The sequence below is a fragment of the Macrotis lagotis genome, chromosome 5, assembly GCF_037893015.1.
Source record: "Macrotis lagotis isolate mMagLag1 chromosome 5, bilby.v1.9.chrom.fasta, whole genome shotgun sequence".
NCBI classification, from domain to species: Eukaryota; Metazoa; Chordata; class Mammalia; order Peramelemorphia; family Peramelidae; genus Macrotis; species Macrotis lagotis.
The window spans coordinates 193,808,485-193,952,663 of NC_133662.1; the positions used below are offsets into that span (position 1 = coordinate 193,808,485).

Genomic DNA, 144,179 nt, shown 5'->3' on the forward strand with positions numbered 1-144,179 from the left:
GAATGGGTCTTTGATGAAATAAAGGATTTTAAGCATTTCTGATGAAAAGACAAGAGCTGAGTAGAAAATATGCCATTCAACACAGGACTCAAGAAAAGCATAAAAAGGTAAATATGAATGAAAAATCACGAGGAACTAACTAAATGAGGTTTCCCAGGGTTATACAACTAGTAAGCGTATGAGGACAGATTTGAACCCACAAAAACGAATCTTTCTGTGTCAAGGTCCATCATGTTTAACCATTGTACCATCTAGCTGCTCTCTTATAAGAAAATATTTATACAAATAAGGAGAGGGCAAGGGGGAGAATAGCTGGCATTTGAACTTCATTCTCATCTGAACTGATCAAAAAAAAGAACACATATACACATATACAAAGTTCATTACAGAAATACAGTTCATTTAACAAGTAAATAGGAGGGAAAAGGGAGAAGGAATGAGAAATGAAAGGGAGAGTAAAATAAGAAAGGGTAGTTCAAATCTGGACTCAGATACTAACTAGTTTTGTGACCCTGGACAAGTCACCTAACCCTGTTTGCCTCTGTTTTCTCTTCTGTAAAAATAAGCTGGAGAAGGAAATGCAAAGATATACTCTAGTATTTTTACCAAGAAAACCTCAAAAAAGAGTCATGAAGAGTCAGACATCACTGAAAACAATTAAACAATGACAACAACATAAACAAAAATAAGGAAGAAATTTATTGTTACTCAGTCCTGTGTCTAAAGTCACATTTAAACTCATGAAGATGAGTCTTCCTGTGCTTTTTCCCACTGTAACACCAAAGAAGGAATTAATTCCAACTGAAACAAAGAAACAGTAAGAATAAATAAAAATATCTATAGCTCTTTTTGAGGTGACAAAAATGAGAATCTGAGGAGGTTCCCATCAATTGGACAATGGATGAAAAAACTTTGATATATAAATATGATGGTATACTATTTTGGTGAAGTTTGATCAGTGTCTGACCAACCAGGATTCCAGAGGAATCTCCTGAGAGAGAGAGGTAAAGGACACAGTGTAGAATAAGACAAATATTTTTAGACATGGTCAATGTGGAAATTATTTTAATTATATGTCTGTGTAATGGGTTTGTTTTTCTTATGTTCTAAGTTAGGGGAGAGGGTAGGTCTTGATTGATTAAAACAAAATCTATATTATATATAATTAAAAATATGTATACACATATATGCAATCATACAAATACATATGTGTATATAAGTATTCATAATTTTAATTAGTGGAATTATATTTTTGCTCATCTTTGGCTATATGAAATGAAAATTATTAATTACATAGGATGGTTCAAGAGAAAATTTATTCAACAAAGAAGGGTCTCTTAGTTATCATGTTTCAAATCAAGATAGGGTACAGGGGAAGCTTTTATTATACTCTGAACCCTACCTTAATTACCAAAAAGACAGACCATCTCCAAGGTTGAACTTCTTAATTCATGGATGGGGACCCTTTTTTCTGCCGAGGGCCATTTGGATATTTATAATATCATTTGCCCACTATATTTGGTCAAGCTTTTAATTAATTCACTCCTAAAAAGCTCTTAGATTTATTGAATTTCGAGTCCCCCTACAATTGCCATGATAGCAACAGACCAAATAATTTCATGGGCCCTATATGGCTGTCTTAATTTTATTTTCCATTTCTATTGTTGTTTTGTTACTCAAACCTTAAAACTAACTTTGTTGCTTTATATCCTAGCTTAATATTGATAGTGCATTTTATTTTTTATTTTCTGATCCTTATAAAATATAAAAAAGATATTAGTTGTGAAAAATATTTTTAATAAGCAGGGGTAAACTCTACCCTGATTTGAACCTTTAAGCAATACTCCTTGGAGATAATTACTGAGTTGTTTTTGAGAGACAGCTGAGTAATGGAAGAATATTTAATATTCTTTCATACCATGTTGTCTCTTCAGATATCATAGAATTACAGAATTTAGTACTTAGAAGTCATTCAATCTAAAACTGTAATTTCATGAATGAAGAGGCCTAGGGACTACAAAGGCCACACAGGTAGTAAGGAGCAGAGTTGTGGCCCTGTTGCCTAGGATAGTGCTTTCCACACTTGTGCTAAATTAAATTAGATTCAGATCTTCTTGGTTCTTTCCATCATACTTTGCTGCCTCTGGAATTTTTTGATTACTTTTTAATCAGCAACTTTGCATAGCTAAATTTTAAACTAAGCCTAAAAATCTATAATCCTCAATTAAACTTGAAAAAAACGCAATAAGCTCAAAGCTAAAGGACTGAGGAAAACATGTCAACTCTGACCTAACCCTTGAGGGATAACAGGTTAAGCATGATCAAAAGAAAGGATATAAACAAACCCATGAAAAATTTAATTTTATTTCCCAAGGCTTCTCCCCCCCCCCAAATTAAGATCAAAATCAAGTAAAAGTATAATGGTTCTCAAATATTTTATTGGGGGGAAATACCCTCTGCTAGAGTATCAGTAGTAGGCATTGTACATTGCTGAGAACACATTGTTATCCCTTCCAAAAAAGAAAACTGTGAGCCTGCCAAAAATCCTTTTCTGGGCCTCAGATTTGTTTCAAGTTACAGAACCTTCTTTCATACTTTCACAGTAACAATTTCGTATATAAAATGCTAAGAATAACTGACCAGTGGAAAACAAAGTACAGTAATAGGATACTAGGAGGAATAAATCTGAGACTCAAACAATAAGTAAGCCTTGGGTAGGTCCAGAATGTCTCAAAATATTTTGTTCTGTGGGGGGTGGGGAAAGGGAATAAAGTTGTTCCAGCTATATAGTTAAAGAAAAACTACAGTTAACTTATTAAAATTATTTAGACATATTATCTATCTATCTATTGTTGTTTCTATCATCTAGCTAGCTATCTAGCTATCTCTATCATTGTTTCCTCCCTCAGAATAGAAATTCCTTGAGAATAAGAATTATTTCATTTTTTGTACACATGCTCCAAGTGTCTTTTACGATGTTAAGCAACAAGAGGCATTTAATGCATATTGGTTGGTTGCTATAAACATAAATCATATATCAGCATTTATTATTTTTTCATATTATTATTTTTATATTCACATGATTCAGAAATGCATGCCAAAGTATCTATTCTAAGGTCCTTTATTTTCAAGTAAAGGGTGGTTTCTATAAAAGTTCTACAAGGAATTCAATCATTTCTTTGGGTTAAGTGACCCATTCAGTTTGGTGCTCTTTCTGAGCTTAAATGTGGGTAGTCAAATGTAGTGGTGAAGAAAACACCTGTTTGGTTTTCTTTGAAGGTTTGCCCAGAAACTTTTTTTTAAATTTATTTCCCTTAATCCTCAGTTCTAATCTCTTTTTTCAAATCAGCTTAACCCTTCACTTCCCAACTCAAGTGTTAAATTTATGATTGGTTTTATTGGTTCTTGATTCTGAACCAGAACTCACTTAAGATGGTTATTATATATGACTTAGACTAATCTACAATCACTACTAGTTAACAGTCATCATATCTAGTTTTCTCTAGTGTTGTGTATCTAAATAGATCTAGTATGGTCATCAGAACAGCTGTCTTTTCCACAGTGCTTGAAGGTCTGTTGTTGTTGGCCAACTCCATTTTGGGGTTTTCTTGGTAAAAATACTGGAGCGGTTTGCCAGTTCCTTCTCCAGCTCATTTTACAGATGAGGAACTGAGGCAAAGTTAAGTGACTTGCCCAAGGTTACCTAGCTAGCAAGTATCTAACAATAGATTTGGATTCATGAAGATGAGCCTCCTTTGTTCACTGTGAGCAATTCATTAGTTGCCAAGCACTTTTTACACTCATGATATAGTAGATGAGACAATGGATTTTGGGCCAGGGAGGTCCAGGTTTGAATTATATATATCATATACTTATCAGCTGTGTGATCCAGGCAAATCACTTAGCCCTCTAAGCTTCATATGATCTAGAGGACCTCAGAAACTCATTTCATCCAATCCCTTCATTTTACAGATGAACAATTTGAGCGTCCAGGGAGAATATGGCTGAGGACATACATTGTAAATAGCTAAGCTGTGTTTCAACTCAGACTCTAAGTTATGTACCATAATACCTCCTTCAACTTTCTCATCTATAACATGAGAATAATAATTGTACATATGTTATATAGGGTGATTTCAAAGACCAAATGATATAACTGTAAAGAGCTTTGCAAACCTTGAGTTCCAATGATCCAATTACTGTGGACTGCATGGAAGAAAATATAATATTGTAGGTCTTTATGCAAATAGAATTGTGTTACCTATTAATAGGAGCATTTGGAAAACCTTACTCATGGTGCTTAATCTTCCTCCATGACCTTGGCAAGTACCTTAAGGTAAACTTTGTTTTATGCTTTGCTTGATGTTAGTACTCACTGGTTTGTTGAATCTAAGTTATCTCCATAGTTTCATTTGTCATAGGACATTATATAATTTTAAAATAAATTTGAGTAGGAAGTACTTTGAGAAAAATCTTCAAAGTTGCATATTTTGGTAAACTGGTGAAATAAATTATATATATACATATATATATATATATATCTGTGTGTGTGTGTGTGTGTGTATTTATATATTTTAATACAGGCAACTACTAATACACAGAAGTAAATTTGTGATATATTTATTAAAAGTTAATTTAGATCTATTATGCTCTAGATCTACTTCAAAATCAAATATGCCAGTATTTAACCTTGTTGAGATATCATTCTTTTTAATTTTTTTAGTTTTGCAAGGCAAATGGGATTAAGTGGCTTGCCCAAGGTCACACAGCTAGGTAATTATTAAGTATCTGAGGCCCGATTTGAACTCAGGTACTCCTGACTCCAGGGCCAGTGCTCTATCCACTGCGCCAGCTAGCCGCCCTTGAAACATCATTCTGTTAGAGATGGTACAGTATAGTGGTAAGTGTGCCAGATTTAAGATCAAATTTCCTGGCCATCTCTACAACATTCTGCCTCCATCTCTGTAATCATTCCCATCTCTTCCTCATATGATGCTTGTACTCCAGCCCTAAAACCATACTTGTCTCTGAAGGTGAGCTTTTGTCTCATCTTATCCAGATCCAGGCCTCACCATCATTTACTATATCACCCTTTCCACCTCCCTTTTATGTGCTGTCTTTTCCCATTAGAAGGTAATTTCTTTGAAGTAAGGGACTGTCTTGTTTCTTTTCATTTGTTTTGTCAAATAGAGTGTCTAATGAGTAATGAGCATTTAATAAATGCTCTATCTATATCCACTGGTGGGTATGTTTGTCTGTCTATCTATCCATCTAATATGTACTAGTTCTGTGACTATTGGAAAGTTACTTAAACTCAATTAACTGGCATAGTTTCTTCATTTTTAAAAACTGATAAAAAATAATACCCGAAATACTTCATATGGTTGTTGTGAGAATCAGATGAAATGATGTAAATTAAGTGTTACATCAGGGGTGTCAAACTCAAATAGAAGGGAGAGGAACACTAATCTGTAATTTAAGGATTCCTGCAGGCAGCATATTGATTTAGTTTTAAATATAATCTTATCTAGGTTTGATTGCATTTTTTACTTTATTAAATATTTCCCAGTTATATTTTAATCTGATTCAGGTGGCAATGTGAAATATTGTGGGATGTTTTATACTTTAGCATTGGGTAAACAGTTTTTTGCTTTTATTTTTGGTTTTAGTTACAATCTCTGATTTCACTGGCACAAGAAATCCATTTTGGAAAGATTATTAAATATTAATAATTTTTTGTTCAGTTCTATAATTTTATTGGTATAGGAATCTCCCACTAAGGAAGCTATCTATCTCTATCAAAGAAATCTGCCAACTATTCTGCAATTTATAATCTTATAGAGTTATCTCCTTACTAGGGAGTTGTGACTAACCTGGGGACATACAGCTAACATGTATTGGAAAGATTCAAATCCAGTCATCCTTGACTCAAGTTAACTCAGCCACACTACTTCAATTTTTGTTGTTGTTATGTTACATAGAGAATAGAATATTATTTGTAATAGTATATAATCTAGGTTGATACATTCCCATTCACACTTCTAAAGGATTTGTCTACTCTAGCCCTTGGGGTAGGGGTGCCAGAGGCACAAAGCATGGGAGTTCCCTCAAGAGCAGAGAGTTAAAGGAGATGCTATTATCCCAACTCCCAGTTTGAGCTTCAATTCAGAGGCCTGGGAAACTCTCTCACCAGAGAGATAAGAATTGCATAGTGACTCTAATTGCTAGGAAGTTATTCTTTCTATTGTGTCAGAAAATGTAGGAGTCTAGTGGTGGGATGGAAGTACCTCTCCGCTTCTCTGCCTTAGCAGGGTCATGACAAGAAACATTATAAGAGTATTAGGGTAGTCAAACTTCCTGGCACTAACATTTGGCTGTCATCATGGAGGTCACTGAGCAAGGCACAAGAGATCCTTGGAGACTAGGGAGGAGGTAGGTGGTGTCAGTATCTGATGATTATACTTCTTGGAACAATCACAGGCATTGTATGGGGAAGCAGGGTTGGTCTATCAGTGCTGGTGGTTTTTCTCAGACTGCTGCAGTGGTTCTGCTAATACAAAATTCTAGAACTATGACTTAGGTATAGTACCTAGGAAATGGGGCTTGCCCATGGGTTAACCTGTTGGGTGAGTAATTGTGTGATTCCCTATGTCCATAAGTTGGAGCTAGAAGAGAAGAGTTTTTCCTATGTGACTCTGAGAAAGTGGAGGCTCTGAGGAGACTCCACTTGTTTGATCTGACCATGGGTTAAGTAAGTAGCCTGGAGAAAAGCTAGATGATATACTGGATAAAATGTTGGACTGGAAGTGCAAAAGATCTGAGTTCAAATCATTATTCACTTACAATCTATGAGGTCTTGGGCAAGTCACTTGAAGTCTATCAATCTCAATTTCCTCAATTGTAAAATGGAAATGATAAAAATAACATCTACCTCATAGGGTTGTTTGTAGGGATCAAATGAGAAAATATATGTAAAGAATTTTGCAAACTTTAAAGCAATATATAAATATGAGATGTTAATAAAACTGAATCAATTAGAATCATCTCAGGAATGCTATTAGACTGATCCAGGTTAGGCTTGTTGGTGTGCACTTTAAAAATAAAAGACTCAGCTTGTATATTTCCTAAATAGTAGGCCAAAATAGTGGTGAAGCAGGGTGTTCTGGAATATTGGGTTTGAATATGTCTCTCTGCAAATCCATTCATTGATTCTAGTTTGGATTTTTTGAATTAGATTAAAACAAATCTACTTTCTCTTTGGCATATTAAAGCTTCCCAGTTTTTAAAAAAGCAGCTGTTGTGTTCCTCTCCAGTTTTTTCCTTCTCTATGCTAAATACATGAAGTTCCCTCCAAAAATTCCTCATAAATGGGGTAGTAGAATTAAAGTATTCCAGTTAGAGTACTTGTGTTTGAATGGTGTATGCCACTTAACCTCCTGGGATAATGTTCTGCATTTATAAAATGATAACCCTGGACCAGATGATCTCTAAGGTCTCTTTCAGGTCTAAATCCAATGACATGTTTTCTAATTTCCAGCATAGTCCTTTGGATATCTTAACTTTGTCAATGTGTTTCTTATATGATAGGCAGACTGGAAACCATAGTTAAGGCATGGTTTCACTAATGAAACATATAGTTGAATTATTACCTCCCTTGATCTGGACTCTTTTTAACTAACAAGCCCCAGATTGTATTAGCTTTCTTAACACAATGCTGGCTCGCGTTATGCTTGTGTTAAACTAAAAGTGTTAGTTTTTCCACATGAACTACTATCAAAATTGATCTTTATTGGTCTCTATGTAATTCTTTTAATTAATTCAAAGGACTTTATATTTATTCCTTTTAAATTTCATCTTATTCAGTTCAGCCTATTAGTCTAATTTATTAAGATACAGTTGGATCCTATATCACTAATTTTATGTTAGCTATTTTGGATCATATACAGATTAGATTAGTGAACCTTCTAAATCTTCATCTAAGTCACTTTCAAAAATGCTAAGTCATAGGCAAGGTCAAAGTCCCATGGCACAATACATTTATTAGTCTCTGCTAAACACTGTTTCTAAGCAGTTGTTCAATGATTGAGCTAGGAACATATTTAAATAGTACTATTATCTAGCCCACATTAAATAAAAAATAAACTGCAAAAAATTTAAACTGTCCTGCCAATCAATCAAAAAAATAAACCAAGCATTTATTAATACACAGGGGAAATTGTCCCTGCTCTCAAGGAGTTTCTATTCTAATGAGGAAGATAATAAGTAAAGATGAAGGTATATAGAGAATATATACCAAATTTTAAGGAGATGCACTTGAATAAAGACAACTTCAAATGCCTGAGAAATCTGGGGTTTATGGAATCCTTGGTTTCCTTCAAAACAAAGTTCACAAAGGATCACCATTTCTAGGAGGCCTTTATGACCACCGCCCTACCAGTTGTTTGTGCTTTCAGATCTCAGAATTACTAATTTTGCATTCATTTTTATAAATTTTTAAAATGTATTCTCCAAATAGAATGTAATCTCCTGGAGGGTAGAGAATGTTTTCCTTTTTTGTCTTTATATAGGCAGGCCTTAATCCAGTGTTGTATGCATAATATATATATATATATATATATATGTATATCTATTACACATACTCATATACATACCCTGTATATATTTTCATATATACATATATATATGAAACATGCCCATATTTTTTTATATCGTGGATTCTTAAGTATTTCTTGAATTGAAGAAATTGAGGGAGTCCAAGAGGCAGAGAGGAGGATGGTAGGTATTACTGTGGGACAAGGCAGGCCCCAATGATTTGGGAGACAGCAAGTAGATAGATAGATAGTAAGTAGATGTTTGGCCTGTTGAAATCATTTCCTAAGAGCTACATCTTTATCCTCAAAGTTCATCTCAAAATACCTTGATATCATCCCTCACACAATCTTCCTTTCTTCTAGGCTCTGTTAACAAACTAGATTTTGCCCCTCTACATGTGTCCAGGAACCCATGCTTTCTTGTCTGCCACAGTAGATTATCCTTTAAACATAACTGCCCCAAATATTTAATCTCTCTCTACCAGTTCCTTTACTAGGTCCTCAAAATACTGCATTCAATCTCTCCTTCCCTTTCTTAGACTTCTTGTTTCTATTTTCTCTCTTTTTATTAATTCCTCAAGTCTTTGCAAACTGGCTTCTGACTTCATTAATTAATGGAAACCTCTCTCCTTAACTGCTAAGGCTAATGACTTTTTTCTCAGTCCTCAACTTTCTTGAACTTTTTGTTTCATTTGATACTATTGACTACTCTCTGGTCCAGAATACTTTGCCCTCTTTGGGTTTTCTTGACATGATTCTCTCCTAGTCCTTCTACCTGTCTGCTCCTTCTCTGTCTTTGCTAGTTTATGGTCTGAACCACACCCCTGAACTGTGGGTGTTCCCCAAAGCTCTATCCGAGGACCTCCCTTTTCCTTCTTCTATATTTTCTCTCTTGGTTATCTCATCTGCTCCCATAAATGTAAGTGGTTATTTCTATGTAAATGATTCTCAGCTCTATTTCCAGCTCTCCTGTACCAGCCAATTTATTTACTGGATATTCCTAACTAGATTTTTGTAGACACTTCAAATTCAGTATTGGGAGCAGAGCTCAATTTCTTTTCCTTCCAAACCAAAATATGTTCCCTCTTCTAAATTGCCCTATTTCTGTACCACTATTTTTCTAATCTCTCAGGTTTATTACACTGGGGTTACCTTGGTTCTATTTTCTCTCCCTGAGCAACTCATGGAATTTTAGTTACTTGGGATTAAGGATTATTTTGGATTACATTTGGATTTTGGTTTTTTGGCTTTGTATCCCCATGTCTCACAGTTGCTGGCACATAATTGGCACTTATTTGGATGGAGAGTATATGAAAAGAAGTAATGTGTTACATCTAGAAAGATAGAAGGGAAGGATTTTTTAATGCAAAAACCAAGCATTATTTTATCCTAGAGGTAATAGGGAGTTACTGAGGTTTCTTGAGCAAAGTAGTATCAAAATTGGATGTTTCAAATCCGGTCTCAGACACTTGATAATTACCTAGCTGTGTGGCCTTGGGCAAGCCACTTAACCCCATTTGCCTTGCAAAAACCTAAAAAAAAAAAATTGGATTTGTGCCCTAAGAAGTTTATATTAATGATAATGTGAAGAATTGAATAGAGGGAACCCTGGAAGAGAAGCTAATTAAGAGGTTATTACATTATTCCTCCTTACCCTTCCCATATTCCCTCCTCAGTAGTCAGGCAAAGACAACAGTATTTAGTACAACAAAATTTCTTTACTAGAAACATGAAGAAATAAAGGGACAAAAACATGGCAGGTAGGCAGGGGGCCTAACAATTATGGAAAGGAAATAGTGGTTAAATCTTATCGTAGATAAATAAATACCTCTGTCTTGTCAGCTGAAATCACTCCATCCCACGGCCCTACCAAGAGATCTGAGCTCTTCTCAGTTTCACATTGTCACAGACACCACTCCTCTGACAATCAAGAAAGAAACAGTATCTGGGAGAGGCAGCTTTGGAGCCAGGGAGACCTCGCTTTAAGTCGTGTCTCCTGAAGGCTGATATTTTTGTCTATTCTCCAAGAAGACCGTGACAAGCAGATAAGTCACCAGCCTCACTTTCCCCTCTGGAGCCGCCTGGGTCCGGCGGAGGCCTGGAGACGGCCCTAGGTGCCAGATCATCAGAGTTGAATGACTGGCCTCGGGTGAGTCCGAATGCAGTGTGTGAGGTGGCTCAGGGCCTCCTAGCCCCCGGACTGCCCAGAGGGCCTAGTCTTCCTCCGGCTCTGGCCTGCAGGATTCAAACCACTGGAGTGCCCGTGTCTCAGACAGCTCTATGAGACTACGTTTCAGAAGGGGGTGATGTGCATTGGTACCAGTTACCTCTATCCGTGGCATCACAAGTTGTGTCCGAAAAGGGAAGGGAAGGTGCCGTGGAACTTCTCCAACGTCCCCGGCCCGCCTGTTTGAACTCTTAGAACTGGTTTTTTTTCCCCAGGATGTTGAAGGCAAATGGGGTTGAGTGGTTAGAACTGTTTTTTTAAAATATTTTATTTATCGATTGTTTGGCTTTATTTATTGCTTTGCCCCGATGGCCGCGCTTCAGCCTCCTAAAAGGGTCAGGGGGACAAAGGTTTCCAGTCTCGTTCCCTCTGGCTCGCAGTCACCAAGGCCAAGGCCGAGCAAATAGCCCCGGGGCTTCATTTAGCAAGCGGCGGGAGTGGGGTGGGGCCCGGGGGTGGCCTTTGTTCCAGATTCGCTCCCGCCCCGAACCCGTCCCCTTGCCCAGGTGGGCAGCCCCGGGTGCGCGGCCCTGCCAGCTCCGGCCCCTTTGCCCGGGGCAGAGACCACAGCCCCGGGACGAGGAGGCCGAGGCTGGGGAAGGGGCTGGGGCCGGGGCTGGGGCCGGGGCTGGGGCCGGGGCTGGGGCCGGGGCTGGGCCAGGTCCTCGGGTCTCCTCTGCAGGCCGCGGGTGTGCACAGGGCTCCCGGCCCGGCCCCGGCCCCGGCCCCGGAGGGGTGCGGGGCAGCTCTGGGGCCGGCGGGGAGCCTGGGCACGCTTTTCCAGTTTTCTGGGAGCTGGAAGGGAGTGTCGGGAGGGGAGAGTGGGAGGACGGGCTGGGTGGAGGGGTTAACCCCCGAGGGCCCGCGCGCCAGGGGCGGAGGTGCGCCCGGGGAGAGGGGCGAGCGGCCACCCCTGCGCTGGAAGCCGGAGGGCGTGGCCGGGGCGGGCCCGGGGCGGGGCGGCGCGCGAGGCGAGGGCGATCCGGCCAGTGGGAGAACACGGGGGCGTGGCCGGGGCGGGCCGAGGGCTCCGCAGCCACTGAGCGGCGCGGGGGCGTGGCCGGGGCGGGCCGAGGGCTCGGCAGCCACTGAGCGGCGCGGGGGCGTGGCCCACGCCGGGCCGGGGCGGGCCCGCGCGCAGCCCCGCCCCCCGAGCCCCCGCCCCCCGAGCCCTAGCCGGGCTTCCCAGCCTCCCCCGCGCTCCCTCGGCTCGGGCAGCGGCGGCGGCAGCAGCGGGCGCGTCCCCGTCCGGCTCGCTCCGTGCTATGGCGGCCTACAGCAAGTACCTGACAGCGCGGAACTCCTCGCTGGCCGGAGCCGCCCTCCTGGTGCTCTGCCTGCTCCGGAGGCGGCGCCGCGCCGCCGGCTCCCGCCCGGGAGGCCCGCCGCACGGGTAAGCGGGGCCCGCCGCCCCCCCGCGTCTCGGGCGCGCGCCGGAGGCCCCGCCGTCCGGGGGCCCGGGGGGCCCGCTGCCCCTGCGCCCGCTCCCCCTCCCCCATCCCGGCCCCGACTTTGCCGAGTGTGTCCGCACCCCTCCCCCGCGCCGAGTCGGGGCGCTGCCTCGGACGCACTTGGCCGCGGGGGCCGGGAGGGGGCCGAGACCGTGCAGCGGGGTGTCCCCGGGGGCCCGGGGGCTCAGCGGCGAGAGGCGGAGCCCCCGGCTGCCAGGGGCCTGCATCGCCCGGGCGCTCCCGCCACTTAGCTCGGGCCGGGGCCGGGGCCGGGGCCGGGGGGCCCGGGGCCCGTGCCCAGCGCCTTCGCCTTCTCCCCAGTCGCTGTGTTCATTCTTTGAAACTGCCAAATCTGGGGTAAAAGGAAATGCAGTTTTCTTCAGTTGGAAGACGCTCGGATAAAAGGAGAGACCTGTTAAGTTAGGAACTGAAGTTTCCGAGTGGAAATAGTTCTGAATTGCCTAGTTTAGTGAAAGATTTTATTTATTTTGAGTTTTACAATCCCCCCCCATCTCACTCCCCCCCCCCCCCCCCAAAGCAATTTGCCAGTCTTTACATTGTTTCCGTGTTGTTCGGTGATCCAAATTGAGTTGAGTTGCCTAGTGGAGAGGGAATTCCTGACAGTTCTTTTCCTAGGCACCATAGTTCTCTCCACTTTTTAAAACTTATTTGATTCTGTTTCTCAACTACAAACTGGAAAAAAATAAAGTGATTTTGCATTATTATTGTCTCCCAGAATAGTACCCAAATGAATGGAGTAAAATACTTTAGTGTTTGAAAGATAACAGAACTAGATGCTTCGATGAAAATTTTTAGATCTCTGGGAAAATAATTTAACTTTAACACTAGCAGTAGAGTAATATCGTTTTTTGTTAAAATCATTCTCAAATGAAAATCCTTTTGAAATAAAATGATACTTCATTGAATACATTTGAATAAGAAATCTTTGCTCCACGATCTGTTGAATGGAAATAAAGAAGAGATTTGTAGATCATGAATAAAATTTTGGGGAAAAGAAAACACGTGACTTTTAGCCCTCAAAATATTTATAAACTCGATAAGGATTTTAAAAAGGAGTTGAAATGGGCCAGTCAGCTTAATAACTATTGAAGGAGGAAACTTCCTTTACCTATGTAGGTCTTACTTTCTCCACAATTTAGCATCTTGGAGGTTTGCCTAGAACACTGAGCCGTTTGAACTCTGTCTTCTTGGCCTGACCTGTCATACTAGGATGCCTTTGTAAAGTTTTATAGGTGGTACTGTGGTCTAAATTCTAATTATATTTCTGTAACCATCTAAGATAAATGAACCTTTTGTGTTGTACCCTGTGAAAATTGCCTAGTTAACTGTCCTTATGGATCTCTGTAGAGATGACTAATTAGATAGAAAGGTTAGTCAAAAAAGGCCTGTAAATCATACCTTTCCTTATTTTATGCCATTAAACGTGTTAGACACCAGGAAACCCCCAGGATTGAGTTCTTTTTTGTAATTCCTATTTATTTATTTATTTTTAGTGGGCTTTTTTTTTTTTTTTGCAAAGCAAAACAGGGTTAAGTGGCTTGCCCAAGGCCACATGGCTAGGTAATTATTAAGTGTCTGAGACTGGATTTGAACCCAGGTACTCCTGACTCCAGGGCCGACTCCACTTAGCCACCCCATTCCTATTTATTTTTTCATTCTTATTTTTGTACAAATGATATTTTTTTAATACATTACTAAAATATTCTTGTTCAAGAGTAAACATAATACCCCCTCCCCCCAAAAATATAGACCCCCATGAGTGATAACAGAAAGAGAAAAACAATTAAAATTATTATTATTGTTAATAATAATGATGATGATGATAAGTGCAGCCAGGAACACCCAAGCCCAAATCTGGCCCCACATACCTGACAATCACCCAGCTGTGTGACCCTGGGCAAGCCATCCCAACCCCATTGCCCTGCAAAAAACAAAAAATAAAAAAAGACCCAAAATAAAATAAAAGGATAATAATAATAATAACAACAACAACAATAATAATAATAGTAGGGGCAGCCAGGTGGCGCAGTGGACAGAGCACCAGCCCTGGAGCCAGGAGCACCCAGGTCCAAATCTGGCCTCAGACACCCAACAATCACCCAGCTGTTGCCACCCTAGGCAAGCCACCCAGCCCCATTTGCCCCCCTAAATAATAATAGTAATAGTAATAGTAATAGTATTAATAAAAAATGTGTTATAGTCTGTGTTCCAACACCTCCAGCTCTGTCACAGGTGGACAGGATTGAATTCTTATAAAAGTAAGGTGAAAATATTTTTTTTTCAAATATGAAGTTTAGATACTCCAATCAGTCCATTAGAAAAATGGGTTGATTGAGCTGGTCAGTCATGTTGCCAAAAGTCTTTTCTGTTAACCTGTAAGCTCCATGAATGAAGGTACCTTGTCTTATCTCAAGTTGTGTTTCCTTTGGTACCCTTTTAGCACAATGCACTGTGCTTAAGTACTTCTGTTTTTCATTTATTCAAAAGAATTTTCATTTGATGAAGACAAAGCAGTATATTCAATCTAGCAAGTATTTGTGGAACATTTAAGTCATGACAACTTGATAAGAGAGCTGCAAAAATATGTAAATTATACCATGTTTCCTGTTTTTTGGACATTTGCTCTGGATATCTTGTCTACATCTTACAGTTAACATACCTAAAACTGAACTCATTTTCTCTTCCCTGAAAAGTCTTTTCCTTTTCTTAACTTTACTATTATTGGTCAGGGGACCACTATGCTCTTGGGCACTTAGCATCCCACACTAGGCATCATCCTTAACTCCTCCCTTCCTTACTGCCTCCCCCCCACCCCATCTAATCTGTTACCAAGGTCTATCAATTTTATCTTTTTTTGACATCTCTGTAGCCTTGTCTTTTCTGTAACAGCCACCACCCTGCCTTACTTTGTATCCCCCTTGTCCTAGCACAATAAGTGCATGTAGCACTTAATAATTATGTCAATAAAATAAACATTTTAAAACTTTAAAGATGTAAGATAATTTATGATTGGGTGACAGTAAAGCAATATAGATAATAAATATTATAGAATTCAGGAGAGATAAGTATGATTGATCAAGGAAGGCCTTTTTAAAGAGGTGAAGCTTGATGGGAGCCTTGAAGAAGAGATAGAATTTTAGATATGTTTTTATATAAAAGAAAAAATATCAAGGGTTATTCATTTTAATTATTACTATGATTATGAGTTTTGATGAGAGGAAGAAACTTTTTGTTCTTTTACTTTAGATATTTTTTGAGATGATATATAAAATCTACCTAAGGGCAGGTAGATTCATGTACCTCATTTATGTTCATTGAACCAAATTTATAGGGGAAAGCATTGATAAAGTGTGAACAGGTGATCTATCAGTTGTGAATGATCATTTATCAAGTAATTATAAGGCAGAATTGTAATAGGACAGATTTAGTAAGATGCAGGAGTATATAGTCACAAAATATTTGGATTTCTCTTCTACCTTCATTCCTTCCTTGCCCCCTCCCAACTTCTCAGTAATAATGATGAAATGTCTTTTAATTAAAAGTCAAACAGTGTGTGACTTGTCTTCCAGAATACTTTTCTTTTCTGGTTCTTATACCTTTCTCTCTACATACTTTTGTCTTCAGCCTGTGTATATTGTGCAATGCTCAGTACTTGACACTCTATACATTTTTCATCTTAAAATTCATTTGTAGAGCTTTAGCATTTTTAAAGTCAGAAAATACTATAGAAATAATTTATTCCATTCTCCTTGTTTTACACATGGGGAAACTAAGGTCCAGAAAGGTTAGGTCATTGGCCTAAAGCTTTCCTGACTTCAACTACATCTTATGAAGACCCTCTAGTCTGTTCATCTCCTACCATTAGGATGTCCTTATTTGAGGAAACTGAGAAATCACCTTGAATGCATGACAGGAATCACAAGATTCAAGTTTTAGTTTAGGCTTGGTCAACTTACAGCATGAACCACAGGCAGATCATTTCACTTCACTGTCTTTTAAAATGGATTGCACAAGGCAGGTCTCTTTCAGTTTTAATGTAATGCTACAATTATTTTCCCCTGGAAATTTATCTATCTTTTTTTTTTTTAGGTTTTTGCAAGGCAAATAGGGTTAAGTGGCTTGCCCAAGGCCACACAGCTAGGTAATTATTAAGTGTCTGAGACTGGATTTGAACCCAGGTACTCCTGACTCCAAGGCTGGTGCTTTATCCACTATGCCACCTAGCCGCCCTGAAATTTATCTCTTCTAACTGATTTTCTATGGCAGTTAAACTATATATATTCTCAGGAGTCATCTTTAATTTTATACACTTTCTCCCATGTCTAATCTGTACATGTTTGCTGCTGTTATATTCTAACATTTCTTATTTATCTTTTCTTCACTATTTCCACTATCATTACTCTCTTCTAAACCCTTAGTAATTCATTATTAGATTACTGTAGCTCTGACTGTTGCCAGAATGCCTTAGTCAGATAGCTATGTCTATATCTCTATCTATCTATCTATCTATGTATCTATCTATCTATCTATCTATCTATCTATGAAAATGTCTTAGGGCAAAAAGTAGAAGACATTATCTGCCTTCAAAGGCGTATAGTTGGAGATTTTACTTCATAGCAGCAAATTAGAAAAGATGGTAAAAGACAGGTCCAGTATAGGAGGAAGCACAAGCAAAGAAATGACATACATTTCTACCCTATTGGTAGAGCTGTGAATTAGTCTAACCAAGTTCTGGAAAGTAGCTTGGAATACATACTAAAAAGTGACTAAAATACTCAAATTCTTTGACTCATACCCCAGGGATTGGTCAAAGATGGAAAGAAAGATCCCTTCTTGACCAGAATAAATGGTTTTTGTGATAGCAAAGAACCATACAAAGTTAAATGCTCATCCGAATGACTATATAAATTGTGGTATCACAAACTGATGGATCACCGAAATACAGAATTAGAATTGGAAGGGACCTCAAAGGCCATCTAGTTCAACCCCTAGATGAAAAGAATCCCCACTGTTGCATAACTGATAGTTGGTCATTCAACTTTTGTTTGAATTCCTCTAAGGGGAGAGAGACAGGGAATGTCAATATGAAGAATTCAAAGAAGTATGTGAAAGTGTATATGAACTGATTTAACTGATCTGCTGAAGTAAGCAGAACCAAGAAAAAAAATAAAGTCAATATAAGTAGAAAGGACAAAATAATTGAAACTGAATAATTTTAATTATAATTGGTAGTTATAATTTTTTGTAACCTAAATTTGTAATTGTAATGATGAAACATAGCTCCAGAGAATGGGTGAGAAAATATACTTCCCCCTCTTTTTAAAATTGAAGGTCTGTGGATGTGAAGCATCACATCTGCTATCATATACAGTTCATATCTTGATTAGTTTTGCCAAACTTTTTAATTCTCTTTTTTTTATTCTTTGTTACAAGGGATAGTTTACTGGGGGAGATGACATTCAGAAATGAAGTTGATACATTTAAAAACAAGAGATATTATGTAGTTTAAAATATAGTTGAAAAAAATTAAAGTGAGGGGAGGTTAATGTTATATATTTGGAGAGTGTTTCATATGTCATCTTAAATCCTTATTGCAGTCTTGTAAAGAAAGTAATCACAGCAGTTTATAGGGAAACATGGCTCTAAGAGCTGGAAAGGATTTTAAGTTTTTAAATATTTAAATATTTAAAATGTTACCTGTCTTTACAAGCAAACAAAAAAATGACATTTCCATTTACATAGTAGAACAGAAGAAAGGAGATCATACATGAAATTGCAAATCTCTACTGTATGCAGCATGTTTCTCTTTTGGAATGAACGAAAGCATCTAGTCCAACAATGAGGAAATTGAGACCTAGGGAGGTTGCGACTTATTATTCTGAATGACTGTTGAAGTCAGAATTTGAATCCAAATTCCTTCTGACTCGAGTCCATCCACTGCCTTTTCTACTATAAACCATTACCTTTAATAAGCACTTTCCTCATAACCATTCTGTGAAGATTATTAATCTGTTTTGATGGGTGAGGTGCCTGAAGCTGAGAGAAGCAAAATAATTTCAATTATTGTTGCCATGTCCTAGAAATGCAAAAGGAAAAACGAAATACTGTCTACACTGCAGGAGTTTTTAACTATATAAAGTAGATAAACCTGGAAAAGTAGATTTGAAGGACTTTAAATTGACCAACAAAGGTGATTTTATATATATATGATCCTGGAGGTAAAAGCGAGTCTGTGGAGTTTATTGAACAGGAGAGTAATACAGTCTGTTTATGCTTTAGGGCAGGTGTGTCTACCCTGCAGGCTGCCACATTCATATCATGATGCATTTGTTGTTGTGCTCTTGGTAGTGTGGGTTGCATTGTATTCATGAGTGGGTCTTGAATTCTGTATGCTGCCCTTGTTGGATTTTGGGGATTTTGTTGGGCTGTGTGACCCAAAGGAGAAGAGCTGAAAGGTTGGACACCCTTGCTTTAGGGTATTGGACACATTATCAAATTTTGGTCTTTGCATCTCAAGTTTTTGACTAATTCAAGGCTTAGAGCTGAGAATGACCTTAAAGGTCATCTAATCTATTTCCCTAATTTTCATTTTTGTCACAAGGGAGATTTCAGTCTGAATGGGGAAGGGAAGTGTTTAAAATTATTGTGGGAAAGGCAAAAATTATTGATAAAATGTTCTTTGAAATTGTAATGATTACTTTAATTTTTACTTTGATTTTTAAATTGCCTTCATTTCTAAATATATCTCTCTCTTCCTTCCCCTCTCCAGGAACCAAGTCTTGTAAGAAAGAATAAAAAAGAAAGAGTAAATAAAAAGACTGTTCAATACTAACCAATGCCTTAGTCAGAAGAAGGAACACTGGTTCTGAAGGAAAGATGTGGGTTCAAATTTGTCATCTCTGTAGTTGTATGACTTAGTAGATAGAGCAGCAATGACATAGTTGAATGGACAAGTTATTATTAAACCTTTTTGAACCTCAGTTTCCTTCCTAAATGAAAAGGTTGTATGATAGTCTCTGAGATCCTTTCAATTCTAGAGCTATGAACCAATGATTATCAAATGAATATTGATTCAATTGTGGGTCATCATTTTTTCCATCAGTTTCTTTGCTTGGTTTCTATCCTCTGTGTGATAAGCTCATCACCTGAAATCTCAGATTGATCCAACTTTGATACTCATTGTCTCCTTAGCACCCTTGAGCTATAGAAAGTTGAATGACTGTCCATAGTCACATAGTTTGGAAGTGTCTGAATCAGGTCTTCTGTCTTCAGAAATAGTTCTCTCTATTTTTTCATTACTACTTAGTTTTCTTCCTAAGTTGTAAATTTAGAAGGAGGAGATAAGCTATGGATGCAGATAACCATGATACTTTGATAAGTATAATAAGAGAGATACAGATATAATGCTGTTTTGGTTGAAAATGAAGAGATTACTTCTGACTTGAGGAAAGATTTCATAGAGCAAGTGGTATTTGATCTAAATTTTGAAAGAGGAATTAATGGATTCAATTCGAGTAGGTTATTGTGTAGATAGAGGAGAGAAGCCCTCTCCAAGACAGATGGAATTGATCTTAGAATTGTTCTAGCATTTTGAACCTCCCTGTCCTATCAACTTCCCTGGCTTCCTTTAAATTCTGACTAAAATTCCATCTTTTGCAGGAAGCTTTCCCTAACCCCTTTAATTCTAGGATTTCCCCCTCTTTTACTTGTTTACTTTTTATTTTCTATGTAGCTTGTTTTGGATACATTTCTTCATGTGTTGTCTACTCCTGTAAGCTCTTTGAGAACAGGGACTGTCTTTTGGCTCTTTTTATCCCCAGTGCTTAGCAGAGTGCTTGGTCCATAATAGGGGCTTAATAGATATTTATTGATAGATTGACAAAGGGCTTGTAGGTACAGGATTATGATTAGGGAAGAATTAAGGAAACAATCATGTTGACAACTTGGGTGACTAAAAGGTTGGTGGTGCCCTCATCAGAAGGTTGAATGAGAAATGGTTCTAGAGTAAAAATAACAAGGTTATGTTGGTCATGTTAAATTTTACATGCTGATGGAACAGCTGGGTAGACATATCCTGAAATCCCTTGGTGATTTAGGACTTGAGTTCAAAAGAATGGCTCTTGCTAGATATACAGGTTTGGAAATCACCAGTAGAGAGCAGTGATAACTGAACTCATGGAAGTTTGATTAGTTCATCAAAGGAGAGTGTGGAGAGAAGATGACTTTAGGAGAATCTTTGTGGGGAATGATTTGTATGATGATCCAGTAATGGGATCCTCTCCAAGAAACAGAATCACAGAAGCTGAGACAGCAGAGAATATCCAAGAGAATAGTTATTGGTGTCAAAAGAGGCAGAGAGAAGACCATCGAACTTAGCAATTAAGAGATCATTGATAACATCACACTATTGCATTCATTGTAGTCTGAAGCCAAATTGTGTGGTTTTGAAAAGAGACTAGGAGATTAGGAAATTGAAGTTTGGTTATACAAGAAGAAATAGGATGGTAGCTTTGAAAAAATGTCTTTTGCTATTTTTCCCCAGATCCAACATCAAAGATCTGTATGACAAGAAAAGGTGGATATCTTGTGATGAGAGTGAAAGATAACAGATGGACTAGCTGTGTACTTCATTGGTGTTCATACTATGTTAAGAAAACCATAGGAAGACCTCAAGTGCATTGATTTGATCATCTATCAAGGATTTATGAGAAGGCATGATCAAAAGGCACATAAATGAGAAGGCACAGATAGGCGATGATCTGTCTTAATGTAGGGAATGCCATCCTCAATGAGCACAATTCACTAAAATGCCAGGTTGTTTGATAGGTTAGTTTGGAGTTGTAATTGCATGAGGTGCCTTCTTCTTCAATGGTGGATTTAATTTGTTAGCCTGATGGATTCTCAAATCAGTCACTGCTCATTTTCTGTTGTTAACGTGAATCAAATTGTTCAGTGTTGGCAGTATCCATCCCTTTCCGACTTTCTTCATAGCAATAGTATAAGATTCCTGAGTATTGTTATGTGCCTTTGAACTGTGTCCTTAATCTTGAATCTTATTTCCCAACTTATTTTTGGCCATTTTTGGACCTGGCTTTACACTTAAAACTATATGTCAATAAAACTGCATTAATAACATTTTTAGCACAGTGACTGACATAGAGCAGGTTCTTCATTAATGTTTGTCGAATTGAGTTAATGACCTTTGTGTTTTCTTTTGATTGACAACTTGCATTATAATTTCTATAGTGATCATTTATGAATGGGGTCACAAGAATAACTATTTAGAATCTTTACTTCCAGAATTCCATTTTAGTTATGATGAATAAATGAAACAATTATTAAATTGTGTACAAGACACCATGCTAATTGTTGGGATGCACACGCAGAAAAGTAAGATAGTCCCTTTCAGAGACAATACCCACAAAAGTTTTCAGCAGCAAGTCCTTTGGAAAAGACCCATGGTCCTTGGGCTTCATTGTCAAAACAGATGTTAATGTCTCTTCTTTAATGTAATTATTATCACAGCACTAATAGTATTCCTGGGGCTATTGGGTTTGGGTTGTCTCTGTCAGGGTCTGACTTGTCTGGCATGATCTTCCTTCTTTCTCTCTTTCACAGTGCCTTGCTGCTTCAGCTAGGCAGACTTGCCTACTCTTGTTTGTGTCAGTTGGTTACTATTTTAATTCATCTTTATGATTCCCAGTCTCCAGATACTAGTCTGGAACTTAAGTTAATGAAGTGCCTATTTGTCCTTTTTTGCTTTTTTGCAAGGCAATGGGGTAATTATTAAGTGTCTGGCACTGCATTTGAACTTCTTTGAACTCCTGGGCCTGTGCTCCTGACTCTAGGGTCTGTGTTTTATCCACTGCTCCACTTAGCTGCCCCCCTGTAGTGCCTATTTGTAATGAGTTGGAGCATTTTCAGTCTGAAAATTGTTTACACCTTTATATATTTTAATCTTTCTCTGCTTAATTTCTAACCCATTGTTTAGTTTTGTAAGTGAGTTGTATAACCTAATCACTAAAAAGAAAGTTGTACCCCCCCAATTTTCCATATATTTATATTTTAAGAAAGTTTCAAATACTTGAAATATTTGAATTTGGAATTTGGTGACATTCTAATTATAAATTTGCCTTTTTTTCTTTGGTCATTTTGTTTGAGTAGAAAATCGGGGTATCCCTTTCTCCTTTTGAAACAGTACTGTTATTGTCAGGACAAACTTTTGTCCATGTCAAAAAGATGAAGGATTAAATTAAAGGATCAGGTAGCTGCTTACCACTGACTACAGTGGAAATCATGTCTTTTATTTCCCTCAGTTGTTGGCATGAAGTTTTCTATTTGGTATATGTTGAGCGTAAATACTTGCTGATTGAAGAGTCTATCAGGGTCTCTTCACAGGTGACCAGTTACTTGACTGACTACAACCTGAGTTATCATTATTTAAAACAAGAATTATAATATCATAGATTAGAGCTAAAAGGGACCTTGGTTTATTTTATTCTAACCTCTCCTCATTTTACAGATGAGTAAACCAAGTTTCAGAGAAAGGAAGCAACTTTTGCTGGGTTACACAATTAGAAATTAGTGCAAGATCTGGGATTTGAACTCTGGTGCTTTGATTCTATATCCAGAAAACTTTCTTCTGTACTTTGTTAAAAGAAACTTATGTGGATGGGATAAATGTTAGGAGTGAGAGTATTTTATTTAACACAAAAAACTTAAGGTAGAATTGAAGTTCCTGTGTTTTCTACCTTAAAGTATTAGCAAGATACTGAAAGGTAAGAGATTTGTTTCATTTAGATAGTTAACTGTGAAAAGGATGCATAGTTTGATAGGTAAAAGTTTGAACAAATTTGAATACGAGTCAGGTTTCTTTGAAGATTGTTATGAAGTTTGATAAATTACAAAGAATTGATAGGGAAGCTGGACAAATGATATCTTTCTAAGGAATCATGGATCTGATGGAGGTGTATGCTTCTTTTTTTTGTAGGTTTTTGCAAGGCAAATGGGTTAAGTGGCTTGCCCAAGGCCACACAGCTAGGTAATTATTAAGTGTCTGAGACTGGATTTGAACCCAGGTACTCCTGACTCCAGGGCCGGTGCTTTATCCACTGCGCCACCTAGCCGCCCCATATGCTCTTTTTAAAGATTAAAAATAACAATTCTGATGGTTCATCTCATTCTATGAATATTGGTAAAGAGAAATGTGAACAGTGATAGCTAGATGGGTTGTGGGAAGACAGCAGGATGCTCTGTTGATAAGAATTACAGTGATCCTACCATATTTGAGTTTATTTTGGAATTATTCAAAAAGAGGGATTAAACTGTCTATGCTTTTTGGCTTGGCAATCAATCAGTAACAGTTTATTAATTTCTATCATCTAGACTCAACAATCCCACTAGTAGGCATATAACCCTGAGGAAGTAAAAAATGGTATCAAAAGTCTGATAATAATGATAGCTAACATTTACATAGTGAGTTAAGATTTGCAAACTGCTTTACATATTTTCTCATTTAAGCCATTTGACAACTCTGTGATGTAGTTCTGTTGGGACAAGTCTAATGCCAATGTCCTTTCAGTTCAGGTTTCACTTAGGTCAGATCAAACACTTGGAAGTCATTGAATGGTTAAATGGTTTATTTTGCACTGCAGGGATTTGCCACAAAGATAATGTGGCACTTAGCATCTAGGGACAAAGACTCCATATGGAATCTGGCCTGGTTAGCTCAGCAGGGTAGGATATAGTGAATTTAGTGGTCTTCAAGCCTTTTTAATGCCCTTAGATGACCAAAAGGGAAGGAGTCCAGAAGCTAATCAGGTCCTAGAGTCAGCTCTACTACTGCCTTTTACACCAGAAAATCAAGGAACCCTAGTACTGTCATAGGGTATTATTCTCATTTTGCATATAAGGAGAGTGATTGGTTAAATAGTACCAATGACTGAGTTAATAAATGTCTATAGCAGGATTCAAACTTTTTTCTTGCTGCCTTTTTTTTTTAAAGGTTTTTTTGCGAGGCAATGGGGTTAAGTGGCTTGCCCAAGGCTACACAGCTAGGTAATTATTAAGTGTTAGAGGCTGGATTTGACTCCAGCACTGGTGCTCTATCCACTGGGCCACCTAGCCGCCCCCTTGCTGCTTTTAACATATATCACAATTGTCATAGCAACACTTTGTGATAACTAAGTTGACTGCCTATCAATTGAGGAATTACTGACAAAAAGTGGCATATAAATGAACTTATTTCTCAGAAAATATTGTAAGAATTTAGGGAAATATGGAAAGATTTTCATGAACTGATGCAGAAGAAAATTAACAGAACTGAGAAGATATGCATAATGATATAACAATATATATTAAAACCATATAAAAGAGATTGAATTTCTGGGTAATGCAAAAAAAAAAAAACCAGAAACAAAAAACCCAACACAAAACAAAACATACCCAGAACAGTGAGACTTTGGAGAAGAGGAAATAATAAAATATATCTTCTTCCTCATAGTAAAGAGATTGTTGGATAGAATGATACATTGTCAGACAATATTTCTGTATCAGATATATTGTTGTTCCTTAATTACTTCCCTTTGTCACAAAGGAGAGTGAAGCAAAGATAAGGACATTAATAAAATGTATTTTAAAAAACTACCAAGTATCAAAGTTTTCAGTGGAAAAACAACATCCTTGAAACCTAGAACATGTGGCATAATACAGTGAAAAGAGCATTGGAGTAAACAACAGTAATTATAACAAAGGTAACAATAGTTGTCTATTAGTAATTGGATGGCTTTGTACTTTGAGCCAATTTCCTTCTATATAGATTGTGTATAATACTGCTTGAATTACTAACTCCCAGGTTATTCTCGGGAAAGTGCTTTGTAAACTATACAAGGCTGTGTAACTATGAGCTATTTTATTTAATAGAAAATCACATGAGAATGCAGTGTTGCTTTGTTTCTTTGACATTGAAATCTTTCAAAAGGACAGTCAAATTAATTATGTATCAACTGAGGTATTTGAGAAAATCTAGTTTAAAAGCCTTGAATTGTGGTGGTTCAATGGTTCTTCATTGTTGCTGTTGCTTTGGGTCACATCTACTTTTTGTAAAAACTTTTTAAAACTAGAAAAGAGCAGTGACACAAGTATCAAATTTAATTCTAAATTGCTTTTGACTGGTTCCTAAAACCAACTTCACCCCCACCACTGGATGAAAATATTTCACCCCTTAAGTTAATTGAAAGAATGACTTGAATTCTCAAAGGGAGTACAGAACAGAAATTTAAAATCACTGGAATAATCACAGTTTTACAAATTAACCTCTTTGAAGCAGAAAAATCTTGTTTGATGATATTTGACAACATGATTTTATAGGGGACAGGTCATAGGAATAACATTGATGTGTATATAGCTAGGATTAATGCTCAGAGGATTTCTTATTTAACAATATTAAATAATTACATGTCAGGCATTGTGCCCCAAGCAAATGGCAATAAATCCAAAAGGGTTGGGTTTTTTGTTTTGTTTTTAATAGAAGCTCTTTTGTTCATGATCTTTATTTTTTACTACTTAGATTTTTCTGTTTCTCTTGTTTTTTTAAATTTTTTTTCTTCCCTCCTGTTATGATGCAGGTTTTTGTTCCTTTGGCATAAACAATTTCCTGGAGGAGCATTGTACTGAAGGCTGCAGGGGACAGGTGAAAAAGTACAAATAATTTGTAAAGTACTTGATTACCTTAAGTGGTGCAACTGACTATTGAATTATTTTGATATATATATATATATATGAAATTTAAGAGTTCAGAGTCTGCCCAGAACACAAATTTTTGCATTGTAGATACTTTAGTTTCTCACTCTAGATTGTAGCTCTTCATGGTTTATTAATTCTCAATTCAGCAAGCTTTTATTATGTCCCTATTGTATGCCCAGGTACTGGCATTCCTGGGGGGGGTGTGGAAGGAATAAGATGTACAAAGATAAATATATACAAACAAAATATTTCCTTGAGTCAGATGCACGATACTTAACAATTGAAGAAGGCTGTGAAATCAGGAAAACTCTTGTAAGAAGGCCTTGTTGCAGTTTCAAAATGAACCTTAAAAGAAATTAGGATTGTACTAGTGAGCATTTGCTTAACATACTTTGATCACCCCTTGTGTTTTCATTATTCCATGGAATTTCTGATGGCGTAATGATCTTGATTCCAATATTGTAGCCTGTGTTTGGAATTTGGATTGTCATTTAAAACTAATGCTGATTAACCTTACAGAGGGCCAAACCTTTGCCTGTGAAATTACCATTAATAGAAATGCAAGCCCTATTACATTTTCATACTTCATATGGTGAGTTGTCTAGTTGTTGCAATAAGTTAAAACCCCCCTCTTTGCAGGTATAAGAATTTAGTTGCAGAGATGGCAGTACCAACATTATTTTCTTTTTTTAATAAAAAGTTTATATTGTTATATTTTGTACATTATCATAGTTTAATAAATTTTAATCCACTGTTGCCAAATGCAGGAATTTGTACTATTTTATTCTAGATACAACAGAAGCTTCTTGGGGGAAATGACTGGTCAGACTTGTGCATAAAGAATATCTATTTCAAAGGGGCGGCTAGGTGGCACAGTAAGGGGCGGCTAGGTGGCGCAGTGCATAAAGCACCGGCCTTGGAGTCACAAGTACCTGGGTTCAAATCGGGTCTCAGACACTTAATAATTACCTAGCTGTGTGGCCTTGGGCAAGCCACTTAACCCCCCATTTGCCTTGCAAAAACCTAAAAAAAAAAATCTTTCTGGCACAGTGGATAGAGCACCTGCCCTGGAGTCAGGAGGACCTGAGTTCAAATCCAGCCTCAGACACTTAATAATTACCTAGCTATGTGACCTTGGGCAAGTTACTTAATCCCATTGCCTTAAATAAATAAATTTTAAAAAATTAAGAAAAAAGAATATCTATTTTGGCGGCTGTGTGAAAGGCAAATTAAAGAGGTGCAAAAGGCCATTACAGAGCAACCACTTGAGATTATTGTGTTCTATCAGTGAGAAATAAGAATCTGAACTAGCTAGTTTGTAGAAGGAAATGAATATGAAAGATGTGGAGGTAGAACCGACAAGACATGACAACTGAGTTTTCACTACTCCTAGAATATGAGCCTGGGTGACTGAAAGGATATGTTTCCTTAATAGAAAAAAGGGAAAATTAGGATAAGGGGTAGTGATGGTAGTGGTGGTGGTTTAGACATTTAATTGTCCAACTCTTTTTGATTGTCTTTGGGGTTTTCTTGGCAGAGCTACTGGAGTGTTTTCTCCACTCATTTTACAGATGAGGAAATTGTGGCAAACAAGTTTAATTGACTTTCCCAGGGTCACACAGCTAGTCAGATTTAAACTCATTATTAGTCTTCCTGACTTCAGGCCTGACACTTTCTTTTGTACCATTAGTTGCCCCTAGGATAAGGAGAATTGGATTTTGATAGAAAAACAATGATTTCTGTTTTGAACATAGTGAGTTTGAGATTCCTGTAGGAAGTCTAGATGTAGTTGTCCAATAAATAATTAGAGATGTGGAACTGGAACTAAGGAGAAAAATGAGAACCAGAGATGTAGATTTGAGCCTGTCTCCATAGGGCACTATGGAAAGCACTTTTAGGAAATGGAAAAAAAGGAAGAATAAGATATTTCTATTTTCAAAGTTTATATTTTAAAAATTCTTAAAATCATTTTGGCAGAATGTTTATTTGCCTTTTATCTTGAGTATCAGAAACTGCCTTGTATTAGCAAAAACATGGATGCTGTTGTCATTATGACCTCAAACCCACTAAATATTTGAATTTGTTTGACCTCTGGCTATAATGCTATCTGTTAGCTTTAATCTTCCTAATCTTTGTAAATCACTGAACCTGAGTACTACTAGGAGGGAACAAATGACTCATAAATTTATGATGGTACAGAATGTTCAAATGACCATTTGAAAGTGCACAGCTGGGGGCAGCTAGGTGGCACAGTGGATAGAGCACTGGCCCTGGAGTCAGGAGGACCTGATTTCAAATCCAGCCTCAGACACTTAATAATTACCTAGCTGTATGGCCTTGGGCAAGCCACTTAACCCCATTGCCTTGCAAAAAAAACCTAAAAAAAATGGACTCTTCATTAATAAAGTTAATTATACTTGTAACAACTGCAAAAATTGTATCTCCCACTTTTATTTTTTAGCACTAGTGATTGTGAAACTTGTCATGTGTTCAGATTTCATCAGGGGTCACATTTTAATTAGTGCTTATCGATTTGTTTTATTTTGATTTGTCCAATATATTCTTCCATATCATCATTTTTGTTTTTAAAAAAAGCCTGTCAGTTATTTGGAAGATTTCTTTTGCTATGGCACTGTTGTCAATAAATTTGCATGGTAAAATGCTATCTTTCATTTAGACATTATACATATGTAAACAAAAGAACGCTTTTATATCTGTTGTGTCGTCATTTTTAGTATAAAGTAAAAAGATTTTAGTTTCTCATTTAATTTGTAGCAAAAAATCTTCAGATTTATGGTGACTGCTTCCCACCATGATATATGCAAGCAGGAATTATATTTAACAATTCTGTAAGCACTTTTTATGAAATGCAAACAATTCTTATGTCACAGACATGATTTTTATTTTAAATTTATTTTTGTGTATTTAAAAGTATTTTTTTGAAGAAAAATTTTGTTCTATCAGCATTGTATTGTGCAAGTTCACTTTCAAGAAATCATTTCAGTTAATTAGATTTTATGCTATTTGCAGATAAAACATTTTCACAAAGCAGACACAGCATGTTTCCATTTTATCATAAACAGTGGATTCTTAGATTTGAACTTTTTACTCTTATTTTGATATTTTCAGTAGTTTTGTTGTGTCTATTGTCTTTGTTATTATTAAGGACAAAAACTGAAGCTAAATTTTAATTTTATTTTAGAATATTTCAAGCAAATGTAACTTTCTCATATTTCACTTTTTTAAAGTTGCATTTTTGGGGGGAATGTTATGTTGTTATTTTGTTTCTGTCAAAATAGCATTGGAAAATTTGACAGATGTTAATTATACTTTTAATTTGTAGTCAGTTAAAAAATTTGGAGTTTATATACTTTGTGTTCAAATGCAGCAAGCAGTATGAAGATAGAATTCATTTATGTTATGAGGCTACTATACCAACCAATGGGGTTAGTTGACCAATCATACCTTAGTTGAGATTTCATACCAGTTGAATCAGATTTGAACTTGCTTATGTATGACATATTATTGGCACAGAACCACATTACACTTGCTTTTTATTGACAATGATTTAAAACTATTTACATTAAAAAGTGGATATGGTTAAAGAGGAATTTCATGAAAAAAGTTTACATTAGAACTTCATCATTTCTCCTATCCTCATTTTATCAGTTTAATCAAAATTAATCTTTGCTATAAAGTCATCATCTCTTTTTAGTAAACAAAGACTATGGGCAGCTTCTTCTTTGGTTCTTTCTGGTTCATCCATCAGCCAACATGGTATGAAGAGAACTTTGGAAACTCAGATTTATCCTTGTAGTCAAAATATACTTCACTCAGCTGAGATGGCTTAATCATAGAGGAACAATAATTTTCCTTACAACATATAAGAGATAAGAAGGCCACCAGCTACTTGATGAGAGAGCCTGTTTAGAGCCTTTTTCTGGAAATTAGAAATATAAATTTAGATAAGGCAATTCCTGCTGTCAAAGAGTTTTCAAACTAATAGGAAGCTAGCAGCATAACTATAACATTGTAAGTGTATTTTTGTGTGTGTGTGTGTGTGTGTGTGTTATCTGAAGGGAAAGGTTACCAACCAGAGAGAGAGAAAGGAAGTCTTCTTAGAAGAAATGGATTTTGATTTGGACATTAGAATAGTGCCCAAGGGCCTTGAGGGAACTGGGAAGGGAGGGCTTATGTTCATGTGTTCAAACTCTTAAGTTGTGAATTTGAGGGAAAAGAGGAAAATTCATGTTCAGGATTTTAGTTTATTATTTAATATCTTTGGAGATAATAAAATAATATTTAAGATTATTTGGTGATAATAAGTAAAATAACATTTAAGATTTACAAAAATTCAGATAAAATATTAATGATGAGCAAAGCTTACAACAGTAAAATGAAACATGCAGTCAAGCAAAACAAATTCCCTCAGTAACTATATATATATATATATCCATATGTATGTCTCATTTTCTATTCTAAATCCATCGTGTATGTAACAAATATTAAATCTATGTCTATAGTGTATATATATCTATATATATGTATGCATATGTAAACATTTTAAATGGAATTAGGGGAGAAAAATACTGTTGTTCATTTAAAAAATTAGAGGTGGAAAGATGGCTACAAATGAAAAAGTGGTGAATGCACTTTCAGATGCGGTCACTATATTGGTTTTACTTAATTTTACTTTGTTAAAAGAGACAACTTATGAAATGGAAATATTCTTTAAATATAATATAAAAATAATTCACATCAATAAAACAAAGAAAAGGAAGCATATTTCAAGAGGTATAGAAAGATTTATATGAACTGATTTAGTGAAATATGCAGAATCAGAATAACTTGTACTATATAACTAATATAAAAACAAAAAATTAATTAGAATAATAAAAATAGAGATGTTGCATGCTTCATATATGAAATGTTGTGTTCTTTCAGATGATCCTGCTGCATTTTTCATTTTGCTTAATTTTTTTATTTTGTTACAAGAGACTTCAGGGTGAAAGTAATCTTTAAATGTTTTAAAAACAAAACACATCAATGAAACTTTAAAAACCCAATATAGTAAACCATTCTTTTTTCTTTCTCTGCAGTAAGAAAAGTGGAAAACCATCATTACAGAGCAATGAGGTAATTATTTAATATTTTCTTTGAGGTTACACTTATGTAGAAATTTTTAAATACATGTGTAAATTGATAGAACTCTAGAGTTGAATTTAGTGTTCATTCAATGCAGTTTCCCTCCCATTTAAGAATCTCTACTAATACCATCCCTGACAAATAGCCATCTTAACTTTGGCTTGATTATTTCTTAGGAGTTTTGCAGGAGGCACATTACATTCTTGGAATGCTTCAAATATTACAAAGCTTTTCCCTTGGTTGAATTCAAGTCTGCCTCTCTGAATTGTGCTCATTAGTATTATTTCTACCTTCTGGAGCAACACAGCTAACTGAATTAAAAGCTTCTTGTCATTTGCAAATTTGATAAGTATGATATCCGTGTTGTGTTTAACCGAATACAAGCAAGGACTCCTTACTGGAGATTACCCTCCAGCTTGATATCAGTCATTAATTACCAGTCTTTCAGTTGGGCTATTCTGAATTCCCTAATTCAATTTGTAATCCAGTTACTATATTTTCCATGCTATCCATAAGGATATTGTGAGAATCTCTGTCAGATGACTTGTTTCTGATTAACTATGCTGGGTCTTTATGATCACTGATTCCATTTCCACTAACCATTCTCTTCAACATTACTTCTTGTGATTTGGGGGGGCGGTTTGCAAGGCAAATAGGGTTAAGTGGCTTGCCCAAGGCCACACAGCTAGGTAATTATTAAGTGTCTGAGGCTGGATTTGAACCCAGGTACTCCTGACTCCAGGGCCGGTGCTTTATCCACTGTGCCACTTAGCTGCCCCCCTTCTTGTGATTTTTACCAGAAATTGTTATTGCTCCCATTGACCTGTAGTTTAAAGGATTTATCTTATCAAGAATTTTGAATATGAAGTTATTTTTAAGTCTTTAACACCTTTGCTGTAATTTGTACATCTTTTTCTGTTTTGAAACTCATTGATCCCACCTAATTCTGTCACCTTTGCAATTCTTCAGTTTCCTTGCATGCAGTTTTTTCCTAAATCCAGTGTCTTGAACTCACTGAAGGCAGATAAATCCTCTCTTACCAACTCTGCTTATTTTGAGTTTTACTTTCTTAGTCAATTTTGTCCTTTTTTCCCAGTGTTAAGACCTTTCTTGTTGGCAGAAGGAACATGATTAAAATAGCAGTTAGTTTTTTCTTTCCCAAGGTCAATTATTTCCTGTTTATTCCTGCTTTTCCCTTAATCATCTTCTTACCCCTAGCGTACGTGAAGTGTCCTTTTTGTTTTCTTTGTTCTCTTCTCTTTTGGGAGAGAGCCAATTAAGGTTAAGTGACTTGCCCAGGTTGACATAGATATTAATACATGTTTGAGGCTAGATTTGAACTCAGATCTTCCTGATTTCAGAGCACCAGCCCTGGAGGACTAACTCTGTCCATTGTGTCACTTAGTTATTCCCCCTCCCTCAATTTTTTTTTCCCTTTGGCTTTCTTTTTAAGCTTCCCCCTATTTTGGGTTTTAACCTTTCTGATGTTCTTACAGGGTCATTCCAGCCTTTAATATCCATCTTCAGATATCTATGCTTACATACATCTTCTGACTTCCATGTCTGTTTCAATTCCTGATGGTTTTCCTGTGAAATCATATAATTTTCATTCTTTTTTCTTCATTAGGATTATCATTATTATAAACTTCCAATCCTCTCTGAGAGAACTTCCTTTGTAGAATTATAGGCTGTGATATAGTACTTATTCTTGTTATATATTCCTGGAAATATGTTCTCCTAAAATCAGACTAACTTTATTAACTATGTTATAGAAGCAGTTTTGTCTCTTGAGTATAAGATTACATGATTATTTAGGTTCTGTGACCCTAAGGAAAAAACTGAATGTCATAGAAAAAAGGTAACTTTAAATTGTCCAGTATCATCAATTTTTTCCTTCTATCAGGTCAATCTATTATCTGCTCTTGCCATGTCGCCATGCTAGATGTTTATGGCCTACATGCACAATTGAAGGAAGTACTGAATTTCAGTTAAAGATTAGTGAAAATTAAGATGTATTTCCCCTTCCCTCAATCTATCAGTGGACATGCAATTAAGAACTACTGTTTCGGGAAAAAAGGTAAAATTTGCCATATTATCACAGTGGCTATGGGGGATAAGAGAATGTGGAGTTGAGAATCACACTTAGGTCATCAACCTGGGTGACTGGGTGGATGGCAGTATCCTTGACAGTAATAAAAAGTTTGAAGAGGTGGAGAGGGTTTTGAAGAAAGATAGTAGATTTAATGTAAGATATTTAGAGGATAATTAGATGGCCCAGTAGGCAGTTGGAGATGTGAGATCAGCAGAGAGAGATGAGGACTGGATAAGGAAATATGAGAACAATCATCATAGAAATGACAATTGAATTCATGATGAGATTATAAGTTGAAGTAGTCTAGAGAGAGAGAGGAGAAAAAAATCTAGAACAAAACTCTGGGATACCCACACTGAACAGATATGATCTGCACCAAGTTCCAGTAGAGAAGACTGAGGACTGAGCACGTATATAGAAAAAGAATCAGGATAGAGTAATGTCAACCTAGACAAAAGAGAGCATAAAGCAGGAGAAGACATGAGAATCAAATACCACGGAGATGAAAGATGAAAATGAGAAAAAGGCCATTAGTTTTAGCAATTAAGGGATCATTGGTAACTTCCAAAGATAGTGATTTTGCTTTAGTGATGAAGTCAGAAGAGAGAATGAGAAGAAAGGAAATGGAGGCATTGATTGTAGATGTCTTCTCAAAGAGTTCAAGTCACTTAAAGAGACAAGAGATATTGGATAATAGGTAGTCAGGATGGATGAATCAAGTTAAGATTTTTTGAGGATGGGAATGACATGAACATTTTTGTAGACAGGAGGAGCCAGTAGACAGGAAGAGATTGAAGATAAATGAGAGAGGATGATAGAAGAAGTAATCTGCTGGAGAAGTTGGGAGGTCATGGAATCAATTAGTAGTGCATATAGAAGGATTTGTCTTGGCATGGAGAAGGGTTTCCTCTTCATTTTATCCAAGAGTAAAGGTGCAGATGGTGGCAGAATGCATCTGGGTGATGTAAGATGAGAAGAAGGAGTCCTTGGTTCATATAAGTCATCACAGATTTCTTTGAAACTGTCCCTTTTGTCATTTTCATTATCAATAATATTCCATTATATCATGTACCATAATGTCTTTAGCTGTTCCTGAATTAATGGGTACCATACTGGTTTCCACTTCTTGCAACTACAAGAACTACTGTAAATATTTTTGTTCTTGTTTCCTTTCCTCTTTCTTTGATTTCTTTGTGGGAATAGGCCTGGATTTCCTTCTTCCCTAAATCAGGTGTCATTCGAACAGCTTCACATTTATGTGTTTAGGACAAAAATGCAGAGCTCTTCCTGCAGGTATTTATGTCCTAGGAAAAGGACTTCAATCTTTATTGCTGAAATGTTTGGTAATTTTTTTAACGTTTTTAAACCTTCTTTAACCTTCTGCCTCCTTCAAAAGACCTATTAATCACCCCCATTCAAAATAGTATGCCAATAGTAAAATAAGTGAATTATAAGTGTTCAACATCATACAACTATATACTACCCTTAGCACTAGTTTTCTACCTTTGCAAATGATTACTTCACTGGACTCTTTACAAATAGAATGATTGCTAATTACTAAAATGGAATGATAACTTCTTTAGTCTTAGTGGCAGAGGAAAACTAGTCTAGGATAAAAGACTTTTATGTCCTGAATATAAAAATATACATACATACATACATACATACATACATATATATATATATATATATATATATATATATATATATATATATAGAGAGAGAGAGAGAGAGAGAGAGAGAGAGAGAGACTATTTCTGTTTGTACATGGTTGTTTTGCTGAATCTTAGGGAATTAAATTTTGTTCATCCAGTGTTTTCCTTCCAACAAAGTTTTATAAAATGGTTCTTGAACCTTGAAATGTTATCTCATTTTTCTTTTGTTCCATTTTTGAATTTAATCATATTCTGTTGCTGGTTCTTAAGTTTAAAATAAACAACTTGGTGTTTATTCATTTTTTTCTAGTTCTTGACCTTATTTTTAATCTTTAGTTAGTTTGTATTGGAGTACTTCTTGGCAATTTAGTTTTCAAATTGGGTATCACTTCCTAGTCTTTTTTCTTTGAACTCTTTTTGTGTACATTTTCACCTTTGAAATTTTTCAAATGATACTTTATGGCTAGAGTTTGCTTTCCTTCCCCTCTTTTTCCTTAAATTCTTTCTTTCAGATTATGTGAGGATTGTTCAAATATAGGTTCTATCTCCAGTTTATATTTCTTTGGGTACAACAATAAACATATTGAACATAGAGGAAAAGGTGTGATAGTGTTATCATTTATTGATCTTGCTATTTTGTAGCATCAGTTTTTCCTTTCCCACAATTTCTTTTCTGCTAGGCAAGAGTTGTAAGTATTTGCTGGCTGTGGGAGTTTCTGAACAGTTGTGGCAGTCTTCATTGATAGAACTTCTATAGGAAATGCTTTTAGTGAATGTTGGTGTCAGTTTCTTATTTTATTTCCCACTTTTTTGGAGTCAGTGGTAGGAGTAGGCTTCTACCACATTGCTTCTGTTTCTCCCTCTTGAGATTTCCAAATGCTTTTTACCTAATTTCCCTCCACTCAGATTACTTGATTTCCCACCTAGATCTTTTTTGGTATTATATTGTTGACTAATGTTGTTCTAGTTGGTTATTTGATAGGTAAAGTTGAAGCTGTAATAATTATATACAGTCTTCTCAACATCATCCTCATTGATGCTGATTTTCATCTTTAATACTAAACACTGCTGATTTGAAAATACTCATCTCAATAACTAGTCATTTTCAGTCTTTTAAACTATCAGCAATTTAATTTTTATGGTGTTATTTTTTTTCCTTTCCATCTCCATCTTTGTTTAAGCAAAGAGGAAATAAAACTGACAACTCAACTGCTTCATTAGTCTTGCATATAATGGGTGTGAAAAATCTACAGTAAGACCTCCTTACACAGTGGATAAATCCTCTCAAGGATTTTTGAAAGGGGATGAATAAGAGTTGTACAGGATGAAGTGATGTTCATGGTTTATAAATACACAAACTGTACCACTGGAGGGTGAAGGTATAATATAGATGTAAGACTTTTCTTAATCCCCAACTTATGTTTTCCAACTTGTTTTTTGCTTCCCTCCATATCCACCTTTGCATTGAATTCACTGAATATTAATTATAATGTAATATAATATATATAAATTATATAAATAATAAATATAAATTTATATGGATTAAATCGATATAAAATATATTAAAATATATAAGGGCATTTAATTATATGTCCCTTAATCTAGAGACTGATTGCATTCTTTTTTTTTCAAGGTAGTGGGTTTAAGTGACTTGCCCAAGGTCACAAAGATAGATAATTTTAAGTGTCTGAGGTCAGATTTGAACTCAGGTCCTCCTGACTCCAGGACTGGTGCTCTATCCATTGTACCACCTAGCTGCCCCAATTGATTACATTCTTTACAGAAGTTTTCTACCTACCCATTCTCACCAAAAGATTTTTGGTATCTAAGTTGAAATAACTACTCCATGATGACTTTTTTGGCTTATGCTTATTTGAACACAAGTTGACCAGTTCTTTACATGTAGTGATTTCTTGTTATCTTTGGATGTGCAGTAACACTAACTTGACCAACTTATTTGAACCTCCAAGGAGATAAAGAGTCATCTTTATTACTGTTTAGCTGCAATTTCCTTTTTTTCATGTTTTATATATAGAGAAGATATTGCTATTGATATTTCAGAATCTGAATTGGCAGAGGCCATCTTGAACAAAAATTCATTCTGCAACAGATGATTGAGTTTCAAATGTTTGATTTAAACCATTTCTTGAATAATATAATCTAGATGCTACCAGGTAATCTCACTAACCTTTATAGTCTGAATATCATAATTCTTATATCAACACTAAGCAGGTTTCCTATTTTCCTTAATATTCTTCTTGCTTTCAACATGTTAAGAAAAAATTGCAATCTTTTTTGTTATTTTTATTATTTATCTGAAACAACTCATAGTTTTCCTCATAACTGGTCTCAGAGAGTCTTTCCTTATGCAGTAGGCTTTGGTTGCTAGCCCTCTTTGTGCCACTCAACTTTCCCCTTTCTCCCCAACTCAGGCAATGCTTATATATATATCCTTATAAAGTTTTCTTTCCAGTTTGTTTAACCTAGTTAGAATCAGTTGTAATTGCATTGCCAGAATTTCATTTTTGATTCTCCCATTTCTCATGAATCAACTTCATCTTTTAGCAATCTTGTTATAAGAATGGCCTAACTTATATCTGATCTCTTTGAAATTTGTTTTCCTAAAGGCTATATGTCAAACTATTCATGATGTTGCCTTCTTTGTCTCTCACGAAATTAAAAATCTCAGGTTCACATAGTTCTTGACATTTCCAAATGACCAGTTTCTTCTTATTACTCATGATCTTGTTCAGAATAACTGGCCCCTTCACTGTTGTGATCACTTGATTTTTGCCAACTTTGTTATTTATGCCAGGAATTCTTCATTCTATTTTTCTAAAAGGCCTAAAATTTATAGGCTCCTACCACATTGCCTCTGTTTTTCCCTTCTTTGAGCTTTCCAACTGCTTTTTACCTAACTTCTCTTCACTCAGGTTGGTTGATTTCCTACCTAGATCTTTTTTGGTATATAGTGTTGCCTAATGTTATCTAGTTGGTTATATTTGAACGTGTTCACTTAAAGTACCTTCGTTCCAGTCATAAATTGTATCCTGCCAAGTTTCATTGCAAAGTAAATAGGATTTTGTATGTGTAGTAAGCTCTTCAGCCTTAGAGCTCCTAAGATCAGATGCCAGATTTGAATTTCTAATTGTCTATTGGAATCCCTTCTCTAAAGAGTTTCTAACAAAATTAACCTGTTTAAACTAAGTTTTCCATTTAATCTTTTCTTGATAGTTTTCTTTTTCCATTGTTAGCAGCACTTTCCTAGCAATCCACACTTGAAATCCCTCCATCTTCTTTTACTTCCTCTCTCATCTTACTTACCAAATCAAAATATTACATATTTTTTGTATCTGTATTGATATATTGACTGGCAACTGTTCACATTTAATGTTCTTTAAGGACAAATATAGTCAAGCCTTGAAAACAGTGTTCTGTACAAATTTACGTATTGGAAAGATCAGGGAAAACTTCATCTTATTTATATTGGGCTTTGTAGATTGAGTAGGAATTTATTAAACAGAAGGAGAGGGAGAGAAAATATTTCAGTTAATAGGGAATAGTAAAGATAGAAGTAAAGATATAAAGATGGGTCAATTCAGGGCATGCTTAGAGGGCAAAGTATTCCAATTTAGTAGAGGGTGGACTACCTGGGCAGGACAGAGGTGATAACAGGTAACCTTGGGAAGGTTGGTTAATGGGGTACCAGCTTTTGAGGGCCTTGAGTGCCAGACAGAGAAGAATTTGGACCTCACTTATCATGAACCTAATATATACACCTAAAAAAATAAGGTTGTAAATCACATGAAGGGTACTTTGGGAGTAGGATGGAAAAAAAAAAAGGAAATTTTTAGAGGTCAGATTTTTCTTTCTTTTCATATTATTGTTGGTATTGTGCATCTTGTTTTCCTGAGATTGCTTACTTCACTTTTTGTAAGTCTTTCTGAAGTATTTCCATGATTTTCTATATTGATCATATTTTACATCATTTTAATAAGTTCCATTGCATTCATGTACCATTTGTTTATCTACTTTCCCAGTTAATAAATTAATCTACCCTTTTTTGTTCAATTCCTTAAAAGTCTTTGAATAAATACTTTTTATTTCATCTACACCCATTCTTCCACTAGCCCCTCTTTTACTTTCTCATAATTTTAGATCAATTTTAACTTATTCACTAATATGTAAATTGCACTTATCAATTACTGAAGATAATTTAGCATATTTTTCTATGTAAAGGACAATGGGGCTAAGTGGGTTAAGTGACTTGCCCAAGGTCACAGAGCTAGGTAATTATTAAGTGTTCGTGGCTGGATTTGAACTCAGGTACTCCTGACTCCAGGGCTAGTGCCCTATCCACTGTGCCACCTAGCTGCCCTATCAATCTACTTTTTAAAAATGCTGCTGTAAATATTTTTATATGAAATCTTTTTTTCTTCTCAGTTTCCTTCTTGGAGTATATGACTAGCAATGAAATCTCTGGGTCAAAGTTTAATCTTTTTTTTTGCATAATTTCAAATTCTTTTCCAGAAGAGGGTCTGGGACAGAGCCCTGTGGGATAATAGGAGATATTTTGAAATAGTAGAACAATTGTAACAGATATCAAATTATGATAGTTTTTTAATTTATTATGTAAGATGGAATGTTCAATTTGAGGAAAAATAAGGAGTGCCTGTGAAAGGGAATAATGTGTGGTAAGCTTAGACTGGAAAGGGGGTTTTCATACAGATTGTGATGCCAAGAGCAGTAGATTAGTATTTTATCCTTCAGGCAGTAGGGAAGCACTGGACCTTTTTTTAAAAAATTTTTTTATTAAAGATATTATTTGAGTTTTACAATTCCCCCCCCCCCCAAGAAAAGCAATCTATCAGTCTTTACTTTATTTCCATGTTGTACATTGATTTAAATTGAGTGTGATGAGAGAGAAATCATATCCTTAAGGAAAAGACAAAAAGTCTAAGATAGGTAACAAGCTCAGACAATAAGATATCTGCTTTTTCAAAATTAAAGGGAATAGTCCTTGAACTTTGTTCAAACTCCATGGCTCCTTATCTGCAGATGGTATTCTCCTTTTCAGACAGCCCAAAATTGTTCCCGATTGTTGCATTGATGGAATGAGCGAATCCTTCAAGGTTGAACATCACCCCCATGTTGCTGTTAGGGTATACAGTGTTTTTCTGGTTCTGCTCATCTCACTCTCACTGGACCTTTTTGAGCAGGGGAGCTCCATTCACATTACTGCCTTCGAGGGAATATAGTAGAAGCAGGAATACCATATAACAGGTTTTGGCTTTAAACCAAGGGAGGCACGATGGGGGCTTGAATTAGAGAAGTAAGTAAACAGAGGGTGGTAAAAGGATTTAAGATTTCTAGAGGTGCAACCAACAAGATTTAGCTCTCAATCCTTGGGGCAAAACTTTCGATGAGATCTCATGTCAGAAGAAATCTACTGAACATTCCTATCATCCTACCTATACTTAAATACCTATATCATTGGTTATATCATTAACTCTATGCAAACCTTCTCTTATTTTAGCTCAGCAAACAACATCATTTCCCCAACATCCCTCTAATTTGAAATGACGTTTGAGCAAGATTGTTATCATTTATGGTCTACTTGTGAACATTACTGTAGAGGAAATTTCAGCACTGAGTTAGAGACACTAAAGTGGGATCTTGAGTTGCTTGTCCACTAAAGACTTAAACAGTCTTGAGGACTTTTCTGCTTCTATGAAGAGTAGAAACTTTCTGAGCTTGCCCTTTCATTATTAGTGCTAAACACATGAAGATAGTAATTACTTTCAGGACAGTTATGTTTTGTCCTCTTTACTATGCAATAGGTCTTAAGCTTAATTCCTGTGGGATTATATGTGGCTGAACATTCCCTTGATTTCTGATATTTTTGCAAGTGCAAAAAGCTGCTGCTCTAAATATTTTTGTGCATAGAGATCTTTTCCCTTTTTTCTTTGATCTCTTTGAAATATAGACTTAGTAGTGATAATGCTGGGTCAAAGGGTACGCACAGTTTTCTAACCCTTTAAATCATAGTTCTCCAGAATGGTTAGAACAGTTCAATACTTTAACAGCAGTCCTTCAGGCTACCTATTTTTCCCTCATCTCTACCTTCATCTATTATTTCTGATAGTTGTGAGTGGTGTCTTGGTGTAGTTCCTAAAACCTTTTGAGATTCCTACCATTTTTGTTACAAGTTTGCATAACAATTTCCAAATAAATTATCCCTTCAACACATCATAACATTCATTTTTTTCTTTATTAAAAATTTTCTGTGTATGTTGAATTGTTTTTGTCATAATTTGTAGTACCTAAGAGAATCTTATGTAGTTATTAAATGTAGTTATTAAAATGTTAATTTGGACAGAGATGGTAACTTTAGTTTTATGAATAATTTGTGATACAACCCTAACTAAAAAACTTAACATTATTTTCCTTCTGTTTGATCTGATGTAGAAAGAAGGAAAGAAAGAGCGGGCTATGGTGGACAAAGTATTCTTTTCAAGAATTCAACAAATTCTGAAAGTTATGATTCCCAGAACATTTTGTAAAGAGGTAAGTCTTATTTTGAAAAAAATAGATTTGTTTTAAGTAACTTTTGACATGTATCATAGAAAGAGTACTAGATATAGAATTAGAAAACTAGGTTTGAATTTGATTTCTGCTGCTTTGCCTGCAGGTTGGTCATGGACAAATTCCTTTAAATCTTTTGACTTTGGTTTAATTTGTAAAATAGACATAATGCTTGCATCATTACTGAATGTTTGCTGTGAAGAAAAGTCAGCCTTTAAAAACATTATATTAACATGACATGTCATATCATTTTTTGGATTGCAAATCAAATTGTCTCCTTTGTGAACAAAACATGAACTGTGAAATAACAATCTTGCTCAAAAGTCATTTCAAATTAGAGGGATGTTGGGAAGATGATGTTGTTTGCTGAGCTAAAATAAGAGAAGGCTTGCATATAGTTAATGATATAACCAATAATATAGGTATTTAAGTATAGGTAGAATGATAGGAATGTTCAGTAGATTTCTTCTGTCATGAGATTTCATCAAAGGTTTTGCCCCAAGGATTGAGAATCTCTTGCCACAGTTATGAAAAATGTATCCAAGTCCTAAAAGGGCAACTATCACCATAGGCTGATATTTGCAATACATTTGATGGGACAGCTGTTGCAAATGATGCCAAATGAATTCTTTTGTCATCAGATGCTTATTTGATCCTTTGTGTTTTCTTTGCAATAAGTCCTCCTATGTTAAAACCCACCCTTGTAATAATTAAATACTACTATAATTTCTAATAAAAACTTAGTCTTCTATGTCTTTAAAAATGTGTAATAGTTTAAAAAAAAGAAGCAACAATCTTGCATAACTGCTGTCCTTTTCTTCAGTATACTATTAGTGAAATCTTTCTTAGAGTAAACAGACTTTGTAGTGTTATAAGCAGAACTAAATAAAATAAAGCAAAGACATTGTAGCAAATCTTGGAATGTGGTTGAGAAGAGCCACCAAAAAGGAATCTGTGGGGTAAAGGAGATAAAAAAAACATGCTGTGGCAGGTTAGCTAGGTAAATGAAGATGAATTGGAAGGGAATTGCAAGACCTAAACCCTTAAGGAATTCACTCTTGAGATAGTAGATGCTTTCTTAACCCACTTCAAGAGGGCTTACTTAATTGAAATATTACTAAGGTTGGCATGATATTAATACTAAATAATACTGAAAAGATTACTGGTAGAGCTGTCCATATATGATGATAACTTCTTTTTAAGCAGCCTATACCTTGGAAGAACATATTTCCTATAATTAACTTATATTTGCTTTTCTTGGAGTTTTAGGGGATTGAAAGGTATCTCATGGGACCAGGATCCTATCAACTCAAGGGCTCTGAAACAGATCCGCCTTGGATTTGTATACATGCTTTTGAGGTCCCATTTCTATTCCTTTCTCATTAGGAAAATTTGGGAGAGTTGTCCTTTACATAGAAAAATGTGTTAAATTATCTGCAGTAATTGATAAGTACAATTTACATGTTAGTGAATAAATAAATATTGGTCAAAAATTATGAGGAAGTAAAAGAGAGAGTAGTGGAAGAATGGGTGTAGATGAAATAAAAAGTATTTATTTCAAAGACTTTTAAGGAGTTGAAGAAACTTTAGTGTCTCTAATTCAGTGCTGAAATTTCCTCTATATTAGTGTTCCCAAATAGTCAGTCAGTCAGCCAACCTCTATTAGAACACTTCTACTGACTAGGAAGCTTATTCTATTTTTGTTCTAATTGTTAGAAAAAAAATCTTTATTATATTGAACTGAAATTGACTTCCTTAAAACGTCCACCTATTGGTCCTTTTGGACCAATTTTGAACAAATCTAATTTTTTTCCCGCATCAATTCAGTCCATGTTGTCCTTTAGTCCTTGAGTCTTTCATACCACCATGAAATGTCCTGTCCTACCCTTTGAATTGTTAGGGGAATCTTCCGTAGGGACTGATATTACATACAGGACCAGGGCAGGGTGGGAGGGGAAGAGTGGTGAGGAAGAGTAACAGGGTAGCCTTTCTTTTAGCTAGACTTTAAAATGAACAATTTAAATTCAAGGTAACAACATTAGTTACTATCTTATTTTAGTACTTCAGTGAATCTGTGATGTCACAATTATATGGATATTCTTCATGGTTCAGATTATAACCAGTTAGGTTTTCATCTCATCTTGTTACAATTCTTGGACTTATCCTTCAGTCAGTTCTTTACATTTTACTGTGTCTCTTAACCAAATTATATGACTGTTGTGCCATGTTTCTTATAATTTTTTAAATCTTTTCTCATTTCTTATACTGCTGTGATATTCTGTTACATTCACATATCACAATTTTAGTATTCATTCTCCACTTGGTGAAAGTCCACTTTATTTCCAGTTTTAGCTACCATAAAAAGTAATGTAAAATTACCCACTTTCATGTTTTCTGAATGTATACTTTTAGCTGACAGTATTTAGTGGAACATTCTACTTTATCTCTAATTATATATTAAGAAAACTTTCATGGTCTCATAACAACTACTTATATTTAAATATTGCCTTAAAGGTTTATGGAGGCTTTCCCTCACTGCTGCCCCCATTACTGGGAGAATTATTATTATTGTTGTTCCATTATAAAAGCACTGCCATTAGCAGACATTATATAAATTCCATATTGGGGAAAAAATGTCAGTAGGGCAAGTTGAGGCAGGTAAATGTTTGAATTTTCTATAATAAAGATATTTTTTGTCAGTTGTAATATTGGTTTTTAAAATGAATGATGTATTCTTATGATAAACAGAAAAACAAAGCTTAGCATTATTTAATGCTTAGCATTTTAAAGCATTGTTTAATTTATTGTTTGTATCTTCTTCTAGACAGGTTACTTGATACTTATTGCTGTTATGCTGGTATCTCGCACATATTGTGATGTTTGGATGATTCAAAATGGGACACTCATTGAAAGGTATTTTTTCCATTCACTTCTGTTACTTTGCCACCAATTCAAATTTATGCTTTTATCAAAAAAGTATCTTAAATTGCTACTAATTTAACTCTGAAATGTTATGTGAATTATCAGTCAGAATATTTTTTAATTGATTAGGCAATTATAAATAAAACATTAAAAGATTTCCACACATTCCTTTGGGAAGTAAATATTCATTAGATATTATCAGGAGAAAAAAATTAAACCCCTAAACATCTTGAACCTAACACTTTTTTTGGGTTTTTTTTTTTTTGCAAGACAAATTTAAGTGGCTTTAAGTGGGTTAGGTGGCTTGCCCAAGGCCACACAGCTAGGTAATTATTAAATGTCTGAGGCTGGATTTGAATTCAGGTACTCCTGACTCCAGGGCTGGTGCTCTATCCACTGCGCCACCTAACTGCCCGAACCTGAACACTTTTAATATATTTTTGACTGTGGTCTGCTTTTAGACTCTCCTGGCTTTAAATGTGCAGCACTTTTTGAAGTTGTTTAATTTTTTTTTTATCTTCTTTTTACTATTCAAAATATTTTGCTGAAATATTAGATTTAAAGATGAAGGCAGAGAGACTTTTAAAAATGAAAGCATTTTTCCCCTCAGATATTTTGTATGTATCTTGAGAAATTTGGTGTGAGATAGGGATGCCAAAATTGTTCATTTTTTTTCAGTCTCCCTTTGAGGATGAAGGAAACCAACATTGCTTTTTTTGTTGTTGTTTTGGGTTTTTTTTTTTTGAAAGGCAGTGGGGTTAGATAGCTAGGTAATTATTAAGTGTCTGAGGCCGGATTTGAACTCAGGTCCTCCTGACTCCAGTGTCAATGCTCTATCCACTGTACCAGCTAGCTGCCCCAACTTTGCTTTTTAAAAAATGGTATAATTATTCAAAGGGTAGACTATTATTAGTTCATTTTGCTGAAACTAGCTCCAAGTAGTTTTCTGTCCCACTTATTCACTGTATTTCACTAGCATTTATGAATCTCTTATTATTACTTTTACAACCTCATTAATTTCTTTAATAGGGGTCCATATTATTTGTCTTGTGGCATAACAGGAATGGACAGAAAGAAGTGACTGCCAGTATTGAAACAAATTTTAAAAAACACTCAGAAACCACAGGGTTTTTACAGTCAACCTGTACATAATAGTTTTCATAAAGACTAATTATCATTTCTCTAACCATATCATCATTTGTACTCCCTTCCTTCGTCCTCCCTCAGGTTGATCTTTTGAGCTTTTCTCTCCAAATTTGCCCTTGATTTTAAGGGAGAAGGAGAAAAAAGGAAAATTAGAGAAGAGACAATATACAAAAGGACCAGTTTGTGGAGGCCCCTGCCCTGAATCCTGCAGGATGGTGCAATAGAAAGAACAATCCCTGGGTCTAGAAGACCTTGGCTCTCATTACACCTTATATGGTCATATCACTTGACATCCTGGTGCTGCCTCAGTTTTCTCATCTGTAAACTGAAGGGATAGGACTAAGTGGCTCTGAAGCCCCTGTATTTTCTAGTTCTATGATCTTTATGGACAACACTCTAGGGAGATCTTGAGAGATATGTACATATGGGTGTATTTTGTTGCTTGAATGTAGTATCCATGGACCTGATTTTCTAGGCCCAAATTTTACACCTGCTTTACCACAGACAGATTCCATTTCAGACCTTCTATTTCTTAAATATTAAATGAAGTAGTTGGATTTGGTGACCTTTGAGGTCTTTTCTAGCTTTAAGGCAGTGGTCCTGTGACTCCCCCCCCCCCCCTGCTTTGAATGCTCCTGGAAGGTCAGTGGAATGATTATAAATGCTTCTTTAAAATGATAGGTAATAGTTTGGAGAAAAGTAACCTGGGCTGTCAAGGGATTCTGCTCAGCTTGGACCAGTTGCCTGATCTCGCTGGACTTTAGCTTCTTCAGCTTGAAAAATAAAGGGATTCTTGATTCCTTCCAGATCTAAAGCAGTGATCCTATATTAGAAAATTATTGATTGCTTAATTATTGTTTAGAACAGCATTTTATTTTGGGTAGATCAATTTTATGATCTATAAAGCTATGCTTTTTGCATGACTTTTAGGGCCTCATATAATTATTACATCCAGGACATTTATGCTCATTTTATAGGACTTGGAGACTATTTTACTGTTTTAAATTATTATAAATTTTTATGATTGTGTCTTTGCTTTATCTCTTCTGTATAAACTCTTGATGCTTTATCTTTGATTTTAATGTTGTTCTTTGGAATAACACTTTACCATGTGATTTTCAAGAATATGTTTCAAAAACCCACTGAGGGCAACTGCCCCATTACACAGTTGAATTATAATGCTTCCATGCAGAATCATCTTTGCTTATATTTTCACAACATTTTGTATTTATAGTAGTATACTAAAAATTTTGCATTATGGGATTGAAGAAAAGTTAACTATTTTCCCTCAATTCTTTATTTACTAGAATTGTGGAATATATATCATTTTCTTCTTCCTAAACATTTTTGCATCTTGTTCCTGTCTAGTGTGGTGATAGCTCTGTTAAAGAATCATTTTATGGTAATGAAGCTGTTTTATAACCATGTTTACACCCACTTTATACATTTCAGGAAGCAGTGTTGATAGGTATCACTTTTGTGAAATAGCTTGATATTAATTACAAGAGCCTTGAACCTGAAATCAGGTTTATCTGATTCCAAGTCCTTGTTCCATTGCTTAGTAATGATGTGACTTGACAGAAATCCTTTAACTTTGGGGAGTCCCAGTCTCCTTGCCCTTCTGAGATAGAATGGTACAGTGGAAGGAGTGCTGCATTTAGAGTCCAAGGACCTGAGTTCTTCTGCCTCTGCTATGTAATCCATTTGACCTTGGGCAAATCATGTACCCTTACTGAACTCAGTTGCCTCAGCTATAAAAGGAAAAGGTCAGACCAGATCACCTGTGGGGAAATTTGTAATTCTACTTCTGCGAGAGATGGTCTATAAAATCGGGAGTGTGACTCAGGGCACAAATTGCTGGATCTGGAATTGAGAAGACCTTTTTTTCTTAATTTCACTTTTGTGAGCCTCATTTTCCTTTTCTGTAAATTGAAGAGGGTAATAGAACCTACCTCGTAGAGTATGGTCATGTAAAATGCTTTGCAAGTCTTAAAGAGTTATATAAATAACAAGAGTTACTACAATTTATATCTCTCTATCCATACACAAACTCCATAATGCACTTTATAAATATAAACTAGCAACATATCTCCTAATTTGTGTGTAGGTATATATTGTTCAAACCTATAATTATGATTCACACATTTCAGGATAAATAAGGTCAACTTTGTGCTTCTTCATTTTTCTCCTTTGTTCTATTTTTTTCTTTCTTCTCTCCCTCTACTTCTGCCTCCTTATTTGGGTGCCCATACCTCCATCTTATCAAAATTCAAAATTAAAATAACAGTCTACAATTTTATATCTTGTTCATTGATTTAGATTTTTGTATAAATTTTAGGTACTAGCCCGTGTAAGAATTTGTATTTAAACTTTTATTTCTATTTATGTTGAGGATATTTTGACAGATTTCCAATGAATTGCAGAATTTTTAAAAATTTCTCTTTTTTTGACTGAGTTCTGATGATCAGGGAGGCCCCTGAAGTTTTACTATTCATATACCTGAATCTTGAGATAAATCTGATTTTGTCTACAAAGGTAAATTGAAGGGAGGAGAAATAACTAAACAAATGATTAAAACATTTTTGAGTGATTTTTTTTCTAACCTACTTGCCCTCCCCCAACTTTATGGAAAAAATGAATTGGTTATTATGGTTATTGAGTATTTTGAGGATCATGTTTCAGGTGAAGAAAGAACTAATTTAATCATTTGACAAAGATCAATTTGTTATTAACAGATCTTGTTCCAGAGGGCGAGGGTGGAAGAGTGTATATTTTCCAGGCTATGTCACTTGTACCAGCAGAGGTTGAAATCATGCTGCATAGGTACACCGTTTGCTTTCTTGAACTACTCACAGATTCAGATATTACCATTCAGAGGTATTATTATGCTAGGTTATATAAAACCCAGAGTGAGAATTTAATGCTTACCATCCTTATGTTGGTACTTTAGATTATCATCTTATTGTGCTACTATCTGCAGACTAGAGTATTTTCCCCCAGCTCCATTGTATGCTCACAATCCTTTAGAATATTCATTGTATAGTTTAAATTGAATTGCATTTTGTTACCTTTTTTTTTTGGCAAGACCAATGGGGTTAAGTGGCTTACCCAAGGTCACACAGCTAGGTAATTATTAAGTGTCTGTGGTCAAATTTGAACTCAGATCCTCCAGACTCCAGGGCCAGTACTCTATCTACTGTGCCACCTAGCTTCCCCTGAATTGCATTTTGTTATTTTCTTGCTCTTTATTTCATTACCTTCTTATGTTTCTTCTTTTTCTTGCTATTTGTTCAATATATAGTATGCTTTCTTCTAAAATAATTAGTATATTTCTTCAAGTCTAGCCCTAGCATTATTTGCTTTAGATTTCTTTCCCTTTAGTGTTGAATCATACAGTTTTGGAGCTAGGATAATCTTAAAAGACAATCTAATCTAGCCCCTTCATTGTTAAAGATAGGGAAATTAAGGGTTTGTGAGTTAATTAAATCATTTGGCAAAGGTTATACAACTTATTCATAATATATAAGGTACCAGAACCCAGGGCTGCTGATTCCTAGTTAACCTCTTCTATCTGTACACTAGAGGCTGAAGTTTCTGTTTGCTTATGTCTTGGGGGAATATGTTGGATTTAATGAGATCCTCAGGAGGTAATAATTTCTTAGATTTGTCATTAAGTTTTTCTTTCAAGGTCTTCTAGGTTTCAGTTCCTTACTTTTTTTTTTTGTGTCAATGAGCCTGTAAAGGTATATGTGACTTAAATTTGAGCCACAGTACCAGGTTCTAATCTGACAATTGTGCAAGTTACAGATTAAGGAGGCAAATGGGGTATCAGTTACTGGCTTGCAGATAAACTAGGTCAGGCTTAGAGATTAGTAAAGAATTACTGATCTTTTGAGACCCTTAGATATCAGAACTTTTCTAACCTTTTCAGATGAGTTTAAGTGAATTGAATTGCCCAAGGCCATGCAGCTAGGTAATTATTAAGTATCTGAGACTGGATTTGAACTCAGGTCCTCCTGACTCTAGGGCTGGTGCTCTACCCACCGCGCCACCTGGCAAAGCCCCCAGATGAATTTTTGTTATTTTTTTATTTTAGTTTTTTTAGTTTTTGCAAGGCAATGGGGTTAAGTGGCGTGCCCAAGGCCACACAGCTAGTTATTAAGTGTCTGAGGCCAGATTTGAACTCAGGTACTCCTGACTCCAAGGCCAGTGCTCTATCCACTGTGCCACCTAGCTGCCCCCCAGATGTATTTTAAAAAAGATTTTAGTGACTTTTTTTCCAAGTACTCTGAGTTCTTTTAATAGTCATTTTGAATTCAGTTAAGTTTTTTAAATCTTAACTATCATAGTTACTTTTGAATTTCTGTTTTCTATCCCTTCAGGATTTAGGTTTCATTGAACATTACAAGTTTTAAAAACTTGAGAATTTAGATCACTGAACAGAAAACTATTTGGGGGAAAAAATGTAGAAAGCTATAGTTACGTGCTATTTTAAACAAAAGTTCAAATGTTTATAGTGATAGGTTTGGTTTTTCCTTTTTTATTTTGTTCTGTTTGTTTTATTTGTTTTGGTTCTGTTTTTGCCTTAATCTAAAAAGATTAAATTGTTATGCTCATAAATATCCAAAATAAATACATAGATACCTAAAAGGAAGTTGACATGGTTCTTGATAAATCTTGTTTTAATGTTATGTTGGTACCTAACATTTAGATTTCTTTATTAACAGCTTGCTAATGCTTTTGCATTATGGGTAAATCTGGTAACTTAAGAAGTATCTTTTTCAAAGAAATAAATTGTTATTCTTTTCATACCACAGAAAAAAATCTTCAGTTTTCTACCACTTTTGAAATTTCTAAGCATTTAGGTTGTTTTTATAATGGAACATTTTAAAAATAAACTGGAAACTTGTTTTAAAGTAATTTTTGTTGGTATTTATTTGTTTTTATATCACTTATGTATTGCCTTGTTCTCCCTTCTAGAGAACATTTTTTGTAAGAAGAAAAAATTTAAAAAAGTTCAGCAGCAATATATTGAAAGAGTTTGGCATTATATGAAGTAAAACTAATATTTTAAAAATGAATATTAGAATACCTGCAGGATTTTTTAAAAATAAAAGCAATTTTTTTTCTTTTGCAGTGGAATTATAAGCAGAAATAAGATAATATTCAAGAAACACATTGTAAAGTTTATAGCTGCCACTCCAATGGTAAACCATGGCTAAAAAAAAGCATGCATTTATTATATTTTATGATGATGTGTGTTTCACAGCTTGAGCATCACTAAAGCACTTTGCTTCACTTAAATTTTAGTCAAAATTGCTAAGCTTTTTGTCGTCTTTAGTGTTTCATGTTCCTAATTTTTTATTAATGTAAATAACATTGAATTTTTTAAATATATTATTGGCTTTCATGACAGTGTATTTATATTTTTGCTTTATATTATTTGAGGAACTATTCTAAAATTTAGTCTTTAATTTTAACCTTAGTCCCAAAGATAGAACCTCTTGTATAATTTCTAGATGATTTTAGATGATAAATGTTTTGAAACTAAGGATTCCTATTAATCTTCTTGACACTCATTTTTCCTGGTTACTTTGTTTTCACAAAAGCTTTGACAATTTTAAAGCTTTCAGTTTCAAAGACAGACATTAAATATAATTCTTTTCTGAAATACATAATAACTTAGAAGATAATAAAAGTAAAATTCTTAACTAGCTTAGATTTGAGTGAATTCTTTAATTCTCAAATTCTACCACTTTTTTGACTCAGAAGAGAAAAGAATTTTTGTTGGTAGATGAAAATTCATGTTTAAAACAATATCCACAGAAACAGTTTTATGCTGTCCCTTCATAGCTTATTCCTATGCTTCATGACTTGATATGATTTTTTTTCTCTTAAAAAGTAGTTTTTTTACTTATTTCCTTCTAAACATTCTCTAGTAGAGGTTGGGAATAAGTGTATGTCATTCTTGTTTTATAGGCAGTTAGGTGGTGCAGTGAATAGAGCACTGGCCTTGGAGTCGGAAGGACAGGAGTTTGAATCCAGCCTTGGAACTTGACATTTACTAGCCATGTGACTTTGGGCAAGTCACTTAATCCTGATTACCTGGCATCCAGACCATCTTCAGGCATTCTGATTCATAGCTGGTCACTGAAAACCAGGTAGCTCTGGAGGAGAAAGTGAGGCTGGTGACTTAGCATAGCCCCTTCACTCAAATTCAGTTCACATACTTGTTAGGGCATTATCTCCCTGATGTCAGTGATCTTCTTCAAGAATGAAAGACAGGTATCATCATAGGCAGCCAAATAATACATTGGTTAGAACTTTGGAACATGAATCAGGAAGACCTGAGTTCAAATCCTGATTCAGTCACTTGGTAGCTGTGTAACCCTGGGCCAGTCACTTAATTGCTGCCTTAGTTTCCACATATGTAAAATGGTGATAATAATAGCACTCACTTTAGAGGGTTGTTGTGAAGATCAAATGAGATGATATTTCCAAAGTTTTGCAAACTTAAAAGCACTATATAAATGGTAGCTTTTAAAATTGTTGTTATAGTTGTTTTCCCCCAGGTAAAGCCCCTAAGTGAGAGATTATGTCAACTGTTTGAATAAAATGTTAACATGTCAAAAGTTGTGACCAGATTTTTGTTTTGTTTCATTTTGTTTTTTAAAGAAAATATTTTCACATCTTTTTCCTTTTGGATTCTTTGAATAATTTAAAATTCCCCAAGTAAATTAAATAATGTACAGAGACTGCTTACGATGATGATTTGCTTCATTTGCAACTAACACTCTGCATGTGGTGGTTTGCAGTGGTATCATTGGTCGCAGCAGAAAAGATTTCAAGCGGTATTTGTTCAACTTCATCGCTGCCATGCCTCTCGTAAGTGTACTTCTTTTAAAAAAAATCAGGTTTGTGTATATATTTTAAAAATGACTTATTATACATAGAGCATTTTAAATCTATTCAGAATTATAGATTGAATTTTCATCTCAAAAAGAATTGCACTATCCTCTATTTTATTATCCAGGGAAATTGTAGTCCTTGCAGTACGACTTATGCTTCAGTTGCATTTCTATACATACATATATATATATATATATGATAGAGCCTTAAAAACTGGTACCTTTATTTAGTACAGCCAGTTATGTACAATAGAACCTACAAATCTTAAAGTTAATTAGTTTTTATAGAAGACAGTTGGAATTTGCAATCATTTTATTTAACTACTTGAATAAAATATAAATTTGTGGTATTAGAATTGACAAATATTTTCCCCTCTATCTCCTTTAGTTTTTATTTAGTGATTTTTGGCACTGGGAATTTTAGCATTCAATTGAGAGTAAAAGGAAAAAGTACTTATAAAATATCCATTTTTAAAGTAGAGTTTTAATTTGTCAGAAACAAACTTAAATTTAGTAAAAATTTGGAAGAGGGTTGAAAAGTATAATCTTTTAGACCATTATTTTGAAAGTTGAAGTAACGTTATTAACCCCAGGGTGAAGGCTCAACCAGAAGACTGATCTTTGGTGGTTATATGTTTGTCTGAGAGGGTGAATGGTAGAAAACAAAATTTTCTTGAGGAGGTCCAAGAAAGCATATGAGTATATACAGGAATCCCCTAATAACATATATATATATATATATATATATATATATATATATATATATATATATATATATATATATATAACTGATATGAATGAATAGGAATGAACTTGATATACATGAACTTAAGTTAAGCTTCAATGAAATTTTGAGCTTTTCCTTGAAGAATTCAACTTAAAATATTAAATATTCCTCTGTATAAGGGGTGCTAAAGGGTATACTGGAAATACATTGGTTACTGATAAAACTTTTCAACATCCTGCTGAACTTCACATTACATCAATATGACATCACTGTAGCCAGTTACTCTGGCAAGAGAAATGTGGAGATATGAGACATATTTTGCTATATTTTTGCTGACTACTTTCTCAATCCCTTTCTCTGAATCCTTTCTCTGAACCACATCTCATAATTTGTAATGAAAGTAAGTAGAAAATAAAATTATGTGCAAAATTATATTTTGTTTCCCATCAACATTAGTTGATATTGTACCCATATTCCAATGTATAACTTAAATATTGCCTTCTCTGTGACATTTCCTTTATCCCCAGTCAGAAATTGTCTTTCTTTTTTTGAATGCCATTTTTACAATGATACTTGGGTTTCCCATGTATGTCTTGTATTATATATCATTAATTTCTTGAAGTCTAGAACTCTGTTATTTATCTTTGTATATCCTTCCTGGAATACTGCTTAATAAATGTTGAATGCAAATCTGAAGAATAGGGTTAGATAGGCATACTGGTGCATTGGTAGCAGAATTATGGATCACAAATATTTTCCAAAGAAAATGACTAATATGTTGATAGACTTTGACTCAGAGGTCCTCTTACTAAGCATATATCATAAGGAGATCAGGATGAGGAGAATGCCCCCTACCCTGTACACTCAAAGTATCATGTGTGTGTGAACGCACACACATGGTGTGGGGTAGCAAAGTAGATGTTTATAGATTGGGAATTTCAAAACAAATTGTGGTATAAGAATATATGACTATGATGTAAAAAAAGAACAAATACGATGAATAAAGAGAAACATGAAAGACCCACATGAACTGATAATAATGAAGTAAGCAGAAACTGGAAATTATTATACACTGTGAGTACAGCAATGTAAATGGAAAGAATACCAACCATAAGATAATAGAAAATGAATGTTACAGAATTGCATAGAACAAGCAAGGCTCTAAAGAAGAGATATGAGAAGATTCATTCTTCTTTGGAGGTCCAAGAAGATGAATCATAGCAGATATTTTCAGAATTTTTCCTTGTGCTGATAAGTCTTTTTGCCCCCTCATCTTTTTTCCTTAAAAATGTTTTGTTTAATGAAATGGCTTAAGGGGAACACTGGGAGAGATTATTGTGATTAAAAAATATATCAATAAAATTTTATTTTTAAAAATTCATGTCTTTTTCATATATTGCCAGCTTCCCAGCCTAATCATATAGTTCCCCACAAACCTCTTAGACTTTACTTTTTCAGTGACTTAAGAACTTGATAGTATTTTTTTCAGCTTAATTACTGTCAGTCATCCTTGATGACTTTAGTCACTTTATATTGATACTTTGTCTAATTCTCTGGTTTCACTGTAAACTAATTTTTCATTACCATTTCATGCACTCACTGGTGTCCCATCCTTCAGTTTCTTGGGACTGTTCCAGTTCTGCCCTCTGCCCAGTATCTTATCTTTTCTATCTTATTCTTTCCTTCCTTCCTTCCTTCCTTCCTTCCTTCCTTCCTTCCTTCCTTCCTTCCTTCCTTTTTCCAAGTTAAAAACTTTATTCATTCCTGTTAAATTTTATCTTATTAGCTTCAGTTCACCATTAATCTGTTAGGATAATTCTAGATCTCAGTTCTGTCATTCAATATATTAGGTTTCTTTCTGGCTATGCCATTGACATACTTGATAAAACTTTACCTCCCAGAATTTTTTGTGAGATATGCACTGTGTAAAGTTTACAGTACTTTGTAAATGTGAGTTTTACCATTATAAAACTCCTGTTCTTGTATTCAGTGTGGCATGGAGGTAATCCTGGTTTTTTCGGGGGGGGACAGAAGAACTGGAAGTTGCCACCAATCAGAGAAGACTTCAAGAATGGCCTATATGACATACTTTTCTGTACCAAAATTATGGAAGGAAATTACTGCTTTGATGATAGCCCAAAGGTTTTTTTTTCTCCTTTATAAAATGTATTTTTTAATTTAAATTTTTTTAAATCTGCAAACATTTCATAGATTTTAAAATGGGGTTTAAATCAAGCAAATTCTCAGACCCTTGAGGCATGTATTTATCTTCATCTCTTGGATATTCCTTTTCCTTTTTTCCCCTGGATATATTTCTTCTTTTTTAAAATTTTTCTTCATGTTTTTATTTCCTTTAATTTATTTACACATTACTAAAATATTATTGTTTAAGAATAAACATAATACCCCTACCCCACAAAAATATAAAACCTCATGATAAATAAAGTAAAAGAAAAAAATGTGTTTCAGTCTATTCTGATGCCATCAGCTCTGTCTTGGGTGTATCACATTCTTTTCATAAGTCCATCATATTTTTTCTATAGTTGCTGATTGCAATTTCCTCCATCCATTTCTCTTCACTATTATCTGTTATATTTTCTTTCTCTTTCCATTCTGTCCCTCTTCAAAAATGTGCTGTGGGGCAGCTGAGTGGCACAGAGGGCAGAGCGCTGTCCCTGGGGCCAGGAGGCTCCAAGCCTACGTCCCACCACAGAGACCCAGCAATGTCCCAGCCCCATGGTCCTGGATAGGCCACCCAATCCCAGCACCTTGCAAAAAGTAAAAAAGAAAATGTGTTCTATCTGACTATCCTCTTCTATGACCTACCATCTCCTCTATCACCCATATCCCCCCCTTCCCTCCCCCATCCACCTTCTCTCCTTTTTCTTCTAGATGCCTATACCATATTGAGTGTGTATGCTGTTTCCACTCTGAGCCATTTCTGATGAGAATGAAGGTTCCCTCATTCCTCCCTTCCATACCATTGCAAAAGCTACATGAAATATCTTTTATATGAAATATCTTAGCCAATTCTACCTCTCCTTTCTCTTACTCCCAGTACATTTCCCTTTCACCTACTGACCCCATTTTTGCCATATATTATATCTTCAAATTCAGCTCTCTCCTGTGCCTCATCTATAAAAGCACCTTATACCTACTCTATTAAATGAGTATCATCAATATCATCTTCCCATGCAGGAATACATGCAGTTCATCATAATTAAATCGTTCATAATTTACCCTTCTCATCCACTCTCTGTGCTTCACCTGAGTCCTGTACTTGAAGATCGAACTTTCTATTCAGCTCTGGCAGTTTCAACAGGAACATTTGAAATTTCCCCGAAAGTCCATCTTTTCCCTTGGAAGAGGATGTGCTGGGTGGTTGATTCTTGGTTGCATTTTAAGCTCTTTCTCCTTCTGGAGTATTATATTCCAAGCCCTATAATCCCTTTATGTGAATACTTCCTGGTCCCAGGTAATCCTGCCTGCAGCTCCATGATATTTGAATTGTGTCCTTCTGGCTACTTGTAATATTTTCTCTTTGACTTGGGAGTCCTGGAACTTGGCTATAATATTCCTGGTTTAGGGGGAGGCTAGGTGGTGCAGTGGACAGAGCACTGGCCCTGGAGTCAGGAGTACCTGGGTTCAAATCCAGCCTCAGACACTTAATAATTACCTAGCTGCGGGGCCTTGGGCAAGCCACTTAACCCCATTTGCCTTGCAAAAATCTAAAAAAAAAAAATTCCTGGGTTTTTTTTTTTTGGATCTCTTTTTGGAGGAGATTAGTGGATTCTCTCAATTTCTATTTTACCTTCTCCTTCTAGGATATTAGGGCAATTTTCCTGTAGGAATTCTTTAAAAAATGAAGCTCTTTTCTTGATCATGACTTCCAGGTAGCCTAGTAATTTTAAAATTATCTGGATCTATTTTTCCAGATCAGTTTTTTTCAGTGAGATATTTCACATTTTCTTGTAGTTTTTCCATTCGTTTGGTGTTGAATTATTGTGTCTTGATTTCTCACAAAGTCATCAGCTTCCTTTAGCTCCATTCTACATCTGAAGGATTTGTTTTTCTCAGTGAGCTTTCTTATCTCCTTTACCAACTGGCCAAGTCTGCTTTATAAAGCATTCTTCTACTCGATAACTTTTTAAGCTGTTTTATCCATTTGATCTAAACCGGTTTTTAATATGTTATTTTAATATATTTAATATGTTATTTTCTTCAGTATTTTTTGGATCTCCTTGACTAAGCTGCTGACTTCGTTTCTGAGTTTTTCTTTGCATCTCATTTCTTTTCCCAATTTTTCTTTTACCTCCCATACTTGATTTTCAAAATCGTTTTTGAGATCTGTCATAGCCTGTGCCCAGCTTCTTTATTTCTTGGAGTCTTTAGATGCAGAAGCTTAAACTTTCTCATCTTCTGATAATGTATAGGGGACCAAAATAACTGTCTATGGTTAGGTTCCTTTTTTTTTTTTAACTCATTTCCCCAGCCTATGCCTGGCTTTGGGGTGCTTCCTGAGCTTTGGAGTATTGTTGGGACACTCCCACAAGAACCTCAGTATGTGAGGCTCTGACTGTTCTCCTGGTCTGTTTAATGGCTACAAGCTCACTCCTCTGGGACCCCAAACCAAGACCAGGGTCTGGATAGGTTCAAATCCCCAGAGTCCTGTTCCAGGGACAGAGGACAGATCTCGGCAGTCTCCCTTCACTCCCTTACCTTATCTGGGCTGAGCACTCAGGTTGCAGCTGCCTGGTGGCTCCTGCTGGGCACCTCCACAAACTTGCTTCCATTTCCTGGGATCTGGAATGTGCTGAGGGTCACAGCTGCACTGAGGAGGGCCATGCTGGCCTGGGCTTCATGCTTGCTCTGGCAAAGGTCTTCCAGCTGATCTTCCAAGTTGTGCTTGGTGCTCCCTGGGGTGCAGATCAGTAAATTGCTTCTGTTGCTGGGAGCCCTGGGGCTGTTTCTGGAAGGCTGAAACTCCTTCACTTGGGCACGCTGCTGCCCCTCCAACCCCATGGAACAGAGCCTTCCCACTATTTTCCAGAGTACCTTGGCCTGGAGAATTGCCTCACTGGATCTTTCTGTGGGTTGTCTCTGGAAAATTCAGTTAGAGTCATCATTTTGAAGGTTTATGAAATGTTTTGGAGAGAGCACCCAAGAAAGGCTGTTCTCCTGCCTTTGTCTTGGCTCCGCCCCCCCATATATATTTCTTGATGTAGCATTGTGAAAGTTTGTGTTGTAGTATTCCATCTCCATTTCAAAATTTCTGCAGTGCTGGAACAATCATGTTTTTCCCCCATGTATAAGATTCACCTTAATTTTGGGGCCCCAAATTTGAAAAAAAAAACCCAAAAAATTATTGAACTCAAGTTGATTCATCATGAATTCAAAGACCTTCTACTCATAGCTTTCAGGCATCTTTTGTGCCAGACTGATGTGTGGTTGCATATTTTGTCCATTCCTTTCATAAACCTGAAGCACCAATTGTGTCTCCTTTGAAGTCAGTCACTTTTTCATTAGCAATTCTTGCCCATGTCGAGCCATCTTTGTGCACACTGGAGTTCCGATTGCCCTTGCTCTTCAATTCAGATTTTCAGTTCCCTAGATCAGGTCATTTGGCTGACTTCCTCTGCTGTGATGTCTTCAGTAGGGTTTCTTCTTCCCCAGCTAGTCTCAGATTGCTTTCTCAGTTAGAGGAGGAACAAACTGACAATTTCCATTCACTTGTACAAATCCACTTTGAATTTGAATTCAGCACTATACCAAAACCTTTTCTAAGCCATTTCTGGGCAAGATGTGGCAAAATGTAACCTAATATACTGATAACAAATGTGAAACAATGAATACAAAGACAATAAGGGTGAAAAAAATGGGAAATGCAAGTAAAATAATCTACAACCCATTGTATGAGGCACTCCCAGTTTTTAGACCCCCAAATTTTCGAAAAGGGTTGCATCTATACATGGGAAAATATGGTTTGCTTCTGAATATATAGTACATTTATCAGATTTCATCATTTCTTCAATGGGGCCAAAACTTTAAGGGTAATTGGAACTTTTAATAAAAAAGGACCCAAACATTCTTTAGATGAATATTTTATAGTCTAATGAAGATGGCCAGCTCTTAACAGCTCATTTGGATTCTTTTGTTAGCATTATGGTATTGAATGAAAAAGGGAGTTGAATAGGTACCTTGTTCTTATCTTGAATACTCCAGTTTTTGTAAAGCCTTGCCTGTTTTTTTCTTCATACCAGTCTTGAAAATGATATCCATCAATGAAGTCCCTAAACATCATTATTTTTCCCTATCTCTAACACTCCTCCCTGGTCTTCATTCCCTTATATGTGTTCTTCTATTCAGACATAAGGTTCTCGAGGGCAGGAACTGTTTTTCTTATATTTCCTGTTACGTAGCGCACACATATATGTGTGTGTGTGTATGTATGTATGTATGTATGTTTGTATATGGGAATACCCAGGGCACAGCACAGTACTAACTACACTAAACATGAACTAATAACTTACTCATTTACTCAACTGACACAGAACTAGCTAAAGATGGCAAGGCCAGCCTAATCCAGTTTTATCTGGACAAAATGAGACATTGTGAGTCAACTTTGTGTCAGAAGTACTCTTATATGACCATTTCAGTCATATAATGTAACCATATATAAATAATTATTCATGTCAAGTAATTTGCTACAGCTGCAGCTTATGTATCAGTATTGTATACAGAGAATTAAGAAGTAGAAAAACTACGAAGTTGACAAGATTCTATGTACAGTCAACTTATTCCTTGGTATTTAGGGACTTAAAGAACACATTTTGAAGGAGAAAAGTACATAATTGTAACTGAATATCATTACAATGAACTAACCCATAAAATGGAAGATCCAGGATTGAAAGGATTAGGCAATAGAATAGGCCAATATGTTGTTATTTACAAAGAATACTGTTGAAATACAAAAATTCATAGAATTTAAGTGAGGTACTGGAGCAAAATTAAGGCAGCAAGGTGACATGGTAGATAGAATACTGGGCCCAGTGTAAGGAAGATCTAAGTTCAAATCCAGCTTCAGACACATACTAACTTCTAGCTTTATGAACTTGGGCAAATCACTTAACCTTTGTCTGATTCAGTTTTTTCAGCTGTAATGTGGGGCTAATGATATCACCACCTCCCAGGTTGTTATAAAGATCAAATGAGATAATTTTTGTAAAGCACTTAGCACAGTGTAGGTCACATCCTGAGAGTTGCATAAATATTAGCTAATATAATCATCATAATGATGATGATGCCTTTAGTGCAACTCCAAAAAGCAGCAGCAATCATTATTTCAAATGCTGAATAAAGGGTTTTTTTTAAAAAGTTCACTGAGAAATTATATTTTATTAAAAAGCACCATACCTAATATTCATGACTGCTACATCCTAGGGCCCACAGTCTTTTTACATGAGAAATTTCTTTCTTTCATGTCTTCTGCCATCTAGCCTTACAGCTATACATGTTATCTGTGTGTGTGTGTGTGTGTCTGTGTGTATACATACACATTTATATAACTTTTAAGTAATTTGTTCAACCGGACACTTGTCTAGGTAGCTTTTTAAAAAGTTTAAACCACTGATGTGTGTGTATATATTTGGGGGGGGGTTGAAGAGATGAACAGGGACCCCTTTCCACCACATGCTGGCTATGTCTGGAAGTTCGGAGGTAAAATGTCATTGATTTCTCAAGAAGACTTGTGCAGTGTTACTCTGGTATTGTAGAAGTAGCATTAGATTCAGAGTTAGAAGACTTAAGTTGGTCATTGAACTGCTCAGGGGCTCAGTTTATTCATTTATAATATGTTGTAATGATCTTCTGAGGTTCTTTTCAGTTCTGATTTCTATCATTCTATGATCTAATGGCCTTTGTAGATTCTAAATATAAGTATTTCAAACCAGAGTTGAATTTTTCTTAATGTTCTTTTTCACAGATGTCATTTTACTACTTTTATCCCAGGAGCACTCTAGAATATCCTCAGAAACAATCTCTAGTCAAATTAACTATCTAGAGAGGAAAAACAAAGTGGTTAAAAACACAAGAGCTCAGACATTATTGTGAGGCTAGTTGAACTGCTTATTGGATATTCCCTTTAAAGTTTTTAATCTTGAATGGTTGAAGATTTAGATAAGTTGGGCCAAGAATTTGGTCAGAAGTAGAGTTCTAGAGCTGTGAGCTCTTCTACCCAGTGTGCACTTGCTTCCCCCCCTGCCTGCAGGTTGTGGCACCACCACCTCTCTTGTAAGGGTTTAAGTTGGCCACCTCAGAGTTCTCCATGGATGACGATATTGCTGCTCTCGTTGTTGACAATGGCTCTGGCATGTGCAAAACTGGCTTTGCAGGAAATGATGCCCCTCAGGTCATCTTCCCTTCCATTGTTGGCTGGCTGCCCAAGACATCAGGGTGTGATGGTGGGTATGGGCCAGAAAGTTAGCTATGTGGGAGATGAAGCTCAGAGCAAGGGAGGTATTCTGACTTTGAAGTACCTCATTGAATATGGTATTGTCACCAACTGGGATGACATGGAGAAGATCCAGATCTATACCAGCATCATACTTTCTACAATGAGCTCCATGTGGCCCCTGAAGAGCACCCTGTGCTGCTCACAGAAGCTCCCCTGAACACTAAAACCAATAGAGAAAAGATGACTCAGATTATGTTTGAGACCTTCAAAGACCTTAAAAAAAAGAAAAAGACCCCAGCTGTGTACATTGCCATCCAGGTTGTGTTGTCCCTATATGCCTCTGGTCATACCACTGGTATTGTGATGGACTTCAGTTATGGTGTGACCCACACTGTGCCCATCTATGAAGGTTATGCCCTTCCTCGTACCATCTTCCATCTGGATCTGGCTGGTCGTGATCTGACGGACTACCTCATGAAGATTCTGATGGAGAGAAGGTACAGTTTCATTACCACAGCTGAGACAGAAATCATGTGTGACATCAAGGAAAAGCTGTGTTACATCACCCTAGACTTTGAGCAGGAGATGGCCACTGCTGCCTCCAGCTTCTCTTTGGAAAAGAGCTATGAGCTCCCTGATGGGCACGTTATCACTATTGGCAACGAGAGGTTGTTCCGATGCCCAGAAGCTCTCTTCCAACCTTCTTTCTTAGATATGGAATCCTGTGGAATTCATGAAACTACCTTCAACTCCATCATGAAGTGTGATGGTGACATCCCTAAGGTTCTGTATGCCAATACCGTATTGTCTGGTGATACCACCATGTACTCAGGCATTGCTGACAGGATGCAAAAGGAGATTACAGCCCTAGCCCCCAGCACAATGAAAATCAAGCTCATTGCCCCACCTGAGCGCAAATACTCTGTCTGGATTGGAGGCTCCATCCTGGCGTCTCTTTCTGCCTTCCAGCAGATGTGGATCAGCAAGCAGGAGTATGATGAACCTGGGCCTTCCATTGTCCACCCACAAATGCTTCTAAATGGACTGTTTGTGTTTTTTTAAAAAATTTTTTGTTTTTGGGTGTGGTAATGGACCAAAAAAGAGATGAGATTGGCTTGGCTTTGTTTTTGGGGTTTTTTGGGGGGGGTTTTTGGGTGCTTGACTCGGGATTTAAAATTGGAATGGTGAAAATGATAAACAGTCTTAAGTATGTTGGAAGCAAACATCCCCAAAATTCTATAGTGTATTTTCAGGACACTATACATTTGGGGGTTTTTTTTTAAGTCATTCCAAACAATTGTATAATGCATTGTTACAGGGTTGCTTGCCTCTACGAAGATGGCTATCCTACTCTTAGAGCAAAGGAGCTACTACTTAACAAAACATCCAGAAGGGGAGGGGGAGGGGGGAATTGGATTGCTTTTCATGTAAATTAATGTAATCCTTTAAAAAAAACTTTTTATATCTTTTGCCTTAATACTTGTTACTTTTTTTAATTGCCAACCATAATGGATGGCCCCCAAAATCCCTCCCAGCCCCCAACATAAATGTGAATGAAGACTTTTTTGTAGTCTCCCAGGGAGTTTAATAAGATTGGTGCCAGTACTTGGGGGGGGGGGGGGGGGCTTTACCTGTACACTGACTTCAAATAAAAGTGCACAGGTTTAAAAAAAAAAGCAGAATTCTAACTGAAATTGGATGAGGTTTTTCACTGATCCCAAATGACTATATGCTTTAACATCAATCTTTTTTTTAATTTTTTTTTTTATTTAGGACAATGAGGTTAAATGATTTGCATAAGGTCACACAGACAATTGTTAAGTGTCTGAAGCTGGATTTGAATTCAGGTCCTCCTGACTCCAGGGCCGATACTCCATCCACTGTGCCACATAGCTGTCCCCTTCAACACCAATCTCTGTGATAATGGTATATGTCTCTGAACTAGAACACTGATCCTATAGTCAAAATAGGCTGCAGCATATTAGTAGTAATACTGACTTGTGCTCAAGAAATGGAATAGAGTAAATAATGTCAAGGACATACGTTGTCAGACAAAGGGATATACTAACCCCCCCCCCCCCCCAGGGAGAATGAGAAATCAGATGGACAAAGTCCAAAAACTTAGATATCTTTAAAGAAATAATAGAATGTCTGAAGTTCATTGGATTAGTCCCCATTGAGGACATTTATAGAAATATAAGAACAAAATTAACAAGAAATCGTGGAAGGAATTGCAATCCAAAAATGGAGTCGGGAAAGTACATACTCATGATGACCAAAATTCATCCCAACTATTATTATTGCAAAAATGTTAAGTAGAAAAAAAAGAAAAAATACCCTCTGGTATTTAACAAATTCTTGACCTATATAACTGAAGGATGATCCAATCTTTATCTCTCTATCTTATTTTCAATGGTATTATTATGTGAGACTGTCAGATGTTTTGCTTAAATTAAGTAAATACAGTGAAAAGTGTGTTGAATGCAAAGTTCAAAAACCTATTTTCAAATCTGGGCTCTGGCATTTATTAACTTTATGGCCTTAGGCAAATCATTTATCCTCTGAGATTCATTTTACTTATGTGTAAAATAGGAATAAGAATATTTACATTATTCACCATATCTAATTGCTGAGATAATGTGTAAAGTGTTTTATAAAGTTTAAAATAATATTAGTAAACAGTTATGTACTCTGTCCTTCCCATTCATCAGATAACAGTAATAACTTCCTTTGGGGGGAATTAATTCCTTCTTTCATCTTTTCCCCTCCCCTGCTTTAGTCATGTTTTTTTTTTTCACTTTCTAAACGCTCTCCAATTGACCTTTTAATAATCTATGCTAGAATTTTACCAGGAATTTGTATCAATGTCACTGTATTATAATAGCTACCTCTCCCCCCACTACTACCTTTTTTTTGAAATTCGGAGTAATATTTGCCTTTCTTCAGTTTAAGGGCACCTCACTCATTCACTGTGATTTTTCTGTTCACTGACAACAGTTAAGCTGTATGTTCATGTTCTTTCAGTAGTAGTGCCCTTTGATGTATTTTGTTCTTGCCTACTGTTTTGGGCTAATTTAAAATTGGGTTCTCTTTCCCGTCTCCCTTCACTTGAGTTGCTGTCTCTTCATCCTCCTCCTTTTTTAAAAAATCTTCTCATTATTGTTCTTTGCCAGAGAAAACTGAGACAAAATTGGACTTAATCTGGTGACTCTTTCTCAGAAGTCTTTCTCCTTGACATTCATGTAACATCTATGATGACTGACTAATTTTTTCCTTCTTTTTTTCCAGTTATTTTCCTTTTTTCGTTTTCTTCCTTTTTTCATTACTTCCCCTGATAGTTTATGTAGACATTTTCTGATGCTCTGTCTTCTGTTTCTTTATGCTTTTTCCTTTGACAGTCATGTCTAGTTTTATGGCTTCAACTATCTAGTCATATAGACCTATTTGCTGCTCCCCAGGTATTCTACCTTCTGCCACTATTAAGTTTTTTCCTCAGACTATCTTGCTTGCATGGAATAAATTTCTTCCCTATCTCTACCTCCTCTTTCTCCACCCCTTTAATTCTACACATAGCTGCTTCATTAGTTTTCCTTATTTTATAGATTCTTGGATTACAAAACTAAACTTCTCAGAAGCATCACCAAAGGCTCCCATTTGCCTATAAAATGGGATCTAAGCATTTAGCTGGATATCCATAACTTTCCACATTTTTGCTTCAATTTATCCTTCCCACTTTACTATAGTGCCTTTCATGTACTATATCCTTAAGAACTGAAATATAAACTATTCTGGGGCATGTGTGAACACCTTGTGCCTTCCCTAATGTCAATTATTTGGCATATATTTAGTAAGCACTGTGAGGGGTGTCGTGTTGGGGCTTAGAAGACAATGGAATTTAAATTCTAATGGAAGAGATACACCTGTGTAATGAGACATGGAGCAGATAATGAGGTAACTGGAGAAGGGAAGGGACAAGCTGCCGGAGAGCTCTTGAAAGGACATTTGAACTGAGTATTTAAGGTGAGGTACTGAGATTGAGCACTTTGTGTGAGGAGCCACAAGGAGGCCATTGTGGCTGGATTTAGAATGTGTATGAATGTAAAGACTGACAAATTGCTTTATGTGGGGGGTTGGGGTAGGAAGAGGGAAGTGAAATTGGGGGAGGGAATTATAAAACTAAAAAATAAATAAAATCTTTAACTAGAATGTGTATGAAGACATGCATATTAAATAGCTTATGCTAGTATGTGAAGAGCTTTAATGCCAAACCAAGTTTAGATTTGGTCCTAGATATAAAAGTGAGAGACTGGAGTTTATTGAGTTGGAGGAGAGAGGGGAGGGCTGCGTTGTCAGATCTGTACTTTAGTAAAATAACTTGAATAGCTATTTGGAGGATGGGGGTCTTTTGATAGTATAGAGGATAGATGAGGAACAGATCTAGAGATTGTGATGCTACAAATAGCACTTCAGATAATTGAATGTGTTGTGTGAGAGTGAAGAGTTGAGATTTACTCTTGAGGTTGACTAAAGTGATGGGGCTGCCCTTGTACTAGGGAATTTCAGAAGAAGGGTAGGTTGCAGGGAAGTGTAGATGGTGAGTCTTGCTTTTAGATAAACTTTTTTAAAAGTATACATTAATTGGTAATGCAGACCTAGATCTAAGGACAGTATGGAGCTGAATATAAAAATCTAGAGTCATCTAGATAGAGATAGTAACAGAACTCCTAGAAAGTGAATAGGTGAATGAATGAGAGAAAGGAAGAAAAAAACCAGAACTTTGTCAACATTTATTTTTAGTAGGTATGATGTAGATAAAGATCCAGCAAAGGACTGAGAAGGAGTGGTCAGACCAGTAAGACATGTTTGGGGAAAAATCACATCAGATTTTATTGAGTACTGTTTTTAAACACACACATATGTATGTTTATATATACATATATGTGTGTATGTGTAATATATGTATGAATATGAATGTACATATTTGTTGAGTCAAAGAAACAGCATCTTAAATAACTAGATAGGTATATCTGTGAATACATCTATGTGAGAGAATACATCTGTACTTTTGTTTAATTGATTTAATTTTCTTGTCAACAAAACAGTATTAGTCAGAGTTTAGCCTTACTATATTAAATATGATAATATTTATGGTAGCTATTAAAGGGAGATTCCACTTATATTCTATATATCATGGAACACCACTATATTGACCATCATGAAGTTGGAATTTTCTGTAACAAGGCCTTTTTTTTAACCTTGTAATTCAGCTTTATTTCAATAATTTAAGTGATTCTTAAACTTTTTTGTTCCACAGTGCAAAAAAACCTGTGGATCATCTATCCTTAATCTCATCCCACTTGCTTTCTATTTTTAAAAAATAAAAATATCTCACTAGAACTATAGAAAGAATAGTATTTCATTAAAAGCAGAACAAGTGAATGATATTCTAAAGATTAATTTTTTACCAGAAAAAGTATACATTTTATAAATATATGGGAAAGACAGCATGATATTATATAAAATATAGAGAAACAGCTCATAATATGGCCTTAAAACTGTTTGTTGAATTAAATTTAATAGAATAGTGATCTGAGATTTAGGAGACCAGGTCTCCTACAAGTAATCACAACAGCATTGGGTAAGTTCCATCTTCAAGAGACTGCGTTAAATTTTTAAGTCTCTTCTTGTTCTAAAATTTTATGATTCTTAGAGTGATACCATTTTCATGTTATGTATAGGGAATAAAATATCTTAGATTAATAACTCAAATGTTTTATTGACTTCTTAATAATTCTAAGTGAACCAAAGGAAGAGCTCTAGATAATATGTTGGTTTCTAGGAAAAATTTATAGAAGGGCATGTATAAGGGGCTGTGGATGGAAATGTATGGATAACTACCCACACTGATAAGATCACAAATCTAAGTCATAATTTTGGAAATTTTCAGGGAGAATCCTCATTGGACAGTTGACAGATTTGTGTATTTATTTTACTAGTAAAGAAGGCAATAGGAGACAAAATTATAACTGGGAAGATAAGGTTAAAGTAAAATTTTAAGTGAAATCTCACAAGGTTGTGTCAGTGGACCTTTTCACAACTTAATGTATTTTATACCTTAGATTTAATGACATATAATACTCACAAATTTGTACAAGGCAGCATGACATAGTAAATGGTGGACCTACATCAGAGTGAGGAAGACCTAGGTTCATTGACTTATAATGCTTGTATGATTCAAGTCACTTAACATGGAAGGACTTGAGACAATTTTCAAAATTGCTTTATCTTTTTTTTAATATACTTAAATTGCTTTATCCGTTGGCCCCTCTGCATTGATGGAAGGAATTTACTTACCAGAAATTTCTTACACTAATGAAATCTTAGGTCTAAAAAATTGAACAAAACATATATTTTTATACACTTTAAATTTTAAAAGTTTAAAAAATTTTTTTATTGATTTGAATAATGTCTCAATCTCAGTCTGCTTTGCAATTATAAAAGTTTAAGATTTGGAGACAGAGTAAAGAACAGACATCTAGTTATATTTTAATAATTTGAAATGAAACAAAACTAATTTTTTGTATTTTCGTTTTAGATCTCTCTGGTGAATAACTTTTTGAAGTTTGGTTTAAATGAACTTAAACTGTGCTTCCGAGTAAGGCTCACTAAATACCTCTATGAGGAATATCTCCAGTAAGTGATAATATATTTTTATCTTTTTCTTTTTTTTAGATTTTTTTTTTTTGGCAAAGCAAACGGGGTTAAGTGGCTTGCCCAAGGCCACACAGAATTATTAAGTGTCTGAGGCCAGATTTGAACTCAGGTACTCTTGACTCTAGAGCCAATGCTCTACCCACTGTGCCACCTAGCCACCCCTATCTTTTTCTTTAAAAAAAAAAAGCAAAGATGCAATTAAATTGAGCAGTTTCTATTTCATATCAATTGATATTTATTTTTATTATTACATTTTTCAAGAAAAACGTTATTAGAAGCAGAAACATGTAGAGCACTTCATTGTATTAGCAATGCACCAAGAGTCAAGAGACTCCAGTGCTACTTCTACCCTGCTACTGTCCAGCTGTATGATCTTTGTTTGACCTTTTATTTATAAAATGAATGCCTTAAATTCCAGCATTTTGTTTTTATTTGGTTATATTTGAGTTTGGGAAAATAAAATATTTTTTGCTTTTTTTTCATTTTTGTTATATCTTTGTCTTCCTGTTGTTTCAGAGCTTTCACATATTATAAAATGGGAAATCTGGATAATAGAATAGCTAATCCAGACCAGCTGCTTACACAAGATGTGGAAAAGTTTTGTAACAGTGTAGTTGATCTCTACTCAAACCTTAGCAAGGTAAGTTTCTGAAATAAATTTTAAACTTTGTGATTTCTGTTGTTGAGATATGCAATTCTTTTAGAATATACTGTTCTACAGAAGCAAATTAGTATTTAAATGTGAGTGACATATTTATAGTAAGATGAAATCACTGAATGAAAAGTTTTAAATTAAAATTTGAACTAGTATTTTAAGTTTTTGTTTTTATTTTCAAAAACATTTTTCAAGGAAGGTATTTTTGGTACAAATATCCAAAGTACTTTTTTTTGGTACTTTTTCTTCTTATACATTTTTATCTTTCAGTTTGGTTCATTAACTTAAACTTTTGGAAACAGTTTTCAAAACTGTTAAAATTTTTATATTTAAGTTCTTGGAATTACATGTCATCCATAAAAGATTACATATTAATTATATTCATTTCTGATTCAATCTTGGTGATCCATTGCCGCTCATCGTCTAGTCTTTCTAGCCCTAGTCTACAACCTCTCTGAGTAATTTAAAACTAACTATAGACCCTTTGTTGGGAATGCATCCCTGCTAAATTCTAACCAGGATTTATTTCTTCCAAAATTTTCCATAACTGACTTGAAATTTTAATATTAGAAGTGCTCTGATGATTCGTGTGCTCTAACCACGTGCATTCTTATGTAGTTCAGTTTTGTATGTAATATACATTATTTTCAGAATTTACATGTTATATGTTTTTTAAGCATTTGTCACCACTTAGATTATTAATGGGAAAAACTTATAGCAGATGTCATATATTTTTACCCCACCCCTGGTAAGGTATGATTAAGCAGAATAAATCTAATTCCTCTTCTGTCACATCCCTTCAGATACTTAAATTTGGCTATCATGTCTATATTAAACATCCACAGGTTTTTTCATTGTAATTTTCAAATTCAGTTCACATGATTTTGGACATTTTTCCATCCCAACTACTCGTTTCTATATATCATCCTTTTCCAATTTTTCTAACTAGGGCATAATGCAGTGAGATGCTTGTTTCTGACTTTCTGGGCATTGCGCCTCTCTTAATGTAGTTCAGATTTTTCACTAGTTTTTTCTGGTTGACATTTCACTTTCGATTTGTATTGATCTTGTTGTCCACCAAAATCCCTAAGTCTTTTTCAGATGATCTAATGTCTTACCATCCCTCCTTCCTCTTGTACTTGTGAAGTTGATTTTTTGGACTCAAGTGTAGGATTCTTGTTTATCCTTACTAAATTTCATCATTTAAAAAAATTCAACTCAGGGCCTTTATTTTGTTAAGTTATGTTTGAATCCAGCCTCTGTTATTTAATATATATTAACTATCCCTACCAGTTTTACATCAGCTCCTGATTTAATAAGTAGACCAACTATGTCTTTGTGCAAGTCATTGACTAAAAATATTCAACTACTTAAGAGTCAAGCATAAATCACTGGGACACTCTATAAAAAAAATCTTTCGTGCTAATTACTTAGCCATGTGGCCTTGGGCAAGCCACTTAACCCCATTGCCTTGAAAAATCTAAAAAAAAAAAAATCTTTCATGTTAACCAGATTTCCATGTGTCATTCAGCCAGTTCTGAATCCACCTATTTTTTGGCTAGCTCACATCTCTCTAATTTGTCCTTATAAGAGACTTTGTCAGATACAACTCATATCATGCTAAAATATAGGTTAACTGTCTAAAGTTTCTTGATCTAGCAATTCTAGTAATTGTCAAAAATTGAGATGAGTTCAGTTTGGCATGATCTGGTTTTGCTTAGACTGGTTCTTTGCTGTCACTTTAGTAATATAATCTAGATTTTAGTAATATGTGCTAGAATTTTTTTTTCCAGTAAAACTGAGACAAATAATTTTCTTCAAATGATAACTGGAACTTAGGACTATAGATTCCTAGACTAAATCTGTTTTCACCATGCTGTATTTGAGCCTTATTAAACTATCAAATTACTGTTCCTCACACTAAAAATTCCTTAATAAATCTGTCTTTTTTTTCCTATTAGTGCATATTAACCCTTTGTTCAATATTTAGTAGTCTTGTTTTATCTTCTATTTTTACATTATAATCTTTCTAAGACTAGGGACTATACCTTTCTTCACTGTGATTCCTTTTATTGTTGTAGTTTTATATATGTTTCTGTACCTGTGACAGTTTCACACTGAATGCTAATAAAACTAAATATTTTCTTAATTACTTAGCAACTAATCCAGATGAGTTCTAATGCTATTTTTATTTTACAGCCATTTTTAGATATAGTTTTGTACATCTTCAAGTTAACAAGTGCAATTGGAGCTCAGGTAAGGTTGAGTTGTTTTCTGATATATTATTTATTGTATTTTGTTATAGATTCCTTAGTAGTTCCTTAGTAATCTGAATAAATGAATGTACATTTCAGAATACCTAGATTGCACCCAGGGATTACATTGTGGTAGGGGTAAAATCCTAATAGTAACCATGTGACCCTGTAGTGATAAAGACCCTCTGACTTACCTTTTTAAGGCCACAAGACTATGAGTCAAATGCAAAGTTATATTTTACAAATTTATAAGAAACATTAACTCATATGAGCAAGAGCAGCTTTCTTTTCAGAGTAATTTCTGAATAAAGATTTTTGGGATTTCCTATATGCTATTAGAATTTTGATGTTGAAATGTTGAATTTTTTAATATTACACGGGTTTCAGTCTTTCAGATCTTAATAAACATTTAGCCTGCCCTTTACCTAGGAGGACAGCTTATCTTGTATATACTGGTCTCATTATTCTTTGTTTTGTTTGATAGAATGAACTTTTGAACATTGAAAAATTCAGCATTAACAGTTAGCTTTAATTATCTCTATGTGTAATGGCATTTTTGTTTGTTTGGGATGATTGTATGTTTGTCATCCAAGAAAATGCTGAGAGTGAAATCTTGAATCTCATTTAGACTTTGCCTTTTGTTTTAATTTCTTTCTCATCAGCATAATCACTTTCAGTAGACATTTAAAATTCTTAGTGATATTTTAAATTTTAACATCACCTACATTTCCCACAGTATCTCTCTCAGAGAACTATCCCTCATAATAAAAAATGAAAAAAGAAAGAAAAGTTAAGCAAAAATAATCAATATATTGAAAAAAATCTGAAGTTATATGTATTCCCTCCCCCACTGTACAAAGAAATAAAAGGGCAATATCTTCTTTAGGGATCATTATTTATTGTAATTTCACAGTTTTCTGTTTGGAATAGTTTGTTACTATTTTCATGTACATGGTTGAAGTCATTGTTTTACTGGTCCTGCTTATTTCATTTCACATTCAGTCATATATGTCTTTCTATACTGTTTTCTTCATATTTATTGTTTCTTCAAGTAGCAGTTTGTTTAGCCATTTCTCAACCAATGGGCACTTAAAAATTGTTACTGGAGAATGTGCATACATTAAAATTGTGTTTTTTTGTGTATTTACATGATTTTAACAGTGAAAAAATGTGAATTTGAAAAATACTTAATTTTTTATGTATAGATTATGTGTTTAGCTTTAGCATAAATATGGACAACTAGGATATTAGTTTTCACCAAAAATTTACCATTGTTATTTTAATCATTATTATTTTTTTCCTTTCTATCTAATCACAGTAGCCACTTTTATTTAAATTGTAGATGATAACTTCAGTTTTGTGTAGTAGTTTTCTTCTAGTGAAAGTAACTTGATTTCTTTTAGTGCTTATATTTTTCCCCTGACAATTACAGGGACCAGCTAGTATGATGGCCTATTTGGTTGTCTCAGGCTTTTTCCTGACCCGCCTCAGGAGACCCATTGGTAAGATGACAATGACTGAACAGAAATATGAAGGAGAATATAGATTTGTCAATTCTCGGCTTATCACAAACAGGTAAGTAGAATTTGATTAAAGATATTCTATAAATGAATCATTGCAAATGTAGTTGTGAAAGAACAAGACTAAAGATGACTGAACCTGCTTATTAAGAATAAAAACATTTTTAGTCTCACTGATTTTAGAGAACCTTCTAAATTTCCTCATACTGTTTTATTTGTAGTGCTTTTGATTTTCATCTCTTGTCATCAAATTTACAACCATATATTAAATATTTACTATTTTAGGAGCTATGCTATACACTAAGAATATAAATACAAATGAAAAAGAAAAGCAGTCCTAGCCTTCAGTGTGCTCATATTATTGTGAAGGAACACAGCACATAAAAGAGAACTGAGAAGGTTCTTGGAGAGTGGGAGGAAGAGGTTTCTAGATAGGGGCATGATTTTAAGTCCAGAGAGTCACAGATAGAGTCAGTAGAGAAATGGGGAATGACTGACCTGAGACCTTCTTTAGGATGGAGATTCAGGGAAAAATTAACTAGTAGAGTGGAGGGATCTTTAAGATGGGAAGGCAATTGAGGCATGTGGCTAAGTTCTTTGCCACAAGATTGGCAAATTGTCTTATATGTTTTTGTTGGGGTCAAATGTGGTCATTGAAATTTTGAAGTATTCAGTTTCACTTATTTTGTTTTTGATGTTCTTTCCATTCTTAGGATTATATATTAAATTTACTAATAGTATAATAATAATAATACATATTCAATAATATATATATATAAATAATATATATATATAAATAATAGAGAGAGGTTTCCTTGAAAGTGGAAGTTTACTTTAATTCAATTCATTAAATTTTTATGTAAAAACACTTTGTAAAAGAGAAAAAAAGGTTGGTTAGGGTGATTTGCCAAAGAGATTGGTTCTAGTTTTACTAGCAGTTAGTCTCCTTTTGAGACATACTTTTTGGTCTAGTCATAGAGAACTTATTCCCACATATCTATATCTACACACACACACACACACACACACACACACACACACTATCTATCTATCTATCTATCTATCTATCTATCTATCTATTATACAGATGCATTTACTTATCTAAGATTAGAGATGCACTGGGGACATAGATTGCCTTTCATACCATGGGAAATAGAAAGGAAACTAACATACTTTTTAAAAGACTACTTTTTAAAATTAGTCTATTTGGCATAGATAAAATTAATTTTGATTAGAGAAGGCACTGCCGATAGCCGTATTTTAACACTACTTTTAACTGTTTAATATAGAAAACAATATATCTAGATAAAATTTGAGGAAAGTATTTTTCTTGACTTTATTTCATATGGTGCATGGGCTGAATGTCCAAATAAATTCAGAAACTATGGACACTTTTCTTAGAAAATTAATTCAGTATTTAAATAGTACATTTTTCTAAATTTAATTAAAATTTGATAAATTTGATAAAATTTGATAGAAATTTATTGCTACCATCAACATTCCTTTTTGAAAACTAAAAAAAAATTTGGTTTAGTAATTTGAACTATATCATTAATGTTCCTAATGTAATAAAAGGGGGGGAATAACTGATTGAAGTCCATTTCTGACTATTTTTGAAATAAAGTTAGATCAGCAACAATGAACAGGAACCTGCTTTCATAAACCAGGAATTAAGAATTTTACCAACATGTTGTACAGATTGTGCATAGGTGGGCCTCAGACCATAGTCAAATAGAAATCTGTTATTTTTTAACAAAGGTAAAGTCATTTTTAAATTTTAAATTTAAGTTACTTTTTTAAAAAGTCATATTTCTCAAAGGTTGATAATAAATTAAACTGCAAATAGTATAATAGTCTCTTCTTAGGCATGAGTACATTTTATTTTGTCACTCATATTATGCTTTCTCTCAGATTGAGTGGATATACACTAATGCTATTTGTTTTTTTAATAGTGAAGAAATTGCCTTTTATAATGGGAATAAAAAAGAAAAGCAAACAATTCATTCAGTCTTCCGTAAACTGGTAAGAAAAAAAAGTATTTTATTGCTTTGGAATTAATATATGTTATGACATACAATTGATATATCAATAGATTTTGCAGTCATCAGTGTGGCTAGTCCATCCAATAATGTAGATTGCATCCAGCCATGCCTTCTCATCCTAACGCTTGTCCATATCTTCCCATATATTATCTAGATCTCCAGAATTGGAGATCCCCTTAGAATGCTGGTGGTCTTCCTCTGAGTGGCTTGACACTGTGTGAATACATGTGGATCAGTTATTTCTTTTTCTTTACCCATGCCTGTGTCACTACAAAGGCATACATTTTTTAGAATGATAGGTTTTATGTCCTTCCCCCCCCCCCCCCCCCAGAGTCCTTCATTGGTAATGTGTTTGCTCCCTAGTCATTCTGTACTTCTCCTTTGCTCTTTTGGTGACTTTGAACTTCAGGACTTAAGTGACTGTGGCGTTCCTTGACTCAAAAACCACATAGCATCATGGACAATATTGTTAAAACTTTGGGCCATTGTTTTAGGAAGGTAGTTCGGAATAATTAAAAGCATTATGCTTTTTGTCCTCAGGGTATTTTAGTCTTCCCTCTGATTTAATAATGGCTTAACTCATTGTCCAATCATTTTGTCTGCCCAAAGCAGAGGTGTGTGCATATGCTAGCACACCCACATATAGCAGTGAATAATTTGAGACATTAAATTGGTGAATACCAGATAGCATAAAAATTGTTTATTTTTAATAGAGAGAAAATAACAGGTTTCAAATATTGGACTCATGTTTGAATCAGCAATTTGTGTTTGGTCAGATCATCAATGCCACAGAATCAAGATTTTCAGAAATGGAAGGAACTTTAAAGACCACCTTGTCCAATAAATTCCCCTAAACAGTCTCCCTTAGCAGTGCATTCAACAAGTAGTCATTCTATTTTTTTCTGTGAGGAGTCATCCAGAGATTTAAAGCTGGACAACATTTGAATGTCATCTGGTCCAACACCCTTTTTTACACCTTCCTCTAAATGAGAAATTTTACCTTATAAAAGAGAGTTTGAATAAACTGCCAGAGTTCATATAGGCAGTAAATTACAAAGTGCAGATCTTCTGATGCTCTCAGGGTATCTGTTTCTCCCTATACTTCAAGTATAAGGTTACCAGAACCAGGAAATGAGGAAAGAGGAGGAAGAAGAGGACGAGGAGCAGGAATGGATAACAGGAAAGTAGGTTGGTGAGCTGGGGAGGGGATGCTTCTTGGAAAGATTGATAGTGGTGGATTTTCGAGCCACTTTCCTGAGTTCCTTCATATTTGGAATAAGGTAGGTTAACAGTACCTGATTTTTTGGAGCAACTTGTCAGTCATTCTTGTACAGCTCTTTTGGAGGATGGATAACAGCTGTGTTTTTATATCTCTGAAGCTGTATGTTTGATGGTGCCACAGAATGAATGGATGATTATCCTCTCACAGCTTGGTATACAGGGTATTTTTAAAATGTTTGGGCTAACCCTTTGTATAGACTGAGGTGCTTCATATGATTTTCTCAGTCTTGGGAGTTAAGATGATCAGGGTCACTTTGCTATTTCTTAGGTTTATTGCTATCTTTTATATTTACTTCATTTTCATTTCCAAATATATTACCATATCACTTCTTACCCAGTTAACCATCCCTCTGTTTCAAAGGAAAAAATAGACACTTTAGCAAAATAAAACTGCTAAGTCTTATGGGTAAACCTAGTTCCCCCACCTAGTTCTCCCAGCTCTGCAAAGAGAGAATGAAGATGCATTCAAAAAAAAAACAGTCTTATTTTGGAACCAACTTTGATCATTATAATTATATAGCATTTAGATAATGCTTTTGTTATTTTTTCTATTTACAGTGTTGTGATTGTATATGTTATTTTCCTGTTTCTGGTCATTTTGTGTTCATTTATGTCTTCTTGTTCTTCTTTGCTTGCTTTATAGTTTTCGTTTCTTGTCTTCATATGTCACAGTTTGTTTAAACATTCCTCAATTTATCAGCTTCTACTATTAAAAGAAGTGCTACTATAAGTATTTGGACTTCCTTTCTACTATTTCCTTGCAGTACTTGTCTTACAGTGGTGTCTCTGAGTAAAAGGATCTGTTATAGGACCATTAGATTTCAAGTTAAAACTGAGGTTCAGATTCTACCCTTGTCTCAGTTTATGTGAACTTGGGTAAATCTTTTAATCTCTTTGAGTATAGGGATTTGATGACCTCTAAAGTTCTTCCATAGAATTTAGGATTCTATGATATGGGCACTTTAATAGTTTTCATAATTCCAAATTGTTTAAAGAATGGTCAAATCAGGGCTGGGCCAGAGCAGCCCAAGATGGCCGACTTCGAGGATTGGGTGTCGGATGAGGAGAAGGTACGGATAGCTGCCAAGTTCATAACTCATGCTCCCCCAGGAGAATTTAATGAAGTGTTTAATGATGTCTGGTTACTACTTAACAATGACAATCTTCTCAGGGAAGGGGCAGCTCATGCATTTGCCCAGTATAATATGGATCAGTTCACTCCAGTGAAAATAGAAGGATATGATGATCAGGTCTTAATTACAGAACATGGAGACCTGGGTAGTGGCAAGTTTTTAGATCCAAGAAATAAAGTTTCCTTTAAGTTTGATCACTTACAGAAAGAAGCGAGTGACCCCCAACCTGAGAACATAGATGGAGCTCTGAAGTCATGGAGGGAATCCTGTGACAGTGCATTAAGGGCCTATGTGAAAGAGTTTATGCTAAAATTATAGATGGGCAGAAGACTATTATTGCCTGTATTGAGAGCCACCAATTTCAGCCTAAAAACTTCTGGAATGGTCGTTGGAGATCAGAGTGGAAGTTTACCATCACCCCACCTACAGCTCAGGTGGTTGGAGTGCTAAAGATTCAGGTCCATTACTATGAAGATGGTAATGTTCAGTTGGTTAGTCACAAAGATGTACAGGATTCAGTAACTGTTACTGATGATGTACAAACTGCCAAGGAATTTATTAAAATCATAGAACATGCTGAAAATGAATATCAGACTGCAATTAGTGAGAATTATCAGACAATGTCGGACACCACATTCAAGGCCTTGCGCAGGCAGCTTCCAGTCACCCGAACCAAAATCGACTGGAACAAGATACTCAGCTACAAGATTGGCAAAGAAATGCAAAATGCTTAAGTCTGGATGTGAAATTCTCTGATTGTAACATGCAAAAAAGAAAGGGGAAAAAACGATTCAAAGTTTGGTCTTATAAATAGGTTTTTTATAAACAAGTGCGATCTTTTGCTAGGACTTTTCAAAGTTAACAGGTTTTCTAGCCTCTTGGAATACTATTGAACCAATAGCGTTTGTCTTGATGTTTTTTTGTGTGGTCCTTACCATGTAACTTCCTATTGTGACTGTATCTACTTGTAGGATTTTTTTTTTATTCAATTATTTTTACCATTGAAAAAGAAAGAGAAAGAAATATGTCTTGGAATTTATGTACTGGTTAGAAAATTTCCTAGCCATGAAAGCCCTCTCACAAACAGGCAGGTAATGTTTCCAGTACTCTCCCACCCTTATCCTTAATAGCCCTCTGCTCTGGTACACCAGTGGTTTTTACTGATCAACCAATAGCTAAAGATTCTATGCTGCAAGATAAATCTACAGACATCCTTTCTCTTCTGACTGCTGATTGCCACTTCATGGCATACTGGTAGCTGTAGATTTTTAAATATTTGGAATGGGGTTTCTAAGGACCCTTTGGTAGAAAAGGGTTTTCTGGAATTCCATAATGACCAGCTTCTCTGGGGAAAATTTGGGGGTTTTGTGTTGTTATTTTTTAATCCAAAGACTTGAACCACATTCCCTCCAAGTGAACTTGTTTGCTTTCTTTTTTTTTTCCAAAAATTCCCCTCCCTCCAATAACTTGGTTGTTATAGGCATCTAGAATATTAGTTACCCCATTTAGATATTTTTTTTATATTCAAGAACTGCTGATACAGTCTGGATGTAGAAGAATAAACATTTAAACTTGAAAAATGCAGATGCCTAATGAATAATAGGCATATTGTGCTTTAAATGCTTTGTGGCAGGTTTACTAGACTTTGTACTGTAAATGTATGAATCAGACAAGTGCATAAATCACAAATAAAAACAAAAAAAGATTTGCACCAAAGTGAGAAGATTAAAAAAAAAGAATGGTCAAATCAATAGATCATCATTAGGATATCAGTATATCTTATAGATTATAATCTTTTTGTAGTCCTAACAACATTGATTATTCCCATCTTTTCTCACCTTTGCTATTTTCTGTAGGGTGAGGCGAACATCTGAGTTGTTTTGATTTGCATTTGATGGAACATTCTTTTGTATCGTCTTATTCATCTTTTGAGAATTATTTGATCCTTTTACTAATCCATTAGGAAATGGGTTTTTTGATCTTAAGTGTTTTCTAGTTCTTTATATATCTTGGGTATTAGACCCTTATCAGAGATATTTGATGCATTTCCCCCTTCACGTTTTCAGCTTCCTATCTTAGAGTTGAATTGATTTCATTCATATTTTTCATTCATATCTGTTTATTCATAGCTTTTTAATTTCATGTCATTTTTAAGACATGGGGAAATATTTTTTCTTCTTTTTATTTTATTTTTGTTTTTCCAACTTCATGTCATGAAAGCCTTTCAACTTTCATCTATCTGTATATTCATAAGTTACACATTTTACCACTACCCTCCCTTTCCACACACCCCTTTCCCCCAGCAGCAAACAGTCTGATCAAAATTGAACATGAACGAGGCATCTAGGTGGCACGGGGGGCATCTAGGTGGTGCAGTGGATAGAGCACTGGCCCTAGAGTCAGGAGTACCTGAGTTCAAATCTGGCCTCAGACACTTAATAATTACCTAGCTGTGTGGCCTTGGGCAAGCCACTTAACCCAATTTGCCTTGCAAAAACCTTTAAAAAATTGAACATGAACATTCAAAGGCAAGTATTTGTGGAACTAGGTGGAACACTTACATAATTTCATCTTATTTCGATTCTCCATGGGTTTTGTTGACAGCATTATTGCCAAATGTAAGTATTTGTAAGTAATTTTTTTCTGATAGGATAAGATTTATAAAACAAGACATCAAGTATTTATTTTTGAACATTTTAAGTATAAATTTTATGTTACAGATCTTGCCACTGTGGTCGGTTACTTGGTTGTTAGCCGTCCTTTCCTAGACTTGTCGCATCCTCGACATCTTAAGAGTTCCCATTCAGAACTTTTGGAGGTAAGCAACTTGTGAAATAAATCAGCTTAATATCCCATCTAATTAGACAGTGAAAATGAAATAAACTTTTGTTTCTGCTTAAGGATTACTACCAAAGTGGAAGAATGCTTCTGAGAATGTCTCAAGCTCTGGGAAGAATAGTTTTGGCCGGTCGTGAAATGACCAGATTAGCTGGGTAAGGACTTGTTATTGAACAATAGCAAAAGTCGTTTTTTTTTTTTTACTTTTGGAGTGATTTTATTTATTTTATTTTTATTCTCATTTTGTACAAATGTTTTTTTACATTAATAAAATATTCTTGTTTATAAGTAAACAAAATACCCCTCCCCCCATGAATATAGATAGACCTGCTGGGGAGAGAAAAAAATTAAAATAAAAAAATAATAGTAATAATTGTAGCTATGGCCAGGTGGCGCAATGGACGAAGCACCAGCCCCGGAGCCACGAGCACCTGAAGTCCATATCCAGCCTCGTAAACCCAACAATCACTCAGCCATGTGACATGCAAGCCACCCGATCCCCACTGCCCTGCAAAAACCAAAAAGAAGAAAAAAAAAAAGACCCAAAATAAAATAAAGTAGTACTAATAGTAGGGGTGGCTGGGTGGCAGACAGAGCATTGGCCCTTGAGCCAGGAGCACCTGGGTCCAAATCCTGCCCCAGACACCCAAAGATCACCCTGCTATGTGGCCCCAGGCAGGCCACCCAGCCCCACTTGTCCTGCACCCTCCCCCAAATAATAACAAAAAATGTGCTTCAGTCTTTGTTCCAACACCAACAACTCTGTCAAGGGTGGATCACATTCTTTATGGTAAGTCCATCACAAAAGTTACTTCCATATTTTTCCAATGTTGCCCTTGCTAATCACAACTCCCTCCTTTCTTATTTCTCCACTGCCATGTACTATATTTTCTCTCTTCTTTCACTCTGAGTCTGCTGTAGGGTCACTGAGTGGTGCAGCAGACAGATCCCTGGTCCTGGGGCCAAGAAGCCCTGAGCCCCCATACCACCCCTTAGGCCCAGCATCTACCTGGCCCTATGGTCCTGAGCAGGCCTTCCAATCCCAGCCCCTTGCAAGAAGTAAAAAGGAAAATGTGTTATATCTGACCACTCTCCCCCCATGGTCCATCCTCTCCTCCTTTATTCACATCTCCACCCCTTCCCCCTGCTTCCCCCCTTCTTACTCCAGATGTCTATACCCCATTGAGTATATATGCTGTTTCCTCTCCTAGCCATCTCTGATGAGCAAAGGTTCCCTCATTCCCCCTTGCCTCCCCCCTTCTATATCATTGCAATAGCTCATTGTAATAAAAAAAAATCTTATGTGAAATATCTTGGACTATTCCCCCTCTCCTTTTTCTTTCTCCCATTACATTTCCCTTTTTTTTTCTATTGACTCCATTTTTATACCATATTTTATCTTCGAATTCAGCTTTCTTCTGTGCTTTAACTATAAAAGCTCCCTCTACCTGCTCTATTAACTGAGGAGATTCATATGAGTATTATCAGTGTCATTTTTCTATGCAGGAATACCTGCAGTTCATCCTCATTAAGTCCCTCATATTTCCCCCCTCTCCTCCAATCTCCATGCTTCACCTGAGTCCTGTATCTGAAGATCAAACCTTCTGTTCAGCTCTGGCCATTCCAAAAGGAACATTTGAAATTCCCCTGGTTCATTGAAAGTCCATCTTTTTCCCTGGAAGAGGACATTCAGCCTTGCTGGGTAGTTCATTCTTGGCTGCATTCTAAGCAATTTTGCCTTCCGATATATTATATTCTAATCCCTATGAGCTTCCAGTGTAGTTGCTGCTAAGTCCTGTGTGATCCTGACTGCAGCTCCACGATATTTGAACTGTATCCTTCTAGCTGCTTGTAATATTTTCTCTTTGACTTGGGAGTTCTGGAACTTGGCTATAATATTCCTAGGGGTTGGTTTTTTTGTGATCTCTTTCTCGGGGGGATCGGTGGATTCTCTCCATTTCTATTTTGCCCTCTGCTTCTAGAATATCAGGGCAATTTTCCTGTAGTAATTCTTTGAAAATGATGTCAAGGCTCTTTTCCTGATCATGACTTTCAGGTATTCCAATAATTTTTAAATTATGTTCCCTAAGTCTGTTTTCCATATCAGTTGTTTTTTCAATGAGATATTTCACATTTTCTTATAATTTTTCATTTTTTTGGTTTTGAAGTATTGATTCCTGATTTCTGTTAAATTCATCAATCTCCCTGAATTCTATCCTTTGTCTGAAGGATTTGTTCTCCTCAGAGAGTTTTCTTATCTCTTTTTCCATCTGGCCAATTTTGCTTTTTTAAAGTATTCTTCTCCTCAATAACTTTTTGAACTGTTTTATCCATTTGACCTAAGCTGGTTTTTTTAGCATGCTATTTTCTTCAGCATTTTTTTGGATTTCCTTGACTAAGCTGATGACTTCATTTTCATGTTTTTCTTGCATCTCTCTCCTTTCTTTTCCCAGTTTTTCTTCTAACTCCCTCATTTGATTTTCAAAGTCTTTTTTGAGTTCTGTCATAGCCTGAGCCTAATTTCTGTTTTTCTTGGAGTTTTTAGATACAGGAGCTTGTGCTTCCTCATCTTCAGACTGAGTATTTTGATCCTTCTTGGGCTCATTTGCAAAATATTTCTCAATGGTGTTCCTCTTGTTTCTCTGCTTGCTCATTTTCCCAGCCTAAGCCTATTTTGGGGGTGCTTCCTGAGCTTTTGGGACACTCCCACAAGGGTCTCAGTGTGTGAGGCTCTGTCCTCCCTCCTGGTCTGTGAATGACCATAAGCGCCCCCCTCTGCCACAGGGCCGAGGTGGGGGGGGCCCCTGCTGTTCTATGGGGGGGGCCTAGATTGGGATCAGGATCTGAATGTGTTCAGAGCCCCAGAGTCCTGTTCCAGGGGCAGAGCACAGAGCTCTGCAGTCTCTCTTCACTCCCCTCCTTCAGCTCAATGGGCTCATGCCCTGGGGGCTCCTGCGTATGGGCTCTGCCTGCTTCTGTTTCAGGTTCTGGGCTGCCCGAAAGACCAAGCTGCTCGCTTTGTGCCCTGAGGGCTGGGCTCCTCGTGCTTGCTGAGGCAGAGGTCCCCCACTTTGTGCCAGTGCTCCCCGGGGTGTAGCTGAGGAGACTCCCCCGCTGCTGTGAGCGGGGCTCCCAGCGCCCTGGGGCTGCCTCCGGGAGACTGAAGTTCTTTGGCTCTGGCGAACCACCCCTCTGGCAGGCCGCCCCTCTGACCCCTGGGGAGCAGAGCCTTTCTGCTCTTTTCCAGGTTACCTTGAGTAGGAGAACTGCCTCCCTGGGTCCCTCTGTGGGTTCTGTCTCTCGAAAGTTTGGTTAAGAGTCCTTAGCTTATGAGTTTTATCAGAGAGTGTCTAAGACTTGATCCCTTCTTGTCGCCATCTTGGCTCCGCCCCCCCCCCCCCCAGTCTTTTTTAACTGTATGTTGTTACAGCTAAATCTAGTTAATTTATTCAGCAAATGTTTGTTGATTGTCTGCATAGAATGGGAGACATGATATGGCTCTTTAGGAAACTTAATCTAGTGGAGTATATCGCACATTTATAGAGATAACTAGAGAAGAAAGTTTGTGATAAATACTGTATAAATTATTCAAACAAATTGATATGGAAATAAAAAATGGAAGAGATTAGTTCCAGCTTGGGGGAAATCAAGAGAGGCTGCAAGGTGATAATGAAGTTTGGGCTTCAGGCTGTTAAGATTCTTGGTATCTCTGTAGGTAAAAATAGGGAGTGTTGAGCACTGCATGCAGAGGCAGCAGCTTCAAGAATGGCCAGAACAGCAAAGGGCAAATATTCCACATGCACAATGAAATATTTCAACGTTAATTATCCAAGGACAGTTTTCCTTTAATAATGGCTCTTGCTGGGCCAGCTAGGTGGCACAGTGGATGAAGCACTGGCCCTGGAGTCAGGTGTACCTGAGTTCAAATTTGTCCTCAGACACTTAACAATTACCTAGCCTTGGGCAAGCTACTTAACCCCATTTCCCTTGCAAAAACTAAAAAACAAAACAAAACAAAAAAATAATGGCTCTTGCTAGTCTATTTTCACTGCTTTAACCAGTAAGAGTAGTGAATGTTGCTAGATTATAAAGTTTTTCTCTTCCATTGCAAGGAAAACAATTATAACTCATTTAGTCAGCAAGTATTAATTAGGCAGGGAAGCTAGATTGCATAGTGGGTAGAGTGCTAACCCTGAAATCAGGAGGACCTGAGTTCAAATGTGGGCTCAGACACTTAGTTGTGTGACCTTGGGCAAGTCATTTAACCCTGACTGCCTTGCATCCAGGACTATCTCCAATTGTCCTGATACATATCTGGCCACTGGACCCAGATGGCTCTGGAGGACAAAGTGAGCATGGTGACTTAGCACAAAATCCCCTCACTCAAATCCAGCTCATGTGTTTGTCATGACATCATCTCCCTGATGTGGTCTTCAAAAATGAAGGACTGAAATCATTAATTGGGCACTTCTTCCCTGTCAGGTACAGTGCTAAGTACTGGGATACAAAAAGAGTTAGAAATCTCTCCTGCCTTCAAGAGCTCACAGTTTCCTGGGCAGACAAGAACAGGCTCATCTGGATTGTGGGGACAGCAGAGTTCTATTTCAGCTCTGCCATTTTCTAACTGGGCTACCTTGGGAAGCTCATGGCCTTTCTGAGCCTAGAATTCCTCAAAAATAAAATAGAACTGATAATCCTGGCCCTGCCCATCTTAGAAAACTATTGAATCAAATGTGATAAGATAGGAAAGAACTTTAAAAATCCAAAGCATAGATATATACAAATACATAAACTTATGAAAAAAAACCTCTAGTTGCTCTAGTTGTCATCTCTAATACTGTTCTAAATATTCTCTCACAGAGGTCACCAGAGTGTTAATGACCAAATCTGATGTTCAATGAACTTCTGTTTAACTGATTATATTACTAGAAGCTTCAGTGAGATATAGTATTTGTCATCTCTTAGAGGGTCTTGCCCATCAATGCTTGCCCTCCCTTGCCACCATGCACCCCACCTCCCACCCCCTTCTTGAGGGCAGGACTATGTCTTTTCAGATTTCTTCCTGGTGCTGCTAGGCTATGGGAATACCTAATACAAGCAAAAAATAAAACTGTCTGCCCTCAAGGAGCTTTCATTCTGAAGGAGAAGACACATAAAATGAAGCTGAATGGGGGCAGGGGAGCACAGTGCCTCAAGGAGTGTAGCCTGATAGGAAATGAAGCTGGTGGCCTGGATCCCTCTTTAAATAGAGGTTCTGGGTGGGGCAGAGGGAGGCGTGGAGAAATCCAGAGAAATCCTGAGGCATGGAGAAATCCAGAGAAGGGCAGCAGTCCAGTGAGAAATGAAGAGACACTGCTCTCTATATAATCGCTTCCTAATTATTGTAGTGTTATTACTGTTGTAATAGTTATATTAGTAAAATTTTATCTATAACTTTAAAGATAAGGAAACTGAAACCCAGGGGAAAATGAATCACCTAAGTTAATACACAAACATAAAAAGTGAAAAAAAAAAAAGTAGGATTCAACCCTAGGTTCCCTGACTCTAAATTCTGACCTCTTTCCACAGAACTACATCACCTGATTGTAGTTAACAGAGTGAAATATTATAAAGAAATGAATTCTACAATAATAACTATAGAGCTTAAAAACTCACAGATCATTTAAATAAGAGATGAATAAACTGTTGATTAAATAACTTACTAAAGATCACTTGGGTGGTAAAACTTCAGGTACTCTGCCTCTGAAATAATGGCTTTTTCATATAAACATAACTAATTTGATACATGAAGTTTTTACTTTTTTCTTTTCTTAACTTAGTAAACTTAAATTTTTTTGAAATGATACAAAGTTTTATGGAACTATACAGTTCAAAAATATGATTTTTGTTTCCTTTTTTAAAAAGTTTCACAGCTAGAATTACAGAATTAATGCAAGTACTGAAAGACTTGAATAATGGCAAATATGAGCGTACAATGGTGTCTCAGCAAGAGAAAGGTAAATAAAAATTAGTTCACTTCTACAGTTCCATGTTCTTAAATATCCATTATTAATATTTGTTACTTGTCATTTAAGGTGCCGAAGGAGCTCAAATCATTCCCTTGATCCCTGGGGGAGGAGAAATCATCAATATGGATAATGTCATTAAGTACGTACAAAGAACTAAACATTTTAGACCTTTAATTGAAACTTTTATAGTGGCCTCCTTTATTATATACATGAATATGTTTAATACAGAATTTTTCTTTGTGAATTTTCTTTGTAGGTTTGATCATGTTCCTTTAGCAACACCAAATGGAGACATCTTGATTCGTGATCTTAACTTCGAAGTAAGTTTTAATACCATTGTATTTAAAACAAAATCACTTTAAAAATACAAACTAGAAAATAAATAAGAATATTTGTCATATAATGCCATCTCTTGACAAATGATGAAGTCCTGGGTAAATCTTTGAACTTGGGAGCGGCTAGGTGGCGCAGTAAATAGAGCACTGGCCCTGGAGTCAGGAGTACCTGAGTTCAAATCCAGCCTCAGACACTTAATAATTACCTAGCTGTGTAGCCTTGGGCAAGCCACTTAACCCCATTGCCTTACAAAAACCTAAAAAAAAATAAATAAAAGAAAAAACTTTGAACTTATTGAAGATATTATTATAATATCTTACTAAAAATTTTATCAGTTCTAATCTTTCCTTTTTTTAACGGACTCTAAAGATTGGAATGGTAGGAAAGCTTCACTATAAATAATTTATCACCAAAAAGTCCATATGGTATTCCAATGCCAAGTTCATTTTTAATAGTAAATTTTGTTTTATGTCTAATAATTGAATGGGAAGAATACAGGTTCTTTGTTGTTTTGTTTCTAAATTTATTGTGTTTATTTGCAAGAATATAATAGGCTATAGAACAGATTATTTTTAGGGTTATTTTTTGTATAATTTACAGGAAGATTTTTTGTTTCTTTGTTTTTGCAAGGCAGTAGGGTTAAATGACTTGCCCAAGGTCACACAGCCCAGTAATTATTAAATATCTGAGGTCACATTTGAATTCAGGTACTCTATCCGCTGTGTCACCTAGTTGCCCTGAATATTTTTATATTTAATGATTTAAGTCTATATCAATATTACATAGATTTTGTAGAAATGTTATATATAGCTTGGAATCTTGTACCATTACTAGCTGTCATTTAACTGTGCATATAAATGGAATAAACTTATTCTCTTCAATCAGTAGTTTCTTAAAATTCAACAATAAATAAACATTATTGAATGATAGTTATATTTTTGTGGCAGTGTGTTGACATCCCTATAATTTGTATTTTAGGTTCGATCTGGAGCAAATGTTTTGATTTGTGGTCCAAATGGATGTGGAAAAAGTTCGCTTTTTCGTGTTCTTGGTGAAGTAAGTTCAATTTATGTTCAAAATGTAGTTTTACTTTGTATCCAAACTCTCAAAAAAACATTTGAAACCTTCTTTTTTTCCTTTTTTCAGCTGTGGCCTCTTTTTGGTGGACGTCTAACTAAACCTGAAAGAGGAAAATTGTTTTATGTTCCCCAGGTAAGAGTTTTTTTAGAATTATTTCAAAATTCATTGTTTGAAGATCTTTAAAGAAAACTATCATTTATATTGGTCTTTTCTTTGTTGAATCAGAGACCTTATATGACTCTGGGAACACTTCGAGATCAGGTGATTTATCCAGATGGAAAAGAGGACCAGAAAAGGAAGGGGATATCTGATCAGGTAAGAGTGTATTTATATCCTAGTCCTACTTAAAACATTATGTTGTGGATTCTTTGTTTCATTTGGTGATTGCTTTAGTAGGCCTGAGGTCAGAGTACTCAGCTTAGGATATTCAGTAGAGCAAAAAATTTTTATCTTTGGCATCAAGTAGTTCATCACAATTTGTCACCATTGTCATTGAACAAACCTTTTATGTAAAAAAAAAATGACCATTTTATACTTTAACATCCCAACCTTAACTCTGAAATTGGTTATCTGTGAATTTTATTACATATTATTTTCTCATTACCCTTACTCTTCATTTAACTGTACATAGTGGTATTATATTCTTCTTTAAACCACTTTAATGTATTTTTGAAGTGGTAAATATTTGATAAATTGAAAGTATTTAAAAAAAAAACTTGTAGTGTGTTCCTATTCTGTTCTCCAAAAGGGGAAAGATGAAATAGGCCATTTGAATACTAAGTTTAATCTGTAATAATTTTGTTCAAAGGTGCTGAAGGAATACCTAGATAATGTGCAATTGGGTCACATCTTGGAACGTGAAGGAGGCTGGGACAGTGTTCAGGATTGGATGGATGTACTCAGTGGTGGAGAAAAACAAAGAATGGCGGTATGTCTGTCTTCTAAAAAGTATTGAATGAGTACTTAGCTATTTACAGAAAGTAGTTGTATAGACTAGTATTTTTATGATATAGAATATTAAATTTTGTTTTAATGTTTTAGGAAATTTCTTTTTTACATTAATATCCTTATGAATTAAAGATGGCTGATGCCTATTGATGAATAGTGTATACTTCACATGTTTGAGATGAGAGTTCCAAAACATACTCAGACAAAAGGAGAAATAGCAGCATTTCAGGCTGGCACCTTGCTTACTGTCTAAAAATGTTATGGAGTTATGGGGTGGTGGGGTAGGTATATATACAGTTATGGTGATATAAACAGCCAAAATGAAAATGAATCACATTCTTTTTTTGATTCCCTACTCTTTTTGGATTTAATGTTTATTCCCTGATCCTTTTTCTACTCTTACAAATTTCTTTTTTTCCCTGAGTGCTATTATTTATGGATCTAATATAGTAATCTACTATGATATAAAAATTTTCAAAACCTTTCCTAGACATGAAGGGGTTTTTTTTGGCTTTCGCCCAAGGCCACACAGCTAGGTAATTATTTAAGTGTCTGAGATCGGATTTGAACTCGGATACTCCTGACTCCAGGGCCCGTATTTTATCCACTGCACCACCTAGCTGCCCCTCAAAGCCTTTCCTAAATAGAGGCATTATGTCTTAGTGGACAAAGGATAGACTGGAGTAAGGAAGACTTGAGGTCAAATCCTCTCTTTGACACAACTAGCTGTGATCACTTAGCCGCTTGATGTGTCAGAGATCTTCATATTTGGAAGGAATTTCCACACACCAATGAAATCATTGTGGGGGGGGGGGGAGCCTAACCCTCTTCCTTGGCCTACAAAGAAGTGTTTGAATTTTTGATACATATAATGAAAATTAAAAGAGTCTGATAAATATGTGAAGAATTTAGTGAATTCTTTTTCTTTAAGTTTATAAAATCCTAGTAGAGTGATGGTAAAGTCAAATAAGCTGACCTTTTACCAAATGTGGATACATTATGATTTAATGGTTTGGTGCGTCTTTCAAGATGCAGACAGATTTTACATCATTGTCAAACTCCATGTATAAATCAGAACCTGAGGAACTTCAAAGCAGTTTTCATTAGAATTAATTTACTTTAGAGAGAGCAATAACTAAAAGGTTATAGGAAGAAAGGGTATATTGACTCTGTAAATTATTCAGCCTGCATTCTTGAAGCCTCTCCTCTGTGCTGAGCATGGCTGGGCCAAGGATACAAAGAGAATCGCGCAGCTTGTGAATGTACACAGAGTCAGGAAATGCTTTGTAGAGGAGGTTCTGAGAACCTGCCTTGTATGTGTGAGAAATAGGTCTGCAGGTGGCTTGGATGTATTACTACTAGCAAGGAACAGACTACTCAATGGTAAATAGAAGAAGAGAGAAGAGAACTGGCATTCGTGACGTACCTTCCAGGCTAAGCAGAGTACATTTATTAGTTTTTGATCCTCATAACAACTCTTAGGTAGGGCTGTTATTCCTATTTTACAGATAAAGAAACTGAAGTGGACAGGTCAAGTGATTTGCCCAACTCTAAGGCAGATTTGAACTCAGGTATTTCTAACACCAGACCTAGTTCTTACTCCACTGTGCCACCTAGTTACTTCATAATAGTAGCTGGTATTTATATATCACTCTACAGATCAGATTGCCCTCTCACAACCCTGGGAGGTAGGTACATTATCCCCATTTTACAGATGAGGAAACTGAGGTAAACTGGTCGAGTGACTTGCCCACGTTCATATAGCCAGTAAATATCTAAAGGCAGATTTGAATTTAGTTGTTCCTGACTCCAGATCCAACACTATCCACTGTGACCAAAACTGGAGAGTACTAAGGTACTTTGGAAGCTTACTGAATAGAGAATGAAATGGTCAGCCTGTGCTTTAGGACTATCTTTTTATTTTTTTAGTTTTCTTGACTATAAATTTGAGAGGAGAAAGGCTTGAGGCAGAGGACCCAATTAGAAAATTATTCAATAATCTGAGCAAAACCTAATGAATGTTTGGACTAGGGAAGTGACTGTATGACCTGAGAGAAGGTAATATATTAGAGAGATTTTATGGAGGTAAGAGAGTAGCAGATATATGAGATGGAGAATAGAAAGTCAAAGAAAACTGAGGTTGTGAAACCTGAGTGACTAGAAAAGGATACTACCCTATTTTATCACTATCCTCCATCAATTACTTACCTTGCCTACCTGCAATTGTTCTCCTTTTTTGTGTATCCCAATTTTCTGATCATATAGGGTGTGTCTGATAAAACATAACCAAATTAATTGTTCTTGATTCCTGATTAATAAGATAGAGCATATAGATAGATGAGAAGACAGGCAAGTATCAGTAAACTAAAAGTGAGGGATATTTGAGGAACTTGAGATTATTAGGTTTAGCAAAAAAGAAGTCTGACAATTTCATTTTAAAGGTGACTTCATGCATAGAAAAGCAGATTTAAATTAGCATGAATGATATTGCACAGCTTGGTGGTGAATTGGATAGAGTGGCAAACCTGGAATAAGGAATATTCATCATGTCCTCAGATATATCCTAGCTTTGTGTCTCTGGGCAAATCACTTAACCTGTTTGCCTCAGTTTCCTCATCTGTAAAATGAACTTAGGAAGGTAATGACAAACCAATCCAGTATCTTTGCCAAAAAAATTCCAAAAACACAAACAGATTCAAATGAGGTTATGAAGAGTCAGACACAACTGAAAAACAACTGAACAACAATATGAATAATGTTCAAGAAAATGAAATGCAGAAAATCCAAGATGTGAAAGTTGTGATTTAAATAGGAACCAAGAATTATGTATGTGGTGTGATATAGGGTAAACTAAGAATATGTTTTTTTTTATTTGGGCAGTCTCCTGTAGAATTTTACTTAGAGTTGAAAGAGATCATTTTGAGAAAAGGAATATCTAGTCTTCCAGAACAACAATAAAAAAGCTATTTCTGGATATCTTTTAAAAAGCACCCATGTCACAAGACTAACAAAATAGAGAGCTAGCTTTTCCTCCGGTACTCATTAACTTTCAGAAATCTCAAAAGAGGGGCAGCTAGGTGGCACAGTGGATAAAGCACTGGCCCTAGAGTCAGGCATAACTGGGTTCAAATCGGGTTGCAAACACTTGATAATTACCTAGCTGTGTGGCCTTGGGCAAGCCACTTAACCCCATTTGCCTTACAAAAACCTAAAAAAAAAAATCTCAAAAGAATTGTGGCCAAGAGTTAGAACAATTACAACTTAATCCACAAATCAAGAAAGAAATCAGTGTGCCACCCATGGAATAGCCCAATAGTGGAGAATCTCAAATCTCTTCCATTCATTCAGTACCCTTCTTTCCCCTTCTCACTGGTCTCCACCACTTAGAGAGCAGAAACTAACTCACAGCCTTCTGTTTTTCTGAGAGAAATACTTAAGTATTTCTCTCCTACAGCAACATTTCCCTTCCCCTGGCATTGTTGCAAAAAAGTGGTAGCCCTCAACTCTGCCCATCTGAGTCTGGAGAGAGGAAAGGACCAAGAAGGGGATGGATACCATGATTTCCTTGGAGTGGCATCTAGTTTAAAGAACCCTGTAGTGTTTGAATACCTAGTCCACCCTCCTCTAAGCCTGAAAATAAATGGCAGACACTCAATTAGAAACTAAAGAATAGAAGGATCTGGAATAGTGGGCCATTGTATGTGTGCAGTGGACCTGATGAAAAGAAACCTGCCATTTTTCTTTCAGAAGTTGCTTAGAGTAGTGGAAAGGGAATTCCTCAGAGTGGGAGGACACTGAAATCACTTTAACATTCATTGTCAGGGGTAAAAGCACTGGCAAAGAGGAATCAGAAGGTGTGCAGCAAGGGAATACATAGGGGGGGAAACACACTTAAAGAAATATATCAAAGATCTCAAGGAAGAAATGCACAATATCATTGATTCCCAAGAGTATGTGGAACTACAAAAAGGCTTATAATGGTTCAGTAGAAATGTCAAAACCACAAGAGAAGGAGTTAAGAGGGAACAAGTGGCAGAACTTAGAGCCTGCAGAGCAGTAATTGTTAGAGGAACAGAAAAACCTGAATTCACAATAGAGTCTGTCCAAAGGAGAAGAGAGAACGGTAGATTAGAAATAAATAAAGCATGAATACATGAAGCATGTGTCCAAAGGGTAATCACTAATATTGGGTTGCAGCTTGAGGGAGGTAGTGTGAGTCAGTCTGGCCCTGCTCTCAGAGAGGCCATGGGTTAATGGGAGACATGAAACCTGACAAGCTGTACAGACATAGATATAGATATATAGATATCATTACACACACACACACACACACACACACACACACACACACACACACACACTCACACTCACACTCACACTCACACTCACAGACATAGTAAATTAGGAATACTAAATAGAGACAGATCATTAGCATTAAGGGGAACTGGGAAAGACTCCCTGAAAAGGATGGGATTTTAGGTAGAAGTTGAAGGAAACCAAGGAAGCCAGGATGAAGATGAAAGATGATCATTCCAGGCAGGGACGACAGCCAGTGATAATGCCAGAGTTTAAAGACAGTGTCTTGTGTGAAATGGCAAGAAAGGCCATTGTTCCTGGATGTCATCTCTAAAAAGATCATAAAATGCTTTGTAAACCTTAAGTCTATAAGTGAGCCTTTATAGCAAAGGTTTTCATCATATTGAGCAATGTCTCCCTACCTGTAACTTCTCTTCATTGTCCCTGTTTCTCTGCTCAGCAGCAGTGGACCTCTCTCTCCACTCCATGGGCAGTCTTTAATATAAGACCAGCAATGACTCTTTCCATTTGTCACCTCAGTCCTCAACCCTTCACAGAATTTTATAGTTAGAAGGGAACTTGGAGACCATGTAATCCAATCCAAATGAGAAGCAATGTGCCCCTACAGCATGGTCAGCAAAGTCATCAGACTAAGTTAAAATGCCTAGTGAAGGGGAAGCCTCTTCTTCCCAAGGCAACCTATTCTGCTTTGAGAAAGCTCTGATTTTTAGGAATTTTTTTCCTTAAAACTATCTAAACAACTAAAAATATCTCTTCTCTCCCACACATTGCAGTAGAGGAGCCTGACATTTATATAGCATTGTAAAATTTAAGTGTTTTACTTACATGATCTCATATAAATTTTATAACAGGACTGTGAAGTATACATACTTCAGGTATTGTTATCCCCCTTTACAAATGAGGAAATAAAGAATTAGGGTGATGTCTTTAAACCTGTTGAAAGCAAATTAAACCTATCCATTATGCTTCTGTAGTTGTTATTCATATAGCAGATTATCTTTGTGATAAATGCAAAGTTAAAAGTTTCAACAGATATCATAGATTTCAAATTATTTAATCCAAAATTGAGATTTTTTAATGAACATTTTATAAGATTTATGTATATAAATATTTGAAAATGTACATTTGTTTCTTTACAAAATGCTCCTCAGTTGTTTAGGGTAAGTAATAAAATACTACTTTTAAAAATCATGTTCAGTGCCTCAGTACTGCCTTGGAAACCAACAACATTTTTTTGGTATAGCTTGCAAATGTTATTTATTACTGTTTATACATCACTATTATTTCTTTTAAAGAATAATTACATTTAAATAACTTAGACTGAATGTATTTTGTACTGTTCTATTTAAGATGATTCCTTGGACTTTTTTCTTACATTTTTGTTTCTTATTTCAGATGGCAAGATTATTTTACCATAAACCTCAGTTTGCCATTTTAGATGAATGTACTAGTGCTGTTAGTGTTGATGTAGAAGGCTACATTTACAGTCACTGCCGGAAGGTAAGGGTCAGAGTATTTTTTTTTTTTTATTTTGAGTTCCAAACCCATTCTTCTCCTGTCCCTCTCTTATCCTTGAAGAAAACAAGAAATATGGTGTTAATTTTACATGTAAAATCATACAAAATATTTCCATATTAGCCCTGTTGCAAAAAAAAGAAAAAAGAGACATAAAGTAAAAACATGATACTCTCAGAGTTCATTAATTCTCTTTCTCTCTGAAGATGCATAGCATTTCTCATTATGTCTTTGGCTGTCTTGGTCAGAGTAGCTAAGTCTTTTTTGACTGTCTTGAACAGTCTAAGCTAACAAGCTAAATCTTTCATAGTTCAGTATTGCTTTGTATTCAGTGTTCTAGTTCTACTCACTTCATTTTGTATCAGTTCATATAAAACTTCCAAGATTTTTCTAAAACCTTCCTGTTTTCATTTCTTACAGTACAGTAGTATTCTATTCACATTCACATACTATAACTTGTTCAACCATTCCCCAATAGATTTTTGTACAAATGGTTCCTTTCCTCTTTTCTTTGATTTCTTTGCCATATAGATTTAGTAGTGGTATTGCTGGGCATAATTACAGAATGATTGAATCAGTTCATGCCTTTGCTAATAATATATTAAAATCTATTTTGTTCCATATCCCCTCTAGCATTTGTCATTTTCCTTTTCTGTCATGTTAGCCAATCTGATAGGCATGAGGTGCTATCTTAGAGTTGTTTTAATTTGCATTTTTTAATCAATAGATTTGGACTATTTTTTTATGTGATGATTGATAGCTTTGATTTCTTCTTCTGAAAACTGCCTATTTTTTTCCTTTGACCATTTATCAATGAGAATATCAATTGAGAATAACTCTTATTTTTATAAATTGGCCTCTGTTCCCTATATACTTGAAAAATGAGGGCTTTATCAGAGAAATTTCCCTGAAGCCTGCTTTCCTTCTAATTTTGTTTACATTTGTTTTGTTTGTGGACATGCTTAATTTAATGTAATCAAAATTAGCCATTTTACTTTCCATGATCCTATCATTTGTTTGGCTATAAACGCTTCCTTTTACTTAGATCAAACAAGTAAAATTTTCCATGCTCCCCTAACTTATTTGTGATCTTACCCTTTATATCTAAAGCATTCTTCCATTTTGACCTTATTTTGGTATACAATGTGTGATGGATGGATGTTTTCCAGTTTCCCAGAAATTTGTGTCAGTTAGTGACTTCTTGTTTGTGTTTGTCATACACCAAATTTGCTATGGTCATTTACTGTTGTGTACATAATCTATTCCTGTGATCCTCCAATCTATTTCTCAGGCAGTACCAAATTGTTTTCATGATTATGATTTTGTAATATAGTTTGTAAATGGTATTGCTAGAGCCTCCTTCCATCACATGTTTTTCATCAATTCCCTTGTTATTCTTAAATTTTTTGTTCTTCTCCATAAATTATGTGATTATTTTTTTCAAGTTCTATAGAAATTTTTTTTGGTAGTTTGATTGGCATGGTACTGAATAAGTAAGTTAATTTAGATAGAATTATTATTTACTATAGTCCCCTGATTTGCCTTGGTAGGCAGACTCTCAAATGTTTGGTAATGTCTACAATTATTTTAAATGTAACTTCTTTCTGTCTCCTCCTTTTGGATTTTATTGGTAATATATAGAAACTGATGATTTATGTAGGTGTATTTTATATTCTGCGACTTTACTAAAATTGTTCAGTTTCAATTAGTTTTTAGTTTATTCATGAGGATTCTCTTGGTATATATCCTCTGCAAAGAGTGATAATTTTATTTCTTCATTACCTATTTTTATTTCTTCAATTTCCATCTTATTGATATAGTTTGCATTTCTCTTTTATTTTTAATTTAATTCACGGGGTTTTTTTGTGGTTTTTTTTTGAGGAAGACAAAGTTAAATGACTTCCCCATGGACACATGGCTAGTAACTGTCAGAATCAGATTTGAATGCAGGAGGAATGGAGTCCTTTTGACTCTAGGACTGGTGTTCTAAATACCATGCCACTCATTTGCTCCTATAGCTAGCATTTCTAATACAGTACTGAATAATAGTAGATTGATAATGGACATTTTTGCTTTGCCCTAGTGTTCTTGGGAAGGCTTCAAGTTTATGTACAATACAGCTCATGCTTGCTCTTGGTTTTAGATAGATACTACTTATTTTAAGAAAGGTTTCATTGATTCCTATGCTTTCTAGTGTTTTTCTATGGAATAGGTGTTATATTTTGTGAAAAACTTTTTCTTCATCTATTGATGTAATTACATGATTTTTATTGTTTTGTTATTGCTAGGTTAATTATGCTTATTTTTTCCTATTGTTGGATCATCCTTGCATTTCTAATATAACTTCTACCTGGCCTAGTGTGTGATCTTTGTGATATATTGCTGTGATTTCCTGGCTGGTATTTTATTTAAAAATTTTGCATCCATATTCATTAGAGAAATTGGTCTGTAGTTTTCTTTCTCTGTTTTTGCTCTCCCTGGTTTAGGTATCAAAATCGTATTATGTCATAAAAAGAATTTGGTAGGACTCCTTCTTTACCTACTTTTTCAAGTAGTTTGTAAAGTACTGGAATATATTGTTCCTTAAATGTTTGATAGAATTCATTTGTAAATCCAGTTGGAATCTTTTCTTAGGGAGCTTGTTGATGACTTATTCAAATTATTTTTCTGAGAGTATTCATTTCACTTAGATTGTCAGGTTTTACTATCATATAATTGGGCAGTATAACCTAATAATTGTTTTAATTCACCCTTTTCCATTTTTTTGAAATTTGGTTTTCTTTTGTATAAATCAAATTAAGCATTGGTTCATATATTTTAATAACCCCCCCCATAAAACCAACTCCTAATTTTGCTTATTAGTTCAATTGTGTTTTAGATTTAAGTTTTATTGATCTTTCCTTTGATTTCCCAGGATTTCCAATATGCTATTTAATTGGAAATTTAAAATTTATTCTTTTCCTAGTTTTGTAGTTACATGTCCAGCTCATTGAACTGGTCTTTTTCACTTTTGTTGTTGTACATATAGAGATATAAATTTTTTCCAAGTACTACTTTGACTCCATCTCACAGATTTTGGTATGTTATCTCTTTGCTGTCATTTTCTTCAATGAAATTTTTTGTTTTTATGATTTGTTTTTTGACCTACTCATTCTTTAGAATTAGATTATTTAGTTTCCGGTTAATTTTTGATCTTTACTTTCAAGGCTTTTTAATGAATATAATTTTCATTGTATTTTGGTCTGAAAAGAGTACATTTAATAGTTCTGCTTTTCTGCATTTGGCTATAAGATTTTTATGCCTTAATGCATAGTTCATTTTTGTGAAGGTGCGATGTATAGCAAGAAAAAGGTATAGTTCCTTCTATTCCTATTCATTTTTCTCTGGAAGTCTATTATGTTTAACTTTTCTAAAATTCTGTTCATCTCCTATTTATTTTTATTTTGTGGTTAGATTTATGTGGCTGTGAGAAGAGAAAGTTAAGATCCCTCCACTAGTATAGTTTTATTATTTTCTCTTATAACTCTTAATTTTTTGTTTTAGAATGTGGATGTTGTGACATTTGGTGCATATACACTTAATATTGATCACTTCATTGTCTGTGGTGCATTTTAGCAAGATCTAGTTTACCCATAATCTGTTTTAATTGACTTTTTCTTTTGTCTGAAGTCATGATTGCAACCCTTGAATTTTTTACTTCAGCTGAATAGATTCTGTTCCAACCCTTTATTTTAGCTCTGTGTGTGCCTCTCTGTTTCAAGTGTATTTCTTGTAAACAGCCATTAGATTCTGATTTCTAATTCATCCCTCTATCTGCCTCTTAGGGGTGAATTCATCCCATTGATATTCACAGTTATAAATATTTACTGTATATTTTCCTACATCAACTTTTCTTCCGTTTTGTCCTTTCCTCTTTCTTTTGTCCTGTCCCTTGACAAATTTTGTTTTACTTCTGATTACTGCCTCCCTTAATCTGCCCTCCCTTTTATCACATTCCCTCCATTCTTCTCTTATTTCTTTTGCCCTCCCACTTCCCTATAAGATAAGATCGATTGCTTTATGGAAAGAATCCCATGAACTGATGCTGAGTGAAGAGAAACAAGAGAACACTGAACACATTAACAACGTTTTGAGTTGATTAACTATGATGGATGCAGTTCCTCTTAGCAGTTCCGAGATCTAGGACAACCCTGGGATGCCTGTTATAGACAAAATCATCCACATGGGGTGGAGGGGAGATTAAAAACCTACAGAATCTGAATGTATACTTTGTTCACTTTTCTAAAACTTCTCATGTTTTTCCTTCCTATCTTGTAGTTTTCTTTCTTTCTCCCTAGTCCTAATTCCTCTTACACAAAATGACTAATACGTTAAATACAGATGAAAAGTTTAAGAAAAGTCTTTATTCGTTGTTTGCTCATTCCCACCTTTTCTTGACTTTGAACTTTATGTTAAAGTTGGGTTCTGCCTTACTTGGGAGTAAAACTTCAAGATCCAGGCTTTTTGGTACTTCTGATTTCAGAGCTAAATCTGGGGGCTTAAAAGTTTTAGGTGCTTAGCAGGTGGTGTGATCTGGGGAGAGTCATGGTCATGGCTCCCATGGGACCAGAAGTGATACTGTTCCTCAGAGCCCCTGCTGTTCCCTGCCCTGGATCTGTGATCTAGAAGTGGGCATAGGCAACAGTGAGGCCAAACAAGGCTCTGTACTATACCCAGTGCTGGTACATGGGTCTTTTGGCATCGTGGACCAGTTGCATGAGCCCCTTACACTCTCTGACTGGAGAGCTCCTGAAGCTCCTGCTGCCTTTACTACTAGTGCCACTGCCACATGGACTCCAGGCTAGCCACCACCCCATTCTCACAGATATTTTCTTAAGATCCCCAAGTTGTTTTAGGAAGGAAAAATGTCTCATTTTGACTTTTTGCTGGCTCTGCCAACTCTAGAATTCGATTTGAGTCTTTATTTTTTTTAATTTTTCAAAATATTTTATTTTTTATTTTTCCAACTAAATACAAAGATAGTTTTCAACAATTATTTTTTGTTAGATTTTGAGTGTCACATTTTTCTCCTCCCTTTCCTTCCCTCCCCCTCCCTTGACACAAAGCAATCTAACAAAGGTTATATGTGTGTGACTGTATTAAATATATGTCATCCATATTGATTATGTTGTAAAAGAAGAATCAATTGAAAAGAGAAATTAGAGAAAAAAACACATAAGACAGCTTTTAAAAATTGAAGATAGTAAACTTTGGTCTACAATTAAACTCCATAGTTCTTCTTCTAGATAAAGAAGGTATTTTCCATCCCAAGTCTTTTAGAATTGTCTTTGATTATTGTACTGCTGAAATGAACAAGTCCATCATAGTTAATCATCACCCAATGAATATTAGAATGAATAATGCTTTTTCTGGTTCTGCTTATTTCACTTAGCATCTGTTCATGCAAGTATTTCCAGGCTATTCTGAAGTCCCATTCCTCATGATTTCTTATAGAATAGTAGTGTTCCATCACATTCATATGCTACAGTTTGTTCAACCTTTCCCCAATTTATGGATATTCAGATGCTTTCATCAATTTCCAATTCTTTGCCACTCTGTATAGAGTTGCTATAAATATTTTTGTAAATGTGGGTTTTTAACCCTTTTTTGTGATCTATTTGGGATACAGACCTAACAGTGGTATTACTCTTTGGGTGTAATTCCAAATTGCTTTCCAGAAAGATTGGGTAAGTTTACAAATCCACCAACAATGCATTAGTGATCCAATTTCCCACATGCCCTTCAACGTTGATATTTTCTTTTTTTTAGTCATATTGGTCAATTTCATAGGTGTTGGGTGGTACCTCAGAGTTGTTTTAATTTGCATTTCTCTAATCCATAATGATTTAGAACATTTTTTCATGTGACTATAGATAGCTTTAATTTCTTCATCTGAGAATTACCTTTTCATATTCTTTGACTATTATCAGTTGGGGAATGACCTCAGTTCTCCATATATATTTTAGAAATGAGTCCTTTATCAGAAACAGTAGCTGTAGAAATTATTTCCCAATTTATTGCATTTCTTTTAATCTTGGATATATTGGTTTTATTTGTGCAAAACCTTTTCAATTTAATGTAATCAAAATCATCCAATTTGCCTTTTATAATTTTCTCTAATCTCTTCTTTGATCATAGTTGAGGCTTCATTTAGAGTTGTTTGGAGGGACGGCTAGGTGGCGCAGTGGATAAAGCACCGTTCCTGGAGTCAGGAGTACCTGGGTTCAAATCCGATCTCAGACACTTAATAATTACCTAGCTGTGTGGCCTTGGACAAGCCACTTAACCCCATTTGCCTTGCAAAAACCTAAAAAATAAAATAAAGTTGTTTGGAGGGGAATGTTGGGACAACTCAGTTGTTCCTTCTCTGCCTTACTGGCTTTCCCTTAGAAGTGGTCAGATTATTTTACCCCTGAAATGAGGACCATGGATTAAAAAGAGTTTTTTTCTTTTCCTTCTTTGTTTACTGTTTTTAAATTTGTATTTTCTTTTTTTGCCATTGTCATACCTCTTAAGTTGTATATTCAGACTTAGTGAACCTGAACTTTTATTTTTGTGTTTTGGGAGCTCTTAAAAAAAAATTAAACTTGCTGACTATCAGAGAAAATTGCCTTAAAATTTTTGTCCTTAATTGTGAACTACTTTTCAGTACTCACCCATATTATTCTTTGAAATGGTTTTCCTTCCTACATAACTATTTGAGAATGTGTTTTTTAAAATTTCTGTCTCAGAAGGAATTGACTTCAAAACCTTTGTTCCCTGACTTTAATAAAAGCAGTATAATCAGTTCTATTGAGTCATAATTTGAACATAGATCTTTAACTTTAAATTCAATGAAATTTTTTACCCTATTACCACCACTGAGATACTTAATGCATTAGCAATATTATTTTACAAAATTTTGAACATCAAAGGAATCAGTTATTCATTAAGGCTATATAATGTTTTATTTCAATTTTTTTTTTATGCTATGGAGGAAAGAACCCTGGATTTGGCATCATTGTGGAGTCCTGGGTTGAATTCCATTACTTACTCTTTCATAACTATGAATGTTACTAATCTCTCTTAGCCTCAGTTTCTTTATCTGTAAACAGAAAGAGAGTTGGACTAAATGATCTCTAAGGTTCTTTCAGTTCTAAACCTATTTGATCCTTTTTGAGTTGGGGGGACAGAGGGAGTGGTAATAGCTATCATACTCATTTTTTATGATTATACTGAACTGAGAAATCTAAATAGATGTATTTTCAAACTAATGATGAGGTTTGCATCAGTTCATTGATGAAATAATAATTCAAAATATCTAAGCAAAATAAATGTGATTGAAAGGACTTATCTGTGGACTTAATAGATTAAGATCTGACAATTTAGGACTTCTGATCTGGCAATAGATTTTTTTTTCTAAGCCACTTGAAGGGGGGGTCGCTTTTAGCAGTGGTCAGAGAAGTACAGTGGACTGAGAAGAACATGGGATTGTGTGTTCATCTGAGGACTTAGGTTCAAGCCCTGGCTCCAGCCATTGCTTACTCTGGGACTTGGAATTCCTCTGGGTCTTTAATTCCCTGGGTTTGTTTTCTCATCTGTTAAATAGGAATAATAGTATTTGTATCACTTAATCACAAGATTCTTTTGAGGAAAGAATTTTATTAATTATAAAGAGCTAAATCAGGTGATGCAGTGGTTAGAGCACCCTGGAGTCAGGAGTACCTGAGTTCAAATCTGGCCTCAGACACTTAATAATTTACCTAGCTGTGTGGCCCTGGGCAAGCCACTTAACCCCATTGCCTTGCAAAAAACCTAAAAGAAAAAAGAAGGAAGGAAGAAAGAAAGAGAAAGAAAGAGCTAAATCATTATAAGTGGTGGCAGTTATTGCTGTGACTGTGTTGTCATTACAACTTTGAAACTGGAAAAGAGATCTACAAGTTGTGTAATCCAGCTTCCTCACTTTACAGGCAAAGAAACTAAGACCCATAGAAATTATCTGATTCCACTTCACACATCTAGTGGCAGAAATGACATTAGAATTTAGGCTTACAAAATTCAGGCACTATGCTGTCATTTATAAATACGTAAATTATTTTTCTTGATTTTAGGTTGGTATTACCCTTTTCACTGTGTCTCATAGAAAATCCCTTTGGAAACACCATGAGGTTTGTACCTTTTGTTTTTAGTTCACTTTTGAATTTTTATTTTATTTCTTGTGTCCAATTAAAAATGGTTTCAGATATTTTGAGTTACTTTACCTTTCTCATTCTTTCAAAATGTCTATAAAATTCCTTGAGAGATGGTCAGTTTATTAATATTTATTAAATGCTATGAATGTGATATATATATATATATATATATATATATATATATATATATATACACACACACAGTCTCTAATTTTTTGTGAGAAATTAAAATTCTTAGTATGTCTAAGTCATTATTCTAGGAGGCATCATTATCCTGACAAAAATGAAATGGTTCCTCTCCTCAAGGAACTTGTAGTCTACTGGAGGCGTAGAACCCCACAACAATTGAGTGTTGTTTGTTGTAGGAAGCTATAAATTGATTTTAATAAATTCTAAATTTAATAGTGATTATAACCCTATAGGAGGAAGGGTTATAAGTAAACACAGCCTTTATTATCTGACTTTGAGAAAACTGATGGACTGACTGTTAAATAGAAATTTGGGAGGTTTTTTTCATAGTTATGAAAATATATTTATCACTGTCTCTTGCTTTTTAATTGCACTGTAAAAAGTTCCTGAATAGAATTTTTGGAGTGTATTTTAATAAAGCATTGTAGTACTACGGTGAGGTTGCCATGTCATGTTTTATTTGTCTCTGTGCTAGAGTAACATTGTTGGTGTTAGAGTCTTAACTAGAGCTCCACTGGTCTCTACCACCAGAAACACACCAGAACTCTAAAAAGTACATAAATTTGAGTTCATCTACATTTTAAGATTAATTTCCATTACATACTACATTTAGGGTAAGGGAAAACTGTGGCAAAACTCTGCATTAACAGTGAAAGACAAAAAAGTTTATTTGTGCAAAGTTAATTTAAAATTACTTAAGAAACATTAGAAATCATTGCATTCAAGACTTGTTGAATGTTCATTGTTAAGGACTTAGAAAAAGCCTCAAAGTATTTTTATTAAAGTTATTGATACTGGAATACTGGAATAATGTTATCTTGAACTAATTAATCTAAAGATTAGCTTTAAAAAAATAATGCCTCATACATATATGGTATTTTATAAAGCCTATTTTTTTCTTGAGCAGAAATAACTGTTCAAATCAAATTTTCTGTAAAAGATTTCCAAATTTTTTGTGTACCTTTAGCTTGTAATAAATATTAGAAACAATTAAAAATTTTTTTTTGATTTAGAAAAGCATAGATAAGTTACCATTGGGGTCTGGCATAAGTTTCACACCTGACCCTCAAATAAAAAAAAAATAAACAAGACTACTATTCCAACAGGTTCTCCTATTTATATTTATATTTACTCTTTGAAGAATTTCTTAAATTCCTTCAAGAAACTCTGTTAACCTGCTTAATAGAAATGCATTGCTCCAGCTTTAGTTTCTTATCTAGCATTGTCATTTTATATTTTTATAGGCATTATCTTAGCAGAAATGAATAAGACATTTTACAAATCACAATAAATATTTCCTTGCCCTCCATACTTTTTTGGTTGCCTTTTAATCCTCTTTTGACCAGCTCTGTAGTAGATAGATACTTAGATTCAGGTTAGAAGTGTGCTCTCTCTCTCCTTTGCAACACATTGCTACTGTTTTTGAAAACCTTCACTTTATTTTCTTGGAGTCATCTTTATTACTTTTTTTGAGTGTCTTTAGGATAAAGTAACAGTTGAGTTCACTTGAAAAAAGTTTTATCACTTTTCAGCACACTCTGTCAATATAGAGTGGACTTGCAGGGTCTACATTAGAAATTTGAGTTGTAGTGGCATGAAATATGCAAAAATTTTAATGTAATATGTAAAGGTCTTGTTGATAAAGGGATACTTTGTCCTACTTATGCATTTTCCTTCTTTCCTACAGTATTACCTGCATATGGACGGGAGAGGCAATTATGAATTCAAGCAGATAACTGAAGACACAGTCGAGTTTGGCTCTTAAAATGTGAAGCATTACAGCTGCTTCATTGAAATACGTTCAGAGTCCCCATGGAAATACAAAGTACATTGTAAAATAAAGTTCATAAGCTTGTTTTAAAACAATTAACTCTAGATATAGAATAATCCAAAACAAGCGGTTAAAAACATTTAAATATTATGTAGGATATTGCTAATTGTGTATATGTTGGTTTAATTATTAATATGTACTAAGAATGTCCTTATTCTTGTGGTTAAAAACCTGCCTAAATTAAATTGGGCTTAAATCAGTGTAACCTGATTCATCCTGGGATGTAAACCATTTGAAGTCAGCTAATTTGACTTTTGTGGACTTTTCCTTTTCCAGTGAAGAACCCTATTTAAAATTAGGGTCATCACCTGTCCGGTTCAAACAACACAGTCCTGGGTTTTCTTTGCCTATCCCAGGGTACTGGGGAACACACACGCACACACACACACATACACACACAATACAAAAAAAAATCATAGTGTATTATGAAAATCTTTCACACCATCACATAATAGCAGTTAGTTGCACAGTGACAGATTTCTTTGGCTGCCACATTTACACTCATTCCTCATGTCTCAGAGTGCTTTTGGTTTCATGAAAGCTTCTCTGACCTCTCCTTTTCTAAATAACAAATATGTCCCCCTTCCTTTTACAGTGTTGGATTGGGTGGGGGGTACATGGTTATTGGATTAGTATTGACAAAATCCACTTTGTCTTGCTTACAAGGGTTATTATTTACCTGCCTTACCTTCTCAGTGTTTGGGAAGGTCCTTTGAAATCAAGCTCCACTCTTCAAGAGATTTTTTTTTTTAATTTTCTAAAAGAACTGGACAAGTGTATCCTAGCAGACCATTCCTTAGGAGTCTGGTGGTTCTGTAGAGTTAAAATCTAAGCTATCATAGGAATGCCCTGTGTGAGGGTATTGCACTGAAATAGGCAATGTGGTCTCGTTTTCTTACCATGATTTCATGTTTAAAAAAAGGTCTTATATCAAAACAATGTGGGCATGGGAGAAATTATCTGCATCCTAGGGTATAGTTTACCTGGGTGAATTCTGAATTCCTTTTTGTTATATTTGGATCATTATGTTTAATTACTCTGTCCTGCTGTAGAAGTTGATTGCTCCTCAGACACCATTTCTGCAAACTGCCCTTAAATTACATATGTTAACTTACACAATGAGAACTTCAACTGAACATAATCAATATAATTAGTATAATCAATTTTATCCAGACCAGGGTTCAGAAAGACGCATTTTGTATTCTTGTCCCTGCATATTTCTGCAGATCACTGGCTACTAAAGTGAAACTTGATGTACTCATTCCATGAGACATAACAATGTTTTTACCACTTCTCTTAGAAAAATTATCTACTTCTCATTTATTTTCTGCTCAAATTAAAAAAAATCAAATCTTATTCACTGACTTTTGTTTGTCCTTTTTAGTCTTGATTTGTAATGTGTGCTTATGTGGTTTATACTATATTTTTGTGGTTTATACAGTGGTGATTTAAATAGCAACCAGATAATAATCTTAAGTGATCATATGCTCTCCAAAAAGGACTGACTAAAAACTGGTGGGTTTTGGTTGAATATTTTTTAAGTAGTCTTCCTATATGTCTTTGAACCTAGAGTCATATATCTAAAGATATTCTTGGTATTAAGGAACTCCTATGCATAAAGTTTTACTTTCAAATATTAATAAGTCCTTAAAGTGACCTAGTGAGGTAAAAAATAAAATTTAGGAAATGTATCCTGATATCAAAGAAATAGATGATTTCTTTTTTCATCTCCATCAAGTTCTTCTCCTCTAGAGTGCACTTAACTTTACTCTTAAATGTTTTGAGAAATACCCAGAAATGTAAAAAAAAAAAATTCAAATTCCCTGGGAGCTTAGTTTTTTAGTATTTAGCCTTATTTACATTATTTCAATTAATCTCATTTATTTAGTGTTTTTCTCTACAATATTGCCTTTGCAAGAAACTCCTGTAGTTTATAAACTAAAGGGGTAGTGATAAAAACTACTTTATATCATAATAGAGAAATAGTGCAGTCATTTATACAAATGAAGGTTTGTAGATTTTATATACACTAATTCTGTGAAAATTGATTTTCAGAAACTTTACTTCAAGAATAAAGCCTGTTCATGTTTGTTTCAGAGTCCTGATATAACCTCACATGCAAGTGTGTACTTTGTTACTGGGGAAGACACAAAGTTGGCAAGCATAGATTAGGGTATTTTAGGGGAGACCTTTAAGACTGCTTTTCTTTCACTTGTTGCAGTATAATAAGATAGTTTCAAAAGGTCCTTGTGCATCTTCTAAACTTTAAATTAACTTTCCAAAATTTAACAGCAAGTTTTAAGTATAAAGAAAACATTCTATAAATGGCAAGTGAAATTGGATTGTGTTTTCTTCTCACAATTGATCTAACTTCACATTGACTCATCACCCAACATTTACCTTCTTACTATATTAACCATTTTTCCTTTGACACAGAGGCTGTGTACATGAATCCTGTACAATTGTATGATTTCTTTTGTTCACAGCTTTAGTAATTTTGTTTCATATTGTTTCTATCATGCCATGATCCTATTAAAATTTTAAAGTATACAAGGACTTTTTAAAATAATGCCATTTTTCCCAAAAGATCATTCAGTTTAACTCAATTTAATAGAATAACTACTCTGAAAGGAAGCAGACAATAGAAGACATAGAACTGGATTTAAACTCAAAAGTACTAGGATTTGTATAGCTCTGTCACTGTCTACACAGATAAACAAGTCACTTTACCATCTTGAGCTAAATTCACTCATCTATAAAATGAGAAATGACACATGACTTTTGTTAACAGTTTTCATCTTTATTTGATCAATAACATGATCTCAGTAGCTCAGAGGAAAGTGACTGGCCTAATAGAAAACTAGTTTGGGGTGGTAGAGGGCAGAGAGGGATGTCTGATGTGCTTTAGAGTCTCCTGATAATGTGGTGGCCATGTACAGAAGATATCTATGTCATTTCCTTTAATTACCGACTGAATCAAAACTCTTGACCCACCAATGTTTGATGCCCAATATTTGTGTTCTTTAGCTGCAGAGAGTAGAACAAGAAGCCTTCAGTGGAAATTTCAGAGAGGTAGATTTAGACTTAACAAAACAACTGATCTTGGTACCACTATGCTGCATTTGCTAGGCATTTTAATGTTTGCTGATAGAAATTCATTTGCAAAGCATGTATCAAGCCTTGTAGATATAATAGCAGCACAATCCTTACCTTCATGAAGCATAGAGCCTAACTTTCCCACATACCAGCAAATTGATTGAGAAAAGGCCCTCGAAGCAATGATAGAGCATATTCATGAGAGGAGGCTCCTTCCAGGTGCCCTAATAGGTGAAGGCAGAGTGAGAAGGAGCCCCAGAGAAACCAGAGTGAGTGAGTGCAGGTAAATGAACTTGAATGAGCATGCTCCAGTGGAGTCATGAATCTGTTTAAGCCAATCGATCATTGGATCCTGAATCCAGTGAGATCTCAGCCCTAGTCTGTTGGGACAGAAGGGGTCAGAACCTGCCTCCCAATTTGCAGAGCAGGAGACAGACGGCTTTGCTGTGCACCCAGAGCCCAGGGAGCTATGGCAAACTCTGCCTGGTCCACCTAGAAGCCAGCCCAACCTCCCACATCCAACTGGGACCTTTAGGAAACCCCAACTCCCACTTGGGGATTGTTCAAGGAGACAGAAAGTGACTGAGGTCAACAGCAGCTGTGTACCACCAGGATACTGAGACAGCGACCAAGTATTGAAGAGGAGGAGGTGAGGCTACAAGTCAGCCAGAATGGCAGGGTTAGTGGCATACCGATAACTGAGAGTGAGTACAAGATCCAATAGCTACTTATCCAGCCAAGAAGTACCAGTGCACAAATTTGATATTGGTGTCAAGTTCCAATACAGGAACTTTTGTGTTGAAGGTGAAAAGCAAAAATCCCGTAGTTGAGAAATCCAAGAAGTAAAACCAGAAGAGTCACTTCATCTTAAGGACAGAGCCTCTGCAGAAAACAACACCCTGGCCACAAGAAAAATAGCAAGAAGAAATGAAGCAAGACATTTTTTCCCCTAAATAAGCTTTGTTATTTTGATCATCTCTACACACACACACTTGCCCTCATTTCCAACTTCTGCTTGCTATAGAAATATGAAACAAGCCCCAAAGAAAAAAGAATCATATTCAGTTCCATTATTTGGGGAAATACTCAATGGCATAAAGAAGTACTGTATTGACAACTGCTTAGTCTATTTGGCTGTAAGGACCCTTCTTTTGAGACTTCCTTTAGCCTGAGGGGAGTTGATGTTGAAGAAGCCAGATGAGGGTTCATATTCACCCTTTCTGATGGTGAGCTCTCTTGTACAGTGGGTGAGAAGGCTCCCAGCCTAAGATGGACGTGGGCTATGGCTTGGCAGTGATGTGGCAGATGAACACGTTCTCTGGGATGTGTCAGAAATAAATCATTGTACATCAATTAAGGAAAATCTTAACTTAGAACTTGCGTGATTTTGCATGCTTCCCAATCCATTATGAATGCTTCAACTTCAAAATGACCATATTTCATCATTCTCACTGGGACCCTATAGATACTTCTGGACTTCAACTCCATTAAGTAATTCTTCATAATGCCAATTTGACCAACCCCACGTTGGCCTATAGTTTTATTCAAGTAAGAAGAACTCCAGGGTGCATAGTGGGATGTGCCATTTTTGACACTGGACACCTGCAAAGACTATTCCATGTTGTTTGGCATACCCCATCAGGTCATTGTATCTTTTGAATCTATTATAATGTTAAGGCATCCTCCAGGAATGATAACATTAATCTGAGAGGCCAAAGAGAAACAGGTAAGCTCAAACCATTCAGCTTTTCTGCAGTTCCATGGGACTCATGGTTGGTCCTTCTTTAGGATAGTTTTTATCTGTTTGTGGACAATGTAGAGTCTATCATAGGATATGTCCAGGAGTTGTGGTCCTTAAATAGGCTCTAACTTTTAGACAGCTGATCAGAACTCCACTAGTTAATAAAAGATTTTTTTTAAGTGGCAGCTCTGAAATAATTCTGGAGAGGAGAAAAAATGTAGAATAAATAGAAGGTGAAAACCCTTAACTAGGGGAAGAGAATTTTTTGGAAAAATAGGAAAAGGGGCAAATAAAAGAGTGACTCAAATCAAAAATTGAAGAATATAAGAAAATGTACATACTAGCATAAAAAACAAATCAACTTTTGGAATTTGAAAACCATGACCAATTGGACATTATATGTTTTTAAAATTTTTTGATGCAGAAATATATTAAACTTGGCATAGAAATATGTCCAGAGAGGGAAAAGGGAAAGAGGCTTTTAAGAGAAACCAAGAGAAGCAAGAGACTTAGGAGTATTAGATCTCAAAATTTAATACAAAGCAGTCATGTTCAAAATATCTACTACTGGTTAAAAAAAGAGAAAAGTTATTCAGGATACATGATAGGTACACAAGACCAGGAGCAAACAAACAGTATACTTGTTCAATAAATCCAGTGTCTTGGTCTGTTAGAACATTGGAGAAATGGGCTGGAGTTAGCTCATGCTATTCCCAGAGAGTCAGTTGTTAAATTTTCAGTGCAAATATTTATTTATTTATTGTGACTTTTTTGTCTTCACTTTCATCATGACTGTAGGCCCTAGATCCATCTCGATACCAATGGTTTTATCTCGGTCTTTACTTGCCTCTTCCATTCCATCTTGAATTCAGGATCTGCTCCTATTTTTGTTAGAATGCCACTACTCTAGATACTTTAAATCTCTTGATTTTACAGATTTCCTATTTCATTTCCCATAGTAACAAGCCAAGACCTTAGTTTACTCCCATCTGTCTCCTCACACATTTAAAGCAGATGTAAAATGAGAATAGTAGGTAACACCTGTTCCATAGGAATGTGAGGATCAAAAGCTGTGTGTCTAAAGATTTTTGCAAACATTAAGGTGAGCAGCTCATTTTATAGAGGAGGCTCAGATAAGTCAAATTACTTGCCTGAAGATACACAGATACACAGAGCAGGAATTCAATCTTAGTTGTGACCTCAAAACAGTCTTTCTTTTCATTATAAAAGAATGAACATCACAGACCAGTGAGAAGACTGATTGCTCATTGTTCTTACCCATTCTAACCAATCCGGAACTCCCTTTAGTTTCTGTATTCTATGCCCTCTTTTTGAATTAAGCTTCACACTACCAAACTGAAGGTGGCACCACATCCTTAATTATAATTTTGGTGGTTTTGGATTTCGTTTTTTTGTTTTTGGATTTTTTTTTTCATAAGATGAGTTTGGTTTTGGTTTTAGTTCACTTTTTTTGTTTTTTTAGAAAACTGCTTTAGTAAACTGACTGCAGTTTAAAAACAAAAGCTTTTCTGAAGACAGGGACATAAATTTTTTTAAAAATAAAAATCTGTTTCCTAGGATTCACCATGACCAAGACTTTATACTTAAGCCTGGAAGATATTGAACATAATATAATAATAGGAAAGAGCAATAGATTGGGAGTCAAAGAACATGGATTTAAATCCCACCTCTGACCCTTAGTATCTGTGTGACCTTAGGTAAATTACTTAACATCTGATGGACTTCTGTTTCTTAATTTGTAAAAAGGAGACTCGACCAAGTGAATTCTAAAGTTCTAAACAGTTCTTAAAATGCTCTAGTTCTTAAAGTTCGAAATCTATGATCCTGGATTACAGGAAAATTGATTTTATCTTGTCCTACCTTGATAAAATGCCTTTGATTTATTTATTTTTATGAAAACCATCTTAAAGCTAGAGGGTAGCTAGGTGGGGGAGTTGGAGAGTAGTTGGACTGGAATCCAGAAAACCTTGAGTTCCAATCCTGACTCCTTCAGGCAAGTTACTTGCTGTTTGTCAGGCTCAGTTTCCTCATTTGTAAAATGGAGATACTAATAATCCCTACTTTACAGGCAGTGTTTATAAAGCACTTTGTACCCCATAAAGGACTAAGTGCTAGCTATCATTAATATGCAAAGAATGGAAGAGAGGATACTGGAGTGACAGGAGTTAGGTGAAGGTCTCTGAAGGTTTTCTGGGTCCATATTTGTAGTCATGAATCTGTTAGATGTAATTTTCTATTTTTAAAATATGTTAACTTTTAAATTATTTTGGGGGTCAGGATTAACACATTTCTGAGCCAGAGTGGACCTCAGAGGTCATCCCATCCAATTTATATTGGAATAAGAATCCCTTTTCTAATTCCCCTTCCCTGAAAAAAAATTACTTTTAAATTGAATTTAATCCATGATAATTTCATTAAAAATAAATATTTTTGTAGTTTTAAAAAAAATTAAACTTAAATACAAAATGAGAAAGAAAAAAATATTGCCATGTCCACAGCAGACCATAAGAGAGGATGCAATATAAGATAATAAGTGCCCACTTCAAGAAAACCCATATAAATACTACACATTGTTTTCAAAGTTGTCTAGTTTTTCTTTAAATCCTTGTTGATTTTCTTTTGTTCTCTGCTGTGGACTTTTATTTATCTCCCTCCTCCCACCTCCCTAAAGAAGGCTACAATTAAGCATGGATATATATGCATACATACATACATATTATATACAAACATAGATATCTATAAACATTCATATACTACTCATACCCATATTTGTAAGACTGTCCTATGCTATTTTCTCCTATCATCTGAGTTCAAATCATACCTCATACACTTAGCTTTGTGATCTGGGCAAGTCACTTAACCCCTGCTTGACTCCGTTTCCTCATCTGTAAAATGAAGACATTCATTTTATTCATTCATATTAGGGTATAGTCCTAATAACACCTAACCTCTCAGGATTGTCAAATCAGATAATTATTATAATGTGTTCAACATGGTGCCTGATAGATAGTAGGCAATTAATAAATGTTCGCTATGATAAGTATTCTAGTTCAACCAGAGAGATTCCACTTGGGTAGGTGTATCAGATGGTGAAGCAAGAAACATGAAGGAAGGTCTCAGGAAAGAATGAAAGGGAAGGAAATGGCCACAGTGCTATGGAACTTCCCTCCTCATTCTTGCTATTCTTCATTCCACCAACATTTGTAGTCATTTTTCTCTTCACTCCTGCTGCTCCAGGCTTTGGGGTGGCATTGTTGATGGTCAATGCCGGACTTTGGACTTGATTGGTCACGCCCTGCCACTCCTTTGACACCTCACTTCTTTCTGTATTGGGAATCCTGTAGATTTTCTAAACAGACACCACACTGTGATCTGACCAGGAGACTATAAAGCAGAATTATTACCTCTCCCTTTCCCCCTCCCCCCTCAACTTGCTCTGCTCATCATTTCTCTTACTGCAGACTAAGTTTGCAATGGTGAGAGATAGTATTGAGAGATATTGAGACATATCACCAATCATGGCCATCGTATGAGCAAGCCCATTTCTTCCTTGCAGTGGGTGTTAGGTTGAGAATAATGGTATGGGGCCAAGGCTAGCTAAACCTAGTCCTGGCTCCTGGAGATTGAAAGGTGGTTTGGTTTGGGAAGTGAATTGAGAGTATTTACTATTTAATGTATTTTCATTTGCTCTGTGTTTTGCTTTTAAACAAAGTTCCTTTGTGGCTCTCCCAACGTATATAACTCATAATATGATTATAAAGAAAAAAGGGACCACATCCCAATCCTATGGACTGGCCCATTCCATATGTTATTGTCTTTTGTTAAAGGGCATGTGCAACCAGAGACTTTCAGTTGATAGCATGGCTGCCCTGATGGCAGGAAGTTTATATTAGAAAGAATACCATCTTTGGCTTTCTCTTGCCTCTTCTTTTTTGAGTGCATCACTTGCAGGAAGAAGAAGGGAGGTTTATTTCTATCCTTTTTTCCTCTTCTGCCTCAACCCCACCCAGCAGCACCAGAGGCTGTGAGCACAAGGCAATAACTATAAGTGCTTATCTAGGTGATCCTGAGATTGGATTTGAAATCCCTGACTTTTTCCTCTTTCTTTCCCTGCATGTAATATCAAAGAAATATCAGGAGAGATGAATGTTTCCAGCCTTGGTGAACTCCGTGAGCTCCAGAATTCCAGATGTTTAGGATCTTTGACTTAGATGCGTATGGCTCAGGAGAAGCTCTCTACATCTAGAGCTTTTCTGCAACAAGGTGAGCACAACTAAGAAGATCAATTATGCATGCCTGGCTGACTAGAAAATAGACAACTGAGTTAGTTACTGATCAAAGAAGACCAAGGTGAAAATGCAATCTGTTCAAAAGTCGCCCAAGTTTTCCTAGCAGTCTTTCTCCCAGGAGAATAGAATAAACCTTACGGGTTTTGTGTCTTGTTTTAAATATGAGTTTCTAGCCCTTAGTTACTAGGAATCAATATCGCACTCCTACTTTGACTGGTAGAGATGACTCTCCAGAGTGCAGCTGGCTACATCTTCCTTGGGTTCTAAGGGTTCTCTGAAAGGGTTAGGGGATTTCTATTAATATTATAGTCTAAGTTCCAATCCTGGTGTGTGTTGTTCCCAACTGCAATTACCTAGTACTAGTTAATAGAGCCTCTTTATCATCAACAGCATTGATTACAGCCCTACTATTCCTATCACTTCACTGAGTAATTAACACCAATTAGCTTTTACAACGGTATATTTGCTGAGAAAATATAAGAGAAACAACAATATAAATGCATCTTCCCAAACGAGAAGCCTTGGTACATGGGCTGACCCTTAGATGGAACTAATTAACTACCAGGACTGGCCAGTCCCCTATTACATGTTAATGTGCTTATGAATCTTTTGTATTTTAAACATTTCTTAAATACTAGAGGAAATACATAATTGTCCTGTATCTGGTGTCTTTGTCTTTGTATACTAAATAACTTTTCTAAAAGGGGGATCCTTTGGGGAGATGATAGGCATGAATCAAACCTAAACTTTAAGTAATTTTCCCAGAATTTTCCTCTGGACAGAAGAGTTGGGGCACAATGCACTAAAGAGAATAAGAAGAGATTGTTACTATTTCTTAGGGGTTGACCTTCCTCAGGCCTAAATCTAAGAGGGAAGACAAATAATGGAGTTGCTGTTTGGAAAGAGACTCCAGCAGGGTCTTTGTTAATATTTGCTGACTCAAATAACCTTGGATGATATAGAGTCCGGGTGATTGAAGAGCTAACTGGTACTGCTTTCCTTTCCCAGAGTCAATCTCATTCTTTTGCTCTAAGTTTTGCTCTAATTGTATAAGATATCATCCTGTTAAATGAATAACTGAGGGAGATTTCCAGTGCTCAGAGATGACCCAGCCTGATGAACCTTGGGGGGAAAATTAGTTTTAAATTCCAGGAGATGCAAGGAGCATAAAAGGAAAGGATTGACCCCATCAACAATGGAGAAGAATCTCAAAGGGCAGTGAAGGAGACAGGGGAAGACAGGGTTAAGTTGGAAAGGGATGAAGTTATACTCCCCCCCATACATATATTTATTTTTCCAATTATTATCAGTTTTCAACACTCAGTTTTTTCTCTAGCTCTGTCTGAAGCTATTTCATATATAGTTCTTTATTTTCCCAGACATTCTGTTTTGACATTTATTTTACAACTGAATACATGGTCTTCTAACAAAGCCCATATTACGTCAACCTAATTTTTCATGAGTTGAAAAGATCCCATAAACAGTCAAATAAAAAAGGTCTCTAGCTTAGTGCAGCCTAGTGCAGCTTTGTAGATAAATGCTTTACCCTCTCACAACCATTTTCTCTAAGCTGAACTTTCCACCCTAGCTCATGCAATTCAGATAATAAAATAAAACCAGACATGGCCTTGGTTTTTCTGCTATAGTTCTTAATTTGCAGGACTATGAATTATAGATAAATAGAGCTTGATAGAAATAATATACTTCAAAGTCCTTCCAGGCTTTTCTGAAGCCTGGGGACTCATAATTTCTTCCATCACATTCAAATACCACAATTTATTCAGCCATTCCACCACTGATGGCATTCCTTCAATTTCCAATTCTTTTCCATTACAAAAAGAGTTGCTATGAATATTTTTGTATATGTGGATTTTAGACCTAATAGTGGTATTGCTGTATCAAAGGCTATGCATGGTTTTCTTGGCTTATGGGTGTAGTTCCAAACTACTCTCGGGAAAGATTAGATCAATTCACAACTCCACCAACTATGCATTAGTGTCCCAGTTTTCCCACATTAAGGGAGGAGGTTATGAAGAGAGATAATGGGTAATTAGAAGGTAGTTCTGAATCACAAGGATCAGAGAAGCAAAAAATTGAGACTCAGCCATCGATTAGTCAGATTATATGCGGAGTAGGCAGGAGCTCACAAAATAAATCTGTCCCCAGGCACTAGCTGTTAATATAATGATGACTTAATTATCCCACTTTACAAATGCTTTTCTCTTGACTTAGTGGTTTGTGTGGGGATGGGGGAAGAAGACCAAGAGTTAGAACACTCAGGAGGTGCTGGAGGTAGTTGCATTCCTTGAATCCCCTTTCTCAAAGGGTTCCTATTCATTTGAGGGAGATGAAGGAGGAGAAACCAAAGGTTAGAGTGCTAAGGAGGAGGCAGGAGGTGGGAAGAGGGTGTGTTGGAGGGGGATTGGCAGCGTTCTACAATTATGCTTTGTATTTCTTTGTCTAACATGGGTCTCAGCACCTAGCAGGGCCTTTGTTAATATTTGCTGACTGCAGTTTCTAATAGGAAACTACGTATTTGCTTACATGTCTCTGGTTAAATTTTACTTAGTTCTAATGTTCCCACATAGCTTGTGGTAGTTAGAGACTCTTGTAGCTTGTAATCATAATAGTTAGAGAAAGAGTCAGACTTTCAAAGGGCAAATTTCATTTCTTTAATATTTCAGGGGCAGCTAGGTGGCACGGATAGAGTACAGGCCCTGGAGTCAGGAGTACCTGGGTTCAGATCTGGCCTCAGACACTTAATAATTACCTAGCTGTGTGGCCTTGGGCAAGCCACTTAACCCCATTTGCCTTGCAAAAACCTAAAAAAAAAAAATATTTCAATGTGACCTGCTCAAAGAAGGATTCATTTGATTGCTATTTGAGGGGATAAAGATTCAAGAGAGACTCCATTGCCTCAGGAAAACCATATTTCTAAGTCAAAGAACAAAGAGATCCTTTGCTTAGAGGAGAAGGGGCCAATGGGCATTGCAATTCTAATATGACTCATTCAGATATTTTCTTAGTCAATCCTTTTCCACTTAACTGTGTCCTAATCTCTTTTTACAGAATGTTCTGAGACTTGAAAATTGCTTTGTGATAAATCACAAGTGGCAGTCCTGGGTTGTTACAATTCAGAATTAAGTATAGGAATATGAGTGTTATTCATTAACTCCCTATTGTAATTTGTAGTCCTCTAACTTTTGTAGTTGGAGCCACTTAACCATATTCTAGAGGTTTAACCTTGCTCCAGCCTCTGAGAACAGTTCTGGTCTTTGTTAGAGGGAATTTAAAGAGACTTAGAATGGTAGCTCAGGGGCTAAATACTAAAACAACCTTGTCATTGCTTCTGCCATGCATGAACTGTTACCCTTGTTCTAATGATGGAATATTTACTTTGTCTCCTTCATTCAGTAAGACAATCAATAAATATTGCCAAATACCTACTATGTACCAGGCACTTTTCTTTACATCCTTGGTACCTAGCACAGTGCCTGGCTATAATTGCTTAAGAAATGTTCATTCCATCCATCTATCCATCCCCCCCCCAATCTGTTGATCTATCAGTCTGTCTCTTAGAACAGCAAACACTTATCAAGTGACTGTTATGTGCCCCACCCTGCTTTAGGCACTGAAGGGAGGGTTATAATATTAAAAGTAACAAGAAGCAATAATTTTAATTAAAAAATACATTTGCAGGTAGCAGTATTTTGGGGGCTCTTTGGGTATCCTTGTTGTGGCAACTAATGTACTAAACTGCAAATTAAAATTATTGTGGGTCAATGTAATTTTTGTTATTTCCATTTTAGAAAATTTAAATTGTTGCTTTAAATAGATTAGGGTTAAGTTGTTTCAATCGGACACCATCTCCTTTTCTCATTGTCATCCTTTCAGGTTTTGTTTTCTTATTTAAAACTTTTGAACTTGACTGACTGTATGCAGACAACTGACAGGTATAACTTCTACAACAATAACAGGTTTTTCTTGACCATTAAAATAGCATCTTGTTTGTCTTTCATGGTATCATTTCACTTCGATTCTAAGCAACTGATATTGGTGTATAAGGTACAATTATTGTCATGTTATCTTTCTGCCAATGCTTATCATTGGTCCTATCATTAGTATGATGACCATGAAATACTGTTTCTTGTTGCCTCTTGGAGTATGAAAACCACTCTGTCAATCTTTTGCTTTGCTTTTCCCAGGAGCACGTGTGAACCACTCTTCTTCCATTGAGTTATAATTTCCTTCTCTCTTTGGTTTTGCTTATAACAAGAATATCAAGACTGATATGGTTTAGGTCCTTGAGAAATAATTTTACTTGACTGTTGAACAAGAAACTCTATCCAAAGTACCAATTGTCAAATTATTTTTGCTTTTTTTTTTTTTGCAAGGCAGTTGGGTTAAGTGACTTGCCCAAGGTCAGAACTCAGGCTGTCCTGATTCCAGGGCTGGTTCTCTATCCACTGCTCCACCTAACTGCCCCCAAAATTGTCAAATTAAAGGTTATTGATGGTCTAAAAACTCTTTGATTCTTAACATCCATTGCCCCATTTCATATTACTCTGCCACCATGATTACAGAAGGAAAAGTGGACTATAGATCCTAAAGGTCATTTTTTTCCCTTTATTTTGTAAGTTGCAAGGACAAAAACCATTTATTGCCAACCAACCAACTTTCAGGTAATGTGTTTCTCTGTAGTTAAATTGGTTCTCATAAAACATTCTATTTTCTCTCCAATATCAATAAAAATAATGAGAAATACCATGGAATGTAGATAGGAGAATTGTCCTAAGAATCAAAAAGACCTGGGTCAAGTTTCACCTTTAACATATAATGGCCACGTGACCCTGGCCAAGTCACTGAAGCCTTGAATGCAATTAGACAACATTCAAGTTATAGAGCAGGTGTCACTGATAGAGGGAATGGTCACACTGAGAGTTCTTTATAACAGTGATATCCCAGGTTTATTTTAAAACAGTAACAACTATAACAACATAATAACAAACACAACCCTGAAAGAATACAAAAGGGTAATGAAGAGACAAATGCCAGTTATAGCATATAACCAATGATAAAAAGTGACATGGAAATTTATTGGGATGAGAAGTGGGCTAGTCCCCTTGGTTGCCAAGGTACCCACAGAAGTGGATATGCATATATATGTGTGCATACATTCACACATATGTGTATATAGACATACGTAGGCATATATACACATATGCAAATATACACATTTAATTTTATACATATGTATGTATATATTGTATGAAAAAATATGAAATAAAGTCCTCCCTGCCCTCAAGGAGTTTACATTTTATCAGAGGAAATGGTATGTATATATGTATACACAACAAATAGAAGGCAAGTGAAAAGAATGGGAAAAGGAACCGGATTTGGAGTCAGTAGATCGTGGGCTTGATACTTGGCTCTGCTACTTCCACTGGATGACCTTGGGCAAATCACAAAACCTTTCTGGGCTTCATTTTTAGGTTTTTGCAAGGCAGATGGGGTTAAGTGGCTTGCCCAAGGCCACACAGCTAGGTAATTATTAAGTGTCTGAGACCAGATTTGAACCCAGGTACTACTGACTCCAGGGCCAGTGCTTTATCCACTGCGCCACCTAGCTGCCCCCAGTTTCCTTATTTTTAAAGGAGAATTGGGTGAAATGATCTGGAGGTAATTCTAATTCTAAGTCCAACTCACTTATTTTGTGCTAAACACTGTGTTGTGAGCAGGGAATGCAAATAAGAAAAACTAGAGGGGTTAGTCTCTGCTTAAGGAACTCTCATCCTAATTGGAGAAGACAAGGAATAAAAAAAATCCAATTCAACTTCAGGATGAATGGGAAACCTGGAAGTCATGAGTGTCATTGTGGGGCAAGGTTCAAAGGGTTATTAGGTTAGCTGACAGTGCCAAGAATCCACCTTGCTTAGAGGGAGGGCAAATGATAAAGCCTAGAGGATCTTAGAACACAGTTACTGGGCAGAAGGTAATGACTTGATGGTGATCCTCACCAGAAGAAATAGAGATGGTAATTCCCATCTCATTCAAGCCATGTATAAAGTCAAGCAAGAACTGAATAAAGGAGCTGAGAGTTTGTTTAGCCCAGAAAAGAAAATTCAGGGGACACATGATGACTGTGTTCAAGTTTCTGAAGGTTGAAACTGTGGGAAAGAATTCTATTTCGCTCCAAGAAAGAACTCATATAGAACCATGGATTGACACCTGAACTTTGAGATGAGATGTTGAGATGAGAGAGATTAGATGATTAGATGAGATTAGAGAGATGTGATGAGCTGAGATGAGTTGAGATGAGATGAGATGAGATGAGAAAGGGGTGCATTCCAGTCACTGAGGACATGTACTAAAGCACTAGAGAGAATAAAAGTTGAAACTTTTCTTTCTTTACCTCTAATACATATCTCAATATAATTTCCACAAGACTGTCATTTAAAAGACTCAAAGCTAGCCCTTTACTCCATCTACTTTTTTTTTTTGCAAGGCAAACGGGGTCAAGTGGCTTGCCCAAGGCCACACAGCCAGGTAATCAACATACTCCCATCTACTTTTAAGACTCTGATCAGACTACTTGTTTTTGATGGTATTAAATTTCAGGATATTTCCCATCAAATTCTCTCTGCAGGATTTGTTCAGGTCTTAGCTATTCCTGTACAGGCTCAGCTGCTGGCTCCATAACCTTCCTCTTGTCTCAAGAGGATTTAGTCTTAGAATCCTATGTCATAGTTTTACCATATTCCAATATATTACACAAGCTTTAAAAATTTCTACTCCATTACATGAGAATAGTCAGATCATTAAAGGAGTCCCAGAGAACCTTGGGAATCTGTATGGCTAGAAGAAAAGGAGATGAGAAGGAGGAGCGCAGAGGGATCCTAGATAATGACAGAGAACATTGAGGAAGGGGTTGGTGCCGGGAAGTGTTTCTGAAGTTCTTTTTCTGTTGGCCATCATTAAGGGACCCAGATCTGGGACAGCCTGCACCAGTGGGTGCATTATAGAAATGCCACAGCCAGATAATCTCTTAACAAAACTTTTTATATCCCTTATGTAATTCAGTAAGCTCTTTGTCTCAAGTAGCCTCATCTCATGTGGGCAGTGATCCGAGATAAGCACATAATTACATTCCTTTCAGGACATGCCTGTGAGCATCAAGCTCTCCATTGTCAAGAAGGGGGTCTGCTAAGCTGGAAATATAATCCTCTCCTCCTGTTCCCACTGCCCTAGAAAGGGTCCTGAGCTTGGAGTCACAAAACCCAATTTAAACCCTGGTTCTGCCCAGTATTACCTGTATGACTTTGACCTCTAGGGACTTCAGTTACCTTGCCTCTAAAAAACAGGGTTGGACAAGATGCCTTGTAAGATCCTTTTTAATTCTAAATTCAGGATCCTAAGAATTAGGTTCAAGAGTTTGCCTTGACCAGATGTATTTGTAATATCCCACATATTATTAGAAGGATAAATCACTAACTTTCTGCCAGGGAGATTATCAATAAGTGGGCCTAAGAAAAATAAAACAAAATAAAGTGAAGGGCAGCTAGATGGTGCAGTGGATAGAGCACTGGCCCTGGAGTCAGGAGTTCTTGAGTTCAAATCCAATCTGAGACAATAATTGCCTAAATGTGTGACCTTGGGTGAGTCATTTAACCCCATTGCCTTAATAAATTTATAAAAAAATAAAATAAAATAAATGAGTGGGCCAAGTGAGTGCAGATTCATAGGATCATATAATAAATTGTCAAAGGATATGGACAGGCAATTCTTAGATGATGAAATTGAAACTATTCATATGAAAAAATGCTCTAAATCATTATGAATTAGAGAAATGCAAATTAAAACAACTCTCACCTATCAGATTGGCCAAGAAAACTAAAAAGAAAAATGATCAATGATGGAGGGGATGTGGGTGAACTGAGACACTAATGCATTGTTGGTGTAGTTGTAAACTTTCCTAACCTTTTTGGAGAGCAATTTGGAATTACGACCAAAGGGCAATAAAACTGTGCCTTTAGTTTAGCAATACCACTACTTGGTCTGTATTCCAAAGAGACCATGCAAAAAAATCATATGTACAAAAAATATTTGTAACAACTCTCTTTGTAAAGGAAAAGAATTGGAAATTGAGAGGATGCCCATCAATTGGGAAATGATTGAACAAATTGTGGTATATGAATGTGATGGAATACTGTTGTTCTCTAAGAAATTATGAGGGATGGGACTTCAGAAAAACCTGAAAAGACTCACAGGAACTGATACTGAGTGAAGTGAGCAGAACCAGAACAATGTACACACTAACAGCCATATTGTGTGATGTTCAACTATGATGGACTTACTTATCTCAGCAGTACAAGGATAATTCTAAAGGAATTGTGATGGAAAATACATCCATATCCAAAGAAATAGCTATGGAGTCTGAATGCAAACCAAAGCTTACTATTTTCAATTTTTAAAATTTGCTTTATGAATTATGATTATTCCCTTTTTTATTTGATTCTTCTTTTACAAAATAATTAATATGGATATGTCTAACATAGTTATACATGTATAACCTAAATTAGATTGCTTTCTGTCAGGATGGGGAGGGGGCAGAAAAATGTGAAACTCAAAATCTTACAAAAAACTATCTTTGCATGTTATTGGAAAAATAAAAATTTTTTAAATTTTTTAAAAAGATTCATAGAATGGAAAATACTATCCACATCCAGAGAAGTAAATGGAGTTTAAATGAAAACCAGAATTTACAAATTTCAATTTTTAAAAATTGTCTCATATGTTATGTTTCTTTTTCTCTCTCTAATTTTTTTTTCTTGTTTGGATTTGATTCTTCTTTCACAGCATGATTAATATGGACCTATGTTTGGCATAATTACACATGTAGAGACTATATTAGATTGCTTTATGTGGGGGAAGGGGAGGGAGAAAGAGGAAGAAAAATGTAAAACTCAAAACCTGCAAAATAAATATTGTTAAAAAGTATCATTTCATGCTGTTGGAAAACAAATAAATAAAAATAGTTACATGAGAAAAAAGGATTCATAGTATCATATATTTAGAACTAGAGGCAAGCTTCATCTAGTGTAAATCCTACTTTTTATATGTAAAGAACTACAAACCCAGGGGCAAGGAGTCCCCTCTCCCATGAAAAGTTTCCAGATTAGTACTTAGGCTCCCCATGTTCAGCATGGAAAAAACATAACTCCATAGAAATGTCAAATGACCTTTTTTGCACTTTTTGGGTTCATCTACATCTCTCCCAGATATACCCAGAAGCTCCAGAGAGAATTTTTTTTTTTTAGTTTCTGTCTAGGTTCTCCCTAAAATGGACATTCCCTATATAAAGGTATTGAAGTTATCCGGTAGATTGGGAATTGAACAGTCATTTATTTTTCCAACTGCAAAAGAAGTACTTAAGAAACTGAAGACTTATAAGCATTGATTGGCAAATACTTTTTAAAATATGATACAGTAACTTTTAGACCCTAAAATACTTTTGGAATGATGATTATAATGATGAAGAGGACGAGGATGATAAGAAATGCTTTGTGGGACTGCTTAACTGGTTTTTAGTTTCGTCTCAACTTAATTGAAAAATGTATTTAAAGGGGTGGCTAAGTGGCACAGTGGATAGAGCACTGGAGTCAGGAGTACCTGAGTTCAAATCTGGCCTCAGACACTTAATAATTACCTAGCTGTGTGGCCTTGGGCAAGCACTTAACCCCATTTGCCTTACAAAAAAAGAAACCTTAAAAATAAAAAAATAAATAAAAGAAAAATAGAAAAAAAAAAGAAAAATGTACTTAAACCTCGTTTTCTGGGGCATAGCTCATCTTCCTGGTGATGAATATTTTATTCACTGAGAAATACTATAACAGCTTCAGAAGCCTAGGTGATGTCATGGATAGAGGACTGGAATTGGGAAGATCCAAGTTCAACTTTGACCTCAGACCCTTATTAACTGTGTGACCCTGGGCAAGGTTGTCACAATTTCTTCATCTGTAAAATGAACAGGAGAAGGAAATGGCAAACCTCTCTGGCATCTTTGCCAAGAAAACCCCAGATGGGGTCGTGGAGACTAAAACACAACTGAAATGACTCAACAACAAGAAAACTTTGATTCTGTTGACTGACTGACTGAATGCTAACAAATCCCACTCAAGGGCTTTGCCCCATTTTTATCTCTACTAAGGTTTTGCTACCCTTTCTTCACCTCTGAGTCCTAGAGTTCTCCAGTGCTGAAGCAAATTACAATCATTTATAAAACCTGTGAAATTATAAGATTGTTTTTATTGCATTAGTAAAGTTATACTACAAAAAATGAAGAATAATGTGATTAGACAGGTTTTTACTTGAAGAGAGTACATGCCCATAGTAGCATCTGTTATACCACATGTTTTATTAGGATTTACTGTACCTTACCAATCAAAATTCGGCTACCATGGAAATTATCAAAGGACATGGAAATACAACTATTACATAATGAAATTATAAGTTTTTTTAAAAAATATTCTACTTAAAGATACATAATTCTTTGGGCAAGTCACAAACCCTAAGCTTTGCCAAAAAAAAAGATACAAAAGAAAATCACTATATAATATATGTATTTGAATCAGTAGGCTGAACCTATGATTTCATTGGTATGAGGATCTCTCTGGTGAAGAATTTCCTTCTGCCAGTGTAAGCCAGAGCTATTTCTGCAACTTAAATCTTAGAGAAAGTTGCCTAGAGATCTGAGGGGTTAAATGACTGTCCCGAGGCCAACAAATATCAGATCTTCCTGGCTTCAGAGTCCACTATGTCATGCTTCCTCTCTTTGAGTCAAATAACTTGAGAAAATTTTGTCACAGATACTACCTCTGATATTTACTTGAGTGACCTTGGATAAATCACTAAACTTTCTTGGATCTTAAGTTTCCTCATCTGTAAAATGAGAAGGTTGAACTAGATGACCTCTGGGGGTCAATCCAGTCCAAGATCTAGAATCTTAGAAGTGAGCATCAAGAGAATTTGATTCTATTCCTAACATGGTCCTTCCTTGGCTCACTGAATACCTCAAATATATTGTTCCCCAGTTTCTCCCACTTTTGGGGAAAAATGTACAAATTTACATTGCATAGCATGAGTGAAGTGAAAATTTGTGCAATATATCAGAATCTCTTTGGAGTTTTTAATTTGCTGTTATTCAATCATGTTTGATTCTTCATGACCCTATTTGGAATTTTCTTGGCAAAGATCCTAGACTGGTTTGCCATTTTCTTCTCTAGCCCATTTTTTACAGAAGAAGAAATTGAGGCAGAGTTAGGTGGCTTGCCCAGGGTCACACAGTCAGTGTCCAAGGCTGGATTTGAATCCTGGTCTTCTTGTCTCCAGACCCACTTCTCTAACCACTGCATCACCTAGTTGCCCATCTTAGGAGTATCATGTTACTTTAGTAACCTTATGTGATCTTTATACCCTACTTTGCTTCAAAACCGAAGTGAATTCATTGAGGACAAGTTCTAAAGTTCTTGGATAGCCTACTACAAAGGTGTCAAATGTTGGCCTTGGGAACCAGGTTAAAATGGAATTGGGAAACATTTAACAAAGTAGATAAAAATACAAGTAAACAGTGTTTAATTTGTGATTTCCTAAGTTAATATATGATTCCCCCCCCCCATCCTTATGTTAAGTAGCCTTTATTTCTATTTGAGTTTGAAAACACTAATGGCCAAATTGGGAATCAGCTAAACATAGCTTCAAGCCCTACCACCGTTAAATGTTGGTTGTGTGGCATTTGCAGTGGCTTGGGATCTTATAATACCCCTCCAGGGAATTCTCTTAAGATTACAGAAGCAGAACTGTTGCCAATCTGCCTTGTTAAGGTGAGATTCCTTTCTGGAGTACTCCGTACTGATGAAATCAGAAGGTACTTAATCGATAATTATTTATTAAATGCCTACTAATTACCGTGCTAGGCTGTTCATGTTTGTCAGATTGGATGGAATATTCATGAAAATAGATGAGAGCAAGACTTGGAATAGATTTAGTGTTAAAAGATGGTGGAAAGCCATTTAGTACAATTCTCATTTTAGAAATGAGAAGCTTGAGATCCAAGTGAAGTGGGAAAGGGAATAACCATTTATATCGTATGTACTATGTATTAGACATTTTATAAATAGTATCTGATTTTTATTCTCATAACAACCTAGGGAGGTAGGTACTATAAAAATCCTCATTTTACAGCAAAAACTGATGTAAACAGAAGTTAAGTGATTTGCCCAGGATCATGTAGTGTCTGAAACCATATTTGAACTCAGGTCTCTGAGATTCTATGCCACTGAGGCACCAGCTGACTCTAGTGGCCTGTCTTTAAGCATCTTCTTTTCTCAAGACTGATCATAAATGACTGAAAAGCAAATTAAACCTTTTAACCCATTCACCTTTATTTATATAAAAGTATATTAAATAAATTACTGCAATATATACAAATATATATTATTGATATAAATAGAAAATCCCCGAATACAAAACCTTTCCATAAACAAAGACAACACATATAATAGACACTGACCCTGAGTGCCTAAAGTACCTCAACTCATAACTGAGACAATTCATTTATATAGTAGTCTTATTACAAAAATAGAATATCTGTCAAGTGTTTAAGTGTCATCATTTAGGTCTGTTAAAGTGCTACACATTATATGGTGCCCAGTACTCTGGCCAGTGGTTTCAGAGTGTCCATAACAAATATGTTCACGTCAGTCTGGTCGTAACACAGCATTTGTAGTAGTCAACAGTTGTGCTGATGCTTCCTTTAGGCAAATGGAAAGTTTCCCTTCCCCTTGTGTCTAGCTTTTCCTATCCTGTACTTATAGAGTAGCAGAGATAGGAAAAAGAAGACCAGTAGAAACACCACTAGTCTTATTGATATTAAAAAAAAAGGCAGCTCTGAAGATCTTTGCCTTTCCAAATTTGCAGGATGCAGAAATCAAGACCGACATGTGGTAGAAGCAAATCTACTCTTGGCAGGGGCCGCTTTCTTATATGGTTTTGAGTCAGTCTCTCCCTGACTCTTCCAAATCCCATTCAGTGCTTCAAAGACCTGGAGACCAGATTTCAACTTGGCAAGAAAATTAGTCTAAAGGTCTGAAAAGATCAGGAATGATAGTGTTAAACAAAATAAAATAAAATTTGAATCACTGTACCAATCATTGATTTCCAAAGTACATTAGGGAGATACCTAAATAGTAATGATGAGTACAGTAAGAAATAGAGAAACAGAATTTTCTTTTTCCCTTTTGAACTTGAAGGCTATTTTCCCAGGCTCTTCTATAGCAATTCTCCCTAGAGTTGTGTTGTCTTCCAAGTACCAATAGTTTTCCTGTCACAGTAAGATGCAGCTTCTGCAGTAGTCAACAGTGCTAGTAATGGTGCTTCCCCTTCATGCAGTGTTAAGGGGTGTGTTTTCCTTCACCTCCTTGTTAGCTCTTCCTTTTGAGCATTTGTACAGTGTCACAGAGAGGATAATGATAAGGATGATGATGACAAAAAGTACAGCTCCAACTATGAAAAACAAGTCTGAAAGAAAAAGAAAAGTATGGCTTGCTCAGGATCACAATTAGCTTAGAGAAGATTTTTTTTTAAAGTTTGAATTTAAATACCCCCCTCCAAAAATTTCCATATATATATCCCAACAAAAAAGATTGCATATGAAACCATGAATTTATATTATATAGGTTATGATATATATATATGTATATCAGAACCCCCAAAATTATATCTCTATATTATAGATAGATATATAAAATATATAAAAATTGGATCTCTATATAACAACTTACTTAAAATACATATACATATATGTATATATATGCATATATATTGAAACAAAAAAGATTGTATATGAAACTATAGATCTATATTATGTATAACAAATAATTATATATATAGGTATATGTAAATCATATCTATATGTATACATATATAATAAATTTAATATATAACTTGCTTTCTGATTCCTTCCTTATGTTCTCTTCTGTACATAAAAAAGATACTTTAAATTATTTCTTTCCTTCTCTTCTTCCTTTCTTTTCCTCCCTATCTCTGTTTCCCCTTCCTTCCACTTACTACCCCTTTTTTTCCCCAAACTGGAAAAAAACAAAAAGAAAGACTGTCCATTCAGGGGTACAGTGGAGGACAGATACAAAATTATTCCATTCTCCTCTTACCCATCCAAACTTTTGATAATGTGTGACCTTACTAAAAAAAAAAAAAAAAAGGACTAGGTAACAATGGCTAAAAGCCTTGAATGGGATCTTGTGATTCATTGTAAAGCATTTTATATTTAGAAAGGATCTTTTAAAATTATTGTTGGAAGAAAAAAGAACAATATATTACTTAGGATCATAGATTCAGTGCTATAAGGGACTTTAGAGAATCTAGTTCCCTCAATTTACAAATGGGGAGTTGAGGACAAGTGACTTGCCCAAAGTCACAAAGTTACTAAGTGGCTAAGTCAGGATATGAACCCAGGACTTTGGATTCTCCATTAAATACACTACTGCCTAAGTCTTTGGACATCAGGCAGTTAGTAACTTGGAAAGAATGGTTTAAGAATTCCTTGTAAAGATTTGCTGAAAAGAAAAAGGGAAATAAATCACTGGGTCCCTTTGTTTCCCTTATAATTCTTAAAATAGTCCCAGTCAAGTCTCATCTCCTTCATGAAACCTTCCATCCTAACCTTCCTCTTCTGAGCCTTCCTTCCAAGTTTTCTGAATATATTGAATTTAATCTTTCCTTTATCATGCATTTTTAAATTTTTGCTTTAAGTCTCATTTTCTCAGGTTGTAAGCTTTCAGTCGCAGTGACAGGACTTGATTTATACATTTTCACATTCTCTTGGAACTAATCACTTTTTAATCTAGGTTTTAGCTGTAGAGAATTACAGTTTCTTATGCTTGGTTCTAAAATTAACAGGAGAAAATACTCAGAGAATGCTCTGATACCACCCCAAATACATGCACATATATGCAAAAAAAAATTTAAGGTTAATCCATCAACCAACAAATATGTACTATGAAGACTGTCAGATAATGGGGATATAGATATAACCAGGAATTCTTAACCTAGGTAAATTACAGAGGTTGGTGAATTTAAAAATATTTTTTGTATTTCAACGAATTTTATTTATTTTGTAATTCCATGTATTTTATTTTATTCAAAGTCACCTATGTTTAAAGAATAATGGACTGGGCCTAAAGCCAGGAAGATCTAAGTAGAAATCCAATCTTAAACATTTGTTAACTGTGTGACCCTGGCCAAGTCATTTAATCTCTGTCTGCCTCAATGTTCACATCTGCAAATTGGGGAAATCATAATAGCACCTAATTCATAGGATTGTTGTGAGAATTAAATTTGTGTGACACACAGAAGGTATTTAATACAGAATTGTTCACTTCCCCTGATTTACCAGACTGCCAAATGGTCAATATAATATAATATGATATAATGTGATATAATATATGATGATATAATTACAGTCTCACAAGGAACTTCATTGGGGTCAAATTGAACTATGGAAATCATCCCTCCCTAAGTAGCCAACAAAGACACCTATTACACCAGACTAGCTACAATCTCTAAGCACACTCACTTTTAAACACAGATTTTTCTTGGCTGGTACAATGGATTGCACTTTCTGGACTCTTCTGCTTGCTTCTCCTAGATGGAATGACTGCCTGGACGTTGAAACAATAACTTTCTTCTTTGTCCACATCAACCAAAAATTCATTTGTCTTCGTCTTTACTGATTTCTGTTAAGAGAGATAAATCACAGGACCAAAGATTTAGAGCTGAAAGATCATCTAGTTTAACTCCCTTCTTACAGATGAGGAAAACATTAGCTCAAAGTCATACAAGAAGAAAGTAGGTAAACCAGAAGTACTCAGTTAATTTTCTGGAAGTTTTTACTGCAGACAGGCTAGCATAAAGAGACAATTAGAATTTGACTTTTTTTTTTTTTGGCTAATGTGGGATGAACACCTAGACTTTATTTGATAGTCCTGTTCCAGGTGTGTGCCAAACAGGAGGGACTGACTTATCTTGAGGCATCCTAAGACTTTCATGGTTCACAAAAGATTAAAGTACTAAAATGTGGATGTTGTCCATTCTAGGCAAAGTTAGATATCAAAGTGCCAAAGAAATTCCATCCAACTAAGGTCCTTGAAACCCCGTTCTGAACCCCCAAAAGCTTTTCCAATAGAAAAATTTATTCCAGACTTTTAACTATGAACAAGAATTTTCCAGAGGTTGAGTAAAATGTAAAGGATCAATATGTGGGATCCTACATGTGGAAAGGAATTAAAATTTTAAGTCTTTGGAAAAGGAATTTTAAAGATGATTTAATTCAATCTTAAAATTTTAAAGATTAAAAAAACCCTAAGCTAAGAGAGTTTAAAGTATCTTGCTCAGAGTCATATAGCTAACAAGAGGTAGAACTAGAACTGGCAATGGAACTCAGGTCTCCTGACTTTGTCTATTATTCTAATATATATATATATATATATATATATATATATATATATATATATATATATATACACACACATATAGGTATACATTGTTTCTCAAATAGTATACATATATATATATATACACACATATAGGTATACATTGTTTCTCAAATAACATATATATATATATATATATATATATATATATATATATATGTTTAGTTTCTCAAATAGTTCCCATTTTACTCCCCCTCAAAGGAGATAAATTGAAAATCTAGACAGTTAAGTGGCACAGAGTTACAATGCCATACTTAGAGTTAGGAAGATCCAAGTTCAAATCTTGTCTCAAATCCTGTCTCAGTTACTTACTAGCAACATGACTCTGGCCAAGTCACTTAACCTTAGTTTCCTCAACTGTAAAATGAGGATATTAATAGCACCCACCTCTTATGTTTGTGAGGATTAAATGATTTAATGCTTGTGAAGTATTTGCAAACTTTAAAACTCTATATAAATGCTATTACCAATATTTATTATTAATTTTCAGTTTAAAAAGACATAAAGGGCTCCAAAGTGAAAAGATGGGGAAGAACTCACCTTTCCTGTACTTGAAGCCTTCCAGTAATGAAGAGTATAATTTAAATCCTCATGAAAAATCTGACGGAGGGTTTGGAAGGTCCCATTATGTCTAAATGATGTAATGGAATTTTGAACTGTCACTTTCAATTTCGTGCCATTTTGTTCAAAATCTTTAATTTTTGGCTGCCCAAGGTTTGCTGAGACAAAGAAGACAAGGAATTGCAGTCGATTAAAAACCTGATCAGCTATCATTCAACTTTTAATCATACATCCTTCCTGCAAAAACATTAACTCCTTGGTGATAAGGTAGGTGGGTCATAGGGGTAGGTAGGTCATGGCAAGGTAGGTACTTGACTACATTATCTAAACCTTTTCTGATGGCAGTAAGTCTTTTTGATTAGGAAAGGGAATCAACAGGGAATAGATTTGACATGGCTAAATCATATATATATATATATATATCTGCTTTGTTTTTATGACAGCAGAACCAATAGACACTTGTGGGACCAATGACTTTCTTTACTATTGTATCTTTGGAAACAGTTTAATTCAATTTTGGATAGTTAGTTCTAGTCATACTAAATACTGTACTCTGATACAGGAAATTCCCCTGTGCATGGAATTTGATTTACTTTTAGAGGAAAGAGAAACAGTTTTCCATTCATTTCCTAAAATTCCCAATCAGTTTTTTTCCTCTACCTTTTTTCATTCTGGTCACTTTTTTTTTAACTCTATTTGGTTTTGTACCACACTTTATTGTGATTTCAATGGCTCTCATCCACACCATACAAAATAATTAAAGAATTTGGGAGTCATAAGGGATTTCGGGCATCTCCTAGTCCAATCACACTTGAAAAGAATCTCCATTATAATAATATTCTCAACAAGTGGTTTATTTCAATCTTTAGCCTACTCTTAACGTGTTCTTGGGAAAGAATGGCTCACCAAGGTCATTCTACTTTGGGACAGATGTGAAAAGTTAGCAAAGTTTTCCTGGCATTAAATTTAATTTTGCTAAACTTTCTTCTATTATTATACTTTTTATTCTTGTTTCTGCCACTTAGAGTCTGATCTTTCTTCCAAATTCCTACTTTGCACATGTCACAACTGACTGTGAACAATGAGGTGGTCCACAGGCTAATGGGGCAAGGAATTGAGGATGCCAAGTCTGTGGACAGAAGTTTCAATGGGGAATATAAGAGCTCTCTTTAAGCATTCTAGGATCTGTCATGTGAAAGAGGGCCGCTTGGCTCCAAGGTTCAAGAGGGAAGAAGAAGAAGAAGAAGAAGAAGAAGAAGAAGAAGAAGAAGAAGAAGAAGAAGAAGAATGAAGGTGAGTTGCAAAGAGGTGAGTTTAAATTTGAACTTGAAGGAAGAAGAAAACAAAAAGAAACCCACTATCAAACTTCCTTAGAATTAGATCTATCCAAATGTGTATCAGATACTTTTGGAGGTAGTGGGCTCTACCATCACTGAAAATCTTTGAGCAGAGGCTAAATGACTACCTACAATGTGTGTAGTTCTAGGGATCCTTTTACAGATGTGATTTGGTGTAAACAGCGCCTGAGAATCCTGTTTATGGTGTCTTAATCTTTATATTTCCTTTCACTGAATATATATTTGTTCAGGATGAAAAAGTCAAAGTTGTGGTTTATTTTTTTAATATTAAATTTCCAAATGAGTGAATAGATACTTTATGCAATAAGTAAGAAGTAATTTTTAAAAAACCCAGAAAGAAGCTGTAGCCTAATCATGTAATAGATCTAACCTCATTTTTCCTTAAAATTATTTTCCATTATTCTTTTCTTTAAATTCAATTTTATTTTTTCCAAGTTTATTCTATTAATTTCTCACTAAAGCCTTCTGTAACTCTTCATCATGGTATAGAGGTGACCTTTTTCTTTTTAAGGTAGCTATGGGAGGGGAGCCCTGGCAGGGCATATCAAGTTGGAAACCCTCTGAGAACAATCACCTGATAGAGTGTGTATGCCTGTTGTCCAAGGACTTAATGAGACAGTGACAGGAGGGTTGGGGGAGGAGTTTAGGAGAGGGAAGGGAGATAGTACGTATGATTTTTTAAAAAAAAATATTTATTTTTTCCAACTACATGCAAAGATAGTTTTCAGTACTTATAATTTTAAGGGAAACTCTCAATTTGGAAATTTTCTTCACCAATACAGCTCATTGATCTTTTGATAACTTATAGACTTAGAGAATTTCCTAGAGTGGGTTGGGGAGAGATGAGAGGTTAAAACTACTTGCCCAGGATATCAGACTTAGGACTAGTCTTAGCAGGTCCTCCTGATTCCAAAGCTAGTTCTCTATCTGCTAGACCATGTGCCTCTTCCAAGGAGTGGTCTTGTTAAATTTGGAAAGGTTGATCACCAGAGGGCTGGCCTTGGAAAGCATGAATTTTTTCTGTCAAAGTAACTCATGATAGCTAAATCCAGAATCTCTGAAGGGTCAACATTTCCATCAAGAGTGGGAGTATGAGTTTCTAGCCAATATGAAGCCAAGAAACCTTATTTATGGTGGTGTTCAGTGAAGCTCAAAAGTATTTAGCTAAAATCAAGATAATAACGAATTCAGACCCATTCTCCCTTACTTACTGTCTAAGTAAGGTGTGAAGTTAGGTGCATTAGCATGCAAGGATTCTTCAGGATCCCCATCTGATTTTACTGGTTTTTCAGAAAGGATTCGAACAAAATACGTTTCACGTACATTTTTCATCTCATCTGTGAGATCACATTCTGTTTTTTTTATTTGAAAACATTTCTTTTTCCAATCTCCCCACTTGGGACTAAAAAGAAAAAAGAATGAAAGAAAAAAGGTGATGAGAGAGAGAGCATTATTTGTTCACTTCCAAAAGGATGTATATTTGTGAGAGGAGGGAGGGGCAGAGGAAAGTAAATGACACACCCAAGATCACAAAACTACAAAGTAGCAAAGTCAGAATTCAAACCTGGGTCCTCTGACCCCAAATGTTGTGAAATTAGGTTGCTAATGGCCACAAAAGAAACTAATTATTTTCTATAATAACCCAACTGTATTACTTCTGTAATCCCATTTATTTCAGTCAAAATTGGGTTGAGGGGCACAGAACATATGACACAACAAAACTTTTTAGAAATTCTGCTTTACAAATGCATCTATTATAGTTTTAATTAATTTAATTAATTAATGTAATTCCTCTCTCTATACTCTCTTGATTATTGCTAATTTAAGGTTTGTGTGTGAAACCAAATCCAAACCGAAAGGGGGAGCAATTCTTCAACTCTGCCTGAAGCATATAATGGACAAGTACAGAATATTAAGAGGAATAGGAGAGACCCCAGAGATTTTCTAGCTCTGTCCTGATTTTATAGAAGAGAAAACTGCTGAGAAGTAGAAGTCATCTAGCTAAGCCCCACTAATTGAATTTGAACCCAGGTATTTTGATTCCAGAAAAATGTCTTGTTTTGACTCTGGTCAAATCAAGGCATTCACTTCATGATCCTCAAGTTCCCGAACTAGTTGTTTTTGTTGTATTTATTTCTTTAGAAATAGAATCATCTCAACATTATATCTTATTAGAGAAACTACAACCCATGCCTCATACTTATTCTTTCTTTTATTTATACAGGGTGAGGGTATTCTCTTGTTGAAGGAAATCTAAGTGATATATTACTAACAAAATCTAAGATCCTGAAAGGCTACTAGACAAATCATTTATCTTAAAGTGCAAGAATGGAAGGATGAGATTTGTAGAATTCCTATTGAAATGGAAAAATCTTATAGTCTTTGTATATGGTCAGTTGCAATTCAGACAAATCTTAGCTGTGGAACTTGAGGGTTTTTTGGGTTTTGTTTTTTACTCAGCGGTCTAATCACATGCTGAAGAACTATTAAAATGTTATTGCATTTTCAGAAAATAGAAGCATCAGCTAGATTTAGTTTCTTAAACCTAGGCATGAAAGCAATAGATAATGCATTCTCTTAGAGCTGAGACAAAGAGGACGGTTTCATTTTCAACTATCCCAAAATATTCAGGCTGGTTTAGAAATCTCAATTCCTTGTATATTTTTTATGGGATCACAGATTTAGAAATAAAGGAGAACTTAGAAATCATTGATTCCAAGCCCTCAATGTAAAAAAGGGAAAACGAAGAGAGGAAAGTAAATGACATGCCTAAGATCACAAAACTACAAAGTGGCAACGTCAGAATTCAAACCTGGGTCCTCTGACTCTGAATCTTCCATTCTTTCTATTGCAGAACATGCCCTCCTCTTAACTTTATGTGTTGAAATGCAATGAGACTTTTCCAATTAAACCAGAGTAGTGAAAAGGTACTAAATATTATCTCAAAATGAAGTCCAGATAATGGTAATTTCTTTTCCAACACTTTGGCAAATATATAAATATGGATGAGACAAGGAGGATTCAGCATGTCTTCAGAGAATATATTTAATATTCCAAATTAACTTGGATTAAATATAATAACAGAACTCATAAATGCCAATTTGGAGAAGAGAATAAATATATAAAATTCCCTCAGGGTAAAGGGGAAGGAAAGGGGATATTTTAGAATGAGAGAAGAAACTGAGTGTTTTCATACTAAGAAATTATTATTCATAATAAGTATATCTGACAAAAACACAATTTCACATTTGATATCTTAGAGGGAAAACTTATCACTAGCATAATTTTTTTCCCTTTGCAATCCTCCTTGTGATCACAAGGAAAACAGGATGGGAATCTGAGAGAAGTAACTCGGCCCCATCACTTTTGCCCACCCTGACCACAAGAGCTGGGAACTCTCCTATGAAAGAAGACTATATCATTAGTGAAAGTGAGGCAACTTGATTCTCTCATGGGGTCTCTCTCTGTCTCTGTCTCTCTCTGTCTCTCTGTCTCTCTCTCTCTCTCTCTTTCTCTCTCTCTCTCTCTCTCACACACACACACACACACACACACACACACACACACACACACAGACACGGAACCATTTAGCAAATCTGGAAAGGGACAGCTATTCTGAGAGCCTTCCCACTATATCATTAGTCTTATTATTTTCAAGAGTCTCTTGTTTTTTCCTTAGGAGACTGAGTAGAAATTCTGAACCAGATACTAATTTACAACCAACATTTCATTTGCAAGTCATGTGGAACTCAGAATGCCTTTTCTCTTAGAAATAAACATTCTGGTTTCCTGGGCTAGCTCATTAAAGTCCATTTAACGCATAAGTTACCTGAAAAATAGCAATAATGGAACCAAACTACCACACCTGATCATGTTTCTATGGGAGGAAAAATCAGTTCTTAATTGTTATTTGGATGCAAAAATTACAGACTTGGAGGGTAAGGAAGGACTTGAGTGGTATTATGATCTCATCCATACATTAAAGGAATCCCTACTTTAACATACTGAATAAATGGACACATATTTAACACCTATTGCAATAAGAACAGGGCAGTAAGAGAGATACAGTGAGAAGAATGCTAGTTCTAGAATCAGAGGACCTATGTTCATTCATGTTCCACTTTTGAGACTACTTGTGTGACTCTAGGTAAGTATTTAATCCTTCTGGGCATCATAAAAATAAGGGGGCCTGACTAGCTGGCTTCTGAACTCTGCCAGCTCTAGAACTACAGTTCTGCGCAAAGGTCAATAAATGGGCGTCTTTAACTCTAAGCCACTGGCACGGCTTCCATTGGTCTCAGAAACTGAATGGAGAAAAGGGATTTAGGGGTTTAGAAAGGCAGGAGGAGTAGGAACAGAGATGGAGATTAGGAATCTGGGAGGTAGGATTTATAGAGGCAAGAGGAACTAGAAATGGGAATGGAGATTAGGCCTCTAGGGGCTGGGGCTCAGAAAGTTGAGAGGTCTTATGAAGGGCTGGAAACTCAGAAAGAAGAGTCCTGGGGCATCAATCAGATTTTCCTTCTCCCTTCTCCTACCCAATTCCCTATCCTACATAGTAGAACCTGGCACAGGAACAAGATGTAAAGGAAGAAAGAGTCAGGGTTCCAGAGAAGAACCCTGGGAAATGGGGAGGAGGGAAGATTTTTAAGAAAGGAAGAAAAATCTGTAGGACTAGCACATAAGGAAGATAGGTAAAAGCGAGGCATTTGTGAATTGGAGTCTATATTTTCTTAAAGACAGTTTTATTATTTTAGTTACATTCTATAGTAGCTGGCAAAGGCCTGCTTTTTATAACAGTTAAAAATTTACCTTTATATACATTTTTCTCTGTAAATGAATTCTGCTAAAGAACTTTAAAAACATATTCTTTGAAGCAAACAACCCCATTCTTCCATCATAATGTTTATGACATTAATTTCATAGTAAAGCATTTTCTTATGAAGAGTTAGCACAAAGGGAGACTTCAACTCAGATTTAGTGAGATTTTTCAAGATTATGAATTACTGAAAGCTAATCCAATGGATTTTCTCTCAACTGGGCATTGTCTTTAATTACAAAATTGTCCAAACCACAGAATCTACCTTGACAAGTTTGAACTTTTCCTATTTCCCTCTTTTTATTTCTATTTTCTTCTTTTTAAACAATATCTAAGATGCCACAAATATATTTGAAACTCTGATTCCCCTTTCCTCAGTCCCCAATCATTCCTTTTGTGAAATATTAATGAACAAAAACCAAAAATTGGTGTCACTATTCTGGCACTGGTATAGTTAAGGAGAATTGTATTCCTACTGCTTTTTAAAGTCTCAGCATAAACTAGAAATAGCACTTTTAAATTTAACCAGTGACACTTTTATCCCTTTGTAAAATTACTGGAAAGAAAGTATCATCTTTCCATAATGTCTTTTGGAACATTTTAGAAGGAGTGTGAAAAAAAAGAAAAGAAAAGAATAGTCATATTTCTAGCAGTATGGCTCAGGTTATTTTAAATGCAGTGGAGAGGAATGTCTCTGAACACTCTATATTTCCATATAGAGAGTTTCATGACTGCTCGGGCAAGTTCTCAGTTGTAATTGTATTCCAGCAGCAGCCTCTCCAATTTGATCTTCTAGTTGGATTCTGCCAGGCATATTCAGTAATTTATCTGGCACATTCACAAGACTTGCCCTGTAATGTGAATGCTCTAGATTTGCAGAATTCAAACACTTTATGAATCAAATACTGCCCTAGGTGATTTGAACACTAAGTACGGGCCTCCTCCTTTCCCTATGGCTTATACTTTGCTCCAAAGTCTAGACTGTTACCCCAAAAAGGGAAATTCATACATATCAAGTAGACTAGATGTCATTGCTCTTGTAAGACTAATACTGAATCAGTGCCTCCATCATCTGTGGCAAAGATTTCCCTTTCCACAACTCTTAATCCAAACTATGAAATTTTTGAACATCCCAAAACAAGATTAAAATGATCTGCCAGCTTCAGTAAGGCCCCTTCTCACTGTCTATTACATTGTTGATTATCATCGTCTTTTATAAGCAACGTCACATTCTTGCTAGAGCTGTGTAGATCTTCAAAAACCAACTGAATACTCTCTTCTATCATATTCTTCTTGGTCCCTAGAGAGCAGTTCCTTTCATCTACCTCCCCCTACCCAATACTGGATACAGAGAAACGCTGTGTCAGTGAATCAGTGAGTTAATTCTGGAATTAGAAAAACTTGCCTTAGGCATTTAGTATTGTATGATCCTGGACAAGTTACTTAATCCATCTAACCCTCTATTTCTTCATCTGCAAAACTGGTTTTAAAATAGCAGCCCCTACTTCACAGAATTGTGATCAACTGAATCAACATGTGTAACGGCTATTTTTTATTTGGAAAGAAAATACATTTTTAAGGTTTGTAAACCTTGAAGAGTTACATAAATGCTAGCAAATAATTAAACGGTGACATCCCAGAAATCTTATTTTTACCAAGATATCGACTTACCTTATTTCAACAGAGTAGACATAATTGACTGGTTTGGGCTCCCACTCCAATATGGTCTTGAAATCAATGGATTTCCAGGTTATATTATATGCCAACACTACATCGGAAGTGCCTATGCATAAACAAGAAAGGACACCATTATTTTTGTTGTTCTAATGACCAGTACAGCTTCACTAACTGAATATGGACTTCAAAATTGGCTTTCTGTTTGATATGCATAAAATGACCTCAAGATGTTCCCCTTTATATCCTACAGCATCAGATTTTTAAAATGGTAATATATATGTATATGTATATATATACATATATATATATATGTGTGTTCCTTATTGACCAGTGGAAAAAAGTCCTAATCTCATGCTTGACTCAAAGTAAATTGTTTCTCTAATTTTATTTATGTCATAATCCATAAAAACATACACAGAACCTCTGTGTAAGGGAAAAGAGAGGGTAAAGGGCAAGTCTCTCTCTACACTTAGGAAAGTGAATTAGTACTTAAAAATTCAACAATAACCAACCCCAAGACCCTGCTTCTAGAAGTAACTCAGTTTGGAACCAAAGTAAAAACTCACAACTTCATATGCTCATTGATTTTTGAGTTGAAAGGGACATTAGAGGTTCCCTTGTTTAATTTCCTCTTTTGACAGATGAAGAAACTGAGTCTGTGGACTAATTTGATAAGCAGCCTGCCTGTACCACTTTTTCTCTCCTGAAGCTGTTATAAGAAAGTGAAGAAGAAAAAGAAAGGAAAAGGATTGTAAAGATCCCATAAGTAAGATTACATCGAAACCCAAATTCATCCCTTCGTAGCTCAATTAGATAAACAAGGCAGTGAGATAGCCAGAGCTTTGATAGGGATGCTAGCTAGAGTTGACATAGGCATTCAGAAGTTAACATAAATGCATTAGATCCATAACAGAAACTGCTCATATCATTACTTAACTCCCGTTAAAGCCCAGTGCGGATATGTGGTATGCACGGCTCTTGAGATTTTGCAATTTGATTCCTCTCTGTTCTCACACTGGAAGCAAATTACTCATTCTTCATCACACTCGAGGTACTCTCCAAGATTTAGCTGGACAGTGAAGTGGTTCACAAGCTGTTCCTGAAAGGTCTTGCGTACCTCTCTCTCCCCCACCCCGGTCTTGAGCAAAACCCACCATGTTGTACCAGGTTTTTTTCATGTTGTACCAGGTTTTTTAAACTCCCGAGAACCTTAAAAGGAAAAGTTGGCTGAGTTTGCGCGTGCGGATGAACAGATCCAGTGCTCGGGAAAACTGTGGAGCCAAGAGTTACCGGCTGCGTGGAGGATTCGAGGCCGAGCTCGGTGGCCCCGGGCTTGAAAGCCTACCTGCCGGCCTGGCCAGGAGCACAGCCCGGCCTGGAAATGGGCAGAAAGTCAGGAGGAGACCAGCAAACTTCCAACTTTCCCATCTCATCCCCCCCGGCCGGGGCACCGGGAGAGGGAGGCGGAGCGGCTCCCACCAGCCACCAGCGGCCCGGGCCAGGCTCGAGCCCTCGCCTGGGGGACCAGCGCGCCCTGCTCCGGGCCCCCCAGGCGCTCTCCGCGCGCCGCCGCGCTCCCCAGAGGCTCGGGCGGCCACTCACCTGAGGCCGAGGACACCTGGACGAGCAGGAGGACGCCTAGCAGGGCCGTCCGGGCAGGGGCCGCGGGGGCCACCAGGAGGCCAGCCTTGGGGGGCGCCATGCTCGGGGCTCGTGTGCTGGGGGGTAGTGGCCCTGGAGCGTTCCCGGGAGACCCGAGCTCTCTAAGCCGTGGGCTCGCCTGGCTGGGGGCCCGACTGGGGGGCCTGTCTGAGACCCTGGCTGGGGGGACCCTGGCTGGGGGCCTGATTGGGGGCCTGGCTGAGACCCTGGCTGAGACCCTGGCTGGGGGCCCCTGGCTGGGGGCCTGGCTGAGACCCTGGCTGAGACCCTGGCTGGGGGACCGGCTGGGGGCCTGGCTGGGGGACCGGCTGGGGGGACCCTGGCTGGGGGCCTGGCTGGGGGGACCCTGGCTGGGGGCCTGGCTACTCTTGGCTTCCAGGGAGCCTTGTGCACGGGGGTCGCAAGCGGGCTTCTCCATATAAAGCTCTCGGGCTCCCTCTCCCGCCTCTTGGGCGCTGGCCCGGCCCCTTTTCTGGGCTTTCCCGAGACGCCCGCGTCGGCCCGTGTCCACGCCCCTCCAACGGCCCCCCAAGGTTGAGGTGGGCGGCCTTTCCGCTCCCACACCCCTGCCCCGCCTCCCCGGCCCGGGGCCCCCGAGGGCCAGGCCCGGTGACTCACCGCCGCCGGGACGCCGGAACCCCGGAGAGAGCCAGCAGCGCCCTGGGGCCGCCTCTCCGGGGCTCCGAGGACCCCGAGACGCTCCTGCCCATGGCTGGGGCCCGGGCGAGCGGCGGCGGCCACCTGCGCAGGGAGTGGGAGAAAAGAGAAGGCAAACCCCTGCTGGAGGAGGCTGCGTGGGGCCCATCCGTCGTGTCCGTGGCCCCGAGCGCCCCGAGCGCCCCGGCTGCTCCTCCAGGCAACGACGCCGGCATCACTTGCCTTCACCTTCCCCGAATTAGTCGGCGGCGCCTTGCTTGGCCGTTGGAGGGGGCCAGCCCCTCGGAGAGGCCGGATCAATAAAGGGCACCACAGGGCGGGCCGGATTTCCCAGGCCCGGGCCGGCTCTCTAGCATCAACGTCCGATTGCATGTGCGCCGTGAGCAAGGCAGCAGCTGGGGCCGATGGCTGTCGTGGGCAGCCGGGCCAGCAGCCGACGCGTTTCAGTCCAAAGGCTCGAGCTGTTGGAAGGATGCTGGAAGAGGACCGAGCCCAGGAGACGCGGCCTGGCTCCTTCTCTGTGAGGCCTGGGGTCGCTTAAGCAGCCTTGGAAGTTCCTTCCCATTCTCCAGACACATACTTCTGTGAGTCCTGTGTCCTGAAATAAACTTAAATTAAAAACTACCAGAGCCAAATGGCACTGGAATTAAGCTCTAGTTTCCGCCCATTGCTTTCCAAAAGTCCCCGGGCTCTTCAGGAAACTCCCAACAAAAAGGTGCAGTGGATGGGCTGTGAGTCCCTAAAAGAATCAATCGCTTTACCTCTGTGGATTTCAGGTGTCACCGCTAGGTGGCGCCACGGCCTGAGCATTGCACTTGGAAGTAAGGACCAACTGAGTTCCAATGCTGCCTCAGGAGCTCAGTAGGGATGTGGGGGCAGCTAGGTGGTGCCGTGGAGAGAGCACTGGCCTCGGACTCAGGAGGACAGGACTTCGAATCCAACCCAGGCACTTGCCCAAGTCACTAAACCCGCATTGTCCTGATCCATATCCGGCCATCTGGCCTCTGGAGTAGGGAACTTAGCACAGCTCCCTCACTCCTATCCAGTTCATGTGCTTGCCATGGCATCACCTCTCTTCTTCAAAAATGAAGGACAAACATTATTATTAGGAATATGGTCTCCTCCTCTGTAAAATGGGGATAATAATAATTTCTATCTCTTAAGATTGTTATGAGGAGCAAATGAAATAACATGGAAAAAGACTGCAAAGAGCTAAATATTAAACTATCTATATAATATCTTTCCCCATTATATAAATATTTTATTTGTTTTCCAACTACATTCAGTGACAGTTTCTACCAATCACTTTTTGCAAGGTTTTACATCAATATAATATCTCAAAAATTGCAAAGCACATCTATTATCTTCTTTAATCTTCACAACAACTCCATGTGATAGGTGCTAGTATCCCCATTTTGAGAATGAGCAAATGATTCTCCCAGGGTAAAACAGCTAGGAAATGTCTGGGGCAGGATTTGAATTTGAGTCTTACTGATTCCAAATCCACTGCTCATTCCCTTCCCTCCCCCCCTCCCATTCTGATCTTTTGGAATATATGATGCAAAATTAGGGTTAGAAAGGCTAGAAATGGCAGAAAAACAAACCTTCAAGAAGCTCTGGGTGGAAAAGTTTCCTATCAATTGTTTAACCCAACTCTTCGTGACCTCATTTGGGGTTTTCTTGGCAAAGAGTGGTCTGCCATTTTCTTTTCCAGGTCATTTTACAAGTGAGGAAACTCAGACAAACAAGTGACTTGCCCAACACAGAGCTAGTAACTGTTTGAAGGCAGATTTGAACTCCAGCCTGGTACTCTATTCTCTTCTGCCTTTCCTTCCAATTAATTGGAGCTGGGCAAAAATGTAATGAGGATAAGATGTTCCCCTGTATTAGAGGCTGGGTTTTCACCTTATTAGAGGAGTTTCTTTACTGACTGGATCTGAGATTCCTTTCATTGCTAAGATTCTAGGATTCCGTGCCTATACAATCTCTAGTATTCTCCATATTCTTCTTCCCACCCTTTAAGCTTACACCCCTGTTTTGCTATGGGATACATACATTTTCCTGCTATATTACAACACTAAACCCATATTAAATGCAAACATACCAAAAAATTCATTCATTAAGCACATGCTACATGCATAGTATACCTATGCTTTACTGGGTCATTTGAAATATCCTGCGATTATTTCCTGGACTTCTGCTTGCTGTTAGGGAACTGAACCAGTGTCATAGAATTAAATAAACTTTGAATTGAACGGGATCTTAGAATAACCTCTCAGTATGGGCAATCTTTTAACAGCCCACCTGCTGTGGCCTTTCCACTTGTATACTTTTAGTGACAATTCACTGCTTCTTAAGGTTCCCTTTGGGATCTCTGTAAATCCTCATATTGAGCCAAAATGTACTTTTCTGTAATTCTTTCCTTAGTTCTGTCCTCTGGAGTTCCCCAGAAAAAAATCAACTTCCTCTTCCATGTGGCCTCCCTTCAAATAATACTTTTAGAAGACACTTTCTGTCTCACCAACAGTGGAATTAGTGAAATCAGTAATACTTTGCTCCCCTCTTTTCCCTTTTGCTTGCCTCCTGGAATCTTCCTCCCACACCCACCCCCTAGTCTGACCTTTTGGAATCTGTACTGTATCTTCTGCTTACTGTTCTAAGAGAAGAGGATGAAGGACATTTGACCCTTGAGCACCTAAATGCATTAAGAGGTTCCAAGGTCATTGCAACTCTATAGTCTGAATTCTATTTGGAGTTCTGGAACTCTGTTGAAGTCACAAGGTCATTCAGTAGACATCAGGGTCAGCTAGTGGATGAGAAAAAATGAATTTAATACAAGAGTCTGAAAGAGTGATATAAATTCAGAAGCAAAGACTTGCAAATATACAAAAATATTTATCAGCCCGCTGATAATTGTGCACATCTCTTTGTCTAGTCCAACCACTGTGGATTTCTTTTAAAATTTAATTTATTTTTTATTCTGAATTAACAAACATCAAATAAAATATGGGTTTCTGTGTATTTAACAGAGCAGGAGCATTGTACATGAAACTGTGAATTTCTATCATGTAGAACTTGCTATTTTAAAATATTTAATAATTTAACATGTCACTTCCAAAGCTGTCCTGTTTGTGATTACTTCTAGCCTTTCTTCTGTTCTCATCTCTTTTTTTGATGGGGTAGGATAGGGAAGAAC

General features: G+C 36.2%; 3 protein-coding genes and 1 pseudogene across 5 annotated transcripts; 3 read left to right on the forward strand and 1 right to left on the reverse strand.

Annotated features, from left to right (window-relative positions):
- The first annotated feature begins 6,374 nt into the window (after positions 1-6,374).
- On the forward strand, positions 6,375-105,893 carry ABCD3 (ATP binding cassette subfamily D member 3). 3 transcript variants are annotated; one of them, XM_074188214.1, is made up of 23 exons: positions 6,375-6,432; positions 31,133-31,169; positions 41,394-41,492; positions 44,335-44,423; positions 52,394-52,463; positions 68,261-68,358; positions 68,896-69,019; positions 71,234-71,290; positions 72,722-72,864; positions 74,762-74,831; positions 79,814-79,883; positions 79,986-80,083; positions 80,167-80,258; positions 86,008-86,099; positions 86,178-86,250; positions 86,368-86,431; positions 87,426-87,503; positions 87,594-87,659; positions 87,753-87,842; positions 88,336-88,455; positions 94,188-94,292; positions 102,437-102,493; positions 104,394-105,893. In XM_074188214.1, the coding sequence occupies exons 1-23, from the start codon at positions 6,383-6,385 to the stop codon at positions 104,469-104,471; spliced, it is 1,920 nt and encodes a 639-aa protein (XP_074044315.1). In that variant the 5' UTR covers positions 6,375-6,382; the 3' UTR covers positions 104,472-105,893. The 3 variants fall into 3 exon arrangements, with proteins under 3 accessions (XP_074044315.1, XP_074044314.1, XP_074044313.1); XM_074188213.1 differs by lacking the exons at positions 6,375-6,432; positions 52,394-52,463 and adding exons at positions 12,029-12,211; positions 50,716-50,785; XM_074188212.1 differs by lacking the exon at positions 6,375-6,432 and adding an exon at positions 12,031-12,211.
- On the forward strand, positions 53,289-68,249 carry LOC141488262 (actin, cytoplasmic 1 pseudogene; annotated as a pseudogene).
- LOC141488263 (F-actin-capping protein subunit alpha-1-like) lies at positions 74,838-79,792 on the forward strand. Its single transcript, XM_074188215.1, is given in 2 exon segments — positions 74,838-77,563; positions 77,566-79,792. Coding segments are annotated over 2 exon segments (912 nt in total). The 5' UTR covers positions 74,838-77,085; the 3' UTR covers positions 78,000-79,792.
- An 18,688-nt stretch (positions 105,894-124,581) lies between the features above and the next one.
- F3 (coagulation factor III, tissue factor) lies at positions 124,582-140,467 on the reverse strand. The gene is made up of 6 exons (XM_074188216.1): positions 140,267-140,467; positions 138,659-138,770; positions 133,380-133,570; positions 130,790-130,968; positions 129,334-129,493; positions 124,582-127,259 (listed from the first exon to the last, which is right to left on the reverse strand). The coding sequence occupies exons 1-6, from the start codon at positions 140,364-140,366 to the stop codon at positions 127,123-127,125; spliced, it is 879 nt and encodes a 292-aa protein (XP_074044317.1). The 5' UTR covers positions 140,367-140,467; the 3' UTR covers positions 124,582-127,122.
- Between the last annotated feature and the right edge of the window lie 3,712 nt (positions 140,468-144,179).

Excerpts from the sequence above, each read along its gene's own strand:
- ABCD3 (XM_074188213.1), top strand. The coding sequence starts at position 12,084 with ATGGCGGCCTACAGCAAGTACCTGACAGCGCGGAACTCCTCGCTGGCC. Across the intron at positions 86,100-86,177 it reads GGTGTCTCAGCAAGAGAAAG|GTGCCGAAGGAGCTCAAATC; the intron begins GTAAATAAAAAT and ends TTGTCATTTAAG. Across the intron at positions 87,504-87,593 it reads TTTTTCGTGTTCTTGGTGAA|CTGTGGCCTCTTTTTGGTGG; the intron begins GTAAGTTCAATT and ends TCCTTTTTTCAG.
- F3 (XM_074188216.1), bottom strand. The coding sequence starts at position 140,366 with ATGGCGCCCCCCAAGGCTGGCCTCCTGGTGGCCCCCGCGGCCCCTGCC. Across the intron at positions 130,969-133,379 it reads CTTCACACCTTACTTAGACA|CAAACCTTGGGCAGCCAAAA; the intron begins GTAAGTAAGGGA and ends TCTTTGTCTCAG. Across the intron at positions 127,260-129,333 it reads AGAAAAATCTGTGTTTAAAA|ACTTGTTTTTCATAGTTGGA; the intron begins GTGAGTGTGCTT and ends TTTTTCTTTCAG.